This window comes from Rhinoraja longicauda, chromosome 16 (assembly GCF_053455715.1).
Source record: "Rhinoraja longicauda isolate Sanriku21f chromosome 16, sRhiLon1.1, whole genome shotgun sequence".
Lineage (NCBI taxonomy): Eukaryota > Metazoa > Chordata > Chondrichthyes > Rajiformes > Arhynchobatidae > Rhinoraja > Rhinoraja longicauda.
This window is the reverse complement of record NC_135968.1, coordinates 20,239,162-20,382,514: the sequence shown is the minus strand read 5'-3', so window position 1 is coordinate 20,382,514 and position 143,353 is coordinate 20,239,162. Positions and strand designations below refer to the sequence as shown.

The window sequence follows — 143,353 nt, the reverse complement described above, 5'->3', positions numbered from 1 at the left end:
AGTTCCAATCAGTGGCGACCACTTCTTCTAACACCATCACACCCCCCACTCCTCCATGTGGGAAAAAAAAAACATATCCAATTCCCTCCTGAAAATACAATAAATCCTGCTATAACGTGGAAACAATGAACCTCAGATGCTGGTGCACACAAAAGGACACAAAGTGTTGGAGTAACTCAGCAGGTCAGGCAGCGTCTCTGGGGAACATGGACAGGCGAGGTTTCCTGCTGGGACCCCTCTTCAAACTCGAAACTTCACCTGTCCATGTTCTCCAGAGGTACTGCCTGACCCGATGAGTTACTCCAACACTTTGTGTCCTTTTGTTAGAAGACCGCACCGACAAGTGATCCATACACTAGCACCATCCTGCACACTAGGAACAATTTGCAATTTTACCTGCACGTCTTTGGAGTGCGGGAGGAAACCGGGGCACCCGGAGAAAACCCCACGCGGTCACGGGGAGAACGTACAGGCAGCACCCGTAGTCGGGATCGAACCCGGATCTCTGACGCTTGTAAGGCAGCAACTCTATCGCTGAGCCACTGTGCCGCCCAGTTCTGCTATAACGAGTGTTTCCATGACGCAAAATGGTTATCACACGATTGATGGATTAGAGACCTCAAATTACATTAGTTGGTTCGATAGGATCTGAATCTGGAGAACCACTTGAAAGTTACTATGGAAATCGACAAGCTGGGGGGGAAAAAAGCTGTCTTGCGGAGCATAACAGTCCAGGTGAGTGCTGTTTCAATGTAACTTCCCCGCAGTGATCAGACACCATTGTCTCTTATGAACACAGCTGATATTTTAAATGCAGGAGGCCATAGAAATTGACAAGTGATCATATCATATCATATCATATATATACAGCCGGAAACAGGCCTTTTCGGCCCTCCAAGTCCGTGCCGCCCCGTACATTAACACTATCCTACACCCACTAGGGACAATTTTTACATTTACCCAGCCAATTAACCTACATACCTGTACGTCTTTGGAGTGTGGGAGGAAACTGAAGATCTCGGAGAAAACCCACGCAGGCCACGGGGAGAACGTACAAACTCCTTACAGTGCAGCACCCGTAGTCAGGATCGAACCTGAGTCTCCGGCGCTGCATTTGCTGTAAAGCAGCAACTCTACCGCTGCGCTACCGTGCCGCCCATCATTTTTATCGACTTCCCATTCATTCTCTATTAAACAATGTAACATACTAATTGTTACATAACAATGTAAATTTCCCCAGTGTGGGACGAATAAAGGAATATATTATTATACTATATATAATAAGGAATACAATACAATAAGGAATATATATTATATATTATTATTATTATTATACAACCTTTAGTATTATTAGCTTGCAGAAATAAAACATAAACTTATTACAATTGAAAAGACCTGTATTTTTTTTTTTAATCTGCAAGAAAAATAAGTTTGTATTTGCGAGTCTGAAACTTTGATCATTGCCCCCTTTCCCCCATTGACACCATTGTATTTTATATTGTGCTTTTTATAACACGGGATTTCTTAGGAAGATTTTCTTTGGACATGTACACCAATAGGATAGGTTTACAAGTTCACAAGTTCACAAGTAATAGGAGTAGAATTAGGCCATTCGGCCCATCGCATCTACTCTGCGTTCCAATCATGGCTGATCTCTGCCACCTAAACCCATTTTCCTGCCTTCTCCCCATAACATCTGTTATTCTAATCAAGAATTTGTCTATCTCTGCCGTAAAATAATCCATTGACTTGGCTTTCACAGCCCTCCGTAGCAATGAGTTCCACAGATTAACCACCCTCCTCACCTCCTTTCTAAAAGAAGTTCCTCCTCACCTCCTTTCTAAAAGAGCGCCCTTTAATTCTGAGCCTATGACCTCTGGTCGTAGACTCTCCCACCAGTGGAAACATCCTTTCCACATCCACTCTATCTATGCCTTTCATTATTCTGTAAGTTTCAATGAGGTCCACCTTCGACCTTCGGTGACCGCCCAGTGCTGTCAAACGCTCATCATATGCTAACCTACTCATTCGTGGAATCATTCTTGTAAACCTCCTCTGGACTTAGAAGGATATGAGCCAAATACAAGCAGGTGGGCCGAGTGCAGTTGGAGCACATTGGTCAGCGTGGGTAAGTAGGGCCGAAGGGTCTGTTTCCAAGCTCTATGACTCTACGACTATGAAAGCAACTATCATATTGTAGAGAACTACCTGTAATCCTAACCTGAGGAAAGACGTTCTTGCCTTAGAGGGAGTACAGAGAAGGTTCACCAGATTGATTCCTGGGATGGCAGGACTTTCATATGAAGAAAGATTGGATAGACTGGGCTTATACTCGCTGGAATTTAAAAGACTGAGGGGGGATCTTATTGAAACATATAAAATTCTTAAGGGGTTGGAGAGGCTAGATGCGGGAAGATTGTTCCCGACGTTGGGGAAGTCCAGAACCAGAGGTCACAGCTTAAGGATAAGGGGGAAGTCTTTTAGGACCGAGATGATAAAACATTTCTTCACACAGAGAGTGGTGAGTCTGTGGAATTCTCTGCCACAGAAGGTAGTTGAGGCCAGTTCATTGGCTATATTTAAGAGGGAGTTAGATGTGGCCCTTATGGCTAAAGGAATCAGGGGGTATGGAGAGAAGGCAGGTACAGGTTACTGAGCTGGATGATCAGCCATGATCATATTGAATGGCGTGCAGGCTCGAAGGGCCGAATGGCCTACTCCTGCACCTATTTTCTATGTTTCTATGTTTCTAATTGAAAAGGAAGACTTTTTGGCAATCTGGCACAGTGGTACAACTGGTAGTGCTGCTGCCTCACAGTTCCAGAAACCCGGGTTCACTCCTGACCTTGGGTGCCGTATGTGAGGACTTTTCACGTTCTCCCTGCGACCTCATGGGTTTTCTCCGGTGCTCCGGTTTCTTCCCACATTCCAAAGAGGTTTGTAGGTTAATTGGCTTTGGTAAATTGTACCCGATGTGTAGGATAGAACTAGTGTATGGGGGAATCACTGGTCGGTGTGGACTCGATGGGCCAAATGGGCCTGTTTCGACGTTGTATCTTTAAACTAAACTAAACAAAGAACTGCAGATGCTGGAATGTTGGAGAAAAACACAAGTGCTGGAGGAACTCAGCAGGTCAGGCAGCATCTGTGGAGAGAAACCATGTACTGATGGGTGAGGGTAGACACAAAATGCTGGAGTAACTCAGCAATAATAACTCAGTAATCATAACAAAATAAGAATGCTGGAAACACTCAGGAGATCAGGCAGTATCTGTGGCAAATAACCCAACATCAACATTTCAGATCTGAGACACCTTGTGTAAGACCAGTGAGGCAAAGGATCTTAGAGCTAAAATATCACCTGTTCCTTTCCACAGATGTTGCTCGATAAGCCATTGCCATAATTTTCTGGTTTTATTTCAAGCACACAGCCTCAGCAGTTTTTTATGGTTCTGGAATGACAGTGTTTCGATTACACCCATGCCAACTTCTGTAGGTCCCATTCCTCTTTTCTTCCTCTCCTCTACTTGCCTCTCACACACCCATCAACTCCCCTTTGCTCATTTTGCCGCTTACCCTCACCAATGGATGACATACAGGCCAATTAACCTGCCGGAAAGTCTTTGGGACATGGGAGGAAACTGGAACACCCAGTAGATGAAATCATGAAATGATGGGAGACATAAAATCATGTCTGAAGAAGAGTGAAGAAGAGAGGCGGCATGGTGGTGCAGCGGTAGAGTTGCAGCCTTACAGCGCTTGCAGCGCCGGAGACCCGGGTTCCATCCCGACTACGGGTGCTGTCAGTACAGAGTTTGTACGTTCTCCCCATGACCACGTGGGTTTTCTCCGAGATCGTTGGTCTCCTCCCACACTCCAGAGACGTACAGGTATGTAGGTTGATTGGCTTGGTACAAGTGTAAAGTGTACCTAGTGTGTGTAGGACAGTGTTAATGGCGGGGACCGCTGGTCGGTGCGAACTCGGTGTGCCAAAAGGCCTGTTTCCGCGCTGTATCTCTGAACTCAATCCAATTACCTAACCATGTTCTCCTGAGATGTTGCCTGATGTTGCCTGACCCACTGAGTTACTCCAGCCCTTTGTGTCTTCTCCCATGATAATGAGAAATGTAGAGGAGCAAAAAGATGGGTCCAGTGGATCTAGTTTAGTTTAGTTTAGAGATACAACATGGAAACAGACCCTCCGGCCCACCGAGCCCACACCAACCATCGTTCACCCATTCCTTAGTTCCATGTTATCCCACTTAAATACTTGGGGCAATTTACAGAGACCAATTAACCCACAAACGCGCACGTCTTCAGGATGTGGGAGGAAACCCGAGCACCTGGAGGAAACCCATGTGGTCACAGGGAGAACGTGCAAACTCCACACAGACAGCACCCGGGGTCATGATTGAAGCCGGGTCTCAGGCACTGGGAGGCAGCAGCTCTACCAGCTGTGCTACTATGAACAGCAGGGGTTGCAGGGGAGGTGAAGTTTGGTTGCCATTTGATTGTGAATGTTAGTGGGCACATCTGGATTTTAATCAAAATGTGGTAATTACAACATCATACCATACATCTTATTCACTCAATGTCGAGTGAGATGGAGCTGATATCTTGCTGTGCTATGCACGGGCAGTGTGCATCGTCAATGAAGCTGGATGGCTGATAAGTGCACTAATGAGTGCCAACATAATTACATAGAATTTCTGCACAGAAATAGACAGTTCAGTAAAACTAATCACCATCTGCGTTATATGCTCCACACAAACCTCCACTATGAATAAAAAAAGACACAAAGTGCTGGAGTAACTATGCTGAGAACTATATTCTGCATCCTGTGTCTTCCCCTTTGCTCTACCTATTGTACTCGAGTGTGATTTGATTATATTAAGCTACCCAAACAGAATCGATTATCAACATATTCCTTACTCTTTCCTTAATTCAGCTTCCAATGAAGTACATAAATGATAATTGCCTTAATCTTTAGTAGAAGGGTCCTGACCCAAAACATCTTCTGTTCATTTCCCTCCACAGATGCTGCCTGACCCGCTGAGTTCCCCCAGCACATTTGCGCTTTGCACAGCATTCCAGCCTCTGCGCTCTCTTGGGTCGCTGTGTTACCCAAATTTTTCTTCAGCCTCCATTCCCAACATTTGTTTCGATAATGCACACTCATATTTATCCATGTCTCGATGTGTCAAGATGTGTAGAAAGGAACTGCAGATAGACACAAAATGCTGGAGTAACTCAGCGGGACAGGCAGCATCTCTGGAGGGAAGGAATGTGTGACATTTCAGGTCGAGACCCTTCTTCAGACTGATGGAACTGCAGTTGCTCATTTATACTGAAAACATTCGCTTCATATTTTGCTTGGACAGCTTACAGCCCAGCGGTATGAACGCTGATTTTTCTACTTTCAAGTAACCCCTGCATTCCCTCTCTCCCCTTCTCCCCCACCTTAGTCGTCCTACTAAAGATAGACACAAAATGCTGGAGTAACTCAGCGGGACAGGCAGCATCTCTGGAGAGAAGGAATGGGTGACATTTCAGTTCAAGACCCTAGTCATCCTACTAGTTACACTTTTCACATCCCTGTACCCCTTGGTTATCACCTCTTCCCCAGCCAACAATGGGCCATTATGGGCTCCACTCTTCCTTGGTCATCTGTTGCCGGCCCTGCTTTGTTCAAGCCTTTTTTTAACCTCCAGATCCCTCCCCTCTATTTTCAGCCTGAAGGTTCCCGACCCGACACGTCACCTATCCATGTTCTCCAGAGATACGGCCTGACCCGCTGAGTTACTCCAGCACTTTGTGCCTATTCTCGAAGTATCAAAGTCAAATGGATCCCTTATCGGAACAGAACGGCGCAATGAACTCTAATCAGGTCCAGCAGCACCGCCTCTGGCGGAGTCATGCTATTACAGCTTCATCAAATTCAATGGGCAGCTACTAATGTAGTCATTGATATTTTAAAAGCAAGCACCGATATAATGGGTCGAATGGCCTCTTCCTGACATGATTCTGTGGCCTCAAGAGAGAATTGGGGTAACTTTTAAATATTTTGAGCACTGTGACACAGCTGGTAGAGTTTTAGTTTACATGTAGAAAAGAACTGCAGATGCTGGTTTATACCGAAAACAGACACAAAACGCAGGAGAAAATGAATGGGTGATGTTTTGGGTCAGATCCCTTCTTCAGACTGGTTAGCTGAGTTTAGTTTATTTTCACATGTACCAAGGTACAGTGAAAAGCATTTTTATTGCATGCTATCAAGTCAGTGGAAAGACTATACGTGATTACAATCAAGCTGTTCACAGTGTACAGGGAATAATGTTTTGTGCAAAAGACTTGGGTTCAATCCTGACCCCGGGTGCTGTCAGTGTGGAGTTTGAACGTTCTGCACTCCAGTTTCCTCCCCCATCCCAAAGACATGCGGATTTGTAGGTTAATTGGCCCAATGTAAATTGTCCCTAGTGTATAGGGAGTGGATGAGAAAGTGGGATAACATAGAACTACTGTGAACACATGGACTCGGTGGGCCAAAGTGCCTGTTTCTATGCTGTATCTTTGAATTAAACTAAATTAAAATATTCTGGTGGAATTGGATTCTTCATCATTAAGATGTATTGAGTTCAAGGTATTTATAATTGAGATAAAATAAGCCAAAAACATTATGAACAAAGCTTTCTGGACAGTAAATAGACAGACAGGGAATCAATGTATGGCTGGTTTACCTTGTTGCCAAAGTTGATCTGTTTTGAACACTGTCTGTCTCTTAAAGCTGCTGCCTCACAGCCTCACAGAGAACTGGGTTTGATCCTGACTGATGCTGTTGCCGGTGTGGAGATTGCACATTCTCCATGTGACCGTGTGGGTTTCCTCCAGGTGCCTTGGTTTCCTACCACATCCCAAAGATGTGTGGGTTTGCAGGTTAATTAGCCCTCTGTAAATTGTTCCTAGTGCACGGGGAGTGGACGTGAAAGTGAGATAACATAGAACTAGTGTGGACAGGTGATGGATTCTCGACGTGGACTCAGTGGGCCGAAGGGCCTGTTTCCGTGCTAACCCAACAATGCTTAACAGCATTATTGCAGGAACTGGAGTGCCCTTATCTGTAAATGGCAGCTGTTAATGAAACCAAGGCTTACATCAGAGGTCAGTGAAGTTTCAGAAGAAACAACTGCCCGTTCCATGTAAAAGGTGCTTATTTTGTTAGTTGATATTTGAGATAACCACATGAAAGAATAGAGCAGTCTTTTCCATGTGACTTGTACATTCAATGCAAGGCTTCTTAGAAAGCCAGGTGTTCACTATTACTTGTGTCACTGTGAATATTGTCATTTAGACAAGGGAGGTATTGAGAGTGCGAGGTATGTGGTTTAATTTTACTTGGCCTCATAGTTTTATCGGGAAAAAGCTTAATTAAATGATGTATTAATAGATTCATTTATTAATAATTGTGATGTGTAACACATGGCTATTAAGATGCAAGATAATTAGATGTAGCGCAGTGCCATAACTGCACTCAATGCACCATTAATGATGAAGTATCCAATTCCACTTGATTATCTTTTGCTCAAAATATTTTTAAGTAATGCCATTTCTCTCTAAATGGGCCATAGATTCAGAAACGAAGGAGGTCATTAGACCCACTATGTCAGAGTTTATGTTTGAAAGATCTACCCAATCAGACTTGGTCAGTCTGGAGAAGGGGCCCGGCCAAAAGTGTCACCTATCCTTTTCCTCCAGAGATGCTGCCTGACCCGCTGAGTTACTCCAGCACTCTGTGTCTATCTACTTGTTTCTTTGTTCTATTCTCACTGGTACTCAGAACCTTACCCTTTCATCAGTTTTTAAAATCCTTTCAAATAATGCGGCCCAATGCATAATCTCAGTTTAGTTTTGTTTATTTTACTGTCACATGTACCGAGGTACAAGGAAGAGCATTTTGTTGCGTGCTAACCAGTCACCGGAAATACTATACATGACTACATTCGATCTGTTCACAGTGTACATAACGGAATAACGTTTAGTGCAAGATAAAGTCCAGTCAAGTCCAATTAAAGATAGTCCGAGGGTCTCCAATGAGGTAAATAGTAGCTCAGGGCAGCACGGTGGCACAGCAGTAGAGCGACTGTCTTACGGTGCCAGAGACCCGGGTTTGATCCTGACTATGGGTGCTTGTCTGTACTAGGTTTGTACATTCTCCCCGTGACCTGTTTGGGTTTTCTCCAATATCTTCTGTTCCTCACACACTCCAAAGATGTACAGGTTTGTAGGTTAATTGGCTTGGTATAAATATAAAATTGTCCCTAGAGTGTGTAGGGTAGTATTAATGTGTGGCGATTGCTGGTCGATCTGGACTCGTTTGGCTGAAGGGTTAGTTTCTGCCCTGTATCTCTAAACTAAACTAAACTAAACTCACTGCTGTCTAATTGTTGGTGAGATGATATAGATGCCTGATAACAGCTGACCATAAAGTATATAGAATACAATCATCCCAAGGGGTTGGACACGTTAGAGGCAGGAAACGTGTTCCCAATGTTGGGGGAGTCCAGAACCAGGGGCCACAGTTTAAGAATAAGGGGTAGGCCATTTAGAACGGAGATGAGGAAAAACTTTTTCAGTCAGAGAGTTGTAAATCTGCGGAATTCTCTGCTCAGAAGGCAGTGGAGGCCAATTCTCTGAATGCATTCAAGAGAGAGCTAGATAGAGCTCTTAAGGATAGCGGAGTCAGGGGTATGGGGAGAAGGCAGGAACGGGGTACTAATTGTGAATGATCAGCCATGATCACATTGAATGGTGGTGCTGACTCGAAGGGCCGAATGGCCTACTCCTGCACCTATTACCTATTGTCTAAGTCTAGTTTATTTCAGAGACACTGCATGGAAACAGGCCCTTCGGCCAACTGAGTTCACACTGACCATCAATCATCCGTTCACACCCGTTCTAGGTTATCCCACTTTCTCATCCACTCCCCGCATGTCAGGGGCAATTTACAGAGGCCAATCAACCAACAAACCCACATGTCTTTGTATAAGAAAATAACTGCAGATGCTGGTACAAATCGATACAAATCGATACAAGATGCTGGTACAAATCAGTCTGAAGAAGGGTCTCGACACGAAATGTCACCCATTCCTTCTCTCCCTGCTGAGTTACTCCAGCATTTTGTGAATAAATCCACATGTCTTTGTTGTTCCTTTACTAATCACATGAAAGATTCTGCCTGCAAATAACTCACCCTCCTACCGAGAGAAAGATTATCCTTATTTATTGTATTAAAACCTCAACATGTTTGAATCTTCTCAAACCTCTCCTGGAGTAAAATTTCTCAAAGTCAACCAACAGTGTAGAGTTCCTGAATTTATTAAATCAAAATTCCTGTTTCAACTGTTTCACTTCTCTTGTCAGTAAAATCCCATGTTTCAGATGCAAGACTTCTTCGGTAAGTTATTGTTGAAACCTATTTAAAAGGATGGCTATGTCTGACTAAGAACCACAGATATTGAGAGCGGGCAGAGAAATGAGATGAACAGAAGTTGAAGACCTAGTCTGAAGAAGTGACCCGCACTGAAACATCACTTATCCATGTTCTCCAGGGATGCTGCCTAACCCGCTGAGTTACTCCAGCACTTTGTGTCTTTTTTTGAAGAGCTAACACATTCTTAACTGCACTTTTAATGAATTTGATGTGTTTGTTTTACACCAAAGTATCTCCAACTACTAATTAATGTTGCACTTGGAAATAAAAACAAAACAGCAGATGCTGGAAATAAGAAATAAAAAGATGAAGTGCTGGAAACACACAGCAGGTCAGTTGGCATCTGTGGAAAGAGATGCAGTTGGTTTTTCCGGTCTAAGACGCTTTGTCGGAAGTGAGAAAGAGAGAAAGCAAGCTGGTTTTCAGAAGGAATGAGGATGAGTAGAGGAAAAGGAATCTCTGATAAGATGAGACCAAATTTACTGAACGTCGGCCACGGGATGTGACGCTGGGGCACGAAGGTTGAAGATGGCCGGGCAAGGAGAGAGACAAAGGTTCACGGGACGATCGGATGGAGATGACAGCTGCAATGGGCCCTTTATGGCCAGCTGTTGCTGGGACTGTGAAATTGCACCAAAACCTGGCGACTCTTGCATATAGACTCATTGGGCTGTTTCTAAACATTATGTACTTATTGTACTTATGAATGGCAATAATCTTCTGATCTGTATGCAAAAAAAAGAATTTCACTGTACCTTGGTGCACATGATAATAAAGGAACCATTGAACCAAATGTGGGCTCACCAACAACTTGCACAGCTGTGACATAACATCAATGCAAAAATATAAATGCATAAAAGTATTGATGTAGCCAAGATCTGGTTCAGTGATAATAAAACAAAATGTTAAAAGTCCCAAACATCTTGCTCCGGAATAAATACTGAACTGAAAAATATTCCCAATCCAGAATCCATTTTATGGAAGACATGATTGTTATTTTTCCCTATGTTGTGTGTGAACATTATTGAGGATTATTGTTTGGGGACAGTGTTAAATAACCATCCCTAAATGTTCCCCATCCCCCAGAGAATCCAGTACAAAATCCTCCTCATGACCTACAAAGCCCTCCATAACCTGGCCCCATCCTACCTGACCGACCTCCTCCACAGGCACACTCCCACCTGCACCCTCCGCTCTGCTACTGCCAATCTCCTATCCCCCCACATCCGGACCAAACTCAGATCCTGGGGGGACAGGGCATTCTCCATCGCTGCTCCCACCCTATGGAACTCACTACCCCAAACCGTCAGAGACTCCTCCTCACTCACCACATTCAAAACATCACTGAAGTCTCACCTATTCAGTACTGCCTTCAACCACTGAAGGTCACCTCACCTTCTGTCTCCTTTCTCTGCTCGTTTACTTATTTATCTATTTATTCACTTCCCTATGTTCTCTAAATCCATGTAAAGCGTCTTTGAGTATATGAAAAGTGCTATATAAATGTAATGTATTATTATTATTATTTATGCTGATTTGATTTATTGTCCAACAAGTACAAACTTCAGTTGCTCACACTCACACCATCCCTGGCCGCACACTCATTTCACTCCTGCCATCAGGATGAAGATATAGGAGCCTGAAAACTGTTACAACCAGGTTCAGGAACAGCCTCTTCCCTACAGCCATCAGGCTATTAAACAATACAACCTTCAAATAAGCTCTGAACTACATAAACATTAGTTTTGTCTTTTTGCACTATTATTATTTGTTTGGTCTGAAGGGTCTTGACCTGAAACGTCACCTATTCCTCTTCTCCAGAGATGCTGCCTGACCCACTAAGTTACTCCAGCATTATGTGTCTATCTTTGGTGTAAATCAGCACCTGCAGTTCCTTCTTTTTTTTTTAGAGATACAGCGCGGAAACAGGCCCTTCGGCCCACCGGGTCCGCGCCGCCCAGCGATCCCCGCACATTAACACTATCCTACACACACTAGGGACAATTTTTTTTTACATTTGCCCAACCAATTAACCTACATACCTGTACGTCTTTGGAGTGTGGGAGGAAACTGAAGATCTCGGAGAAAGCCCATGCAGGTCACGGGGAGAACGTAAAAACTCCATACAGACGGCGCCCGTAGTCAGGATCGAACCTGAGTCTCCGGCGCTGCATTCGCTGTAAGGCAGCAACTCTACCGCTGCGCCACCGTGCCGCCCATAAGAATTTCATAAGAATTTCATTGTTCCATCTGGGACATATGACAATAAAACATTCTTGACTCTTGAATGCAAAGAACGAAGGGCCAGTAATAAGGACCAGGTCAGCCGTGGGAGGTGTGCCCGGGGCACAAAGGCTGAAGTGGCCGGGCGAGGAGAGGAACGACACCCTTAACTGGAACTTTGAAAATGGTTCAAAACTTTACATATTGTTTCAAGTGAACTATTGCTATACACTTTGTACCTAAAATATAAGATTGTGCTGATGTCTAGTAATACTTTGCTGAACTGTATGCAAAAAACATGATTTCACTGTATCTCAGTACATGTGGCAATAAAGAACCATTGAACCAAAGTTAGAGATTAGAATTTAAAAAGCATCCAAAACAGATAGATACTCTGTAATCAAGTTGCACTTTCAGTGGCATGGAGTTATTCAGCACCGAAACAGGACCCTCGGCCCAACTGATCCAAGGTGCCTTCCTCAGCTGGTCCCATTTGCCTGCATTTGACCCAAATCCCTCTAAACCTAATCTGTGCACCTAATCCTGTCCTAATGTCTTGTAGACATTGTCATTGTTCCCGACTCTACTACTTTCTCCGTTAGTTCATTCCACATACCCACCACCCTTTGTGTGAAAAGATTGCCTCTCAAGACCCTTTTAAACCTTTCCCCTCTCACTTTAAAAAGGATGTCCTCTAGTATTACACTTCCCTCTCCTGGGAGAAAGACCGAGTCCATCCACCTTATCAATGCCCTTCATGGTGGTTTAATGAAGATTTAACAGCCGGGTTGATAGTTCAGTATATTGTTGACACATTTTTCGAAAATTTGAAGAAAATGAAGTCAGTGTTTAATGAGTGTGCCAGGAAGATTGTTAGAACAATTGTTAGATCCCGGGGATGATCGGATTAACATATAATGAGCATTTGACGGCACTGTGTCTGTACTCACTGGAGTTTAGAAGCATGAGGGGGGACCTCATTGAAACTTACCGAACAGTGAAAGGCCTGGATAAAGTGGAAGTGGAGAGGATGTTTCCACTAGTAGGAGAGTTTATGACCAGGGGGCAAAGCATCAGAGTAAAGGGTAGCTTTAGAAAGATGAGGAGGAATATCTTTAGCCAGAGGGTGGTGAATCTGTGAAATGAATTCCCACAGAAGGCTGTGGAGACCAAGTCATAGAAACATAGAAACATAGAAACATAGAAAATAGGTGCAGGAGTAGGCCATTCGGCCCTTCGAGCCTGCACCGCCATTCAATATGATCATGGCTGTGGATAGTCAGTGGATATTTTTAAGGAGGAGATTGATAGATTCTTGATTAGTACAGGTGTCAGGGGTTATGGGGAGGGCAGGAGAATGGAGTTGGAAAAATATATCAGCCACGATTGAATGGCGGAGTTGACTTGATGGGCCGAATGGCCTAATTTTGCTCCTATAACTCGTGAACTTGTGAAGCCCTACTGGGAAACGGGGAGCTTGTATTATAAGAAAATAACTGCAGATGCTGGTACAAATCGATTTATTCACAAAATGCTGGAGTAACTCAGCAGGTCAGGCAGCATCTCGGGAGAGAAGGAATGGGTGACGTTTCGGGTCGAGACCCTTCTTCAGACTTCGGGGAGCTTGTATTATATACACTGAAGGGTTTACAGCCAGAAATATTAACAGCTTCTACCTTCACAGATGCTGCCTGACCTGCTGAGTGTTCCCAACGTTTTCACACACAGTGCGCGGCATAGAATTAGAACGTAGAACATAGAAAAATATATAAGAAATAGGCCCTTCAGCTCAGTGTCTAAGTTGGACATGATGCCAAGTTAAACTAATCTCATCTGCCTACACAAAGAACAATATAGCACAGAAACAGGCCCTTCGGACCACATCAAGCCGTAAACTAGTCCCTGCACATGATCCATATCCCTCCATTTCCACGTGCCCATCTAAAAGTCTCTGCATCTAGTGCAATTTGGTTGGCATGGGCAAGTTGGGCCGAAGGGCCTGTTTCCATGCTCTATGACTCTATCGGGTATTCAAGATGGGTTCCATGACAAGCTTGGTTTTGGGGCGTTATAATGGCTTTGACCGCCACACACTCTGTCATGTCCCTATCTGACAGCAGGCCAGGAAAGAGGAAAGTTCAACCGGGCTTCAGTGGGGGATGGTTGTTAACAGCGGGAAGGGAAAGAATAGCTGACATTCACTGTCTGCGGTGGATGATGAAGAGAAGTCATTAAGTGGAAGATATTAGACCTCTGTCTGTCACCGCAGCGCTACTCCATCAGTGCAACAGTTGCCCAAGGGTAAAAATCAAAGTATAAGAGGCACCTGATCATGGATACTGTATACATTCACTCACACACACAAGCTTTCAAAACACTGAACAATAGTGCTTTAAAAAGGGATTAAATCAAAAAAGGGGTTGGCATTAGTAATTAGCTGGGGATTCATTTTATCCCATTGGGGTCGATATTAACTTTAAGTGTAAATCCTGACTTTCATTAGCATGATGCAGAGAATTCATTTATTGCGCCCTTTTCTCCCTAATCATTTGTTATCATTTTACATAGGTCATTCTTCTGCTTACAATTTTCCGTGCCTGAGACCGGTATTGGAATGCAAGAAGCACAATGGAGCTTCAGTTCATTGAGGACTTTAAAGGTTCATTTGCTCTGTGGATTATTTTAAGAACACATGCTCGAGTCATGAATTGATGTAAAAAAAAGACACAAGAGTGGTGAGTAACAATAGACAATAGACAATAGGTGCAGGAGTAGGCCATTCAGCCCTTCGAGCCAGCACCGCCATTCAATGCGATCATGGCTGATCACTCTCAATCAGTACCCCGTTCCTGCCTTCTCCCCATACCCCCTCACTCCGCTATTTTTAAGAGCTCTATCCAGCTCTCTCTTGAAAGCATCCAACGAACTGGCCTCCACTGCCTTCTGAGGCAGAGAATTCCACACCTTCACCACCCACTGACTGAAAAAGTTCTTCCTCATCTCCGTTCTAACTCAGCGGGTCAGGCAGCATCTCTGGAGAATATGGATGGGCGACATTTTGGGTTGGGATCCTTCTTCAGTCAGACCCGGGATGTCACCTATCCATCTCCAGAGATGCTGCCTGACCTGCTGAGTTACTCCAGCACTTTGTGTCTTTTTGTCTTGTTAACCAGCATCTGCAGTTCCTTGTGACATCACTCCAGCCTGCCCAATCTTCTTTGCTTGAAATTGCACCTCACCTTCCTTGAAAGGATTGCTATGAAAAATAAGATACAAAGTGCTGGAGAAACCCAGCGGGTCAGGCAGCATCTCTGGAGAACAGGGATGGATGAAGTTTCGGGTCGGGACCCTTCTTCAGACTAATTCTCGGATTGATGTTTGATAGCAATTGGAACATTAACGATAATATATTTTCGCATTGATTTCATGGCTGTGATTAAAAGTACAGTAAACCATGCTTCAGGTGAGTGGTTCAGATGGTCGACCTGGACAAAAAGATGTGGAGCACCATTGCATTGTGGAATGCTCCTGCCCCCTTGTGACCAACTTTAGTACAGTGAGGCAGAAGGCTTGCAAATCTCCACTAATACCGGATGTAATAATAATAGGAATAACCTAGGTTATAAATACAGTACATGTATAGAAATTGTTTAGAAGGATATCATCAGACAAGTTGGGAGGTCATGTTGCAGATACATAAAGACGTTGGTGAGGCCGCATTTAGAGTATTGTGTTTAGTTCTGATACCATGTTATAGGAAAGATGTTGTCAAGCTGGAAACGGTGCAAAGATGATTTAAGAGGATGTTGCCAGGACTCGAGAGCCTGACCTATAGGGAGAGGTTGAGTAGGCTAGGACTTTATTCCTTGGAGCACAGAACGATGAGGGGTGATCTTATATAGGCAAACAAAATCATGAAAGGAATAGATCAGGTAGACGCACAGAGTCTCTTGCCCAGAGTAGGTGAATCAAGAACCAGAGGACAAGGATTTAAAGTGAGGGGGGAGAGATTTATATGAGCCTGAGGGGCAACCTTTTTCACACAGAGGGTGCTTGGTGTATGGACACAAGAGTGACATTTAAGAGACTTTTGAATAGGCACATGGATATGCAGGGAATGGAGGGATATGGATTATGTGCAGGCAGATAAGAATTGATCCTGGAATCATGTTCGGCACAGACATTGTAGGCCGAAGGATCTGTTCTTGTGCTGCACTGTTCTATGCACTGCACTTTCCTTTCATTCTTCCAAAGCAAAATAGACAGCATCTACAGCACCTTAACCACCAACGCACCTGCTCCCCCTCAAACCACCTGCCCCCCTTATCCTGTCAACCCCTGCCTCAGTTCTCCCCAGTCTCCACCACCGATCTCTCTGACCTCTTCACAGGAATAAAAACTGCCACCTGCTCTCTGGACCCCATCCCCTCCAGCTTTGTCAAGGCCTGCCTTCCTGCTCTCTCTCCACTTATCACTGCAACAATAAACTCCTCCCTGTCCACTGGCATCGTCCCGCCATCCCTCAAAATCGCTGCTGTCACCCCCATTCTGAAAAAACCTGGTCTCAACCCTGACACCCCAAACAACTTCAGACCAATCTCCAACCTACCCTTTCTGTCCAAAGTTTTGGAACGTGCTGTAGCTTCCCAACTCAAATACCACCTCTCTACCAATAACCTGTATGAAACTTTCCAATCCGGATTCCGCTCCAACCACTGTACTGAAACTGCGCTCCTCAAAATCACAAACGACCTTTTCCTCTCCTCCGACGCTGGCAACCTCAACATCCTCATCCTACTTGACCTCAGCGCCGCCTTTGACACCATAAATGACTCCATTCTCCTCACCCGACTTGAAACCTCCTTTAACATCACCGGCACAGCCCTATCCTGGTTCAAATCTTACCTCTCTGACAGGCACCAGTTCATCTCCATTAACAACTGTAAATCCCCCACCGCTCCCCTCCCCCAAGGTGTCCCCCAAGGCTCAGTCCTTGGCCCCCTCCTCTTCGTCCTCTACCTGTTCCCCCTTGGTCAATTAATCCGCCGTCATGGTCTCAACTTCCACTGCTTCGCCGATGATATCCAGCTCCTCATCTCCACCAAGTCAATCTCCACCACCACACACTCTACACTGACAAATTGCATCACTGAAATAAAATCTTGGCTTCAATCAAATTTCCTCAAACTCAACTGCAACAAATCTGAAATCATCATCATTGGTCCAAAAACGCTCACCAAATCCACCCAAAACTTCATCCTCAATATTGATGGTCTCCCAGTATCCACCTCCCCACACATCCGGAATCTTGGAATCATCTTTGATCAAACCCTCTCCTTCGACAAACACATCAAACACATCACAAAGACAGCCTTCTTCCACCTCAAAAGCATTGCCCGTCTCCGTCCATCCCTCTCCTCCACAGCTGCAGAAACCCTCATCCACGCCTTCATCACCTCCCGTCTGGACTACTGCAACAGCCTCCTCTATGGCGCACCCTCAAAAATCATCAGTAAACTTCAATACATTCAAAACTCCGCTGCCCGTCTACTCACCCACACCCCGATCCGTGACCATATCACCCCCGTCCTTTACAAACTCCACTGGCTCCCCATCCCCCAGAGAATCCAGTACAAAATCCTCCTCATGACCTACAAAGCCCTCCATAACCTGGCCCCATCCTACCTGACTGACCTCCTCCACAGGCACACTCCCACCTGCACCCTCCGCTCTGCTGCTGCCAATCTCCTATCCCCCCCCATCCGGACCAAACTCAGATCCTGGGGGGACAGGGCTTTCTCCATCGTTGCTCCCACCCTATGGAACTCACTACCCCAAACCGTCAGAGACTCCTCCTCACTCACCACATTCAAAACATCGCTGAAGTCTCACCTGTTCAGTACTACCTTCAACCACTGAAGGTCACCTCACCTTCTGTCTCCTTTCTCTGTTCGTTTACTTATTTATCTATTTATTCACTTCCCTATGTTCTTTAAATCCCTGTAAAGCGTCTTTGAGTGTATGAAAAGCGCTATATAAATGTAATGCATTATTATTATTATTATTATTATTATGTTCTATATAGGAATTTGAGGGGAACTTTTTCATACAAGGTGATGGGTACATGGAACGAGTTGCTAGCGGAGGTAGTTGAGGCAGGTACAATAACATTTAGTGACAGGTATATGGTTTGGTCGGATATAGACCAAATACGGGCAAATAGTACTTGCTTAGATGGGCCATCACTGTCGACATGGATGAGTTTCTGTACCAATACCACACTCAGTAAAATGCTGCTGTGATATTAAGGTCAGTCACTCTCACCACATCTCCAGAGTTCAGTTCTTAGGTCCAGATCTAACACAGCGGACAACGTAGCATATTCTCAACATCAGCCTCATGTTTGGTGCCCACACCTCTGGTAATGAACTTGAATTAAATCTTCTAATGCAGTAGATCTTCTGCAAGCAGTAGAGCAGTATTTCTGTGTCACAAGCGATACCTGCTAGAACATTTTGTTTAGTTTACAGATACAGAGTGGAAACGGGCCCTTCGGCCCAATGAGTCTGTGTCGACCAGCGATAACCCTCGTACACTAGCACTATCCTACACACTTGGGACAATTTAGAGTTGTACAGAAGCCAATCCAAATAGCCTACAAACCTGCACGTCTTTGGGGTGTGGGAGGAAACTGGAGCACCTGGATAAAACCCACATAGTCACAGGAAGAGCGTACCAACAGCACTCATAGTTACGATCGAACCCAGGTCTCTGGCGCTGCAAGGCAGCGACTCTATCGCTGCGCCACTGTGCCGCCCACATGACAGAGAGACAAGCAGAGTTTTAAAGGGAGGCAAAAAGTTGGCATATAATTGGCAAGCATACAAAGACCACATATACAGGTAATAAAGTTGAAATGGGGATTTATATGCGTCTTATTTATTTGATGCTTTTCCATGTGCATTAGAGATAACACTGATGTTGTGAGCTTGCTTCAGTCTGGGTTATTTCCAACCATCTGCACAAGAATCAACCCTTATTGGCTTGCCGGAGGTAACAAGTCAGGACTATAAGAAATATGTCCCCACAACCAGCTCAGCAACAGCCGTAAGAATAGTACTCATCTTCCACCCTTCCTCCCCTATCCAATGTTTTACCATCAGCCAACTGAATGGGCAAGGATGTGTGGAATGGCCACCAGTTTCATTTACCCACCGACACAGACTGGCCTTCTTGAATTGAATTGAAAGATACAGCGTGGAAACAGGCCCTTTGGCCCACCGAGTCCACACGTTCCCACTAGCTTTATGTCATCCCACTATCACGTCCACTCCCCATACACCTGGAGCAATTCACCTGCAAACCCGCACAATATGGGAGGAATCAGACGGTGGTGGGTATATGGAATGAGCAGCCGTAGGAGGTAATTGAAGCAGACACCATGAATAGCATTTAAAAGACATTTGGACAGATAGGTGGGAAGAAAAGGTTTTGAGGGATGTGGGCCAAAAGGAGGCAAATGGGACTAGCTTCAATGTGGGCATCTTGGTTAGAATGGACGAGTTGTGCCAAAGGGCCTGTTTCCATACTGTATGACTCTATGACCCGAAGGAAACCCACACGTTTACAGGGAGAACGTCACACAGGCAGCACCCGAGGTCAGGATCGAGCCCGGGTCTCTGACACTCAGGTAGCAGCTTCGCCTTAAGGAAAAGCAATGATCTCACTTACCAGCTTTGGGAAGACATCACACACTTCAATTAGCAGGGTGCACAAAATCACAAAATGTAGCCACTTTTGTGTCAGATCGATTTCAATCACCAAGAAAGAAATTCTGATGAAAGTTGGAGACAAAGTTAGTTTTTGTATGAAGCATACTCAAACCAAAAGGGCCAACATGGCATTTGTTCCGATAGATGTGGACACATGGGCGACAAAACCTGTTGTGTTGTGGTCAGCTTATCGCTAGGGATTGTTTGATGAGGTCACAAGTTGCATGTCCAATCTGCAGTCAAGCATTATGACATAAGCCGCCATTTCTAAAATAATCAAAGACATAGAAGGGCATATTCCAGAGGATCAGCCATCTCAGACATTGCAGGTAATGAAAGGATATTAATCAAATGTAGATACATGAAATTATCATTGAGAATTATATAATTGACCTAGTTATCGAGTCATACAGTGCGGAAACAGGCCCATCGGCCCAACATACTCCATCTGCACTAGTCCCACCTGCCTGCGTTTGGCCAATATCCATCTAAACCCATCCTATCCATGTGCCTATTTAAACGCTTCTTAAACAGTGATAATACCTGCCTCAACTACCTCCTCCGGCAGCTCTTTCCATACACCTGTCACCCTTTCTGTAAAAAACGTTTCCCTACTGAATCTTTCCCCTCACTTTAAACCTATGTCCTCTGGTTCTCGATTCCCCTACTCTGGGCAAAAGACTGTGTATTTACCTGATCTATTCCTCTGGTGATTTTGGACATCTATAAAATCACCCCTCATCCTTCTGCGGGCTAAGGAATAAAGTCCTAACCTGATCAGCCTCTCCCTCACTAACGTCTTATATCACTGCAGCATGACCCCCCAATTTCTATATTCAATGCAGACAGTACCAAAAGAATATGGCCCTGAGCCATAGGGAAAGGTTGAACTGATTAGCTCACTTCTTTTTCACTGTCTATGCCACAGACAATGTTACCCCACAACCTTTTCCTGCCTCCACTACAATGACTTGGAGCTATAGGGAAGCCTCCTCAGACCACCCTACACCTAGGGAGTCTTTGGGCAGGCTAGGGCTTCCTTCATTCCTTAGAGTACAGGAGGCTGAGGGGTGATCTCATACAGTAGAGGTGAATAAGATCATGGGGAAAAATAGAAAGGGTGAACGGACAGTGTCTTTTCCCCAGGGTACGGCAAGTCAAGAAACAGCACATATGTTCAAGGTGTGAGGGGCAAGGTTTAATAGAAACCTGGGGGCAACTTTTCAGACACAGAAGGTGGTGAGTATATGGAATGAAATGCCAGAGGAAGTAGTTGAGGCAGGTCTGAAAGACATTGGGACAGGTACATGACCAGGAAAGGTATAAGGATATAGGCCAAATGCAGGCAAGTAGGACCAGCTAAGACGAGGGCACCTTGGTGGGCAATGACGAGAAGATCTCTGTAGGGAGTTTGTTCGTTCTCCCAGTAAAGCGTGTGCTTCCTCCTCCTCTGGGTGCTCCAGTTTCTTCCCACATTGTAAAGGGCCTGTTTCCGTGTTGTATGGCTAATTATCAGGAAAGAGTGAACATGATGGGGGGAAAACAGAGGATGGCTTGACAGATCCAAGATCATGGAATTTTAATGTGGTTGAAGTAGAACTTTCTACCTGTGGGGAGGGGAAAAGAAAGCGCAAAGGGACTGGTCACAAATAAAAGAAAGTAATAACTCCGAAAGGGAATACTGGAACAGATCTCCTGGAAAAGTTTGGTGAAGGTGGGAAGATTTGTTCTATTAGCGCGGCACAGTAGTAGAGTTGCAGCCTCACAGATCCAGTTTGATCCTGACTACGGGAGCTCTCTGTAGGGAGTTTGTGCGTTCTTCCTGTGATGTATGCATTTCCTCCTCCTCCGGACGCTCCCGTTTCATCCCACATTCTAAAGAGGATTGTAGGTTAATTGGCTTCAGTAAATTGTCCCTAGTGTGTAGTATGGAACTAGTGTAGCAGTGATCACTGGTCAGCATGGACTTGGTGGGCCAAAGGGCCTGTTTCCATGCTGCATCTCTAAAGCTAAGAGAGATGAGGTAGACCGTGACCTGTTCATTCAAGTTTTATTTGAGAGATAATCCTATTGACACAAACAAAATTCTTAAGGGGCTTGAAAAAGTAGACATAGAGATGATGTTCCTCTGGTTGGGGCATAAAGAACCAGTGGCCCATCTCCATCGTAGTTGGCTATTCAGGAACGGGACGAGAGATTTTGTCACCCAGAGGGTAGTGAAACTTTGCAATTCTCTGTAGAAGAGGGTTATCATTGAATGAGAGATCAATTAACTGAGGTAGGGAAGTAGTACAGAGGTGAAAGATGAGTCATGAACTTACTGAATGGTGGAAGGCAAAATGGTGCCCTTCTGCTATTTGTTGGTATAGAAACAAAGACCTGCAGCTGCTGGTCATTACACAAAAGTAACTCAGCAGGTCAGGCAGCTCTGGAGAACACGGATAGGTGATGTTTCGGATCCAAGACCCTTCTTCAGATGGGTCTTCTGAAGAAGCATCTTGACCCAAGGCGTCACCTACCTATGTTCTCCGGAGATGCTGCCGAGCAACTGAGTTACTCTTGCACTTTGTGCTCTCCTGCTATTTCTGATGTTCTGATTAAGACAATGTAGTGAACTGTCACAAAACAACACAAATACTTAGTAATCATATTGAAAATTTATTTTGCCAAAATAACTGGAAAATTGTGTGTGTATAAAGGACTCGTTTAAAAAAATTAAAAAACGCAAATTTTTGTGCATCACACAGCTGTGTTAAAGCAGAAAAAATAATATTTAAGTCTCTTATACATTTCAGAAGAGCAGGGTGGCAGAATTATTACAGGCGTTTGCTGAGGACACATTCTTTGACCAAAGATTCAGTTCTGTCCTGAGGTAGATCAACTAACAGTTGAGAGCTTAATCTTGTATTCTTTGGTTAAAGACTTAATGCCAGACCACAAAACCAGTCATTCACAATACGTAGATAGCCTGAAGGCATTTCAGCACATCTCCAAGCTCACTCCTCTCCTTCGGTACACCAAGTACAATTGCAGAATCTATTCCTGAACAAATGCGCCCCATTTTAAACTACTTTATTTCAAAGAAAGATTTTAAAACACTTCACCTCAGAGACGTATTGAATTTAGAGAAGTTATACAGTTAGACAAGCACAAGTCTACGTCCAATCTCAAGACAATCAATCTCATCGGGAAATGTTTTGCCAAGTTGCTTCAAGGGGCTGATGTTAACTAGCATGGCTGGTCTTAACCTACAGATGCCCTGGAATGTCAGTGAGGTAGCTCCAAGTCAGAGTTTCTTGCCCAAGAAAACCAGAGTCCAATATATATGATGGCATCTTATATATTTTTTTCTTACAAAAAAAAATTAAGATTCCCAAGCCATGCTGCATTTTCGAAGCCCAAGCAGAAAAGGTATTGCTGTTCTCACTCAAGTGGATGCTTCACGTCGGCAATTAGCTTGTCCTCTCCAATCTTGGGGTTATAAAAAAAAATTGCTTTGGGCAAGAATGCTCCTGGGCCAAACCTTCAAGGAAAAATATTCTCAGTAATTTGATTTCAGTAGGCAACATTTCCTATTCATGCATTCTGCTCAGCTAAAGGCAGCATTATGACTATCACTTTTATTTTGCATACATATACACAGTTTGCAAATAAACTGGCCGTGGCTCAGTTGCCGAGACATCCGAAATCGTAACTCCTTTTGACTTTAAGGTGTAAAGTGTGAATTGCAGCAGTCTGCTCCCGTTAGAAGTTCTTGAGATGAAATTCCTAGCACCCTGCACTAATTCGCTTGGAAATCAAAAGTATAAATACAAGACAGACAGGTGGTGAATAATCCAGCATTTTCCACAAACATAACCAAGCATTTAATACTCTCCTTTGACAGTTACCAGTCTTACAAAATTGCCTTAAAAAAAAATTTATAAAAAATCTTTAATTTGCCATTCCAAAAGATGGGGCGCCGATATAAATTTACAACGTATACATAAATTACGTGCGAGGCAAAGGCGTTGCAAGGCAAAAACTCAGCTGAGGGACCAAGTGATAAATATAAACAAATCAAGACCCCAAATCTTGGTTTATGATACAAGGACAAATTGGTAACGTTAATGCCAGGTGACTCATCTTACCAGCCTTTTCTTCTATACAATGTTATAAATTAATGGGTTCCGACAACAAATTAATCTTAGCACAAACTAGCGCAAAACAAAGAAAAAAATTACATTGGAAAAGGGAGCGAAGGAAACAAAAAAGCCATGACGTGAAAATTCCTAAACATCTTTAAACATTTTAACGTGTATGCCAGTGCTACAGGCTACAATGTAAAGACATGCCAAGAATGGCGAGAGACTCAAATAACACAAAGTTAAAGCGGCAAGAGAGAAAATTGCAGCTTCAGTACAGATAAAATGTGCAGCTTGCTAACATTTTGCTCAGCAACCTGTGATTTCATTGCATCTTCCACAAGAAGCAGTCCACTGAATTGAAATTTGATTTCCAAATGGCATAAAGCAAAAGACAAAAGAATTGACATTTTCAAGTAGAATGCTTCAGAAGTTCAATTATTACAATTTCAATGTTCAATAAAAATGAGAACATTACAAAAAGGGGCAACGTTTTATGTACAGCAATAAAATTGATACTCCAAAACACTGCAAACATGGCTGCAATTATATAAATAAACTCGATCTCTAACATTATCACAAAATATTTTTTGATATATTCTTTGATACAGAGCTAAACTATCAAAAACATTAACCTCTATAACAAAATTTACTTGGCACACAACACCACTTGTTGGTTCATGTGCAAAAATAAAGAACAAAAGTAAACCCATAACACAAACTTAAGGTCTAAATATTATATATAAACAAGACAGAGGCTTTATAATCATTAAAATAGTTCTGTTTGTAGTACTGAGGAATGTCCAAATCTTTATCACCACCAGCAAGTCCTTGAACCGTGTCGTGTTCCGCTTCCTCATCAAGACTGACTGGGGCAATTCAGATCTTCAGACAAAGGTTCCCAATAGTCATGGAGTTTTCCCTAAAGAGAGATCATACAACATGTCAGGAACGGATGGATTTGCAAAATACTTTGTGGAATTCGTAGCCACAGAAGGTTGTGGAGGCCGTCAGTGGATATTTTTACGGCAGAGATAGATAGATTCTTGATTAGTACAGGTGTCACAGGTTATGGGGAGAAGGCAGGAGAATGGGGTTAGGAGGGAGAGATAGATCAGCCATGATTGAATAGCAGAGTAGACTTGATGGGCCGAATGGCCTAATTCTACTCCTATCATTTATGACAGAAAATAACGGACCACTGTATAGCAGATTCCGGTAATAGAGGACCGAGGCTTCCGTTACCCCCCTCTCTTCTCCCCCCCCCCCCCTTCAGTCAGGTTACCCAACGAGCTGGCGTCACATGACGTGCTTCCAGTTACGGGAGTGGAGAGCAAGCAGCAAGGCGGCGGCGTGAGTACCGGGCCCTGTCCCTGGCGCACCACACGTGGGGCCTGGGGCTCTGCGGCTCCTGCACTGTCAATTCCACCTTGTTTAACAACCCCCCCCACCCCGAGCCTTGGGTTTAACGTTACCTTCCCTCCCCCCCTTACTCAGTTATGGTAATCAGCGATACCGGACACCAGCAACCCGCCACCCCGTGATCAGTTTTTGAGACGGTTTACCGCAACATGTCCACTTATTCCTCTTTGTTAATCGAAAAATGTCTCTCATGCTTTAGATGCAAGGGGAAAAAAAATAAGGAGACGACACTATGAGTGGTGATCAACCACTTTAAAATATTAAATAAACTGTAGATGCTGGAAATCTGAAATAAACTTGGAAAAATGCTGGAAACAGTCATCATTCACTCTGGAGAACATAACAATAAGCAACCCAAAACATCACCGTGTTCTCCAGAGATGCTGTCTGAGCTGCTGAATTACTCCAGCACGGTGTGTCCTTTTGTGCATTAATCAGCATCTGCTGTTCTTTATTTTTACAAGGAAAGATAATTCCCTGCCTTGAATAAGGCAAATCTTCAATCCCCACCCAATCACCAAACTGCATTATCGAAGCTAATCTATCCTGTGCGGTGTTACCTGAATTGGCCGTGATCGCTGGAGCAACTCTTGCCATTTTGCATGCGTTCTTGCTTCCAAATCTTTCACCTAGACACAAAAACACTGGTTAGTTTGGGGTAGGCATTTTTTTTTTTTTAAGTCTAATGCTACCCAGCCTTCACAAAAAGGTGTAAGAACTGACATGTGGATTTGAGTTCATGCGGGAAGGAACCTTGCTTTAATAAAACTTTCACTGGATGTTTGAACCCATGGTCTGGCTGAAGTCTGATAACTCCTAACCATTCAGCAGGAGCTGAGATTTGGTTTCCCTGTGAAGGTCACCATCCTTTAAGGCCTTTATGAATCAGGAGGCTTGCAATGTTTAAGAATTGCAGTACTTGTGCACTTCATGCGCTGGAATTCCGAATTTGATGCATGCTGATATTGAGGCAACATTTTCCACACGAGGATGCAAGTTGCAGCACAGGCACAAAGCAGTAACATTAACGTAGAAAACCACACTGTGGCATTATAGAGATCACGTGTGGCGGCGCCTAACGGCTGCGGCTCGCTTGCAGTCTGTTCGTCTTTTTTCCTTTTTTTTTTTGTTGTGTCAGTGTTGGGATGGTTTTTGTTTTTGGGCTGTGTATGTGTGGGGGGGTGGGGTGGGGGAAACCTTTCCTTTTTAGGTCTCTTCCTCACGGCGCGGGGCGCGGCTCGGCCGCGGGCCTTCCATCGCCCGCGGGGCCTTCCATCGCCCGATGCGGCTCGGCCGCTGGACTTTACACCGCTGGTGCGGCTCGGCCGCGGGGCCTAACATTGCCCGGTGCGGCTAGGCCGCGGGACTTTACATCGCTGGTGCGGCTCGGCCGCGGGACCTAACATCGCCCGGCACGGCTCGGCCGCGGGACTTAGCAGCGCACGGTACGGCCGCGGGGCCTTCCATCGCCCGGCTCGGTCACGGGACGTTTCAGCGCCCGGTGCGGCTCGGCCGCGGGGACTGTGCGGGTCGGTCGGGGACAAGCTGTCTGTCCGTGGGTGTGGGGAAGAGAGTGGAAGTTTTGTTGCCTCCATCACAGTGAGGGGGTGTTTGGAGTCACTGATGGATGTTTGTGTTGGGGTCATGTGTCTTGTGTTCTTTTTTTTTGTGTGTGACTGCAATGTAATTTCGTTCGGTACCTCGGTACCGAATGACAAATAAAGCTCTGTATGTATTAACACATTTAGATAGTATTTGCATTGAATCACAGTCATAGAGATGGAACATAGAGAACAGTACAGCACAGGAACAGGCCCTTCGGCTTACAACGTTTGTGCCAAACATGATGCCACGTTAAACAAATCACCTCTGCCTGCCTGTTATCCATGTCTCTCTATTCCCTGCATATCTATGAGCCTATCCAAAAGCCTTAAAGAACATTCTTGTATCTGCTTCCAGGCACCCACCACTGTAAAAAAAAAAACAACTTGCCTGCAAATTTCCTCTAAACTTTGCCCCTCTCGCTTTAAAGCTCTGTCTTTGACAATTCCACCCGGGGGGGGGGGGGGGGGGGGACGGGACTTTTTTATAAACTTCTATCAGGTCTCCCCTCAGCCTCTGACGATCAAGAGAAAACAATCCAACAAAACAAAACAATTCGACCTCTCCTTATAGCTAATACCCTCTAATCCAGGCAGCATCCTAGTGAACCTCTTCTGCACTCTCTCCAAAGCCTTCAATGGCTTTGGAGCAAGATACGTCACAGAAACAGGCCATCAAACACCCATTTACACTGCCCCCATGTTTTTGTTCTCCCCGCACACTCATCAACTCCCCCATATTCTACTATTCACCTATACATTGGGGGTAATTTACAGTAGCCAATCACCCTACCATCCTGCAGGTCTTTGGGATGCGGGTGAAATCTAGACCCAGAGGAAACCCACGTGGTCACAGATAGAACATGTAAACAGCACTGGAAAGCACCAGAGCCAAGGATTGAACCCAGATCTGTGACCTGTCCATGATCTCCAGAGCTGCCGGCTGACTCGCTGAGTACCTCCAACACTCTGTGTCCTTTCACATAAACCCGCATCTGCGGTTCCTCGTTTCTACTATCATTCAGTAGTCATTCCCTCTCTTCAGTTCAGTTTAGTTTATTGTCACGTGTACCGAGGTACAGTGAAAAACTTTTGTTGCATGCTAACCTGTCAGCGGAAAGACAATACAGGATTACAATCGAGCCATTTACAGGTACATGATAAGGGTCTCAACCCGAAACGTCACCCATTCCTTCTCTCCAGAGATGCTGCCTGTCCCGCTGAGTTACTCTAGCTTTTTGTGTCCATCTTCATGATAAGGGAATAACGTTTAGTGCAAGGTAAAGCCAGTTGTCCTCTTTGAAGGCAACAGCAAAGGATAATGTACATCACCCAAAAGACAGGAGATAAGGCCTCAATTTATGTCCACCGCAAGCCAGTCATCCCATTGCTTTGATCAGTAATTCTGCTATCACCCTTTATGAAACCTAGTGCTCCTCATCTTAATAAACACAAGATCTTGCCAAAACTAATGTCAGGCCATGGGAGTTTGTACATGAAATTCACGCCATGAATGCCTAACATTGTGGATGTTAACAGAATCCAAGAAACCTTGAGCAGAATGATTCACAAACTAACTCTACAGACTCTGTTGCTGCCTTCTGTTTTACTTAAGGCCTCAGCACATTGTACGTTCAGACATCATAGGAGCAGAATTAGGCAATTTGGCCCTTCGAGTCGACTCTGCCGTTCAATCATGGCTGATCTACCTTTCCCTCTCAACCCCATTCTCCTGCCTTCTCTCCATAACCTTTGACACCCTTACTAATCAAGAACCTATCAATCTCTACTTTAAAAATACCCAGTGACTTGGTCTACACAGTTGTCTGTGGCAATGAATGCCACAGATTCACCACGCTCTGATCAAGAAATTCCTCCTTCTCTCCTTTCTAAAGGTACATCCTTTTATTCTGAGGCTGTACCGACTGGTCCTAGACTCTCCCACTAGTGGAAACATCCTCTCCACATCCATTCTATCCAGGCTGTACACTATTTTCAATGAAGTCCCCCGTCATCTTTTTAATCTCCAGCGTCCTTAATAATGGATTTAGTGTTTGAAACACAGCATGCTTTGTGCTTCAGGTTCAGTGGCATCACATTGAACACAACAACGATAGATATTAAACAGCAGAAACCAGTGAAAGCTCCATAGTTTCAGCAAACTAAAAATGGAAGGCAGACAGACTGAACAAGTATAGAGCACCTTGCTTCGGTAGAGTAGTTTAGGGTCTTCCCTTATGTCACATTTGACGTATTTTTCTATTTCAGCGCAGAGCTGCATGAGATGACTCTAAAATAGAATAAAAATTCACCCATCAACAAGTACCGACCACAAAATAACAGTGAAAATCAACTTAAAAATAGACATAGGGCAGAATTACAATTCCTCTCCCATGACTGCTCGTAGAGAAGAGAAAGACCTACCCTCTGACTGGGAGGAACACTGTCTGTGTGGAGTACTTCATTTGCCAGGACTAGAAGGTTGTAGCACAGATAATAAGCCTGGTGAATAAAATTAATGTGGTTAATAAGCAATTTCAAAAAGATTAGTTCAGTCTAGAGTTACATCACAGAAACAGGTTCTTCGGCCCACCAAGTTCACGCTGACCATTGATCACCCCATTGACAATAGTTCTATGTTGTCCAGCTATCCACTCCCCACACCTTGGGGGCAATCAGAGGCCAATTAAACTACAAAACCTGCACGTCTTGGGATGTGGGAGGAAAATGGAGCACCAGGAGAAAACCCAATGCAGTCACAGGGAGAACCTGCAAACTCTGCACAGACAGCACCTGCAATCAGTATCAAAGCCCCCCCCAGCACTGTAAGGGAGCAACTCTACCGCTGTGTCACTGTGCTGCTCTGTGTGCTTTACCCCCAATTCAGGAGGGGATTACTGCACAGACACAACATTTCCATTTCCACATCCGACACACATTCGCCAAATGAGTGCTAAATTAAGCAATTTAATTATTTTCCGCATTCTTGAACCAACTGGGAATGGAATTAAGATTACCAAACTTAGAGGTAAAAAATAAATCAAATAGAACTCTCAGGGGTTAATATCAAAATACAATTTGTTTGTTTCCAGTGGTAGGGGAGTCTGGGACCAGAGGGCACAGCCTCGGAATAAAAGAACATCCCTTTAGTATGGAGATGACGAGGAATTTCTTTAGTCAGAGGGTGGTGAATCTGTGGAATTCATCGCCATTGACGGCTGTGGAGGGCAAGTCACAGGGTGTTTTTAAAGTGGAGATTGATAGGTTCTTTATTAGTAAGGGCGTCAAAGGTCATGGGGAGAAGGCAGGAGAATGGGGTTGAGAGGGAAAAATAGATCAGCCACGATCAAATGGCAGAGCAGATTTCAAGCCTGGGATCGACGCTCCAACCGCGGACTGCGGATTTCAACATAGAGGAGCTCGCAGTCTCGGGTAGAGACTGATGTCGGGAAGCTCCAAAGTCGCAGGAGGTTCAACAAGCCCCGACCTGGGGTCCGATCGTCCAGCGTGGGGAGCTGAGGTTCCCCCGATGCGGGAGCTTGATCGCCCCGATGCGGAGGGCCCGACCGCCGGTTACGCGAGCCAAGATCATCACGTCAATGGAAGGCTCGAGGCCCCCGACTGCAGGAGAACAAAGAAGGAAAGAGATTGGACTTTTTTTTCCGCTTTCCATCACAGTGAGGAAGGTGGAGGAGCCAATGTGGTGGATGTTTATGTTAAAATATATTTTGTGTGTCTTGTTGCTTTTTATTGATATGAGTGTATGGCAAATTAAATTCCTCGAAAGTTGCAAAACATACTTGGCTAATAAAGTATGGTTATGATTATGATTGAAACATACAGAATAGTGAAAGGCTTGGATAGAGTGGATGTGGAGAGGATGTTTCCACTAGTGGGAGAGGCTAGGACTAGAGGTCATAACCTCAGAATTAAAGGACGTTCTTTTAGGAAGGAGATGAGGAGAAATATCTTTAGTCAGAGGGTGGTGAATCTGTGGAATTCTTTGCCACAGAAGGCTGTGGAGGCCAAGTCAGTGGATATTTTAACGGCAGAGATAGATAGATTCTTCATTAGTACAGGTGTCAGAGGTTATGGGGAGAAGGCAGGAGAATGGGGTTAGGAGGGAGAGATAGATCAGGCATGATTGAATGGCAGAGTAGACTTGATGGGCCGAATGGCCTAATTCTATTCCTATCACTTATGACCTCATGCGTACCGAGGTACAGTGAAAAGCTTTTGTTGCATTCTAGCCAGTCAGCGGAAAGACTATAAATGATTACAATAAGGCCGCCCACAGTGTACAGATCCAGGATAAAGGGAATAACGTTTAGTGCAAGGTAAAGTCCAGTAAGGTCTGATTATCTGATAAATTATGTCATTTCCTGTATCTGAAGGTATGTTATACAGAAATACCACCAGTCTTTGAAGCAAATGTTCTAATAACCATGATTACTAAGCCTCGTAGTCCTGAGCCCCTCAGTGAGGATATAGTCAGCATGGTAACTCAGCATAGACAAAGCTGACCAAACAATACCTGCTGATCCAGCTCTGTGAGTGCAGCTTTCTGATGCTCGTCCTCTCGTCTTTCCCTTTCAATAGTTTTCAACAACGAAGATGGTTTCATCATGTACAAGTATCGACACAGATTAAAGATCTAGAGACAGAAAAAGAGATATTGATAAACAAAGAAAAGTACAGCACCTGAACAGGCCCTTCGGCCCACAATATCGGTGCCAAATACAACAAGCTAAACTAATCTCACCTCTTTCTTGAAAATACTTTGTGAACCTTCACATTTGCCTGGGCAGGAGAATTCCAAAGATTCACCATCCACTAATTGAAGAAATGTCTTCTCCTTGCCATGGATGGGGCACCCGTTGATTTGAGATGATGCCCTCTGGACCTAGACTCCCCAGCCAGTGCAAACATCAATTTGGTATCCATCCTGTCAAGTCCCAAAAGCATTTTGTACTTTTCAACGGAAACGCCAGAGAGCATAGACTCAGTTGGCGTTAACTCTCGGGGGACAAATACTCCCTCACCAGAATTCAATTTTGTGAACCTTTGCTGCACTCCATCAAAAACAGGCATATTCTTTCTCAAAGTATAGAGACCAGACCTGCACTCAATATTCCAAATATGGGCTCACCAGAGCCCCCTATAAATGGAGCATGGCATTTCTATTCTTGTACTCCAAATCACTTTAAATAAGAATTAATGCACTTTATGCCTTCCTATTTTGCCTTCCTGGACGTTAATTTTCTGTAATTGACAAAACAAGGGCACCTTGGCATTCGGAAAACTGACTTTTATCTCTCATCATTTAAACATGCTCTGCCTATAGTCTGTCAAAGCAGATGGCCATTTACATATTACATTCCATATTACTTTCCAGCTCCTACATCTTCCCCAATTACCAAGTCTAGGTAAACAAGAACTATTTTGACCTCATCTAATCTATTAGCCACAATTTTTTTTAAACTCTAGATTTGTCAAGAATGATTTGCCATGAGAAATTTATAACAACTGTGCGATCATATTATTGTTTTGTGAGTGTTCCATTACCATCTTCTTGAGAAGAGACTCTTATGCTTTTTCTACTGTCAAGTTCGGTTGATTGGTCTGTAATTTATATACTTCTCCCTCCCTCATTTTTTTTAAATCACTGTAGAGTTATATTTTTGTTAGCTTTCAATCTGTGAGAACCATTCCAGAATCTGGAATCTTGAAAGATGATAATGCGTTTGTAAATCAATGACTTATTGATAAAATGGTTGCATAGAGTACTCATGCTTGTCTTTCACTAGTAACTTCACCAACTTGTTTTTCAGCTTTCAAATATTTGATATTTGCTTGACTGACCCACAAGTGTAAGCAATTTTCTAACCTTTGAAGTATTAATATTCAAATAACATTCCTCATATTTGAAGCATTGCATGCAGTTCAGATCACCCCATTACAGTAAAGATGTGGAGGCTTTGGAGAGGGTGCAGAAATGGTTTACCAGACCGATGCCTGGATTACAGGGTTTTAGCTACAGAGAGAGGTTGGGCAGACTTGGATTGTTTTCTCTGGGAGGTTGGATGTTGAGGGGATTCTTGATAGAAGTATATGAAATTAAGAGAGGCAATGATAGGGTAGCTAGTCAGAACCTTTTTCCCCAGGGTGGAAATTTCCAATACTTAACAAGACAATATACATAATACTGTGGTTAATTTCAGATTGGCAAACTACTTTCTACATGTGAACATGCAATTGGTGACTTAATTAAGTCATACCTTGATATCTGGATCCTTCGGTATATACATATGACCTTTGTCAAGCAGCTTTGAAATGATCACCAAACTTAGGTGCCTCCTGAGTTGCCTAGAAAAATAATGGTCTGTTAATTTATAACTCTGCTCCTGTACAATTAGATAACTATTGCCTTGCTAATAAGTAAAAATGTGCAATTAAGTGCATTATCTTAAACCAAAAGCAAGCAGTCGTATCCCATATTCAACATGGGCAGAAAGGATAAAGCAGGTACATACAAGTCAACAAGTTTAACTCAAGTGGGAGGAAAAATTATTGGGATTAAATTCTGAGGGGCAGGATTAATCTGTACTTGGAGAGGCAGAGATTAATTAAGGATAGTGAACATGGTTTTATGAAGGGGAGATGTTATCAGGCTTATTTGATTTAATTTTTCAAAGGGATAACTGAGGGTATGGATGCATTCCGTGCAGTCGATATGGTCCATGTGGCAAACTGGTCTAAAAGGGAACTGGGATGATAGGATCTAGGTCACGTGGGCTAATTGGATCTAAAACTGGCTTGATGATCAGAGGCAGAGGATGATAGCAGAAGGATGTTTGTGTGATTCAAAGACTGAGGAGTAGAGTAACACGAGGATAGACACAAAAAGCTGGAGTAACTCAGATGTTCAGGCAGCACCCTGGGGAAAACGAATAAGTGACGTTTTGGGTCGGAACCCTTCTTCAGACAGTTTCCAACTGGAAACACCACTTATTAGGGAGGGGGCGTGGCTGTGTTCTGCAGCTGCGGCTCACCGGCAGTCTCTCCGTTTTTTTTTTGTGTTTTTTTGTCATTGTCGTTCTTAAATGTACGTTTTGTTTTATTTTTAATTCTGTGTATGTGGGGGGGTGGTGGGGGGGTGGGGGAAACCTTTTTTTCAATCTCCTCCTCAACGGAGATGCGACCTTTACCGTGTCGTATCTCCGTTCGCGCTACGGCCTAACATCGTGGAGTCGGCGGCCTCCAGCTGGGATCGACCTCGAAGACTCCGGTCGCAGGGCCTGGACTTACCATCTCGGAGGCTTCGGCCGTGGGCCCTGCAGACCGCAACATCGGGAGCTCGCAGGTCCCTGGCTGGCGACCGGCTTTTGGGAGCTCCAGCCGTAGCAGCTTCGACCGCCCCGAAGCGCGAGGTACGATCGACCCGCTCGCAGGCCCTTCATCGCCCTGCGTGGCCTGGCCGCAGCACTTTACATCGCCCGGTGGGGGCTCAGGACTCTCATCGCCCTGCGTGGCTCGGCCGCGGCACTTTACATCGCCCGGTGGGGGCTCAGGACTTTCATCGCCCTGCGTGGCTCGGCCCTGGGACTTTACATCGCCCGGTGGGGGCTTCAAGGGGTTGGGAGCCTCGACTGCCTCGTGGCGCCACGGGAGAAGAATGAGGAGGAGATAAGACTTTGCCTTCCATCACAGTGAGGGTGTGCCTAGAGCAATCACTGTGATGGCTGTTTTGTGTAAAAAATTGTATCTGTGTGTCTTGTGCTTTTTGATGTCTGCTGCCAGACCCTGACGTGAGAGGACACTGGCGTTGAGTATTCGCCGCTTTTCCGTCAGGATAGTTTGTCTGTTTGTCTCTATGTTAAATGCATTTGTAAAGCGCTTTGAGCATGTGATAAGGCGCTATATAAAATAAATATATTATTATTATTATTATTATTATGTTTCTCCAGAGGTGCAGTCTGACAGGCTGAGTTACTACAAAAGATTGTGTCTAACTTCTGAACCAGCATCTGCATTTCCTTCCTACCCAGAGTAATCATGCTTGTAAGATCCAAGTTGTGTAGGAAAATAACTGCAGATGCTGGTACAAATTGAAGGTATCACAAAATGCTGGAGTTACTCAGCAGGTCAGGCAGCATCTCAGGAGAGAAGGAATGGGTGACGTTTCGGGTCGAGACCCTTCTTCAGACTGATGCCAGGGGAGGGGGCAGGACAAAGATAGGATGTAGTTGGAGACAGGAAGACAGTGGGAGAACTGGGAAGGGGGAGGGGACCCTCTCGTTCCCCTCCCCCTTCCCAGTTCTCCCACTGTCTTCCTGTCTCCAACTACATCCTATCTTTGTCCCACCCACTCCCCTGAAATCAGTCTGAAGGGTCTCGACCCTGAAACATCACCCATTCCTTCTCTCCTGAGATGCTGCCTGACCTGCTGTGTTACTCCAGCATTTTGTGATACCATCGATATGTAAGATCCAAGAGTTGCTTGTTATGAATACAAATGCAAGTACATTTAAATGAGAGGAAGACACAAGAAACTGCAGATGCTGGAGCAAATTAGCAGGTCAGGCAGCATTTTGGGAGGACGTAGACAGGTAATGCTTCGGGTCAGGATCCTTCTTCAGAGTGATTGTGTGTGTGTGGGGTGGGGGGGGGGGGGCAAGAGCTGGAAAAGAGGTGGGGGCAAGTCAAAGTCTGGCAAGTGATAGGTGGATACAGGAGACGAAGGATTTGATTGGCAGATGGGTGGACAAAGGCCAGAGATGAAAGGAAGCAAAAGGGGTAAGAAAGAAGAGGAGTGAAATGTGAAGCCAGAGGAAGGGATAAAGGGGGTGGTTAGAGGAAAGAGGAAAAGGGATTGGGTTGTAAGCTACCCCATGCGGAACGCGAGGTGCTATTCCACCAATTTGCGTGTTACCCCCCCTCTGGCAATGGAGGTTGCCCAAGACAGAAGGGTGGCTTTAGTAGAGAAACATGTTCGTAAACATGTCTGAAGGGTTCCGACTAGAATCGTCTCCTATTCCTTTTCTCCACAGATGCTGCCTGACCCACTTAGTTACTCCAGCAATTTGTGCCTATGTTCTTACCACTACTAAGTTCACAGATGATATAAAAATTGGTGATCACAGATGGTTTAGAGGATGGGGTTTGGCTGCAGAATGATACTATTGATAAGTTGGTCAAATAGAGTGCGTATGGAACTTCTTAAATAAAAGTGAGCTGATGTATTTTGAAGGGGAATATTAAGGCTGGGACGTACATGAGGATTCCCATTCATTCCCAATAAGTGACAACAGAAGATTATCTGGTGAAAGTAAATTGTTAAAGTGTTCCAATTTCTGTAGCCCTCTTAGTGGTTGCACCCAGATGGAGGAGACATCCACCCATCCTCCTACCACCCCACACTCAGAACAATCGCTACAGCTGGCAGCACAGTGGCGCAGCGGTAGAGTTGTTGCCTTACAGCGCCAAAGACCCGGGTTTGATTCTGACCATGGGTGCTGTCTGAACGGAGTTTGAACATTCTCCCCGTGCTCCAGTTTCCTCCCACATTCCACAGACGTACAGTTTGTAGGTTAATTGGCTTTGGTAAAGATTGCAAATTGTCCCTAGTGTGTAGGATTGTGCTAATGTATGGGGATCGCTGGGCGGCGCGGACTCGATGGGCCAAAAGTCCTGTTTCCGCGCTGTATCTCTAAACTAAGCTGGCCTGAAAGCCAGGGCAGAGGAGGTACCAAAAACATTAACAAATTGAATGGCTACAAGGTGCATAGATAAAGTCAAAATACACACCTTGTTCTTCTAACTAAATGACAGAGCATGCTTTTGGTATCTGAGTAGCATATTCATGCTCAAGTCTAAAACGTTGAGCGAGTATTTCGAGAAAAAATATTAATTTCCATTTTGTAGTAACAAATCACTTACAGTCCTGAGATACGACTAGTTCCTAATTTTCCATAGACAGAATGGATTGAGGAGCCTGGCTTTCTTCCGAAACATGGTAAATTGTTGCAGTTTTAAAACAGAACCTACCTTCCTCGCGTACTGAAATCAGGCAGCAGCTGAACTAGGTATAGAAGATTATGATGATGTTCTGATAAGTCACTTATTATCTTGCAGAGTTCGAACATCTGTTTAAAACCAAGATAATTTGCGTTTGCATGTGGTTTTGACAAATTCAAGCAAAAAAAAAGTCATGTTTGCAGATATGCAATTCCCTGACAAACATAAGTCAAGCAAATAAAAATTATAACATCTTCAAGAGCTCAAAAGATCCAGGTAACTGGGTGAACATGAACATTACAGACATTTAAAAGAAAATATGTATTCACACCCATGCCGAATAACACAAATTTACACATCCCTGGAATGCTCTCTTGCGATGACTAATATTTGTGTACAAGATCATAAGGGGATTAGATAGGATGAATGCAGAGTCTTTTACCCAGAGTAGGGGAATCAAGAACCAGAGGCCATAGGTGAGAATGGATAGATATAATAGGAACCTGAGGGACAACTTTGTCGACACAGAGGGTGGTGGTATATGGAATGTGCTACCAGAGGAAGTAATTGAGGCAGGTACGACAACACCATTTAAGACTAGTACATGGATAGGAAAAGTTTAGAGGGATATGGGCCAAATGAGGGCAGGTGGGGATTAGTGTAGATGGAGCAACTTAGTCGGCATGGGCAAGTTGGGCCAAATAGCCTGTTCCTGTGTTGCATGACCCAATTTCAATGCTTCAGGTTGTGCAGAAGGTCCCGTTATCCTGTTGTACAGCTCAATGACTCTAAGCTACTCTCAGCGTTCTTGTTACTCTTGTACACTGGTGAAGTTTCCTGCTTGGTGCCTGGTCACTCCCTGGTGCACTAGGTTGAAGCAGCTACAGTAGTTTTTCTATGGATGGTTTGTTGGAGCTACAGTAGTTTAATTTCGAGGAACAATGAAGGCCAACTGTATTCAAGGAATCAGTGGTGTGATATAACATTACCAATCACATGCAAATCCAAATACTATAGGGCTAAGAGATCTACACTGACTGGTGATGGTTTATTTGTATGCAAAATTGTTTAATACAAATTCACCAGTGACCCAGTGGAGAACAGATGATATAATCCGTTTAATTGATACCTCTGTGTATTCATTTTTCTCACAATAGATCATTATGAAATAAACAACATGATTTTGCCTAACACATGATCTCTCCTTACAACACTGTGGTTGCAACTATACCATGGCTGCTCCAGGATATCAGAGTGAAATTAAGCAACAGTTTCAACATTTTATTCACTGATTTTTCGTGTCTAATCAAGCTTGTTGCGATTACTCCGTTCATCTGTTCCCATGTCAATTACATTAACCGGGCAATATTTCACCATTTATTGAGAGGAGCTCAGTATGTACCCTCAGAAAAAAACCATAATGCAATATACAGCAAACTACAGGCAGAAGCAATGAGTTTAATCTGGCATTATGTTCGGTGAGACATCACGGACTGAAGGGCCTGTTCCTGTTCCATACCGTTGAACGTTGTTGTGGCCTCCAAGACCAGCAGAGGCCACCTAGAGACACGAAGTTTAAGGTTCAGATTGGGAATACCATGTGCCGATTTGGGGCAAAAGGTATCTCAGGCTGATTGGCAACCGAACATCAGAAACATGCCCAGTCCACAGACAGTAAGGGGAAGTGGAAGAGTACTAAGCCTGCCAAAACATTTTGTTGGTCAGAGCTTCATTCTGACCTATGCAAAACCAACTCAACCATCCAGAGACTGGTAAGGGGAGAATGTGGCCTTGGACTAGTCTAATCATGTGCAGGCAGATGAGATCAGTTTAACTTGGCATTGTGTTCGGCACAAACATTGAGGAGCCAAAGGGTCTACTCCTGTGCTGTACTGGTCTATGGGCAATAAATGAAGAATGAAGCACGATACAAGATATAGCCAACTATAAAGTTTAACCCTTGGTCTGACATCTTTGAAACTGCCTTTTATGCAGCTGCTACAAACCACAGACAAGGGGATCAAATGAGCTCTGCAGCACATTACTCTGTAGGATCAACTGAATCCCACGACAGAAAGCAAAGAACGAACGACACTTAGCTGAGCCAGACACCTTGTGCCCCATTTATTCCAGAAGCCACTTTTACCTACATTCTCACCAATCATAACCGGTGTGCAGATAAGGCCAATTAGGGTGTCTGACCTTGGAGTTGTTATTGAGCTCTTGTGGCTGGAGCTTCTCATGAGGCTGCTTGCAAGTCGCCAGCGGTGACAGGTTGTATGCAAAACCGACGTGGGCGTGAAGGTGCCACAGCTTCCCCCTCAGCCACCTAGTCATACAACGTGGCGATGGCCTGGCTTCGGCCTGCCCCTTACTGGTCTGGCGGGTTGATTTTACGGTCTGATCTTGTTTGGTACTGCAGTGTGGGAGGTATGTGACCGGAAGTGTTGGGGTCTTGTGACTTTGCCGGTTCGGTGGGTGAGATAGTCGGTTGGTTCTCGACGTGTGCTGGTCGATGGATACGGTGTCAGTTTTTCCATTCCAATAGATCACAAAACTTTTGGGTCATCATCATCGGCGGTCACTCGAAGCGAGTATGACTGTCTTCTCCATAGAGTCGTCTACTTGTGGGTCTGCAGATGTCTGCAGAGGCCGATCCGAGATCCACACACCTTGGTGCAACGTGGGGCAGGGGAGCCTGGCGGTGGTTGGTAGTGGTTGAGCCCCCTTCTCTTTCTCCTTGCGGTGCTGTTGCTTTGTCTCTGTGGCACGACGTAGTTCCCTTTCATGACGTGCAGCTCCTTCCTGCACGGATCTCCTCCAGAAGCGCCTGTCCAGTGCAATGAGCTCCCAGTTGCTGGATGTGATGTGGAATTTCTTCAGACTGTTCTTGATGTTGTCCTCTAAGCGTTTCTTTGGCCCGCCGGGGGCTCACTGACCTTCCTTCAGTTGAGAGTACAGGAGCTGTTTAGGGAGACGTGTGTTGGACATGCGGATGACATGGCCTGTCCATCGGAGTTGGTGCTGCATTATTGTGGTGGTGATGCTGGTCATGTTGCCTTCCTCCAGAACGCTGATGTTGGTGCGTTGGTCAGAACCTTTGTAAGGATCTTTGATGGTGTTGTTCCAGGGCTCTCAGGTGCCTGCTGTAGGTGGTACATGACTCGGCTCCATACAACAGGGTGGGGAGGACAACGGCACTGTAGACCAGCAGTTTTGTTTGAGCCTTTAGGTCTCGGTCTTCAAAGACTCTTCCCGAGTCTGGCGTAGGCTCCACTGGCACAACCCAGGCGATGGTTGACCTGAGCGTTAGATGACTTGGTAAGGGCCATGGTATGTTTGCTGAAGAGGTCGGCGGACAGCGTTGTGTCAGACCAAAACATGCGTGCAGCGTTGGAGGTCAGCCCGGCACGTAGACCACTGCAGGTTTACGCCGTGTCGCTGTTGGCCTGAATAACTGCATAGTTCGCCGTAATCGATCAACATACCTGCTTGGATCTTAGGATCTGTCTGTGGGGATTGGTTCAACAAATTCGCCGGGCGGCTTCAGAGTTGTGCCGTAAACCATTTCCGCCGAAGAATATCCTCGGTCTGCTTTCACCGCCGTACGGATGCCAAGCAGAACCAGAGGCAACCGTTCACTCCAGGTCGACGCGTCTCCACCGGCTGCCAGATAGGCGTTCAGCTGGCGATGGAACCGTTCAATCGGGCTGTTAGTTTGTGGATGATAAGCAGTCGTTCGAATCCGGTTCGTACCCAAGAGGTCGGTTAGTGTTTCAAACAGCACAGATTCAGACTGGGGTCCTCGGTTTGTTGTGATCGTACCTGGGACCCCAAAGACTGAAATCCATCGGTCGACAAAAGCGCGGGCTATTGTTTCTACTAAAATGTTGCTGACTGTGATAGCATCTTGTGAACCGATCTTCACAAGTGAGCAGATATGTGTAGTTTCTTGACGGAGGGAGTGGGCCGACCAAGTCCAGGTGCACGTGCTCGAAACGGGTGTTCGGTACAGGAAACTCACCAAAAGGGGTCCGAGTGTGCCTAGAGATCTTGGATTGTTGACAGGGTAGACAAGTCTTCGCCCATAATCCAACGTCCCCCTTGATGAAAGGCCAGATGAAATGTTTGGAGATTAGTTTTATCGTAGCCTTCTTGCCCGGATGTGATAGGTTGTGCAGCGCGCTGAAAACTTCTCGACGCATCGTCCTAGGCACAAATGGGGCCTTGGTTTGCCAGTGGAAGTGTCAGATTCGATGGTTTCTCTCGTGTCACCGATTGGTACATCTTCCAATTGTAAGGCTGTATGCGTCCGGTGGTAATGGACAAGATCGGGATCGGTATGCTGCGTGGGAGCCAAGGCATGAAAATCAATGTGTGGCCGCATTCAGAGCATCCACCTCCAGTCACTAAGGAAGATACAAGCATCCACCTCCAGTCTTGATAGGGCGTCGGTAACCAGACTTGCTTTTCCTTGAATGTGCCTGATGTCACTGGAGAACTGAAGAACGAAGTCCAAGTGGCAGTTTTCCCCGCGGTGAATAGCTCCCCACACTTGTACGAGTAGTGTATGTGAGCGGTTGGTGAATCGTGTAAATAGTGAAGGGACGGCCTTCCAACAGATGGCGGAAATGCTTGACGGCGAGCCACATGGCCAAAGGTTCTCGCCCAAACGTGCTGTACCTCACCTGAGTGGGTGATAATTTTGCCAAAAAGAATGCCAGAGGCTCCCACCTGCCATTGACTCGCTGCTCCACGACGACCCCCACAGCGTTGACGGAGGCATTGGTGGCGAGTGAAAATAAGGCATTGGGCCTCCGATGGAACGGCATAGATGCGTCTGAGAGAGTGCTCAGCGGCGTTGAAGGCTTGCACTGCAACCTCGGGTAAACACAACGGCTTTACCTTTGAGTAAGTTGGTCACAGGTAGTAGGAACCGGCGGCGTTCGGTAGAAAGCGGCGGTAAAAATTCATCATCCCAAAAATCGGCGTAATTGGTTTAACGAATTTGGCACTGGGTAGTTTTGGATTTCCTGCACCTTTGCTTCGCCAGGCAAGATGTCGTTCTCCGTCACGCGATGCCCGAGGAAAGTGTGTTTGTGAGCGCCAAACACGCATTTCTTCGTGTTAATGACAATCCCATATTCGTTGAGATGCCGGAACAGTAATCAGAGAGGTTTCTAGTGTTAGTCTTCATTGGAGCTCGCTACCAACGCGTCGTCGTTGTAAGCATGGACAAAATCAAGCCCGGAGAGTACGTGGTCCGTGAAACGCTGGAAAGATTGTGCTGCGTTTCGTAAACCAAACGGCATCCGTAGAAATTCAAACGTCGGCTGTTTTGGGAATATCGGCAGGCTCAACCCGAATTTAATAATACGCGTGCACGAGATCGATGCTTGCGAACACTCGCTTGCCCTGTAGGCTTGCAGAGAAATCCTGCAAATGTGGGATGCTGTATCGATCTGGAATAATGGCATTGTTTAGTGAAGGTTAGTCGCCGCAGGGTCGCCAATCTCCGGGAGACTTCATCGGCATCACGTGAAGAGGTGATGCCCAGCAGCTCTTAGACCTGCGGATGATCCCAAGCTCCAACATATGGTCAAATTCGGCCTTTGCAACTTTGAGGTGATCTACAGGTAACCTGTGTGCTCTTGCCGAAACTGGAGGGCCGCGGGTCTGAACATGATGCTTGACAGTGTTTAATATCATTGCGCCGGTAAGACGGAGTTATTAATCGTGGAAATTGTTTAAGTAACTCCTAATATGAGCTGGTGCTGGGTTGGAGGCTGGTAAGGTGAGAGATAGTAATTGCCAGACGGCATATGCAGTTCACCTGTGCGCGGGTGCGGTAATCGCTTAAGCGGCATTTTTGAAAATCCACCATCAAAGAGAAGTGAAAGAAAATCCGCTCCGATAAAGGGTTTTGATACGTTGCCGATTGTGAAAATCCAGCGAAACGTTTTCTGCAGACCGAAGTCGAGCGTGACTGATTTCGGACCAAATGTCTGTATGCTGGAATTGTTCTCAGCGGTGAGAATACATCCGGGGTTAGGGTGAAAACGCTCTTTGGAACTGGGAGGAACGACCAATAACTCGGCGCCGGAGTCAATGAGATACTGCCTACCTGAAAGGCGGTCGCTGAGAAAAAGGCGGTGGCTAGTTTACCCACGGCCAGCGGTCGCCTCCACTGCCGTGCCTCGTCGTTTCCGACCCCCAAGGTTTGCTTTAAACCTGAAACGGGGATGGTTCTGCTGGGCTGCCAAAGCCTCGGCTTGCGCAGTGAGCACTGCAATTTGCTGTTTCCGCTGTGCATTTTCCAGCTTTACTGTGTTGCATTAACCGCAGTCACCTGCAGCGCAGTGGCCGTCTCCAAGACAATGTTGGCCTGTTTTGCGAGCCCGTCTATGTTGGCCGATTGAAACATACCTATCAGGTGCCCCTGCACCCGAGTAGGCTTGCAGGGGAGAAACTTCTGTTTCCAGACATAGCCATCAATCTTTTCGTCTCCTGCCAGCCTGCGCCATCACCACAGCATTTGTGATGGCCTCCTATCGCCAAGATTATCATCTCCCCGCAGCTCCGAAAGGCGGGCTTGCTTCGAAGGCTGCGTTCGCTCCAAGATAGCGGATTTAAGCTCGTCGTATGGCGTGATTTCTTCAGGATTAAGAGCCTCCTGGCACACGTCTTCTACTTCCCCTGCGATCTGCTCTGGAAGATGAGCTGCTAGGAACCCGAATTTTGGCCGTTGGCTCGTGACCTTGAGGGAGTGAAATCGGGCTTCTAGTATTGAAAACCATGCTCTGGCGTTGGTTGTAAAAAGAGTTGGGACGTCGAGTTTTACTTCGTCGACTGACACCTGGTCCCTCTTATCGTCATTCATTTTGTGAGTAAGTGGAAGGTTGCGTGTAGCGACGGGGTCACCAGTTGTAGGATCAACTGAACCCCACGACAGAAAGCAAAGAACAAACGACACTTAGCTGAGCCAGACATCTTGTGCCCCGTTTATTCCAGAAGCCATTTTTACCTACATTCTCAACGATCATAACCGGTGTGCAGATAAGGCCAAATAGTGCGTCTGACCTTGGAGTTGTTATTGAGCACTTGTGGCTGGACCATCTCATGAAGCTGCTTGCAAGTCGCCAGCGGTGACAGGCTGTATGCAAAACCGACGCGGGCGTGAAGGTGCCACGACTCAATAAAGGAGGGAGCAGAGACAGCAGAATGCCTTGCTGCATGGCTGCTCGCAACTGAAGCCTCGGGCAGTGGGAGTTATCAGACCAATCGTGCTAACTGATGGTCTCACCCACACATGGCCAATTGACAATATTATCTGATACTGGAGGAGTGTAGCACGAGGCAGTTCTTCAGCCTGGGTTAAGTCAGGGCGGCACAGTGGCACGACAGTAAAGTTGCTGCCTTACAATGCCAAAGACCCAGGTTCAATCCTGACGACAGGTGCTGAATGTGTGTAGTTTGTACGTTCCCTCTGTGACCGCGTAGGTTTTCACTGTACCACTGTACGTGACCATGAAGTACCACTGAATCAATGAATGGAGTTTTTTTGCCACGTATAACTGTTCAATATAAACAGTTGCACACATTCTGGCAGCAAGGGTGATACACAAAATATTCTTTCAAACAACAGCCATGTACAATATCATTTACTTAAACCACCTTTAAAGTCATAAAACATTCATTCAATCACATACGCCTTTAACAAAAACTAATCTTACCCTCGTACTCCAGTGTCGGATGTTGTTGAGAAGATTGTCCAGCAAACACTGCAAGTCTTTCAACGGGGTCAGTTGGAGCTCTCGTTCGAGGCTAATCTTCCCCAACAAGCTTATCAGTAACACTAATTCATTATCAGAGTACGCTTCAGGGCAAATGGACGTGCACAGCAGAAAAAACTAATTGAATTAAAAAAAATATAGGCACATTACTCAAGAGATGAGCAAGATCAATAAAGCATAAAAGATTTTAAATTGCCAGAAGACATTACCTGGATTTGCATTTGTCTATTAGATTCCCTGCAACTAAGTTCTCCGTGGTTAAGCATTGTGAATAACAGATTGACAATTTATATGATCGAACCTTAGATAAACTTCACATCAAGCTGGTTTGTAAATTGAACAATTAATCTGAAGTCTTTTGCATCTGAGTTTTCATTGCAGTCTTTGCATAGTTGACTTTTGTATCTTAATTTTGTTGAAATCCTTACATTACATACACATTCCCCAAAGGAGAAAGAGAAGGCAAATTGGCAAATCATCCATGAATGAGCTTTTAAAAGAATCAAGTGGGACAATGTTGGCTCAGACTAATTTTACCAGATTGACAGAGGAAGTCAACCTAGTTAGTGCCACTAAATTTGAGTGAACTTTGATACAAATAACTTTTCCCTCTTCATACAATTATCAGCGCTGCCGTCGCAGCTGCGGCTTGCCTGCAGTCCGTCTGTCTTTTGTGTTTTTTGTTGTTTTTGTCTGAATTGTAGTTTAATATGATGTAGTGTTGTATGTTATGTTTTTGGGGGGGGGGGGGGTGGGAGGGAACGGGAACTGTAACTGTAACTGTAACATTCTCTCTCCAGAACGGAGACCTGACCTTTGTTCTGTGTCGTGTCTCCGTTCCCGTTGCGGCCTACCACCGGCCATTCACCTGGGAACACCTGGGGCTCTGGTTCGCAGAGCCCGCGGCGCGGACTCACCACCTGCGGCGCTGGCTGCCTGCGGATGCTGCGGGAGCGGCTGCGACTCGTCTCCGGAGTCTCCGGCGCGGGCCGCGTGGACGTCGGAAGCCCGCAGACCCCTGGGTGGGGGCCGACATCGGGAGCTCCGGCAACGGCAGAGGCAGCGTGTTCGCCCGCCCCGAATCGCGGGGCTTGGGTCGGCCCGTCGCGGACCTTTCACCGTCCGGCGCAGCCTGAAATAGGCCGTTGACCTTTCACCGCCCAGCGGGGGCTTCAATATCGGGAGCCCCGACCGCCCCGACGTGGCAACTCCAACAGCCTGACCGCGGGACAAGACGGCAGGGAAGAGAAAATACATTTTGGCCTTCCATCACAGTGAGGAGGGACTGGAGGAGACTCACTGTGATGGATGTTTCTTTTTGTTTGGTGTTGGTTGTGATTGTATGTGTTATTGCATTTTTATTGATTAATCTTATTGGTCTTATTGTTCAACTGCGGGTAATGTTTCATTTTACTACACATTTATGTGTATGTAACAAATAAACGACTATTGACTATTGACTATATTGAAAGAGTTTTACCTTGACTGCATTCTTTATGCCGAATTCTGGCAGAGAGCTGAAGATGGGTTCTTTCTGGGAGGTTGGCGCATTATCCTTTGGATCATTTTCCTTATCATTTTGGAGCCCAGACCTGGAACGAAACGAAGATTGAATTTTAAATCTACTCATTGTTGCCCATGCCAATGGTTTGTACAGTTTTTCCAATTATAAACATTTAACAACTTAGTTTTCAATGATAATCTCCTGCAAAGGGCAAAGTGGATGGCCAAAACGGAGCATTGGTACAATCTTCAGGAAAAAGTATAAATTTAATAGGTCTCGATTGAATGGAATTGGAGGTATACGTGACAATAAACTAAAGTAAGTTTTTAAAAAGATGACTGACCACACACTTGAATCTACCAAAAGCGTTGGAAGAATTTCAATGCGCCTGCATGATGCACGGCAACCAAGGAGATGATGAATCGTTTTAAAAAATAAAAACAGCTTTAACAACAAAGATTTGATTAATCACTTACAATACATCTGCTTCAGTGAAGTCTGGCTGAAGGTGCTTCAAGGGAAACAAAGTGTCGAATTGTACTCCTAGGTTCAGAAAGATAGCAACCATGTCCTTGAGGCTTGGAGTCCAAACCATGAACTCGTTGTTGCCACCTTTAACTAGCAGAAAATAGGAAAATACAATTGTAATTTATTTTTGTCTTGCCATTTTTGAGCAGATATATAACCAGCATAATATAATCAGTGATCTTATAAAGGAATATAAATTCATGAGCGGAATAGTCTAAAGTTTTTCAACCAATGTAAAAAACATTCTAGCGTACAGATTACACTATTTTGGACGATGCCCTCTTCACAAATTTTACTAGCACAACTTCCACACAGATCTACTATTCTCTCTTCCACTCCAACCTGTGTTGCTTTTTCTCCTCCCCCACAAACATGAACAAAAACACAAATTTTTAGATGAACTTTCAATCAGTAATTGCACACCAACCTATTCTATTGGCAGCATTAGTCCAGATGTCCCAAAGTGCTTTGAAAATGTGCACCGAAACAATGTAATCGGAATGAATGGTCATCATCTGCAAGGCAAAATTTAAACCTGTAATTCACGAAAACATATATTACCAACTTTCACATCAACCCCAGGTAATTTGTGTGATGACTTAATTCCTCATGTATCAGCATTTTCATATGGTTTGAAGCTTTTTACAGAAAAATTCAAGTATCCAAACAGCAACTTTGGTTAACATATAGCACATTTAAATATATTAATAAGTAGTTGGGGTTTCAAAAAGCACAGTCTGACAAAAAATGATGTCGTCAAAGAAACTGATACAAAAATAGGGCATCAAATTTCTGAAGAGAGGTTCAGACCCGAAACGTCACCTATTCCTTTTCTCCAGAGATGCTGCTTGACCCGCTGAGTTACTCCAGCATTTTGTGTGTGTACAGTTCACCATTACTGCTGGCCTACATTCGTTTACAGTTTTAAAATTCTGTGCAACAATAGCTGTAAGTTTGAACAGCATTAAATGTCCATTTTTCTTGCACCCTCCTCACCTACACCAACCTCTCAACAAACGGCCGGTTGTCATGTGTGTAATTGACAATTTGGCATTTGATGCAATATGCTATACATTGAGAATTTAAAAAATACTAGACCAAGAGGACCCGTTGGGCCCAAACCTCTCCTGCATTGGTGCAGCAACCTCTCCTCCCCCCCCTGCTCCCCCTCCTCCCCACATCCATCCCCCCCTCCCACCCTCCCCCTCCCCCCTCCATCCCCTTCCATCCCCTCCCCCCCACTCCATCCCCCTCAACCCCCCTTATCCTTCCTCCCTCCCTAGGAGATAGATTTAAACTTTAAAATGTAAATAACTTTAAAATATATAACATCGATTTCAATGAAACCTCTGCCATTAGCATCAAAGGGACGACGGTGAGTAAGGTGGGCCTAAAATTGTCATGCTATCATGTACCATTTTGGCTGTAGTTCAGGAACAAACAAACAAAAGAGAGTTTTAGTATATAGATTAACTGCTTGTCTGATAAAACTTAAGAAGTTTGATAACATAACACAGCAGCTGGTGCCAGTAAATCGCACGTTGCTACAAGACGAAGGTTTTCAGTTTCCCTGCCCAGCTGAGAGACATCTTAAAAACACAAAAAAACTGCACAACATTTCCACACAGGAAAGGATTGGTGTTGCTGTAACATATTTGAAGTAAAACTAAACAAAATCTTTGATTTCCACCAATGCTAACGCCAGTGTTATTTCCATGTGACCTTACCTTAAACAAGAGTCTGTAAACTGGCTGTGGACATGGCAATGTGTAATAGGTTTGGCTTACAATCCCATTAGTGAATAAAAATGTCTGTTGACGGGTCCCAGAACTGAAAAGCAAGAACACTACCATTAGCGAACTTAATGTTAAATAATCTAGCATTGGATAATAGCCATCACAGATAATGCAATGGTTTCCTCATTACACAATAATTATCCAAGTTAAAAGATTGTTACTGATGTAAAAACAAACGCAATAAAAACATAACAAAATAGACACAGAGTAGTGGGGGTCCTGGAGTGCACGGCCAGTGGTGGTGGTGGAGGCAGATGAGATAGTGGCTTTTAAAAGGCTTTTAAATAGGAACATATAAGTGCAGTGAATAGAGGGATATGGATTATGTACAGACAGATTAGTTTAATTTGGCATCATGTTCGACACAAACATTGTAAGCCAAAGGGGCCATTCCTGTGCTGTATTGTTCAATGTTCTAGACTGAGAACTCTGAACTATTTAACAACACTTTAGACAAATCATTATTATATAAGGTAATAATAATAATAATAATACATTTTATTTATATAGCGCTTTTCATATACTCAAAGACGCTTTACAGAGATTTTGAGAGCATATGGGAAATGAATAAATAGATAAATAAGTAAATAAATAAATGAACAGAGAAAGGAGACAGAAGGTGAGGTGACCTTCAGTGGTTGAAGGCAGTACTGAACAGGTGAGACTTCAGTGATGTTTTGAATGTGGTGAGTGTGGGGGAGTCTCTAACGGTTTGGGGTAGTGAGTTCCATAGGGTGGGAGCAGCGATGGAGAAAGCCCTGTCCCCCCAGGATCTGAGTTTAGTCCGGATGTGGGGGGATAAGAGATGGCAGCGGCAGAGCGGAGGGTGCAGGTGGGAGTGTGCCTGTGGAGGAGGTCGGTCAGGTAGGATGGGGCCAGGTTATGGAGGGCTTTGTAGGTTATGAGGAGGATTTTGTACTGGATTCTCTGGGGGATGGGGAGCCAGTGGAGTTTATAATGACAGAAAATGCTGGAGTGACTCAGCGGGTCAGGCAGCATCTGGGGAGAGAAGGAACACGTGATGTTATTCTGGTCGAAGAAGAGTCTCGACCCGAAACGTCACGCACTCCTTCTCTCCCCAGATGCTGCCTGACCCGCTGAGTTATTCCAGCATTTTGTGTCCACCTTCAATTTAAACCAGCATCTGCAGTTTTTCTCCTACTCATTGTTATATAAAGTTATATAAAGTTATTATAAACCTATATAAAGGTGTTCAGTTTTAGAGATCAGTGAACGTATTAATATCATAAGTTTTACTCTACAAATTGAGAGGGAGAGGGGAAAATCGGAAGTGTCATTATTACAGTATAGCAAAGGGGATTACAGAGGCGTGAGGCAGGAGCTGGCCAGATTTGACTGGAAGGAGGCCCTCGCAGGGAAGACGGTGGAACAGCAATGGCAGGTATTCGTGGGAATAATGCAGATGTTGCAGGATCAATTTATCCCAAAGAGGAGGAAAGATTCTAAGGGGAGTAAGAGGCACCCGTGGCTGACAAGGGAAGTCAAGGACAACATAAAAATAAAAGAGAAGTATAACATAGCAAAGAAGAGTGGGAAGCCAGAGGTTGGGACTCTTTTAAAGAGCAATAGAAGATAGCTAAAAAGGCAATACGGGGAGAAAAGATGAGGTACGAGAGTAAGCTAGCCAATAATATAAAGGAGGATAGTAAAAGCTTTTTTAGGTATGTAAAAAGGAAAAAAAAAGTCAAGGCAAATGTGGGTCCCTTGAAGACAGAAGCAGTGGAATTTATTAAGGGGAACAAGGAAATGGCAGACGAGTTGAACCGGTACTTTGGATCTGTCTTCACTAAGGAAGATACAAACAATCTCCCAGATGTTCTAGTGGCCAGATATCCTACGGTGTCGGAGGAACTGAAGGAAATTCACATTAGGCAGGAAATGGTGTTGGGTAGACTGATGGGACTGAAAGCTGATAAATCCCCAGGCCCTGATGGTCTGCATCCCAGGGTACTTAAGGAGGTGGCTCTAGAAATTGTGGACTCATTGGTGATCATTTTCCAATGTTCTAAAGATTCAGGATCAGTTCCTGTGGATTGGAGGGTAACTAATGTTATCCCACTTTTTAAGAAAGGCGGGAGAGAGAAAACTGGAAATTATAGACCAGTTAGTCTGACATCACTGGTGGGGAAGATGCTGGAGTCAATTATAAAAGACGAAATTGCGGAGCATTTGGATAGTAATAACAGGATCGTACCGAGTCAGCATGGATTTACGAAGGGGAAATCATGCTTGACTAATCTTCTGGAATTTTTTGAGGATGTAACTAGGAAAATTGACAGGGGAGAGCCGGTGGATGTGGTGAACCTCGACTTTCAGAAAGCCTTCGACAAGGTCCCACATAGGAGATTAGTGGGCAAAATTAGAGCACAAGGTATAGGGGGTAGGGTACTGACATGGATAGAAAATTGGTTGGCAGACAGAAAGCAAAGAGTGGGGATAAATGGGTCCCTTTCAGAATGGCAGGCAGTGACTAGTTGGGGACCGCAAGGCTCGGTGCTGGGACCGCAGCTATTTACAATATACATTAATGACTTGGATGAAGGGATTAAAAGTACCATTAGCAAATTTGCAGATGATACAAAGCTGGGTGGTAGTGCAAACTGTGAGGAAGATGCTACGAGGTTGCAGGGTGACTTGGACAGGTTGTGTGAGTGGGTGGATGCATGGCAGATGCAGTTTAATGTGGATAAGTGTGAAATTATCCACTTTGGTGGTAAGAATAGGAAGGCAGATTATTATCTGAATGGTGTCAAGTTAGGAAAAGGGGACGTACAACGAGATCTGGGTGTCCTAGTGCATCAGTCACAGAAAGGAAGCATGCAGGTACAGCAGGCAGTGAAGAAAGCCAATGGAATGTTGGCCTTGATAACAAGAGGAGTTGAGTATGGGAGCAAAGAGGTCCTTCTGCAGTTGTACAGGGCCCTAGTGAGACTGCACCTGGAGTACTGTGTGCAGTTTTGGTCTCCAAATTTGAGGAAGGATATTCTTGCTATTGAGGACGTGCACCGTAAGTTTACTAGATTAATTCCCGGAATGGCGGGACTGTCATATGTTGAAAGACTGGAGCGACTAGGCTTGTATACACTGGAATTTAGAAGGATGAGAGGAGATCTTATCGAAACATATAAGATTATTAAGGGGTTGGACACGTTAGAGGCAGGAAACATGTTCCCAATGTTGGGGGAGTCCAGAACCAGGGGCCACAGTGTAAGAATAAGGGGTAGGCCATTTAGAACGGAGACGAGGAAACACTTTTTCAGTCAGAGAGTTGTAAATCTGTGGAATTCTCTGCCACAGAAGGAGGTGGAGGCCAATTCTCTGAATGCATTCAAGAGAGAGCTAGATAGAGCTCTTAAAGATAGCAGAGTCAGGGGGTATGGGGAGAAGGCAGGAACGGGATACTGATTGAGAATGATCAGCCATGATCACATTGAATGGTGGTGCTGGCTCGAAAGACCGAATAGCCTACTCCTGCACCTATTGTCTATTGTCTAATGAAAAATTGCAAGAGTCAGATATGTGTACAATATCTAGAATCCACAACATTTTTCATTTTTGTATTGGCCTCTTGTACAATTAGCCAATGTATAACCCCACTTGCTCCAATGTTCAATAGCACAATGGATGTAACTGGGATAAAAGGGGACAGGAGAAAGTTAGGAAAGGATGGGAGGAAAATTATTAATGAGCACCCTTAACAAATCTCAAGGACCCCAAAAATCTTACAGCCAATTAACCATTGTAAAACATAGTCACTGCTGATGAAATAGAACAGGCATTCTTCTCCGAGGGTTGACACCTTGTCGTGGGTGGAGAAGCTTGCACGTGCCCAAGATCCTGTGAGCTAAATCACCTGGGTCTATGCTCCTGGCAGGGTCACTTAGACGGGCATGTCGATGGAGATGTTCCTGACAAGTGAAGCCCAAGACGTGTGAAGCCCAATGGTGGAACAGGCAGAGGATGGCGGCTGGCCAACAAGCAGAGCACCACAACAGCTGAGCAGGCGGAAGAAGAATGCAGCAGGGACAAAATCTTAACCGTGGTGGAGTCCATGCATTGGACCCGGGACTGACTCCATCAAGGTCAGCACCAGTCTCCCCACATTAAATGATGTAATGCACAGGCGTCCACTAGGAGGACAAGCTCGCTCGACTTTGAGTCTGAAGAAGGGTCTCGACCCAAAACGTCACCCATTCCTTCTCTCCTGAGATGCTGCCTGACCTGCTGAGTTACTCCAGCATTTTGTGAATAAATACCTTCGACTTCGAGTGATCACTGACTGTGATGATGAATGTGTATACATAAAGATCTTACAACCAATGGGACAATAGTAATTTATATGAATAAGATATAAATGCTGGCCATATAACACAATCCCTTATTTCCACCTTGAGAGCGAAGTTAGACTTCATTTTCATGAATAGGAAGAAACTGCATTTGGTGGTTTACACCAAAGATAGACACAAAATGCTGGAGTAACTTCGCAGGCCAGGCAGCTTCTCTGGAGAAAAGGAATAGAAAACTTTTTGTGTCGAGACCCTTCTTCAGACACTGCCTGACCCACTGAGTTACTCCAGCATTTTGTGCCTATCTTCAGTTTCATGACACAGCTGAACAACAGGATCTGTGAGAATACAACAATCCCTTTGTACAGATGTGATGCATCAGCTAATAATTTTTATTTATTCATTCGTTTCTCAGGATCAGGACATTCTGACTCAAGAGCAGCAGTGCAGCAACTGCGGTGGGCTACACACAATAAAACATTCAATTTTGTAAATGAAAAGTTTGGTCAAAACCCGATTAAAAGAATATCACTAACCCCATAAATACCAAATAGTTCTAAAGAAAAGGCCTTGACTAAATAAAATGCTCTGCAAGTAATTAAATATTTTAGCTGTGTAAAATAGTTGACCGAAGTGTATTTACGGTTACCCCCAATCTCGAATAACACGTAGGTAGACACGTGGTGCTGGAGCAACTCAGCGGGTCAGGCAGGACCTCTGGAGAAAAAGGATGGGTTGACGCTTTGGGTCGGGACCCTTCTTCAGACTGAAAGTAGGGGGTGGTGGAGGGGAGGTGAGAAAAGATCAAGACCAATCAGGGCCAGCCACAAATGACCTCAGGGAGGGCGGTGCCTGGTAGGTTCATTGTTGGTTTGGGAAGGTATGATCTCAAGGGAAACATCATGGAGAACTGTGAAACTGGTAAAACAACTAGGGTGGGAGGGGGAGAGGGTGGTGTAAGTTACTTAAAGTTAGAGAATTCAATGTTCATACCTCTTGATTTTCTTTTTACATGAATACTACGTACGTTGAGGTGTTAATCCAGAACTGATATTCAACGCATTAGACATTCCTTTCAAAGGACAAAGGACAAAACCATGTGTTCAAGATGGTTGAGAAAGTGGATTATATAGTTTCCTTACTTTATGAGAGTCTTTTCCACAAAGTTTTGAGGTGTTAATTCACTCTGAGTCAACATGAGGTTATGCTGATTAAAATATTTTCCAGCCTCCAAAACATTGAAAATCTTTTCTCCAGGATGCAAGTCTGGTATGCCGTCTGATCTTACAGAGAATTTGAGTAAGAATTCCCTGCGCACAAAGTGAAGGAGAAAATAGCTTAACATCTCAGATAGATAAACATTTTTGAAAAGATGTTTTAAAACATTACATTTATTTGTCTGAATCATTAAGAAATATTACTTTAAAATAAATGAACATGTTCTCTTGCCTTCTGCTTTGGAGGGAGCAAATTCAGTTTCAGGAGCCAAGAGTGCACCATTTACAAAATTACTTTACAATATCCTTAAGGACATCATCAGGAAGATGAGCAAAATGAGAAGTTTGAATGGCAGATACAGTAAAATTAGAGGTCATAAGTTTAAAGTGAGGAGGGAAAGATTTAATAGGAAACCTGATCTTTTCACACAAAGAGTAGTGGGCGTATGGAACGAGCTACCGGAGGAGATAGTTAAGCAGCGTTTAGGAAACATTTAGGCAGGCGCATGAATAGGACAGATTTGAGAGGGATATGGGCCAAACGCAGACAGGTGGGACTCGCAGATGGGACATGTTGCCTGGTGTGGGCAAGTTGGGCCGAAGAGCCTATTTCCACGCTGTATGCCACTATGACCATATTGATTCTATACTTCCTTGGGAAACATTTGTTTCATGGGGTTGGCCACTCTTATTGCCTGGTACACACATACTCACTTGCTTCCATACAATACTTTTTTTACTTTACGAAATCCTGAAGGACATGACCAAGGAGATGAGCAAGATGAGAACTGTTTGAATGGCAGATACATTGAATAGTAAAATTCATTTAATCCAGCATGTTCAGGACTTTGGTGATGCAGCTGGGCGATAGATGGAAACAGGCAAGGAAGAAAGAGGAAAAAAAGAGAGGCAGAGGTAGCCAGGTGGAATGGGAATTGTAGGGGGTGGACATTTCAGATGGACTGGACTGAAGACCTCACCCTAAGAAAAGATGCGGAGGAGACGGAAAAACTAGCGTAAAAGGATGGCATCCTTGCAAAAGGGGCAGGGTGGAAAGAGATGTAGTCTGTGGGAATCAGTAGGTTTGCAATAAACGTCAGTGGATTGTTTATATGCCAGGCATTTCCAAACAATCAGATAGTGGATTATTGGAGTTGGGCCGGGCTCAATTAATTGCTGGGCAGCCAAAGAGTATAAATCAAAACATGGACTTCGGGTCTCCTGAAAGATTAGAATAATAGGCAGAAAAAAAGTTTTAAATGATTTCATACGCTGCACTCTCCATGTAGAAAAAAAGGAACAGCAGATGTTGGTTTACAACAAAAGACAAGGTGCTAGACTAACAACGGAACAGGTAGGTCAGGCAGACAAGTCATCTTAGGTCATTTCATTTTGTGTTGTGTAAATAACATCAGTTACTGGCGGTGGAGACAGAGTTCTCTACATTCGGCGTTGGGCTATTTACACCAATCTTCATTGATCTTTATTGTGAAAAGCTATTGAGTGGGTAACAAAGACCAACTCGAAAACCTCTGCAAATGCTGACTCTGCATGTTCTCTGTTCAATGATCTAGCATGCAGATCTCAAGCAAAGATGCAAAACAAAGGTGCAGATAGTGCCTATGTTCGTAATCCCATTAAAATTGTGACGATAGTTGCAAGTTCATGGATTCTTAGTGCAAAGAACTTAATAACTTGAGATGACAATACAGCGTAGAGTTCTGATCACCATATCACAGGAAAAGGAAGATTTAATCACAATATACAAAATGGATTTAAGTTCAATGATAGGTTTGACATGGAGCAGAGGACAATCCACGTCAAACTCATCAATTAACAAATCCATTCATAGAGGAGATTTATGTGTTTTCTGAGAGTGGGGGAAGAAATTCTATTGCACTCGCCATGCTTGTAAAGAGTCCAAACCTATGAAAGTTAGGAACTGGAATAAATAAAATAGGAACGTTTTGGCCAGCATAAACATGAACGGCCTCTCAACTTGACACAAGTTTAAATTATTTCACAAAACTCTCAAATGTCATCCATCCCATCTATCTATAATTCTTCAGTTGTTGGGGGTCACTAACCTGTGTTCCTCTGCAATCTGATCCATGCCTTCATCTATGCTGAGTTCTTCATCCTCCTCAGTCAGACGACTAATGTCATGTGTCAAATCGAGTTGATCCTGTACATTTTTCTTAAGGTCCTTTAGTGTTTCATATCGTCTAAGGATGGTGCAAAGTGATCAGCATTCGACTGAAACGCAGTTTTACACAACAGCAGCCCCCTAATGAGTGAGTTCGGTATCACAACTGCGCATGCCCAGGTCATGGGCCATTCGGGATAAACATTCCCGCCAGCTGAGCTACTGTGTGTGTACAGACCCGCGTATACATTTTAATGAGATTTATAAATAAATTTATCCGTCAAATATGTCAGCAGTAGGCCACAGCGTACTTCAAGCTGCACAAATCCACAAATGTTTCTATTTAAATTATTGACACAATACAGCACCAGCCCTGAAAATGCAAGAATGCCTGGAACGAACCTGCCAATTATCAAATCCCTGGCATTAGCCTGAGTTACAGCCATTCAAATTTAATGTTGATTTACACGAACTACAAATTGTGTGGTCAACCAATTTGAGATAGTCCTTACATTCCTATCCAAACAACCTTCCTGGATTGAAGGAAACGAGGAGAATGAGCTGCGTGGGGGGTAGGTTGGAAAGTACAGATTGGATTCAAACAGGCTGGGTAAACTTTCGAGATGGGTTGGCTTAAATAAAGATGCAGTCGCTTTAACCTCGGCGGTTGGCTCCAGTCTGTCAGGGCACACAGTTGGGAGCCGGGTCCGGGTGACCGAGCGGTGATAATTATGAGAATTAGCAGCCATTTGAACTGCAGCCAAACTAGAGGCTTCACTCAGGAGTGGGTCACAGCTCCCCAGCTGATGGGGCCTGTTCTCGCTCTCTTTGAAGGAGGCGCCGCCCGCCCCAGCGAGTGGGCAAACGTGGAGCCAACCCGTAATGTGAGTGGGAGCATTTTCTCAGTCAAACTTTGTCGACAGTTGGGGTGGGGGATCTAGGAGAGAGAGAGCTGGCGATGCCGCACAGACGGAACAGTTTAATAACGACCTATTAAAATCTGCCCTTCGGCCACTCGGCAACCTGGACTGATCTGATCTGACAGCCCTGTCGCTAGCTCGCTGCGTGCTCGATCCTAACGCAGAACCTCCACAAAACCTTTGGGCTTCGGGTAACACCTGCACAAAGAGCCTCTGCTAAGGGCTGGCGAACTGTGCTGGTCAACATGCACTGGGCGAGATGGCTGGGGAAACGCACTGCAACCACCGCAAACTTGGGACACCACAGACCCTCCACGCAATCTATCCAATACTAAAGGGCAGCATTTCGCAGTTAAATGTCTTATATCAGATTGGCAGCTCCTTCACAGGGCCAACCCTGTACTCAGTTTTCCTCGGAGCCTTAACGGTACATTCACAACCGCCTGTAGGTAAAGCATCAGCCCACATCACACTGATACAGTCACTGCCTGCCTCAGATTAAATATAGTTTTACACATAAATTATGAATAAAGATAAGAAAATGTTTCAAACACAAGTAATATTTTCTTATTCCAGTAGCAAACACATTAAGGATTAAATGAAAATAATAAATTCTTTATCCTTTTGAATATCTCATAATTGCAGATTAATGAACTGAACTAGGACTGTGTAAGTAGTGCGTGAACAGCAGAACAAGAAAGGAAGCTATTGAGTTGACAGAATTCTAGATTACTTCCTTGGTAGAATAGTTAACAATTTATACACGGTTTATACAGTGCTGCGTTCGTGTTTTTTTACATCCCAAATGACCTTTGACAAATCCCATGATTCCTTGCGTTTATCGCGATACCAAACTCGCTTATTAAACTACATTAAACCTTGTCAGCAACCTCAAGCATTCCCAGGGAAACAATGAAAGAGTGTAGGAAATATTCTGTGAAAACTGCTAACATGTTGCAGAAATAATCTACACAAAAATATCTAATTAACTATTCTGAACAGCTTTACCTTTGTGCTACTCGTGTTAGAGAAATTCAAATGATACCTGTATACATTCATTCTTACCTTAGAATTACAAGACATAGATATAGGGGCAGAACTAGGTTACTCAGAATAGAGTCTACTCTGCTCAATGGGCAGATTGAGATTGAGATTGATCACAGCGATCAACCCCAATACTGTTATATTTCTGTGGAGCTTCCGTCACTCAGTATCTCCCCATATCAACTGTACGGGACATTCTGAAGCATAAAATCACTACTGAGCTGGCTGAAATATCAGTGATATTATTGACAAGTGTTGAAATAAGGTGTCCTGCCTCCCACTCATATTTTCAAGGAGTATTAAAGTAAAATCTTAAATTATTAAATACAAATTTCAACCGAGAACGAATAGTAATTGGAGGTGAGGAGATTAAAATTATGGTTTTTGAGAAGGCTTTTGATTTTAGTCGCAAAATGCCAATGACAATAGCTCCAAGTATACAACTTCAGCCATGGTAGAAGGATAAAGAGCACTCACCTCTCCGATTGCTTCTTTTCTTTAAGAAGACGTTCCAAGCTATTTGAATAACTTGTCTGCTTGCTATATCTGAACTGGGATTTCAAAAGAAATGGTGTTAAAATACTTTTTAGGATAAAAGGTTAAGTACTAAATTGAAGTTTATTTTCACACTGGTAAAATAGACCACGCTGCAAGTCTAGGAGCAGAGATTTTTCTCCTGATCACGTGAATTAATTGCTTGTTAAAGTGTTTGAGGTTAATCACGGAATATGGAGATTCAGAATAATCACACAGCCATGAAATTACTTGCTATATTTAAGTGCATTTAAACAGTAATAGCCCCCCCCCATCCCCCATTCTGATTCCTGTTTGGATACAGTCTTTGATAGAACAAAGGCCCTTTACCATCCATCACCAGGCTCAAATTATCATTTTTTGTGGGTGGCATAGTGGCGCAGCGGTAGAGCTGCTGCCTTACAAGGGACAGGGTGGAAAGAGATGTAGTCTAGTTAGCTGTGGGAATCAGTAGGTTTGTAATAAACATCAGTGGATAGTTTATATGCCAGGCATTTCCAAACAATCAGATAGTGGATTATTGGAGTTGGGCAGGGCTCAATCAATTGATTGCAGGGCAGCCAATGAGTATAAATCAAAACATGGACTTCGGGTCTCCCTGAAAGGCTAGAATAATAGGCAGAAACCAATCAATCAATCTAGATACCAGACAAACGTTTTAAATGATTTCATTCACTGCACTCTCCAGGCAGAAACAAGGGACAGCAGATGTTGGTTTAAAACAAAAGACAAGGTGCTGGACTAAAGCAGCGGGACAGGCAGCAGAGAACATGGATAGGTGCTTTTTCGGGTTGGGACGTTTCTTCAGAGAAATTAGAGGGCGGCACAGCGGTAGAGTTGCTGCTTTACAGAGTCAGAGATCCGGGTTCGATCTTGACTATGGATGCTGTCCACATGGAATATGTATGTTCTCCCTGTGACCGCATGGATTTTCTTCAGGTGCTCCAGTTTCCTCCCATATTCCACAGTAGGTTCATTGGCTTCTGTAAAATTGTAAATTGTCCCATCTGCACTTGACCCATAATCCTCTAAACCTATCATCTCCATGTACCTGTCCAAATGTTTCTTAAAAGTAATGAGAGTACCTGCTTTAACTAGCTCCTCTGGAAGCTCATTCCCTACACCCACCACTCTTTGAATAAAAAAGTTACCCCTCGGGTTCCTCTTAAATCTTTCTCCCCTTCACCTCAAACCTATATCCTCTGGGTCTTGATTTCCCCAACTCTGGGTAAGAGACATTATCCAATTTATTCCTCTCATGATCTTGTCCACCTCTATAAGATCATCCCTCAGGCTTTTCATCGCTGGTGCGGCTCGGCTGCGGACTTGACATCGCCCGGTGCGGCTCGACCACGGGACTTAGCTGCGCAAGGCTTGGTCGCGGGCCTTTCATCGCCCGGTTCGGCCGCGAGACGTTTCAGCGCCCGGTGCGGGGACTGTGCGGGTCGTTCGGGGACGAGCTGTCTGTCCGTGGGCGTGGGGGAGAGTGGAAGTTTTGTTGCCTCCATCACAGTGAGGGGGTGTTTGGAGTCACTGTGATGGACGTTTGTGTTGGGGCTATGTGTCTTGTGTTCTATTTTTTTTTTTCTATGACTGCTATTTAGTTTCGTTCAGTACTTCGGTACCGAACGACAAATAAAGCTCTGTTATACCTATTTATACCTGTTATACCTGTTATTTTCCTGCACTCCAAGGAATAAAGTCTGAGCCTGCTCAACCTCTCCCTATAGCTCAGACCCTCAGGTCCCGACAACATTGTTGTAAATATTCTCTACACCCTTTCCATCTTCCACTTCTGTACTCAATGCTGACTGATGACCAATGTGCTGAAAGCCTCCGCGACCACCCTATCTACCCAATGATACCACATTCAAAGAACTGTGTACTTGCATTCCTCGATCCCTCTGCTCTACAACACTCCCCAGAGCCCTGCCATTCAGTGTAGGTTCTGCCCTTGTTCGACTGCCCAAAACGCAACATCTTGCACTTCTCCATATTAAATTCCATCAATCATTCCTCAGCCCACCTGCCCAGTAGATCAACATCCCGCTCCAATTCTGACAACCATTCTCACTATCCACAATATCACCTACCTTTGTGGCTTGCTAATCATGCCTTGTATTCTCATCCAAATCATTGATATAGATAACAAACAGCAGTAGGCCCAGCACCAAACCCTGAGGCACAACAGTAGTCATAGGCCCCCAGTCAAAAGAGAAAGCTTCCACCTTCACCCTCTGCTTCCTTCCATGAAGCCAATTTTCTATCCAGTCAGCTATCGCTCCTTGGATCCCATTGCGATCTCACCTTCCAGAGCAACCTACCATGCGGAACCTTGTCAAATACATTGCTGAAATCAGTAGCTTGGCTTGGAAGCAGCTTGGCTTGGAAGCGCAAAGGTTGACTGCTAATACATAACTTTGTAAAGGAAAAATAGTTAACATCTATGCTCATACTTCACACATGAACTAAATTATTGTAGCCTCATCCATGCAGGTTTCCAGCTTAGGTTTAAAGCCCAGACTGCCACAATGGGTGGCATTGGTAGCTCGGTACAAAACACTTTAGTATACATAGGCAAGTTTCTCAATTGGATAAGCTCACTGATAGAGGCAACTGCTTCTTAAATGGATGAAGAACACAGGTATACGCATTTTTGCCCACGTTTACTTGAAGTCCAACCTTTTCCACAGATCAGTAGATGTAACTTACGTTCTCTCTTCCAGAGATTTTAAATGGGTTCAGGAGAGCTGCACACGGTAAGTTTTCATTGATGTGGAAAAGGAACATTATTTAAACAGGTATTACAGAGTCCAGCAAATTCTAGGCTGTATTTTTTCCCCATACGACTTCCAACTAAAGCATTTTTTATGATTAACAATGCAAGAAAGCAAAGAAGGGGGGACCCAGCAGGGGGTTGTTGAGAATGAAGGGAGACCCAGCAAGGGGGGCCACCTGCTGCAACGTGCGACAGCAGTCAGAAGATAGAACTGTTCGGTGAACTGGGTTGTATGCAAAACAAACCATTTCACTCTACCTAGGTACATGTGACAACAAAGTATCATTGTCTTTACAAGTGTTAGCCTTAACCACCATTTTTTTTAAAAATCTCAGTTAGTACTAAGTTGCAAACGTTAATGCAAAGTAAAATTGGGAAAACTGGCAAATACAAAACTAGAACTATTAACTTTTTGTCCAAACTTACAGTCATCGGAGCCACTGGTGTGTTTGGCATCGATGACGTAAAAGAAATGGCAGATTTTTCTGGTGTTGCAGAAATCGGTTTGTTCTGAATCGTTAGGAGTTCGTCCAAAGCCAACAAAGTTTCATCATCATCATCATCGGTATCTAAATTGCAGCTGAGTTCATCGTCACTGTTCATGCCACTGTAACTGTCCCTTTGTTTCTTCTCTGGGTCATTAGAGCTCTCTGATAACTGGACAGTTGTGTACTGTTCCAGCTCTTGAGATGGGACTGATGGCTTACCGTCCTCATCCGAAACCAAAACAGCTAAAGAACTAGATTCAAGTTTTTGTGTCCTTTTGCCATCTAAGGATGTCAAGGGATGTCTCCCCAAGAGCCCAGATCTATTTTCTTTTGAAGAAATTGCACTGGCCAGGGTCGTCTTGGCCTTCTCCTCTGTCAGCATCCGTGTGTATGAATGTGGAGGGATGTGACTCGATAGTTTCTCATCCAACAATGAATTCAAAGGCAAACAGCCAGTTTCTGGAAATTCATCAGCTTCAGGGGCTGTGTCCTCATTTTCCAATACACCATTATTGTGATCTTTCAGCACTCCGTTGCAAATATTTTCAGTCACGTCACTGCCATATTTGTCAGTGATCCTGCTTTCACATATTTTCTTATGGAACGGAGCATCTATCCGATGGGGCAGGGAAACGCGTTTCTTTCTCTGATCGTCGTCATCTATTAGGTTACGTTTTATTTTCTCCTTTGAACAAGAGATGTGCAAACCTGTTGAAAACCTGGCTTTCCAGGCACTCATGAGGTTTTTCCGACCTGGACAAGGAGGGAAGGAATGGTGCCGCTGGAATGCATCTTTGCTGCACAGTTTCAGAGAACCCGAAGGGAGCGTTTCGGTTACGAGTTTTAAAACTGATTCCTTCTGCGTAGAAATGCCGCCATTCTCTAGAAGATAAAAGGGGAGATTGAAGAACATGTTTGAACAGACATACAAGACAAAATAAAGTTGAAAAGCAGAGCTAACAGTACATCTAAAGCACACATTTTTGGATACTGCTTAGTAAATTAAAGCTTGTGGATTAAAAACACCGCAATGAAGTTTCATTATTTCTATGCTGCCAATAGTTCAAGCTTTCAGATATATGCAAACTTCACCTCCATTATAAGTAAAATACGAAAACACAAAGCAATGGAGAAACGATGAAGATGTACAACAGAAATAATACAAAATTAAACTATGAACTAATTAAAATAATTACAAAAGGACTGAAAATCATTTTGGGTTTGGAAGTAAATCAAGAAGGTACAGTATTTAAAGGAATACATTTTGAGGAGAGTACCATGAAAGACTTCTGAAAAAACACTGTTAGAATTAATCTCAGCGAAATTTTATACTAAGCCAGTCAGAGACTTTGGACAGGTGACAAAGCTTCAGAGAAAGGTTTTAAGGAGTATCCTGGAGTCAGAAGGATTTAGTGCAGAAATTGAGGCTCAGGGCCCTGGCAATTGTAGGCACGTTAGCCAATGGTAGAATACTGAAAAAATATACCAGTTAGAACTGGAAAAACAGATCTAGGAAGAGTCTGGGCCCAAAGAGTGTAGAGAAGCAAGGAGGAATGAACTAGAGAGGTTACAAATCATGGGGGAAGACCTTTAAAAATGAGGCACTACACAGGATGAGGAACCAAGGCAATGGGTGAATGCTTAAACCAAGAAAGGAGGATGCTCTGGTAAATGCTACCAGCACCACACAAGCCTGAAAACCCATCACAAAGCTTTGCTGAATGCTTAATAAAATCAAGAATGACACCTAGAGCATTTACAAATACATCAGCACAATTTATCAAAATTAGTTTAATAGTAAAAGCAGACACCAAATGCTCTCATTTTATTCCCATTAAGTTATAAATATGCCATTTAAAAACAGTGATTAACAAAACAGTTTCCAAATATTAAAAGCAGAGGATGCGAGCAATAATTCCCAATGCATGTTGGAAGCTCAATACTGATAAATCTAGTTTGTACAGCGGCAGGCAGACATTAGGCAACTTGCATTACAATGAGATCATCCAAAAAACCAATAGAACATATTTCATTTCCTATTATCACCATAAGGGATTGAGCAGACTTATAACATAAGCCCATATCACATCAATACTCTTGACTACTTACGTTTTCTAAACTTGTGTTTTCTTCGTGTCATCAAAGTCAAAGTCAAAGTCAACTTTATTGTCAATTTCCAGTTAGTTTACACAGACAGAAAATCGAAATACCATTTCCCACAATCCCGAGGAATAAAGTGCATTAAATTAAGTTAAAATTAAAAGGCACAGCAAACAACAATCAATATAAAATATAGTCACTTCAATGAAAAAAAGATGAAGATGAATATATTACAATAAAAAATAATGAACAGTAGTGCAAAGCCTGTCCATAGCAGCGTTAAAAAAAAAAAATGTCTGGTGCTGGATGTGTGTGTGTGTGGGGTGTTAAAGTCCAGGTCCAATGGGGGCATGGGAGAGAGGAGGGAGGGAGGGGAGAGAGTTCAGCATCCTGACAGCCTGGTGGAAAAAACTGTTCTTTAGTCGGGTGGTGCTCGACCTCAGGCTGCGAAACCTTCTCCCCGAAGGCAGGAGGGTGAAGAGGCTGTTGGAAGGGTGGGAGGGGGTCACCCACAATGCTCAATGCTTTGCGGGTGAGGCGGGTGGTGTAAAGGACCAGGAGTGTTGGGAGTGAGGCGCCAGTGATCCTCTCAGCAGTGTTCACTATGCGCTGCAGGGTCTTACGGTTGGAGGCTGTGCAGCTTCCGAACCACACAGTGATGCAGCTGCTGAGGATGCTCTCAATGGCGCCTCGGTAAAAAGTGTACATGATGGGTGTGGGGGCTCCCGCTCTCTTCAGTTTGCGGAGGAAGTAGAGGCGCTGCTGGGCTTTCTTGGCGATGGACGTGGTGTTGTTGCTCCAGGAGAGATCCTCGGTGATGTTCACCCCCAGGAATTTGGTGCTGCTCACCTGCTCCACAGCAGCACCATTGATGGTCAGTGGGTGGGGGTGTTGGGTGTGCGTTCTCCTGAAGTCGACAACAATCTCCTTTGTTTTCTCCACATTCAGGAAGAGATTGTTGTCTGTGCACCACGCGGCCAGCTGGTTCACCTCCTTCCTGTAGTGGGTCTCGTCGTTGTTGCTGATGAGACCCACCACGGTTGTGTCATCCGCAAACTTGACGAAATGGTTAGAGCTGTGGGTGGGTGTGCAGTCGTGGGTCAGCAAGGTGAAGAGCAGGGGGCTTAACACACATCCTTGTGGGGCCCCCGTACTCAGCGTGATGGTGTCCGATGTGTTGCTGCCGACCCGTACAGACTGGGGTCTGGCAGTGAGGAAGTCCAGCAGCCAGTTGCAGAGAAGGGGGCTGAGGCCCAGATTTGTTAGTTTACAAACCAGCTGCTGGGGGATGATGGTGTTGAATGCTGAGCTAAAGTCTATGAACAGCATCCTAACATATGAGTTTTTAGTGTCCAAGTGGGTGAGGGCTGGGTGTAGAGCAGAGGAGATGGCATCCTCAGTGGACCGCTTAGCTCGATATGCAAACTGAAACGGGTCCAGGGAGGGGGGGAGGTTGGATCTGATCTGCTTCATGACCAGCCTCTCGAAGCACTTCATGATGGTTGAAGTCAGCGCTACAGGGCGGTAGTCGTTGAAGCAGGATGGAGAAGACTTCTTGGGCACAGGTATGATGGTGGTTTCTTTGAAGCACGATGGAACAACAGCCTGGCTCAGGGAGATGTTGAAGATGTCTGTGAGGACATCTGTGAGCTCAGCTGCGCAGTCTTTTAGCACACGACCAGGAATGTTGTCAGGTCCAGAAGCTTTTCGGGTGTTAATCCTTAACAGTGTGCTCCTCACACTGCCTGGAGACAGACAAATAGCCTGGTCGTTGGGGGGGGGGGAGTTGTTTTCTGCGCAGGTGTGTTGCTCTGTGCTTCAAAGCGTGCAAAGAAGCCGTTGAGGTCGTTCAGGAGAGAGGTGTCACTGTCACAGGTCTGTGGTAAGGGTTTGTAGTCCGTGATAGTCCTAATACCCTTCCACAGGCTCCGTGTGTCTCTGCTGTCACTGAAGTGGGCTGTGATGCGCTGGGTGTAGTGTTGTTTGGCTTTCCTGATGCCACTGGAAAGGTTGGCCCTGGCTGCTCTGAGACCGGCTGGATTGCCCTCTCTGAAGGCAACGTTGCGGACCCTCAGCAGCCCATGGACCTCCCCTGTCAGCCATGGCTTCTGGTTAGCCCGGATGGTGATGGCTCTGGTGTGGGTCACATCATCAATGCATTTGGTGATGTAGCCTGTAACTGTCTCTGTGTATTCCTGAATGTTGGTTGTGTTGTTGTATGTTGCTGCCTGCTTGAACATGTCCCAGTCTGTAGTCTCAAAGCAGTTTTGGAGTGCAGCTGTGCTGTCCTCTGACCACACACGTACCTCTTTTGAAACCGGTTTGGTGACTTTCACCCGGGGTCTGTATGCCGGTTTCAGCAGAACGGTGAGGTGATCAGAGAGGCCGATGTGGGGGAGGGGGGAAGCCTTGTATGCTCCTTTGATGGTCGTGTAAACAAGGTCCAAGGTGTTGTTTTCTCGTGTTGGGAAATCAACATGCTGGTATACTTTAGGCATGACAGTTTTTAGGTTAGCATGGTTGAAGTCCCCAGCTACGATGAGAAAGCCATCTGGGTGTGCTGTCTGCTGCTCAGAGATGGCCCGGTACAGTTCACAGAGTGCCTCCTCTCTGTCCTTGTTGTTGGAACTGGGAGGGATGTAAACAGCGACTAACAGGATAGCTGTTAGCTCCCTCGGGAGGTAGAAAGGCCGGCACTTCACAAACATAAACTCCGCCAGCGGTGAACAGTGTTTGTAGACCAACACAGCGTCCCGACATCAAGCATCACTGATGTAAACAATCACACCGCCGCCGCGAGTCTTCCCCCCGCTAACCGTAGTTCTGTCCGATCGGTAGCATGTTAGCCGGTCGAGCTGAACAGCGGAGTCCGGGATGTTGTCATTAAGCCATGTTTCCGTGAAAACGTAAACACAGCATTCCCTCACCTCACGCTGGGTCGACCGGAGAAGTCTTATAATGTCCATTTTATTGTCCAGTGAGCGTACATTAGCCATTAGCATGCTCGGAATAGCCGGTCTGTGTGGGCTAGCCGCTAGCCTAGCCCGGATGCCTCCGCGCTTACCCCTCTTCTGCTTCCTCTCACACCGCCTGCGGCGTCTCCTTTCCAGCCGGGGGGCAGCACTCGAGGCCGAGGTCAGGCAGAGTATTCTGAGGCCGCTAAGTTCCTCTGCAAGCGTAGCGTCCAGTGTTGTTGATGTTGTTGTTTTCTTGTCCAGCAAGAACTCACGACTATACTGTCTACTTAACAAACTTAACAAACTTGACGAACTTGAGAAAACATTAAAAACACTCGAAAAATCGGGAGAGCGTGGGGCCGCTGCGTCTGCACGCGCCGCCATTTTGTCAGCATTGTATAGCGTGGAGTCAGGACATTCAGCCCAACTTGGCCACACCAATCAATTTGCCCCATCTACGGGTCCCACCTGCCTGCGCTTGGCCCACATCCCGCAAAAACCTTTCCTACCCATGTACCTGTCCAACTGTTTCTTAAACATTGTGATAGCACCTGCTTCAACTTCCTCCTCTGGCAGCTCGTTACATATACCTATCACCATTTGTGCAAAAAAAGTTGCCCCTCAGATTCCTATTAAATCTTTCCCCCCTCACCTTAAACCAATGTCCTCCCGTTCTTGAATTCTTGTACAATTCAGAACTCTATTCTTTGGTGTTCTGCGTTATTCTAAATACATTTGATGGTTTGAGTCATTTGAGACACATTTCCACGCACAAAGCCACGCAAACTATCCCCAATCAGACAAAGCCTTTCCAAGTGCATGTAGATCCCATTTCTCAGATCAATACCTGGCAAGCTAAATATGTGGAGCTTTTTTTTTTACAATCCGATTAGCTATGATCAAATCAAATAGCAGAGCAGACTCAAGGGGGTTTAAAGTTGTACTGCCATTTTTAATGTGTATTTATGTTGGTACTCCTGTCACTGAACCAGTGCATTATCATGCATAACAGCAAGAAAATAATTATTAACATGTACGTAGAGCAAGTATTTAGAAAGGTAAACAATGGGTTGGCATTTCAAGGGAATTTGAGCCATTGTGGAATGTTTTACAACCATTAGATGAGACCTTGGGGAGACTATGACAGAAATATTTTACACATATCTCATCTCCATACTGTAGGAAAATAACTGCAGATGCTGGTTCAAATTGAAGGTAGACACAGAATTCTGGAGTAACTCAGCGGGTCAGGCAGCATCACAGGAGAGAAGGAATGGGTGACGTTTCGGGTCGAGACCCTTCTTCAGACTGATGTCAGGGGAGGGGGCAAGACAAAGATAGGATGGAGTAGAAGACCGGAAGACAGTGGGAGAACTGGGAAGGGGAAGGGGAAAGAGAGGAACAGAGGAACTATCTGAAGTTGGAGAAGTCAATATTCATGCCGCTGGGGTGTAAACTGCCCAAGCGAAATATGAGATGCTGTTCCTCCAATTTGCGCTGGGCCTCACTATGACAATGGAGAAGGCCCATGACAGAAAGGTCAGACTGGGAGTGGGAGGGGGAGTTGAAGTGCTGAGCCACCGGGCGATCGGGTTGGTTAAGACGGACTGTGCGAAGGTGTTGAGCGAAACGATCGCCGAGCCTGCGTTTGGTCTCGCCGATGTAGAGAAGTTGACATCTGGAACAGCGGATACAATAGATGAGGTTGGAGGAGGTACAGGTGAACCTCTGCCTCACCTGGAAAGACTGTTTGGGTCCTTGGATGGAGTCGAGGGGGGAGGTAAAGGGACAGGTGTTGCATCTCCTGCGGTTGCAGGAGAAAGTACCTGGGGGGGGGGAGGGCATACACGGGTCATAATATACCTGCAATACAGAAAGTGTAATAATTGTTCACTGGATTAGTTCACCGTATTTTTTTCCCCAAATTGGCCTGGGTTTTTATCCGTTTTTTTGCCTCTCCCAGGAGATCACACGGTTCTTTTGGGTGGGAAGAAGGGCGATAGTGGGAAGGGGGTTGGGGTAGGACCAGCCATGATCGTATTGAATGGCGGAGCGGGCTCGAGGGGCCGGTTGGCCTACTCCTGCTCCTATTTTCTTGTGTTCTTGTGTTCTTGGGTATTGATTCCCGAGATTGGTGGGGGAGGGGAAAGGCAATTGTAAAAACAAGGAACTGCAGATGTTGGTTTTAAAAAACAGAGTGCTATAGTAACTCAAGTAGCATCTCGGGAGAACATGGATCCTTGCCCCTTTCCTCCATCGTAGTCGTTGTATCAGTTCCACAGTTCTCCACATTGTTTCTCTTGAGATCACACCTCCCCCACCGCCCCCCCCCCTCCAACTGTCAGTCTGAAGAAGTGTTCCCAGCCAAAGCATCAAACATCCTTTTTCTGACCCACAGAGCTACTCTAGCTCTTGTGTCTATTTATGGATAGGTGACATTTTGGGTCAGGACTAAAGATACTAGAGGAGCAAGATGAACCAAACCGTCGAAATCGTTATACTGTAGGAGCGTGACGTCCGCCATTTTAGTAAGCAAACCAGCCGTTCGCTATGCCTCTCGTACTGCAATCAGTGTTTTGGGGGAACAGTATGTGTGATGATACCATTACAATGCAGAATATATCTCATCTATCAATTCACAGATTTTTGTTATTTTCCTTTTAAAATGTTTCTGCAAGTTTCTGCCTACTAAAATGGCGCCATGACATACTACAGTTTTTAGGGTCGAGTGGTCTATCTTGCTCTGCTCTATTATCTTTGGTCAGGACCCTCCTTCAGACTGTCTTGACAGAGAGGAAAGTGTCTTTCTTCAGTGATAATTGCCTTTTGATGAAATAGACAAGACCTATAATCTAAGAGTTAAGAAATATAAGGTTATCTTATTCAAACATTGTATCTGAATGCAAAATGTTCTCACAGAAACCTACATTTTTGTGATGAGAGGGTTTTCCAAGCTACATGCTGTGTTGATGATTCCCTGAGTGGTGTTGAGAAACAGGGATCAAGGTCTCAAAATACAGGGTCAGTCGGTCAGAAATTGAACTCTTATTTTGTTATGGTTAGGAAATGAGAAACTTAAACCAGATGGCAGCGACCTTTGTAAATCTCTACCCAAGAGTGCTTGCAGAGGCCCAGTTGCTGAATATGTTCAAAACAGATTGAGAGATATTTGCAAGTGAAGAATATAGTATTGACACAGGTAGAAGATCTGCAGAGGTAAAAGATCACTCGTGATCTTACTGAACGTGGCACAAACAGAAAGACCAAATGGCCGAATCCTTTCTTATTTCTTATGTTCCTAGATTTTGCAATCAGCAATGTGATAACTGCTCTTTGCCAACCGAGAGAACTGACAGCAGGATCTAATGTTATCTGTGGGATGATTCACCCTTCCGGATATTAGCTGACAAATGGGCATTGGCTCTTTAGTCTCCAGCATTCAGCCATTGAAATGACACCAAGTAAAACAAGAAATCACCAGCACTAGTTTCTTGGAGAGGGTAGCACGGTGGCACAGATGGTAGAGCTGCTGCCTCACATCACCAGAGACCTGGGTTCGATCCTGACCTCAGGTACCGGCTGAAGAGTTCAGACATTCTCCCTGTGACCCCATGAATTTCCTCCGGGTGCTGTTTACTCCCACATCCCAAAGACATGTGGGTTCGTTGGTTGATTGGCCCCCATAGCATTTCTCCTAGTATGTTGGGAGTGGATGCGAAAATGGGATAATATCAAACTAGTCTGAATAGGTGATCAATGGTCAGTGCGGACACGGTGGGCAGAAGGGCCTGCATCCATGTTGTCTCTCCAAACCAAACTAAACCAATATGCAAGGAATAAAATGCAAGTATTTTAAACATCTTATGCCTTTAACTGACTGCAAAGTGAAACATGAACATACATCAGATGACGAAAGTAATAGAAATATGAACATAAATTCAGTCACTAGTTTAAAATCCATTATGCATGAAGGAATGTTAATCGTAGTCTTTTTTTTAAAGCTCCCACATTATTTAGTGCCTCATTATTAACGTGCAACAAAGCCTAGTATTCTCATAGGATTTCACAATACAAGTACTTGCATCCTCATAGGTCATTTATTTCTGAAGATTAAGTTGGAACTGTTAAGTTGGAAAGTAGGGAATTTCTGGATTGAAATGGTAAATATCAAGTGCCTAGTTTGGAAATTGCTGCCTATTTGAAGATTTAACGACAACAAGCAATTGGCACTGTTATGACTGCAGAATCCAGGCAACAGATAATGTGTTTTAATTATGTTCGCTGAAGGACAAACATTGGCCAAATCCATCTGCTCCAACTCAAAAATAAAATCACCCGATGCCAGACAAGGACGATTTAACATTTTCGTTTAATTTGGTTCACGGGGTACAGTGAAAAGTTTTTGTTGCGTGTTAACCATTCAGCGGAAAGACAATACCTGATTGCAATTGTGCTATCCACAGTGTAAGGATACAGGATAAAGAGGAAAATGTGAGTGATGTTTAGTGCAAGACAACGTCTAGTGAAATCCAATCAAAGATAGTCCAAGGGACTCCAATGAGGTAGATAGTAGCTCAGTTCTGCTTTCTAGTTGTGGGTAGGACGGTTCAGTTGCCTGGTAACGGCTGGGAAGAAATTGTCCCTGAATCTGGAGGTGTGCGTTATCACACCTTTATACCTCTTGCCTGATGGGAGAGGGGAGAAGAGGGAGTGGCTAGGGTGCGACTCGTCCTTGATTATGATGGCAGCCTTGCCGAGGCAGTGCAAGATGCAAGTGGAGTCAATGGAAGGAAGGCTGGTTTGTGTGACGGTCTGGCCTGCATCCACTATTCTCTGCAATTTCTTGCGGTCTTGGATAGAGTTGCTCCGAAACCATGCCGTAATGCATCCCGATAAAATGCTTTCAACAGCGCATCTGTGGAAATTGACGCGCGTTGTTGAGGACATGCCGAATTTCCTGAGAGTTTTAAGGAAGTAGAGACGTTGATGTGCTTTCTTGGACATTCAAAATGGGTGGTGCAGGACAAGTTGCTGGTGATATTTACTCCTAAGAATTTGAAGGTTTCAACCATCTCTTCTCATTTAACATCTCATTTAAAGATGGGATTTCAAGCAGTGCAGCATGCCATTACCAATGCATCGGTTGAAAATGGTGTTCAGGTCTCTGAAGTGTTGATTATGCTCAATAGAAGCAATGCTGACATTTCAGGACAAGACAGTTTGACTCAACGAGTGTCAATTTGGACTGAATCCAAAACTGTTAAATCATTTGTGAAACATTTCAGGAATGCAAGTTAACAAAGATTTAATACAAAATGAAAAATCAGTATGGATGCAATGTATTCCTCCAAGGTCTGGGCAACACAATGGCTGTCTGTGTGGTTTGCACATTCTCCCTGTGACTACGTGGGTTTCCTCCGGGTGCTCCCACATCTCAAAGACGTGCGGGTTTATAGGTTAATTGGCCTCTCTAAAATTGTCCTTGCTTGTAGGGAATGGACGAGAGTGGATAACATAGAACTAGTGTTAACGGATGATCGAAGGTTGGCATAGACTCCGTCAGTGCTTTTGTGCAGCTGCCATCGAGGTTCCTGTCTGCTTTTTACTTTAAGCTCCCTCAAAGTTTAATCAAATATATGAACTCAATTACTGCATTACAATTACTCAATTCCATCAATTACCCTAATTGTTTCAGACACTATGCCCCAAACAACTTTCCCTGAGAATGCACTCTAAATGCTTGACACTTCCTTTCCATCATCAACCCCACCCTCACACCATTGCAGCAGAGGAAACCAAAGAACAGGCGACAGCATTAAAGCAGAACTTATATGTGGCAAAGTTCAATCTATGCAAAACTTACGATCTCACTTGCCCAATCACTAGTAATGCAACCCAAATCGTCCATAATACACAATCAGCAGGTCCATCTGTTAAACTTACAGATAATGTCTCATCTTCTGCCATGTTTTTCGAGAATAAGCCAGAAGATTCCCCACATAAAATTCTCAAGTATTGGTATGCAATTTTTTTTATCGATTAAGCCTACGTCACCATCTCTGTAATACTGTAGTTATTAAAATGAAACAGACAGACACAAACGTTAGGCTGTGATTGCTTCAGATACCTGTTGGTGATGTTGACGGCAAAGAATATGATCGTTTCATGGTGCTCTGCAAGAAACAAAAAAATGATAGTCAGTAACACAAAATAGAGATATAAAATAGAGCTGCGAATACCATCAAAGTCAGACTATTAAAAATAATTTGGTCTAACAATGTTATAAAGACAACTTTCTATCTTCTAAGATAGAAAACAAAATGCAGGAGTAACTCAGCAAGACAGGCAGCATCTCTGGAGAGAAGAAATGGGGGACATTTCGGATCGAGACCCTTCTTCTAATCTTCTAAAGGAGACAAAATGGTGGCATCACCTTTAAAATATATCTGTATGCGTGCAAACCAATTCAATAATTTAACAAAGGACTAATCCCAGCACATAAAACGCTGTTGAAACTATGTAGATAATGAGGAATATAGTTTTTCCATCTCAATAGAGAGCGACACATCAGTAATAACCTTTGTCCTTTATCCTCAGGATTGAACCCAGGTCTCTGGCGCTGCAAGACATAAACTCTACCACCATGCCACCGTGCCCCACTTGGGTGCACTGAAACAAAATCTACAAATTATCTTGTGCATTTTGTGGAAATGTTTACGCCAAGAGCATCAAAACATCACTGCTCATAGCACTTATGGCCTAAAGCAGACCACAGGACATCACTGTGTGCGCCAAATCACAAACAATAACTAGAATTTAGTAATATGGTCAGGACAATAACCTTTTCTTCAATAAGACAAAGGAGCTAGATACTGATCGCAGGAAGCACAGTGGAAGACATGCTCCAATAGGCATCAATGGTGAGGAAATGGAAATGATTGAGAGCTTTGGGATCCTTGGCATTAATATTACCAGTAATCTGTCGTGACTTGTTGGTACCTGATCTGTTTGGATAGCATTCAAGGCAAGAGTTTTCACTATATCTTGGTCTATGCGACAATAATAAACCTAAACCTGCTCATCTGCTTGAGGGGCTTGAGGATGGTCTGTTGCCTCCCTGGTGCCAGGGTTCAAGACATCACAGACCGGTTTCAGAACATCCTAGCGAGGGAAGGCATTCAACCGGAAGTAGACTGGGAAAATCAGGTTGGTAATGGATCCCAGGAAAGAGAGTTTGTGGAGTGCCTCCGAGATGGATTCTTAGAACAGCTTATACTGGAGCCTACCAGGGAGAAGGCAATTCTGGATTTAGTATTGTGTAATGAACTTGATCTGATAAGGGGACTCAAGGTAAAAGAGCCATTAGGAGGCAGTGATCATAATATGATAGGTTTTACTTTACAAATTGAGAGGGAGAAGGGAAAATTGGAAGTGTCAGTATTACAGTATAGCAAAGGGGATTACAGAGGCATGAGGCAGGAGCTGGGCAGATTTGACTGGAAGGAGGCCCTAGCAGGGAAGACGGTGGAACAGCAATGGCAGGTATTCCTGGGAACAATGCAGAAGTTGCAGGATCAAATTATCCCAAAGAGGAGGAAAGATTCTAAGGGGAGTAAGAGGCACCCGTGGCTAACAAGGGAAGTCAAGGACAGCATAAAAATAAAAGAGAAGTATAACATAGCAAAGAAGAGTGGGAAGCCAGAGGATTGGGACTCTTTTAAAGAGCAATAGAAGATAAGTAAAAAGGCAATACGGGGAGAAAAGATGAGGTACGAGGGTATGCTAGCCAATAATATAAAGGAGGATAGTAAAATATTTTTTTAGGTATGTGAAGAGGAAAAAAACAGTCAAAGCAAATGTGGGTCCCTTGACGACAGAAGCAGGGGAATTTATTATGGGGAACAAGGAAATGGCAGACGAGTTGAACCGGTACTTTGGATTAGTCTTCACTAAGCAAGATACAAACAATCTCCCAGATGTTCTAGTGGCCAGAGATCCTAGGGTGACAGAGGAACTGAAGGAGATTCACATTAGGCAGGAAATGGTGTTGGGTAGACTGATGGGACTGAAGGCTGATAAATCCCCAGGGCCTGATGGTCTGCATCCCAGGGTACTTAAGGAGGTGGCTCTAGAAATTGTGGGCGCATTGGTGATCATTTTCCAATGTTCTATAGATTCAGGATCAGTTCCTGTGGATTGGAGGGTAGCTAATGTTATCCCACTTTTTAAGAAAGGAGGGAGAGAGAAAACGGGAAATTATAGACCAGTTAGTCTGACATCAGTGGTGGGGAAAATGCTGGAGTCAATTATAAAAGACGAAATTGCAGAGCATTTGGATAGTAGTAACAGGATCGTTCCGAGTCAGCATGGATTTATGAAGGGGAAATCATGCTTGACTAATCTTCTGGAATTTTTTGAGGATGCAACTAGGAAAATTGACAGGGAGAGCCGGTGGATGTGGTGTACCTCGACTTTCAGAAAGCCTTCGACAAGGTCCCACATAGACTAGTGGGGAAAATTAGAGCACATGGTATTGGGGGTAAGGTGCTGACTTGGATAGAAAATTGGTTGACAGACAGAAAGCAAAGAGTGGGGATAAATGGGTCCCTTTCAGAATGGCAGGCAGTGACTAGTGGGGCACCACAAGGCTCAGTACTGGGACTGCAGCTATTTACAATATACATTAATGACTTGGATGAAGGGATTAAAAGTACCATTAGCAAATTTGCAGATGATACAAAGCTGGGTGATAGTGTGAACTGTGAGGAAGATGCTATGATGTTGCAGGGTGACTTGGACAGGTTGTGTGAGTGGACGGATGCATGGCAGATGCAGTTTAATGTGGATAAGTGTGAAGTTATCCACTTTGGTGGTAAGAATAGGAAGGCAGATTATTATCTGAATGGTGTCAAGTTAGGAAAAGGGGACGTACAATGAGATCTGGGTGTCCGAATGTATCAGTCACTGAAAGGAAGCATGCAGGTACAGCAGGCAGTGAAGAAAGCCAATGGAATGTTTGCCTTCATAACAAGAGGAGTTGAGTATAGGAGCAAAGAGGTCCTTCCGCAGTTGTACAGGGCCCTAGTGAAACCGCACCTGGAGTACTGTGTGCAGTTTTGGTCTCCAAATTTGAGGAAGGATATTCTTGCTATTGAGGGCGTGCAGCATAGGTTTACTAGGTTAATTCCCAGAATGGCGGGACTGTCATATGTTGAAAGACTGGAGCGACTAGGCTTGTATACACTGGAATTTAGAAGGATGAGAGGGGATCTTATCGAAACATATAAGATTATTAAGGGGTTGGACATGTTAGAGGCAGGAAACATGTTCCCAATGTTGGGGGAGTCCAGAACCAGGAGCCACAGTTTAAGAGTAAGGGGTAGGCCATTTAGAACGGAGATGAGGAAAAACATTTTCAGTCAGAGAGTTGTAAATCTGTGGAATTCTCTGCCTCAGAAGGCAGTCGAGGCCAATTCTGAATGCATTCAAGAGAGAGCTTGATAGAGCTCTTAAGAATAGCGGAGTCAGGGGGTATGGGGAGAAGGCAGGAACGGGGTACTGATTGAGAATGATCAGCCATGATCACATTGAATGGTGGTGCTGGCTTGAAAGGCCGAATGGCCTCCTCCTGCACCTATTGTCTATTGTCATCTAATTCAGATATCCGTACTGTAAATTACATTCATCAGTTTGTCGTAACATAGGTTTCACATCTATTACTTAGCTATAATCTGTTACAATCATGACAGGCACAAAGATTGCATTCAGAGTGAAAAAAGATTGCATGCACAGCAACACGGAGGGGACAGCACAAAGATGCTGGTTACTTGCCTGATTCGGTGAAGAATAAGAATGCTTTCCTTTTTGCAACCTGATTTTCCTCAACTCCCGTGCCCTCTTATAAGCTTGAAGGGTATTCTGAAAATTATTATTGAATAATCCAGGCTGATGTTGAAGCCTTCTTGGAGATAATCGAGGTCTCATGTACCAAGGGGTATGCTCTGCATTGCTTGTGTCATCAGAATACTTCAAAACATCCAGTGAAGCTGGTGCTGGAAACCGACTGGGGAGAGACTGGTGCCACAAAGCTGTTCTTCTATAGTCATCTGTACTGCATTTGGAATGCAAATTGTTCTGCTTTGCCGAGGATTCTTCAGTATTAGAAGATTGTTTAACATTTTTTCCTTGGTCCTTAAGTATATCACCTTCCGAAGGATATTGACTTGAAGGCAAAAACAGTCTTCGCACTATCACTCGTGGAGAACCAGGGTGCTGAGTAACCTGGCATTTAACTACACCGCCCATATTTGTTCTTTTCTCCGACTTTAAGACACCTTTCATAAAAGCCTCTAGCACTGGACTTCTCCGAGGAGAGGGCAAACGGATAGATCTTTTGGATTTAAATGAAGGCGTCTTGCTCCCATGTTTCTGAGGTGATTCAGCATGCTGTGGTTTGGAAGTGCCATCTGTGCCACCATTTTGTGGTGAGCCCAAAATTATTCTGTCATTTCCTAGTGGCACAGAAACAATAAGGAGGATAAGGAACCAACAAAAATGAATGCACTAAAAGTGGTCACAACCGCAAGGAGAAACAATTGTTGACAAAAAACATAATTTTTTATGTCATGGGACATACAGCACGGAAACAGGCCCATCAGCCCATCCTGACCAAGATAGCCCATCTACATGAGTACCACCTGTCCGCATTTGGCCCATATCCCGCTAAACCTTTCCTAACCCGTACCTGTCATGTCTTTTAAATGTTTTTAAAGTACCTGCCTCAACTACCTGCCCTGGCAGCTCGTTCCACATATCCACTGTGTGGAAAATGTTGTCCCTCAGGCTCCTAAATCTTTCTCCTCTCACCGTAAATCGATATCCCCTGGTTCATTTTCCCCCTGCTTTGGGGATAAGGCTGTCTATTTCCCTCATAATCTTATATCTTATATACCCATATAAGATTACCCCTCATCCTCCTGTGTTCCAAGGAATAAAGCCCTGGCCGCAACATCATCGTAAAACTTTTCTGCACTCTTTCCAGCTTAATATAAAATCACAACATGGCTCTTTACAAGGGGATGATCTGACAAAAGGCTGACACATTAACCAAGGGTTTGGTCACTTTGTATTAAACAACTACATTTCAAATAAAATCTTAAAGCACGAAAGAGGCAAGGCAATAATAATGGGAAGGGAAATTCATGGAGCGAGGGCCCAGTCAGCTACAACTGCCAATGGACTAATGTTAAGGGCAAATTGCTCAGTCTGAAGATGCAGTAAATGTTGAGACCAAGGCCACTGTACTACCACTAAATCATAGTTGACTCTCGAGGGCAGGATAGACACAAAAAGCTGGAGTAACTCAGCGGGTCAGACAGCATCTCTGGAGAAAAGGAATAGGTGACATTTCAGGTCGAGACCCTTCTTCAGACTGAAAGCGAGGGGAAAGGGAAACAAGAAATAGAGACTGCGATACACAATGCCCTCCATAATGTTTGGGACAAAGACCCATCATTTATTTATTTGCCTCTGTACTCCACAATTTAAGGTTTGTAATTTTTTTAAAAATCACATGTGGTTAAAGTGCACATTGTCAGATTTTATGAAAGGGTTTTAAAAATACATTTTGGTTTCACCACGTAGAAATTACAGCTGTGTTTATACATGGTTCCCCCCATTTCAGGGCACCATAATGTTTTGGACACATGAATTCACAGGCATTTGTAATTGCTCAGGTGTGTTTAAATGCCTCCTTAATGCAGGTATAAGAGAGCTCTCAGCACCTAGTCTTTCCTTCAGTCTATCCAAGCAGTCATTGCATGCAAAGGAAATGCAACAAAATACTAAACATGACTACTTTCATTTACATGACATTGCTGTGTCCCAAACATTATGGTGCCCTGAAATGGGGGGACTATGTATACACTGCTGCATGGTGAAACCAAAATGTACAAAAATGGCCTTTATTAAAATCTGACAATATGCACTTTAACCACATGTGATTTTTTTCTATTACAAATCTCAAATTGTGGAGTACAGAGGCAAATAAATAAATGATGGGTTTGTCCCAAACATTATGGAGGGCACTGTAGAGAGATGTATAACAAGTGAATGAAAGATATGCAAAAAGATAATGATGATATGGGAGACAGGCCATTGTTAGCTGTGGTCGATCTAGGTGGAAAGAATTACAGACAATGAGACTAGTTACTCCAGCTTACGTGTCTATCTTCGGTTTAAAACAGCATCTGCAGTTCCTTCCTAAGCAGTCTCGGGCAAGCGATGTTTCGTCTTTTCAATCACTGTTTTCTTGAGACAAGAAATCAAATCGGATTTCATTGGAAGGGCAAGATAATGGAAAATGTAAATAAGCCCATTGTGAGGGAGGAGCCAGCGCTGCCGTCGCAGCTGCGGCTTGCCTGCAGTCCGTCTGTCTTTTGTGTTTTTTGTTGTTTTTGTCTGAATTGTAGTTTTAATATGGTGTAGGGTTTGTATGTTATGTTTTGGGGGGGGGGGGGGGGTGGGAGGGAACGGGAACTGTAAAATTCTCTCTCCCGAACGGAGACGCGACCTTTGTTTCTGTGTTGTGTCCCTGTTCCTGTTGCGGCCTACCATCGGCCATGCACCTGGGACCACCTGGGGCTCTGGTTCGCAGAGCCCGTGGCCTGGACTCACCACCTGCGGCGCTGGCCGCCTTCGGATGCTGCGGGAGCGGCTGCGACTCGTCTCCGGAGGCTCCGGCGCAGGCCGCGTGGACGTCGGAAGCCCGCAGGCCCCTGGGTGGGGGCCGACATCGGGAGCTCCAGCAGCGACAGAGGCAGCGTCTTCGCCCACCCCGAATCGCGGGGCTTGGGTCGGCCCGCCGCGGACCTTTCACCGTCCGGCGCGGCCTGAAATAGGCCGCGGGATTTTCACCGCCCAGCGGGGGCTTCAATGTCGGGAGCCCCGACCGCCCCGACGTGGCAACTCCAACAGCCTGACCGCGGGACAAGACGGCAGGGGAAGAGAAAAGACATTGTGGCCTTCCATCACAGTGAGTAGGTGACTGGAGGAGACTCACTGTGATGGATGTTTATTTTTGTTTGGTGTTAGTTTGTGATTGTATGTGTTATTGCATTTTTATTGATTATTCTTATTGGTCTATTGTTCAACTGCGGATAATGTTTCATTTCACTACACATTTATGTGTATGTGACAAATAAACGACTATTGACTATTGACTATTGAGACTTAGAAAGCTAATGAATTCTTAAACAAAAAGGAAGTTTTGCAATACTTTTGTTTTGAACAGTGTATTTCACAATTCAAGACTTCCTGATATCTCTGCTATTAAAAACATCACTTCTCCATTCCCTCTCCCCTAACTCTCAGTCTGAAGAAGGGGCTTGACCCGAAACGTCACCTATTCCTTTTCTCCGGAGATGTTGCCTGGCCCATTGAGTTACTCCAGCATTTTGTGTCTATCTTCGGTATAAACCACCATGTGCAGTATTTTCCTATACATTTCTCCATTATACTTCGGTTTGATAGCTGTTTGACCAAATACTAGGTGAAATCTTTAAAACAAACTCAGAGTACCAACCTGCGCCCGGAGCTGGTGCGAAAAACTTTGTAATGACCTGGTTGCTGCAAATACAAAAAGAATATACAATAATTAGAATCAATTATTGATGACAAGTTCAACATCACAAGTCAAACGTTTGAGATCACAATTCGTCAATCGGTATGGTCATTATTACATCAGCAAAACGCAACACATGTAAAATATTTTTATCCTAAGCCTGGTTAAAAATATCCAGCGGCTGGACACAAAATGCTGGAGTAAATTAGCAAGTCAAGCATCACCTCTGGAGAACATGAATAAGGGACTTTTCGGGTCGGGACAGTTCTTCACACTCAGACGTGGTCTGAAGAGTCCCGACCCGAAACTACACCTATCCATGTTCTCCAGAGATGCTGCCTGACCTGCTGAGTTACTCCAGCACTTTGTGCCATTTTGTGTATTAACTAGCACCTGTAGTTCTTTGTTTCTACAATATCCTGAGGGTGTTAGCGTGCTTTTCTTCACCCACTTCACATGAGGATGAAATGATTGTTAAACATAATGAACAGAAGGAATAAGTTTAGCTGACAAAAGTCCAGCCAATGTCAAGCCCATTCAAAGTACTTACCTGCATAAGTGCCCTTGAATAAGTGAAGCACTGAACAAATACAAAACAAAGGGATGTCCTTTGACATCCAGCATCTAGAGAAAGCTGGTATTGTGAAGTACATTTGAAATTTCAATCAAACAGTTTCTATCCAAGGCTGTTTTATCAAGATACCAATGTAGTTACTTTCTTGCTATTAAAGTTTCAATTATAAATTCTTTCCTTTGTTAAAAAGCTCAAATTGAAACAAATCCTTTCTTTTCAAATGGGGCATCATGTTTACAAACAACTAAACATAGCACAAAAAGTAAGGAAATTTGTGTTTGGTAGATTATTTCTTTGTTGTAACAATGCTTCTTGGCAATAAATCTTATACCGTTGGAAAGCCTGTTTATTTCCCTTTTAAATGGTGCCACATTTGTAAGGAACATGCATTTGTGGGATGAGCAGCAGAGCTGAGTATGTGGGTTGCGCCCATGAAAAATCTGCCAAATCTTCTCTGCCAATGCCAAACAGCTTATTCTGCCATTGACTCTTGTTCGGTGTTGTTTGGTGGATTGGATGATTGAAGTCTGAAGAAACAAGACATATTGGCAATTTAACAATTTATTCATTTAATAAACAGGAGCCTCAGTAGCGTGTGGAAGAACCATACACAGCCACAACAGCCTGGCACCTCCTCCTCATGCTGGTCACCAGCCTGGTCACACACTGTTGTGGGATGGCATCCCATTCTTCAACCAGCATTTGTCACAAGTCAGCCAACGTGGTTGTGTTGGTCACTCTGGCATGAACAGCACGCCCAAGCTGATCCCACAAGTGTTCAATGGGGTTGAGGTCAGGACTGCTGGCAAGCCATTCCATCCTCTTCACTCCCAAATTCTGGAGGTAGTCTCTGAGAAACCCTGCTCTGTGGGGGCGAGCATTGTCATCTTGGAGGATAGAGTTCGGTCCCAGACTGTGGATATGGGATTGCCACTGGTTGCAGAATCTCATCTCGATATCTCTCTGCATTGAGATTGCCTCCAATGATGACAAGCCTCGTTTTTCCAGTGAGGGAGATGCCGCCCCACACCATCACACTGCCTCCACCAAAAGATGTTACTCTATCGGTGCAGCAATCAGCATAGCGTTCTCCGCGTCTTCTCCACACTTTGACGCTATGATCCAACTGCCGTAGGCAGAATCTGGACTCATCGCTGAACATAACGTTCCTCCACATGTTCAGGTTCCAGTGCACGTGTTGCTGACACCAGCGCAAATGGGCCTGACGGTGAAGGGCAGTCATGGCAGGCCTCCTGGCAGCCCTATGAGACCGGAGATTGGCTGCGTGCAGTCTGTTCCGAATTGTCTGGGCAGAGAGCCGTCGGCAATATCGTCCTGCAAACCTTGACTGCAAATCTGTAGAAGACAGCCTACGGTTCCTAAGTGCTGACAGGGTGAGGAAATGGTCTTCTTCAGGTGTCGTCTTCTTGGGACGCCCACTTCGCGGCCTGTCTCTGACATCCCCCGTTATAAGGAACTTGGCCTTCACTTTGGAGATGGTACTAGGGCTCACTCCAAATAATGCCGCAACTTGGTTTTGCAGAACACCAGCTTGAAGTTGCCCTATCGCACGGGCCCTATCCAGATCAGTCAAACGTGGCATGCCGATTCTTGGAGCAGACACCTACTGACCACTGTAGCAGGGCCCATGCTCACAGATGCTGCTAATCAGGTGCCAATCAGGCACCTGATTGTCAGCACCTGGGGGTACCAGAAGCTCAAAACAAGAGTCAATAGCAACAGCAGAATAAGCTGTTTGGCATTGGCAGAGAAGATTTGGCAAATTTTTCATGGGCGCAACCCATATACTCAGCTCTGCTGCTCATCCCACAAATGCATGTTCCTTACAAATGTGGCACCATTTAAAAGGGAAATAAACAGGCTTTCCAACGGTATAAGATTTATTGCCAAGAAGCATTGTTACAACAAAGAAATAATCTACCAAACACAAATTTCCTTACTTTTTGTGCTATGTTTATATACTTAAGTCCCCTCTTGACAGCAGACGTTTCACCTAATTTCCTTGTAAAACTCTTCAAATCAAGGAAACAGCTCGCATGACATTGGAACGATAACCCTGGCGTTTCAGCACACTATCTCGCCTTGGCATTGTGCAATTTTTTTTAACCAAATACCAATGATGAGAAATGGCTTAGTCACCATGTGAAAACAGTGAGAGAAGAAGGTAGTCCTCACCATCTTAATTCACGACTTCAGAAGGGTTGTAATAAATCCTACAGAGCTTCACACACTCATTCTCCAATCTGGCCTCAAACAAACCGCTGGAAAAATCTGCATGCTCATGGCCTGAAATGCCAACTGTCCCCATGTTTAGTTTATTGTCACATATACCGAGGTACAGTGACAAAAACTTTAGTTTGTGTGCTATCCAGTCAAAGAAAAAACTATAGATGGACACAAAATGCTGGAATAACTCAGCAGGTCAGGCAGCATCCAGAAATGTCACCCATCCTTTTTCTCCAGAGATGCTGCCTGACCTACTGAGTTATTCCTGCACGGTTTGTATATTCAATTAAAAAAAAACAGCATCTGCAGTTCCTTTCTACACAAAGAAAAGACTACAAGAAAAGACTATATAAAAGACTATATAATCAAGCCGTCCACAGATAAAGGATAATGGGCACTACATTCAATACAAGATATAACATTGAAGTCCAATTAAAGATAGTTCAACGGTCTCCAATGAGGTAGATGGGAGGTCAGGACCGCTCTCCATTTTGCCTTTGCTGCCACAGATACTGCCTGAGCTGCTGAATTTGTCCAGCAGATTGTGTTTTGCTCCAGTTCTGCAGTCGCTTGCTTCCAATCTAAACATTGGGGTTAGAATAAGAGAGTCTGAATGTCAATCCTGTGATGAGGTTCAGGGTAAAATATGGTGGTATGGATAGGGGTTGACTAACAGAAAACATTGAATATATCATTCATGTTTGGATTGACAATGGGTAACTAGTGGGTTGTTACAGAGATCAATGTTGGAGCATTAACTATTTACAATCTATGTTCATGTCTTGGACTAAGACACTGAGAGTACTACTGCCAAATCTGCTGATGATACAAAGGTAGCTGAGTTAACAAGTTACAAGAAGGGCACACAGCCTGCAAATAGATATAGGACAAGCAAGAAGTGGGCTGACAGAACATGATGCAGCAAAGCTGTGAAGTTACGTGTCTTGGAAGGACCATTGACAAAATGAGAGAGACACAAGGAACTGCAGATGCTGGTTTACCAAAAACACTTTCTTTTAAATGAAACAAATTATTTAAATGGAGTGGAACAACAAAATATAGATGTACAAAGAAAGAGGTCTAAGTGAACAGAGGAATGGCATATAGTTACAGCAAGTGATTAGGAAAGTTGGCCTTTATTATGGGATATGGAGTATAAAAATAGGAAATTTTGATGGAAATGTCTTAGATGATGGAGAGCATTTCTGTCTTTATATTTAAGGAAGGGCATTCTTGCTTTGCAGACATGCAGAGAATGTTCAGCAGGGTAAGTCCTGGAATGAAGCAGTTGACTACTGAAATGAGATTGAACCTTTAATCACTGCCTTCCATAATGTTTGGGACAAAGACATCATTTATTTATTTCCTTCTGTACTCCACAATTTGAGATTTGTAATAGAAAAAAAAAATCACATGTGGTTAAAGTGCACATTGTCAGATTTTAATAAAGGCCATTTTTATACATTTTGGTTTCACCATGTGGAAATTACAGCAGTGTTTATACCTAGTCCCCCCATGTTTGGGACACAGCAATGTCATGTAAAAGAAAGTAGTCATGTTTAGTATTTTGTTGCATATCTTTTGCATGCAATGACTGCTTGAAGTCTGTGATTCATGGACATCACCAGTTGCTGTAGGAAAATAACTGCAGATGCTGGTATGAATGGAAGGTATCACAAAATACTGGAGTAACTCAGCAGGTCAGGTAGCATCTAGGAGAGAGGGAATGGGTGACGTTTCGGGTCGAGACCCTTCAGTCTGAAGAAGGGTCTCGATCCGAAACGTCACCCATTCCCTCTTTCCTAGATGCTGCTTCACCAGTTGCTGGGTGGCTTCTCTGGCGATGCCGTGTCAGGCCTGTATTGCAGCCATCTTTAGCTTATGCTTGTTTTGGGGGCTAGTACCCTTCAGTTTTCTCATCAGCATATAAAAGGCATGCCCAATTGGGTTCAGATCAGGTGACTGACTTGGCCACTCAAGAATTGACCATTTTGTAGCTTTGAAAAACTCCTTTGTTGCTTTAGCAGTATGTTTGGGATCATTGTCTTGCTGTAGAATGAACCGTCGGCCAATGCGTTTTGAGGCATTTGTTTAAACTTGAGCAGATAGGATGTGTCTTTCCACTTCGGAATTCATTATGCTACTACCATCAGCAGTTGTATCATCAATGAAGATAAGTGAGCCGGTACCTTCAGCAGCCATACATGCCAAGGCCATAACACCCCCACCACCGTGTTTCACAGATGAAGAGGTATGCTTTGGATTTTGGGCAGTTCCTTCTCTCCTCTATACTTTGCTCTTGCCATCACTCTGATATAAGTTAATCTTCGTCTCATCTGTCCACAAGACCTTTTTCCAGAACTGTGGTTGCTCTTTTAAGTACTTCTTGGCAAACTGTAACCTGGTCATCCTATTTTTGCGGTTAACCAGTGGTTTGCATCTTGCAGTGTAGCCTCTGTATTTCTATTCATGAAGTCTTCTACGGACAGTGGTCATTGACAAATCCACACCTGATTCCTGAAGAGTGTTTCTGATCTGTCGGACAGGTGTTTGGGGATTTTTTTTTACTATGGAGAGAATTCTTCTGTCATCAACTGTGGAGGTCTTCCTTTGCGATTAGTAAGCTCACCAGTGCTCTCTTTCGTCTAATGATGTTCCAAACAGTTGGTTTTGGTAAGCCTAAGGTTTGGCTGATGTCTCTAACAGTTTTATTCTTGTTTCTCAGTCTCATAATGGCTTCCTTGAATTTCATTGGCACAACTTTGGTCCTCATGTTGATAAACAGCAATAAAAGTTTCCAAAGGTGATGGAAAGACTGGAGGAAAGACTAGGTGCCGAGAGCTCTTTTATACCTGCATTAAGGAGGCAATTAAAGACACCTGAGCAATTACAAATGCCTGTGAATTCATGTGCCCCAAACATTATGGTGCCCTGAAATGGGGGGACTATGTATAAACAGAGCTGTAATTTCTACATGGTGAAACCAAAATGTATAAAAAATACTCCCTTTCATAAAATCTGACAGTGTGCACTTTAACCATATGTGATTTTTTTTCTATTACAAATCTCAAATTGTGGAGTACAGAGGCAAATAAATAAATGATGGGTCTTTGTCCCAAACATTACAGAGAGCATTGTCGTTATTAAAATGAAACAGACAGACACAAAGGTTAGGCTGTGATTGCTTTAGATACCTGTTAGTGATGTTGACAGCAAAGAATATGATCGTTTCAAGGTGTTGAGACAGGACCAGCAAAATTCTTACTTGCTGCAGTTTTACAGGCACATTAAAAGCAACAGCACAACAAACAGATATACAATAAATTCAGTTATTCTTGGTAAACCAGACCATGATTGTGCAAGCCAAAGCACATAGTGTAATCTTGGCAGTGCAGAGTTCATAGTAGTTCAGTGCTGAGGTATTGTGGATAGGGTTGTTCAAGAGCTTGATGGTTGATGGGAAGCAGCTGTTCATGAACCCGGAAGTCATGGTTCTCTAGCTCCTGTACCTCTTTCCCAATGGGAACAGTGGGATGAGAGCGTGGTCAGAGTGTGTGAGTCTTTGGAATAAAGAATCACTCAATTAAGACGGACTTGAGGGGCAGTCATGGCTCTTAGAGATTTTCAAATAGGTATAGGACAGGCAAGAATCTAAACTGACAGAATATAATGCTGCAAAACCTGAGGTTATCCATTTTGGAAGGATAAATTAGAATAATAATCTGTGATTTCTGCACAGATATTTGAACGACAATGGGATCAGGGATTTTGGAAATGAGTGGGACACTAGTTTGGGATCACCAGCACAGTGGTGCAGCAGTAGAACAGCTGCCTCACAGCGCCAGAGACCCAACTTCAATCTTGACAACCAGCGCTGTCTCTGCTGAGTTAGTTCGTTTCCCCTATGAACACATAGGTTTCCTCCAGGTGCTCCAATTTCCTCCCATGTTCTAAAGACGTGCAGATTTGCAGGTAATTTGGCTTGTGTAATTTCCCCCTAGTGTGTAGGTTGCGAAAATGGGATAACATATGATTGATGGTCAGCGTGGACTTGGTGGGCCAAATGACCTGTTTCCACACTGTCTCTAAACTATACCATTGGATCGGCCACAATTTCACTGACTGGCAGTGCAGACTTGAGGATATAAATGTGTCTATGAGGATCTTTCTGCTTACTTCTCCTCCTCATCTCATCCATCATAGCTCTAAATCCCTTAATACTGATACATTTTTACTAACTGATGCCGGATGACCCATGGCGTATTTCAAATTTCTGCTTGTATCTTCCTGAAGAGTCAGACAGAAAGATCTGTCCAAACACCAAGAATGGAAGATACATTTGACTATCCCAAATGCAAATAACACAGCACTGGGGTCCTGACATGCTTAATATTGCAACCAATATTGCAAAACATACATAACATCTCAAAAATACCTCAAATCCAGTACCTGTACTTTCCCACACATTTAACCTACCACCCCATGCAGCCGTACTCAAACAATAGCATTGCTTCCAGTTCTTTGAAGCATGGTTGACAAAAAAAAGCTAGTAAATTGAATTTCCAATAATATTTATCCTTGCTTGTAAAATCCACCGTTAGAATGTCAACAAATACTTCACGCTCCATTACTCTGCACATCCAAGACACAACACCCTTCTAAATTACACTAATTCTGTTGCAATGTATTGTTCACAACTTGGGGAGAGCTGGTATAGAAGTCATGAGATATCAGGTACCAGGTATTAATAAAGTTAGCATGCACACTCCACAGCACGAATCCATTGAAAGGAAATAAATTAAATATTTTAATACTCTAAAATATCTTCAATGTTGCAATCACTTGCTAGCACAATGTTCTTCTGGGAATTATTTGTTTACAGCTGCTACAGCAGTGTAACAAAAGGGAAGACAGCATTGGCAGAAAACAACCACTTAGAAATCATCTTGAACTCGGAAAGCAAGTCTCTTTCTTGTTTATTCCAACAGATTCAAAATTAGATAAATGATCACAGGCTTCAACACTCAGTCTCTGAACCATCCGTTGTCTTGGAATAATCATCCAATTGTTCTGAGAATGCATTAATCATTTGGCAAGAAAGACATACCTTTGAAAGTATGATCCAGAATTGAAGCAATAGTAAAAGGTAGAATATCAATCCATTTTTTAAATATATATATAATTTGTCCATTTTTAAAATGTCACCTGTAATATTGCCGCCACCCTGACATTTTGGCAGTGCATCACTAACGTACCCGTACTCTGTAATTTACCAATTTTGCAGGTAATTAGTAATTTACCAACTGAACATGAATTGAGCGTGATAAACATAACATACTGTTGCATCATTCACACAAGCTACAACTGAACAGGAGTTAGGCATGACAAACGGGTGCATCATTCACACAAGCTACAACTGAACAGGAGTTAGGCATGACAAACGGGTGCATCATTCACACAAGCTACAACTGAACAGGAGTTAGGCATGACAAATGGGTGCATCATTCACACAAGCTACAACAGGAGTTAGGCATGACAAATGGTTGCATCATTCACACAGGCTACAACTGAACAGGAGTTAGGCATGACAACATTCACACAAACTACAACTGAACAGGAAGAAGTTAGGCATGACAAATGGTTGCATCATTCACACAGGCTACAACTGAACAGGAGTTAGGCATGCCGAATGGTTGCATCATTCACACAAGCTACAACTGAACGTGAATCAGGCATGGCAAACGGTTGCATCATTTACACAAGATAATCTGGTGGGAGAGTAAGACAGATGGGTTTAGAATACACTCAAGGGATAAGTGCATTCAGAGGGGTGGGCAAAAGATGAGCATAAAACAGAGATCCTTTAATGATTTTAGCATTCATTATCTGAGGTGTTATGTCATTTAACTGGATGATTAAAATAAGATCATATTTAGAGTTGGTGTCAAACATACAAATAGTTACATTATGTTTTTTAGTAACACAGACAAATATTTGGAAACAAGGAACTGCAGATGTTGGTTTACCAAGAAAAAACACAAAATACTGGAGTAACTTAGCAGGTCAGGCAGCATCGCTGGACAACATGGATAGGTGATGTTTCGGGTCAGGACCCTTTCTCAGACATTAACCCTTCCTTAGTCTGGGAAGGGTCCCGACCAGAAACAGCTTGGCAGACAAATCTCTAAGCTGGGGAAGGTGATTGGGAGGAGATGCTGGAAAGGAAGAAAGCAATCGGCAGAGCTTCTGCTTTGGATTTTTATCCAGTGACTAAAAAGTGTGCATACTGCAAAACCACAAATAGCTTCTTACTGCAACGTTCATTGTGGCTAAACAACAGCCAGAATTCATTTCAAGCTCCAAATAACTAGATGGGTACACCAATAAAGCAGTGATTGTGGGCATACTGGAATACAAATCAGGAATCAATACATAGCAGGGTATCACAAAATGCTGAAGTAACTCAGCGGGCCAGGCGGCATCTCAGGAGAGAAGCTGCCTGAGATGCTGCCTGACCCGCTGAGTTACTCCAGCAATTTGTGATACCTTCGATTTGAACGAGCATCTGCAGTTATTTTTCTAATACATAGCAGGCAGTAGGTATATATGACATCCACAGACGTAACAGGTTAAAGACAGGCAATCCCTTCCATTTATACCAAGATCAAAAAAAACAGAACAAGCTCATTAAATGAATGTGTGTAGGCATTTCTGAAATCTTGTCCCTTCAAAATAAAAAAAAGGTAATCTCTACAATCTTACAATCTATTCATCAAATTGGTTGCAGTTAATTAAGCTCTGCTGATCCAAATAGATTTGCTTGCAATGTATGGATACAGACAAGTAGGATTCCTCTGGTATTGAGATTTGATTGATTAAACCATTTACGAACCAGAATAGGTTTACTGAAAAAAAGAAATCTGGTATAAATTGTAATTAAAACCAACCTTTTAAATTCAGAATTAGTCATTTCAAAGCCAAACTTCAATCCTTCATTTCTCAATTGAAACTCAAAGGGATTTAAATGATATTCATTTTTCCTATCCATATTAAACTACATCCACAAGCTTATACTTAAATTTTGCTGCAGAACATTAGCTAATGCATGTCATCTTTCACTTAAACAAATATCATTGTTGGGTCTAAAGTTTCATGATACACATAAAACTGCATTAACATACTTGGTTAGGGTTACAACAATGTTCGAAGCTGTGATAGAACCCAGCCAGCAATAATGCACTTACCCAAAATTTCACAGTGATCAGAATAGTATTTCATCTGCAGCGAATTGAGCAACTCCCTCCAACTCAAAACCATGTATCCCCTGGCCAATCGAACAGAGTATTTTTAATAAGCAGCATAGTAATATAATCCTAGAAATATCAGTTTGAATGCATCACTCTGGGGGGCCAGGTAAAACTATTTAACAAAATGTCGTTTCATTATCATCACCAATACCACTCATATAAGAGCTCTCTCCTACCTTCCAGCTTTTCTCAGACTTTCCCTTTCCTCTCCGACCTTTTCTCTGCATCTTAGAACAGTATAGCACAGGAACAAGCCATTCGGCCCACAATGTCTGTGCCAAACATGATGTCAAGACCATCTCTTATCTACCTGTATTTAATCCATATCCCTCCATTCCCTGCATATGCATGTCTACCCAAAGGTCTCTTAAATCCCATGTGAAACATAGAAGGGGGGGGGGAAGAGCTAGAGGTGAGCAAAGACCAATCAGGGCCAGCAACAAATGACCTCAGGCAGGGAGGTATGATCTCAAGAGGTTTACAATATGGTGAACTGTAACTGGTTGAACGACTAGGGTGGAGAAAGGGTGACAAGGGGATAGAGGAGGGGAGTGTGTGCGTGTTTAGTTTAGTTTAGAGATGCAACATGGAAACAGACTCTTCTGCCACTGAGGCCACCACTAGTTCACCGACGTGCTGTTATCCCATTTACTCCTTCCGACATACTAGGGACAAATTTTCGAGAGTTCAATTAACCTACAGTGAGTACATCTTTGGGATGTGGGAGCATACTGGAGCATCTGGAGGACAGGGAGAACGTACAAACTCCACACAGACAGTGCACGAGGCCAGGATCGAACCCGGAACTCTGGTGCTGTGAGGCGGCAATTCGACTATATGTGTGTTCCCCCAGCCTCCATCACTTCCCGACTTCAATGAGTGAAATCACTAAAGAAATAACAGGTCTGCAACCAAATGGACTTTGGAGCAGCTGGGCAGCTAAAAGGAAAGGTGGCAATTAAGATGCAGAGAAGGCCATTATTGATGTGTAGTTTCATAGATTTCAATGCCAGATTACTCTCCACAAATCGGTGCCAGTCACTCTCTGTGTGGGCAGAGACCTAATTTTTTATAACAATAGACAATAGACAATAGGTGCAGGAGTAGGCCATTCGGCCCTTCGAGCCAGCACTTTAGAAACCAGAATTAGAGGATTTTTGTTATGGGAAGAAACCGGATAGGTTATGTTTGTTTTCCCTGATGGCCTTCATTGAAGGAAGCTGAGGGGTGACCTGACCTATGAGGCATAGATCGAGTGAACAGCAAATTATTTCCCCTCGTCGCTGAGGTGTTTAAAATAAGACAGCATTGGTTTAAGATGAGAGGAAACAATATTACAGGAGATTTGAAGGAAAACTCCCCCCTCTACCCTCAAGGTAATAGTGGACATCCGAGTCAAGTCAAGAGTCAGAAGCCAAGTGTGTTTTATTGCCCTATGTCTGAAATGTTTACTTGCAGCTGCACAACAGATAGGTAAACATGGGTGCAATGGAATTGCAGAAGCTAGTTTACACTGCTGGAGTAACTCATCAAGCCAGGCAGCATTTATGGGGAAAAGGAATAAGTGATGGTTCGGGTCGAGACCCTTCTGCAGATATTCAGACTGATATGTAAACATAATACTCTGTCGTACCCATAAACACCAACAAAAAAGTTCTATATATATATATTTTTTTTTAAACAGACAAATAAATAGACAATAATAGTGGGGAAAATGGACACGAAAATCCTGACCCGAAGCATCACCTATCCATTTTCTCTCGAGATGCTTCCCTACCCAATGAGCTACTCCATTGTTATGTATCTTTCTTTGGTATAAGACAGCATCTGCTGTTCCTTTTTATTACATCTGGGAAAATGGGATTTGTGTAGGTGGATAAAAGGTTCAGCATGGCGGTTGGCAGGACAAAGGACCCATTCCTGTGCGGTAAGTTCTATGACAATAAAAAGACAATGAGATGAAACAGCCAGGCGCCCAAACTCCATCACAGTGCAGCAGCCCATCACAATTTGGGACTTCACCAATGTGCGGGCTTCACTGGTACACCAACAAACACAATCAGAGAAACACCACAGTGTGAAATTAAATGATACTGAAGTGAAATTACAAAACAAAGGCACCGATTAATTAATTAACCTGGAACCCCAAAACTATTGAGGAAATATTAAAGCGGTATGTACCAAATATGAATTGCATGATGTGAAGACACTACTGCCTGTACGTACACAGTTACAGGGATACATGTAATGGCATGGACTCTATCAATAAAAGGAAGAACAATGTCACCAACTATCATGCAAGTTAAACCACAGCAGTGTCAAGAAAATTAGCAAGAAGTTAATGGCGACCCAACTCTGTGGATGGGCTGCACCCCAAAACATCATCAGCCCATTTCCTTCCACGGATTCTGCCTGACCCACTGAGTTCCTCCACCAGTTATACATTTCTCAAGAAATTGACGTTATAGTCTCCCAACTCTGAGTATCAACATTGGAGGTCATGTTGCAGTTATACAAGACGTTTGTGAGGCCACATTTAGAGAATCGTGTTCAGTTTTGAACACATTCTATAGGAAAGATTTGGGGTGCAGAGAAGATTTACGAGGATGGTGCCATAACTCGAGGGCTTAAGCTATAAGGAGAGGTAGAGCAGGTTAGGACTCTTCTTTGGAGCACATGGAGATGAGAGATGATCTTATGACAGTGTACAAAATTATGAGGGGAATGAATCAGGTAAACACACAGACTCCCTTACTCAGAGTACGGGAATAGAGAACATAGTACATAGAACAGAGTACATAGGCTTAAGGTGAGGGGTGAAAATTTTAAAACATACCCGAGGGGTAACTTCTTTACACAAAGGGTGATGGGTGTACGGAACAAGGTGCCAGAGGAGGTGGTTGAGGCAGGAACTATTGCAACATTTAAGAAACATTTAGACAAGTGCATGGATAAAGTAGGGTTCGAGGTATATGGGCCAAGCAGAGGCAGGTGGGACTAGTGTACTTGGGTCATGTTGGGCCGAAGGGCGTTTCCATGCTGTATGACTCTAAATCAATTTTGGGGAAAAAATTTAAACTGATGAAAAATAACGATAAATTGGGCACAGCTAGAAAGAGATGTTAAATTGTAAAGCATATTGACTGTCACCTGGCTTATGTGTAATTAATGAATGGCTAGTCAGAGGGTACTGGAAGTCAGTCTAACTAGCTGGTTAGCTGGTAGTATTGGCTGCCAAGTACAGATAAATGTATGTCACAGCCATGTAATTAAAACACAAATGGCAGCAGTGATTCAACGACAGCACGTGCGCGTCAAAAAGTTGTGGGTTGAAGTTTTACTTCAGGAATTTTGAGCAATTATGTGAGGCAAGCACATGGCAACAGCACTGTGGGAACACATCACGATAAAAAGGTGTACAGAGTCATACAGAACGGAAACAGGCCCGTCAGCCCAACTTTCCCCATGCCGACCAAGATTCCCCATCTACACAACCCGAATGTGGCCCATATCCCTCTAGATCTTCCCCATTCATGCAGCTGCTCAGTCTTTTAGATGTTGTTCTAGTACCTGCCTCAACAACCTCCCTGGTAGCTCTTTCCATATAACCACTACCTTGTGTGTGAAAAGGTTGCCGTTCAGGTATCTATTAAATCTTGCCCCTGTCACCTCTGGTTCTCGAGTCCTCTATCCTGGGTAAAAGACTCTGTGCATCCAACCTATCTGTCCCTCATGATCTTACACAACTCTATAAGATCACCCCCCATCCACCTGTGCTCCAAGGAGGAAATTCCTGACCTGCCCAACCTCTCCCTATAGCTCAGGCCCTCAACTTCTGGCAACATCCTCGTAAATTTTCTCCGCACCCTTTCTTGCTTATTTTGAGACATTAAATCAAGTTCCCATCTTCTCCCTTTTCCAGATAAATTCTTTAACTTAAAAAAGTAAACTTAGAAATGAAGAAATTAACATCTAAAACTCAAGTAGTTTTAATTTAAATGTTACAATGAGAAAAGCGAACTTACAGTTTGGTAACGTTTTAATCATAAAACAGCAACATTTAGATTCATTGGCAATTCATCTAGAACAAGAATCTCTCATTATCTCTGTCGATAGCAGAATTTGCAATAGTTTGAAAATCGAGATCCAAATACAATAATTTGTTTCTGCACAAACAAAAACTACAAATTAAACATTTCACTTACTTTGTGGTTTTATACACAGAATATATCAAAGTTTGGCATGAATAAACAACTGCCTTCAAAAAAAAGGAAAAATAGTAAGCCTTTGAGAATTTAAGTGAAATCCGCCCTTTGTCTTGAATTCATGTGAAATTGACCTTTGATATTTAGTTTTATATATATATTTTGTAACCAATGAGAGAAGAGCATTATTAAATTTCCTTTACGATACTAGACACAGATTACTGAAAGTAGCACCAAAGGTTATTCAAACAGACAACAAAGCACTTGCATCAAACCTTGAAGATGGTATAGAAAGTTTTTTTGAACCAAATTCTTTGGTCCAGAATATCATACTGAAGCATTAAACACCAGGATAAACTGGATGGGTTAGAGCTCTTTCATATAAAAGGGAAATTACACACATTCAGGTGATCAAGTGTATGCCATAGGGATACTCTTCAATAGACAATAGGTGCAGGAGGAGGCCATTTGGCCCTTCGAGCCAGCACCACCATTCAATGTGATCATGGCTGATCATTCTCAATCAGTGAGAATCACTTGCAAGAGAACCAGAACTATGATGTAAAGAGAGTCATTTATAAATCCAACGGGAATCAGAACGAACCCTTACCCAAGATTGTTAAAAATAGATTTCTCGCAATCCACTACAGGAGCAACTGTCAAATGTGTTTTAAAGAGAAAAATAGATTAAATAGAAAGATGTTGGAGGATACACAAGTACAAAATGGTTTCCTCAGTCCATTCTGCTATTACCAGTGTTCCCTCTATTAAACATCCATAAGGATACTTTCAAAAGGACAGAAGATAGAAGGATGTTCCAATAGAATTTAAACTTTTAAATTCAAGCTCTAATGGAATTTACACAAATGGCCAGTGTTGGATGTTAAAATGAAACTGTTTAACTGTGCTCTTATACTGATGTCACTTCCTGTGTACCAGATATAAAATGCATGTGAAAACAAAATAAACTTCTTCACTTCCGGTTAGAGCAACACCGATGTATGAGAGCATGTGTGTTTATTCCTCCGAAGAATAAAAGACATAATACCGACTATCCTGCCCTTGAGATGCAAACGTCAACAGCCAGTATCTACATCATAATGCTGCAATACCAAATTACTGTACATCAGTTAGTTATTATAAAAATAAAAGGCTAAAAATGTTTTCACTACACAGATGACTTAGCGACTTCTAATCAACTGACCACAAACAACGTTGAAGCAGAGACCTCAAGATATTTTTAAAAGGAATACGGGGACAGACAGAGAAAGGATATTTAATTTCGGAGACAAGCAAGAAAAGATACAATTGACAGCAAACAGTAAATTTAATGCCAGATCCTCCCAACAGCAATAAAGTATACAAAGGCAAAACCAAAGTATTGATAAATTACATATAATCCCCTAACTAGTAAAATCAACACCAAAAGGAAATTTCATCACTCCAAATTGAAATTAAATGATTATAAAATTGTTAACTCCAATTGAGCACAGTCTCTCAAACCACATTTAGGTATGCAAAAGCCAAGCCAAGTACTCAAAGCAACAATCGAAACAAGTGTTCGAAACACCAGAAATGTTTCAGTTCAGATATCTGCAACACCCTCGCCAGCAACAGGAACTAGACATCAGGAAGTAAAAGCACCCAACGCCACTGGAAAAGTGTTTCAGTATGAAAAGGACACATTGCATACAAATTAGTAGAACATGGCCATTTGGCCCTGCAAAACTGATACACTATTTATTAAAATAATAATTGACCTTAAAATGAAATAAAAGAATAAACACTAGATGGCTCCTTAGATTTGTTCTGTCGTTCAAAATCTACACTAATGCCATATCCATTATTTCACACAATGTTCAAAAGCCTATTTACCTTTATATACTCAAATGACAAAACCACCACCGCACTTCATGCTAGTAAATTCAAAAAATTCACTGTCATCTGGTTGAAGAAATTTCTCATCTCAGTACTGAATGACCAAAAATTTCTGACGATAGATCGATGACCTGAAAACCTTCTCTCTTCAGAAATGCTGCCTCACCTCTGAATGTCACAAACATTTCCTGTTTTTGTTCCTAGAGACTTTTAACCGTTGGCTCTACGCTATCAAATGCTTTGCACGTTGGTAAAATGAAAAACACTCTCTATAAAGAACAAATTCTGGTACAAACTCTGAATGAACTGCTCAAAATATAAAAGAGTACGAGATGCTTGATGCATAGATAATATTTTCCCTCGCTGGTCATTCAAAACACAGATCAAAAGATTTGTGGATATAAAGGGAAACAAGGGATATGGGGATAGTATTGAAAAATGGCACTGAGGCAGAAGCTCAGCCACGATCTTAATGAAAGGCAGAACAAAGCAAAGAGTCAGATGCCCTACTTCTGCCCCCTTGCAGTGCCCTCCATAATGTTTGAGACACAGACACATAATTTATTTATTTGCCTCTGCCCTCCACAATTTGAGATTTGTAATAGGAACAAGACCTTTTTCCAGAACTGTGGTTGCTCTATTAAGTACTTCTTGGCAAACTATAACCCGGCCATCCTATTTTTACGGCCAACTAGTGGTTTGCACCTTGCAGTGTAGCCTCTGTATTTCTGTTCATGAAGTCTTCTACGGACAGTGGTCATTGACAAATCCACACCTGACTCCTGAAGAGTGTTTCTGATCTGTAGGACAGGTGTTTGGGGATTTTTCTTTATTATAGTGAGAATTCTGTCATCAGCTGTGGAGGTCTTCTTTGGCCTGCCAGTCCCTTTGCGATTAGTAAGCTCACCAGTGCTCTCTTTATTCTTAATGATGTTCCAAACAGTCGGTTTTGGTAAGCCTAAGTTTTGGCTGATGTCTCTAACAGTTTTATTCTTGTTTCTCAGTTTCATAATGGCTTCTTTGACTTTCATTGGCACAACTTTGTTGATAAACAGCAATAAAAGTTTCCAAAGGTGATGGAAAGACTGGATGAAAGATTAGGTGCTGAGAGCTCTCTTATACCTGCATTAAGGAGGCATTTAAACACACCTGAGCAATTACAAACACCTGTGAAGCCATGTGTCCCAAACATTATGGTGCCCTGAAATGGGGGCCACTATGTATAAACACAGCTGTAATTTCTACATGGTGAAACCAAAATGTATACAAATATCCTTTAATAAAATCTGACAATATGTACTTTAACTACATGTGATTTTTTCTATTACAAATCTCAAATTGTGGAGTACAGAGGCAAATAAATGAATGATAGGTCTTTGTCCCAAACATTATGGAGGGCACTGTATATTCTTTAAACAAAGTATATACACAGCACAACACCAATTGGCTTCCCTCTGCTAATTAAAGTACTTGCTTTGTCCATTTTTACCTTTATGTAGACTTTGGGCTAAACTATACATTCAACTACTTCAGATAAGTATCAAGGCATATTTTGCCATGTGAAAGGAAAATTACAAATCAATTTGGAAAGCTGAGAGACCACCAATTAATTGCTTCATGAATTTCACAGCTGCTCAGCTCTGACATGATAGTGCCTTAAAAGAACATTATGATTCAAACAGTGTTATTGCATTCTTCCTATAAATATTAATCCCTTCCCAAAATTAAAAACAAAAGTATTAGACAAAAGAGCACTCAATTGTCCAGACACCATAGGTAAATGGTATCTAACAATGTGTACAAGCACTGTTGTCTTTACCATGGCATTAGAACAACAGACAGCATTTTGGCAAACTCAAACCAGATTAACACAAGATTCCCGATTAAACACACACACTCTCACATTTACAAAAAGGCAGTCGCAATTGTCACAAACTGCAGATCTCTAAAGCATTACCACCTTTCGTAATATCTTTAGCAGACATTCATTGCTCCTCTGCCATGCTAATTTGATAAAATACACAAACAAACCCAAAGTGAGTTAAGCTTCAGAAACAAAATCAGGTCTACAAGGTTCTGCATGATTACTGCCTGTCTAACAGCATGCCATCAAGTACATTAAAAAACTTCATGCAATACATTACCCATTAATTTTTTTAAACAATAACCACAAAAGTAAAATTCAGAGCGTTCTGTGCGATAGCTGCAAATGTGAAACGGGGCAACATTAAACCTTAAATCCTTCAATGTTCCTTCCTGACAGTTGTCATTCAGTAGTGTTGTTCCAATTGCCTGAGTCACGTTTTAGTGGTCGGCTCAACCCCCAGGGCTCCGTGTTTGAACAACAGTCAGCCAATCACAAAAGGTGTTGTGGCAAAAGCGCATTTACTTGTGCCCTTTCAGTTTGCATCGAGAGCAGAGGCTCAACGTGACAAAGTGAAGTCCAAATGAATTAATAGAAAACTGATAACAATTTCTGGGGGGGGGGGTGCAAGGAGAGCAGGTGATTGGAAATAAATGAACATCATGGGCAGAGAGCAGGAAAAGGGTGGTAGAAAATTATCAGGTAAGGAGGGGTGGACAAAATAGCAGAGAAGGTGAGAGAATGGATAAAAACATGTGCTCGGGAGACAAAGAAGAGATGAAAAAACAGCTAAAGTCAGAATTGGAATGATAGAGAAGCAAAGAGAGTGTAACAAACTTCAATCGGTGCCAGGGTAGCAGACAGGGCAATGCTCGCCTGAATTGTTAAATAGAATAAAATTGGATCAGAGTAGGATTAGTGTAATCGGGTAGAAGGCAGAAGGACCTTCATGTGACTCCAGGAGAGGGCTTGGGCAGCACGGTGGGCTATCAGGAACGGGCCGGGGAACGCATGCCTGGCAGTCAAGGGGATGGTTGGGATGGGCACACAACTGGTCATCAGGAAGATGGGGTAGATTGTCAGGAAAGTCAGGGGTGGGAGTGGGACTCAAAGAGAGTGAAGGGGTGTTAAGGAGATGGGAGGGGGGTGGGAGAGAAACACCTGGACGTCAAGGAGGGGTGGCAAGAGAGAGCCACGTTTGGTCGGCATGGACATGGGGGAGAGTGGTATGTCCGATCGTCAAGCTGCAGAAGGGGACTCTGTGCCTGATTGTCATGGAGATGGAGGAGAGCACACACTTGGTCATCAAGGAGTTGGAGATAGGGTCATTCACCTGGTTGTCAAGGAGATGGGGGGGGGGACATACATCTGTTCATCAAGGAGACAAGGGGGCCTACCTAGTTCTCAAAGAGATGGGGGGAGGGGGCTCAGTACCTGGTTGACAAGGAGATTGGGGGCACAATCGTCAAAATCAGAGATGGGAGGGGGAGAGCAGAGGGTGACACTTGGCCGTTAAGGCGAGGGAGGGTGAAGGCATGCTTGTCGTCAAAGAGACTGGGGGAGGGGGGAGAACACATACCTGATTTGTCAAGGATACAAGGAGAGAGGGAACACTCCAATGGTTGTCAAAGTCAAAGAGGGGGGTCTCAGTGCCTGGTCGTCAAGGAGATGGAAGGGGAGTGGACACACATCTAGTTGTCAAGACGATGGGGGGGAAACAGAAATGGTTGCCAAGGAAAGTGGGCTCATTGCCTGGTCGTCAAGGACAGGGGAGGGGGGGCAGCTCCTGGTTGTCAAGGTGATGGGGGTAACTCCTGGTCGTCAAGGAGATGGAGGGGAAGGGGGCAGTTCCTGGTCGTCAAAGTGATGGGGGCAACTCCTGGTCGTCAAGGAGATGGAGGGGAAGGGGGGCCAGCTCCTGGTCGTCAAGGAGATGGGGGCAACTCCTGGTAGTTAAGGAGATGGGGGGGGCAGCGCCTGCTCGTCATGGGGATGGGGGCAGTTCCTGGTCGTCAAAGTGATGGGGGGCAACTCCTGGTAGCTAAGGAGATGGGGGGGCAGCTCCTGGTCGTCAAGGAGATGGGGGCTATTCCTGGTAGTTAAGGAGATTAGGGGGCAGCTCCTGCTCGTCATGGAGATGGGGGGGCAGCTCCTGGTCGTCAGTGATGGGGCAACTCCTGGCAGCTAAGGAGATGGGGGGGACAGCTCCTGGTCGTCAAGGAGATGGGGGGCGGCTCCTGGTCGTCAAGGAGATGGGGGGGCGGCTCCTGGTCGTCAAGGAGATGGGGGGCAGCTCCTGGTCGTCAAGGAGATGGGGGGGGCGGCTCCTGGTCGTCAAGGAGATGGGAGGGAGGGGGGGTCATTGCCTGGTGTCAAGGGGAAGGGGGGGAGCTCCTGGTCGTCAAGAGATGGAGGTGGGTGGGGGGAACAACCTGCTGGTCGAGGGAGGCGGGAGAGGGAGCACACAGATCTTCGTCAGAAACAGGAGGGGGGCTCAGTGCCTGGTCGTCAAGGAGATATGGGGGGCAGTTCCTGGTTGTCAAGGAGATGGGGGCCGGCTCCTGGTCGTCAAGGAGATGGGAGGGAGGGGGGCTCAATGCCTGGTCGTCAAGGAGAAATAGGGGGGGGGCACAAATGACACAGCTGGTTGTCAAGGTGGGTGGGGGGGCACAAATGACACAGCTGGTTGTCAAGGGGGGGGGAGAGAGAGAGCACAAATGATCGTCAGACTTGGGGGAGCAGCGCCTGGTGGTGACGGACACGGACTGCGGGTGAGCACCAAGAGTTTGAGCGGCCGAGGAGAAGGAAGTAGGCGGGAAGGCGCGGCCTGCCTGTGCACACTCACGGCGGGAGGGTGGAGGAGAGGGGCAGCGATGAATCCCAGCGCGCAGTGTGGACGCGGAGGAAGGCCGGAGCCCCAGCCTGGGCCTGTGCCTGTGCCGCTCACCCTTTGCCGGGAACCAGCGGATGGCGTTGCTTCATGGCTCCCGCCCCGTCCACAGGCCGCGCCGCATCCTCTCCCCCTCGCCGAATCGCCGGGAGTTTGTTTTTTTTGTGTGTGTTTGGATCCCGCTTGTGTTATTTCCTGCCTTCGTTCTCGGTTCTCGGTTCCCGCCTCCCGTTAGCGCGCCGCCTTCAACCGAACCGTAGCACCGGCCTCCTCTCGGCAACAGCGCAAGTAACAGGCTGGCCGCTGGGAGCTGTAGTCCCAGCACGGCCGCGGCGCCCACTGCGCAGCCGCGCATACCCACAACAGGGGACGACAACTCCCACAATACAGCGCGGGGCGCTGAGTTCCCCTTTAAAATCTTCGCCCCGGACCACCACATTGTGCAAAAACGCAAAAAACATACATTTAAATCAGACTATCGATTTTGTGATCTCAATTAGTGCAGTGTTGTTCGTGCATTTAGGCTAGCGGTACATTGCATTCTTGCATTGGGATGTCTATCATTTCAGCTTTATTTCAAATACCCTGTTGCGCTCTGTCAGAAAATAGCTCCTCACTAGTTTTGTGCGAGTTACTTATTAAGTGAATGCTTTTGTTTTGCACTGCTTAATTTACCTGTTTTGCAAACCAAACGACAACTCCACGTCCATCTCTGAAGGCATTTTGAAGCCGTGCCTGTTAGATTTTGCGCTCAATTTGTACCTGAGGAGTACCTTCAGCAACAGACTGGTTCTACCTAGATGCAAGACAGAACCGCGCAGGAGATCTTACCTGTGGCCATCAAACTCTACAACTCCTCCCCCTTCTGTGGGGTAGACTGAGACTGACCACCCCCCCCCCCCCCCCCCCTTGGCTAATCTTCGGGAATTTTTTGAGGATATAACTAGGAAAATTGACAGGGGAGAGCCGGTGGATGTGGTGTACCTCGACTTTCAGAAAGACAAGGTCCCACATAGGGATTAGTGGGCAAAATTAGAGCACATGGTATTGGTAGGGCACTGACCTGGATAGAAAATTGGTTGACAGACAGAAAGCAAAGAGTGGGGATAAATGGGTCCCTTTCAGAATGGCAGGCAGTGACTAGTGGGGCACCGCAAGGCTCGGTGCTGGGACTGCAGCTATTTACAATATACGTTAATGACTTGGATGAAGCGATTAAAAGTACCATTAGCAAATTTGCAGATGATACAAAGCTGGGTGGTAGTGTGAACTGTGAGGAAGATGCTATGAAGTTGCAGGGTGACTTGGACAGGTTGTGTGAGTGGACGGATGCATAGCAGATGCAGTTTAATGTGGATAAGTGTGAGGTTATCCACTTTGGTGGTAAGAATAGGAAGGCAGATTATTATCTGAATGGTGTCAAGTTAGGAAAAGGGGACGTACATCGAGATCTGGGTGTCCTAGTGCATCGGGCACTGAAAGGAAGCATGCAGGTACAGCAGGCAGTGAAGAAAGCCAATGGAATGTTGGCCTTCATAACAAGAGGAGTTGAGTATAGGAGCAAAGAGGTCCTTCTGCAGTTGTACAGGGCCCTAGTGAGACCGCACCTGGAGTACTGTGTGCAGTTTTGGTCTCCAAATTTGAGGAAGGATATTCTTGCTATTGATTGCGTGCAGCGTAGGTTTACTAGGTTAATTCCCGGAATGGCGGGACTGTCGTATGTTGAAAGATATGCTGGAGCAACTAGGCTTGTATACACTGGAATTTAGAAGGATGAGAGGAGATCTTATCGAAACATAGAGGCAGGAAATGTTCCCAATGTTGGAGGAGTCCAGAACCAGGGGCCACAGTTTAAGAATAAGGAGTAGGCCATTTAGAACAGAGATGAGGAAAAACCTTTTCAGTCAGAGGGTTGTAAATCAGTGGAATTCTCTGCCTCAGAAGGCAGTGGAGGCCAATTCTCTGAATGCATTCAAGAGAGAGCTAGATAGAGCTCTTAAGGATAGCGGAGTCAGGGGGTATGGGGAGAAGGCAGGAACGGGGTACTGATTGAGAATGATCAGCTATGATCACTTGAATGGTGGTGCTGGCTTGAAGGGCCGAATGGCCTACTCCTGCACCTATTGTCTATTGCCTTACCACTCGTCACATGTTTACATGATTTAAACTCTAGGTTAAATGCTTTACCGTTTACATGCTTTAATCCCCTGTCTATATGTATTGTATTGTATTGCACTGTCTAATTGTATTGTACTGCACTGTCATCCCCTGTCTATATGTTTTGCATTTGTATTGCACTATGGCCCCCGGAGGTACTCTGTTTTGTCCCATTCGTTGCATGATCTGTAAGGAGTGGTATGACAAATAAACTAAACTAACTAACTAATTTTGTGCTTTTTATGACTGTTGGCAAATTAATTTCCCTCCTGGGATAAATAAAGTTCTATCGTATCATATCAATAACTTTATTGCTCGTGCAACGTAGGTTCACGAGGTTAATCCCCAGGATGGCAGGACTGTCATGTGAGGAAAGACTGGGCTTGTATTCACTGAAGTTTAGAAGGATGGGAGGGGATCTTATAGAGACGAATAAAATTATAAAAGGACTGGACAAGCTGGGTGCAGGAAAAATGTTCCCAATGTTGGGGGAGTCCAGAACCAGGGGCCACAGTCTAAGAATAAACGGGAAGCCTTTTAAAACTAAGGTGAGAAGAAACTTTTTCACCCAGAGAGTTGTGAATTTGTGGAATTCTTTGCCACAGAAGGCAGTGAGGCTAATTCACTGGAAGAATTTAAAAGAGAGTGCGAGAGAGCTCCAGCGGCTAGTGGAATTGAGGAATATGGGGAGAAGGCAGGCAGAAGGTGGATGATCAGCCATGATCAAAATGAATGGCGTGCTGGCTCGAAGGGCCGAATGGCCTCCTCCTGCATCTATTTTCTATGTTTCTATTAGCACAACACAACAAATAACAATATAAAAAAATATTAATAAATGGAAAACAGACCATACCACTGCAAACTGAAGTACTTAGTCTCCTTTTCACACCAACCAACTGCCATTTAACACCTACCCCAGGAAAGCCATAAAGTGCTGGAGCAACTCAGCCGGTCAGGCAGCATCCCTGGAGAACATAGACACGGTAGGAGACGTTTTGGATCAGGACCTTTCTTCAGAGGCTGAAGAAGTATCCCAAACTTCTTGTTCAATCCTGCCTGACCTATTGGGTTACTACAGTATTTTGTGTCCTTTTGTGGTTTTCATCAGTCTACTTCACCAAAACATGAAAAATCACATGCAAAAAGAATTGAGCTCAAAACAGGTAATCCCACAGTTTAATAGTCTGGCCACAATCCAGATTCATAAAGAATGTCTGGCCAGGGGATCAAAGTACACGTAATAAAAATGAACTACAGATGCTGGTTTATATGAAAGAAAGACACAAAGTTCTGAAGTAACTCAGTACATCAGGCAGCATCTCTGGAGAAAATGGATAGGTGATGTTTCGGGGCGGGACCCTTCTTCAGTTGCTCCAACACTTTGTGTCCTTTTGTATATTAACTTGCATCTGCAGATCTTTGTTTCTACCTGATGGGAACCACTGTCCAAGATCCATATCAAAGTACATGTAGACTGTAGATAGACACAAAATGCTGGAGTAACAGTGCATGGTTGCCAACTGTCCCGTATTAGCCAGGACATCCCGTATTTTAGGTTAAATTGGTTTGGCCTGTACGGGACCGCCCTTGTCCCTTATTAGGCCCGGGGGGCAGAGGCCTGGACGCTGTAGGTCTGGACACTGTAGGTCCGGACAGTGTAGGCCCGGGCACCGTCTAACGGAGGTTGCAAGGCAACCCGCCTCCCGGCCCGGGCAGCCATCATTGATGGAGTGGGAGCACGTGGCCGCTGGCTGGGTGAGGTCACGTGGGGCCCGGGGCGGTGACGTCACCTCGTCCTTTATTTGGGAGTGAGATAGTTGGCAACCCTAACTCAGTGGGACAGACAACATCCCTGGATAGAAGGATAAAGTTTCGGGTCCTATTACTGGTGCCACTAACTTGATCTAAATCAACACCGACTTGGAACCAGACCAACCTAGGTTGGCTGTCTGGATCTTTAGTACATTGAAGGTAAGCGAAGTAGAAAGTGATTGCAGTATCAGTGGTAACTGAGTTGGAAGTACTTTTGTCTCTGAGTCAATAGGTTGCAATTCCTTTCTCAAGCAACATACAAAGCTAGGCTGGCATCCTGTACAGTGCCAAGCGAATGGCATACTTTTGCAGATTTACTTTTTGGATGAAGTTTTAATTTGACAGCCCGCCTAGGCGTAAAAGTCATATGATTCCTATGTAAACTTCACTCTTAGTATCCCTATGAGTTTTTTTTATGATGACTGTAGGATTTTGCTGTGTACAGATTGTCTATGGCGTCCAAATATGAAGTGTATTCATGTGAACGATATGACTCATGACTCGTGACTTTTGGACATCAGAACAATTTCAAATAAGATAATCCCGTTTACTGGACTTTAACTTGCACTAAACATTACACCCTTTATTCTGTGTCTGTACACCTTGGACGGCTTGATTGTAATCATGTATAGTCTTTTCACTGACTTAATAGCATGCAACAAAAACAGCTTTTCACTTACCTGGCGCATGAGAATAATAAACTAAACTAAGTTCAATTCCATTTTTCTTGAAGGTCATTTTTTTCTGCTCAAACCCTTCACCTCACATGCACCACCCTTTCCATTACCTTCCTGGCCATTTCAAATGGCTTTTACAAGAAACAAATAAATGGAATAATTGGTTTTGTGGCTGAGTGTAACTTTGTCTCTGTCTGTGATAGGCACATATTGAATTTTTAGAATTTAATTATTTGAATTCTTAGAATTCAATCATTCTTCCAAGAGCTAAGTGTGTTTAATTGTCACGTGCCGAAAGGAAACCATGAAATTCTTACTTACTACAGCAGCATAAAAGCATTGTAAACACAGAACTTGATAGATACATAATGAACAAACAAAAACAAGTTCAATAAATTTAAAAAAACAATATTTGAGCAGAACAAAACAAAAGCCCAAAGTCCTGAGTGCAACTAGGGACAGTTTGTAGCTTGAAGTTTGTTTAGTGTTTGTAGTCCTCAAGAGCCTGATCGTTCTTGGGAATAACCTGTTCCTGAACCTGGAGATCACCGTTTTCAGACTCCTGTACCTTCTTCCTGATGGCAGGAGTAAAATGAGAGCATGGTCAGGGTGGTCATGGGTCCTTGATAATGCTAGCTAACGATATCCTATCAAAATCAAACTCAAAGATGGAGCATAACATTGTAGAAATTATGCTGCGTAAATATACTGTAAAACCTTGGTTCATACAGATATTAAGTACCATGTAAAATAAGTTGTATTATACCATCCCCAAGTAACAAATGGGTCTCATTCATGTCCAAATATGTCCATGAGTTGATTTTGTCTGTAAAATACACAAAATGACTCACTTCAATAACCATTCCTCCACGGTATGGTCACAAATGGCATCAAAAGCATGTAAGACTGTTAAGGAAAAACAATTACTATATATGGAGAAGGAGAGAGGAAACGCATTCTGCTGTTCATAGGAACGAATGTAAGTATGTTAGTCAGACTTCTGAGTTTAATACTATGAGAACTCATTCATATGTAGGTACCTATAAGTCAGGTGTTCATAACACAGGGCTAGTCAGTGTACAGCTACCTTGTACTGTGGTGATAAATGCAAGGAGGACATTAAAATTGTAGAAAAGGACTAGTTAGGGAGTGTAATATCTGCCAACGACACGACAGGAAGGATGTGGCAAGGTGCAGAGAAGACTGAGTAGATTGCAAGTACTGGAGTATTTTAGTTATGAGGAAGAACCACCTAAACTGTAAATATATTTTTTTAAATCAAGTCAAGAAGGGTCTCGACCCGAAACATCACCAGTTCCTTCTCTCCAGAGATGCTGCCTGTCCCGCTGAGTTACTGCAGCTTTTTTGTGTCTATATTCGGTTTAAACCTGCACCTGCAGTTCCTTCCTACACAGTCAAGTTTATTGTTGTATATACAAAATGGTGAGGAACATCCTGCTTGTAGAAATAGACTCAGACAACATAGAAATAAATAAATTTATATAAATTCTACAAGACAATGAAAAAGAAAATAAACAAGACATTAGTGCAAGAGAACTAACAAACAAGTCCATGGTAGTGAAAGAGGTGGTCCGTTGTGTTCTGTTGCTGAGGTAGGATTAGGATTATGCAGGTCGGTTGATGAACCTGCTGCCTGGCTTGCTAAGTTCCTCCAGCACTTCCTTGGCGAAAAATAGACACCAAGTGCTGGAGTAACTCAGCAGGTCAGGCAGCATCTCTTGTGATGTTTCGGGTCTGAAGAAGGATCTTTTTGTTTTGAGCCGAGACTCTTCTTCAGACTAACAGAGGAGGGTGGAGAAAGCTGGAAGAGAGGTGGGGGCAGGACAAAGCCTGCCGAGCGATAGGTGGATACAGGTAAGGGGGGATTTGATTGGCAGATGGTTGGACAATGGTCAGAGATGAAGAGACAAAAAGTGTGAGATGCAGAGACAAAAAGTGTGAGATGCAGAGGTAAAGATAGAATAGGCACGAAATCTGAAGCCAGAGGAAGGAATATAGCGCTAGTGTACGGGGTGATCGCTGGTCGGCGCGGACCCGGTGGGCTGAAGGAACTGTTTCCACACTGTATCTCTAAAGTCTAAAGCACAGTCTGACGTATGTGTCCCTTTTATTCAAATGGATCAGAGCAGAGCACTGGTGATATAGCATCTGCCATTGACATGTATGTAGTGATAGGCAAATCGAAACACATCTAAGTCATCTCTGAGAACGAAGGAGAAGAAGCGACGATTTGTCGAAGGTACGTTTAACTGTAATGTATCAGGACAGGATGAGGCAGGATGAACAGATAGTCAAAAGCACAGTAACTAGTGGGCATGGATCGAAAAGAAATGATGGGGAATTAGAGGGAATTGAGTGAGAAACACGCACTGGAAGGAGAAAGCATTAACGTCTTAGTAAGCAACATATAGCCTTTAGGCTGCCTCCAGCCTCCAGGTGGGTTCTGCCCAGGCCTTTTCGTGAGTAGTAGGTTGTCCATGGCGGCCACACCCATGCAGTGAGACGTCATAAAACTGGAAAATCACGTGGCTTGCAGAGCAACAAAGGGAATGTGTGATGAAAATTATAGTGTAAGATAATTTGTAGATGGTCTGATGAAGATTGATTCATCAGTCATCTAGCTGGAAAGTAGGTGAGATAGAATGACTGGAAATAATCATTGTTTTGACTGCATGATCATCAGTCAAATATAATTAGTTTTCGTTAAATGAGTCACGCAGCTGTGAAGGTGAATTTGCAGAGAAGAACTTACAAAAGTTCTCTTTATCTGCAATAATATGAGATCTATTTTGAGAAGCCCCTAGTTTATAAAATGAATAGTTAAGAGCATTATCGGCCATCTGAACCTTCGAGCCTCCTCCGACATCCATCACAATCATGGCTGATCTTCTACCTCAATACAATTTTCCAGCATGTTCCCAAATCCTTCGATTCCCTTAATTTCCAGGAATTTATCAATCTCTGTTCTGAAAGAACTCAGCATTGGGCTAGAGAATTCCAAAGATTCATTACTCTCTGAGTGCAGAAATATCTTCTCACATCAGAGCTTAATTCGGAGACTCTTAACACTTGGTTTTAGTCCCTCCAACTAGGAGAAGCATCCTACCTGAATCTTAGGCTCTTGAGCGCTGTAAGAACTTTGTAAATTCCAGTGACGCCACCGTGTTGGTGCAGCGGTACAGTTGCTGCCTTACAGCGCCAGGGTTCAATCGTAACTATGAGTGCTGTCCAAAGATACTAGAGGAGCAAGATAGTCCACTCGACCCTAAAAACCGTAGTATGCCATGACACCATTTTAGTAGGCAGAAACTTGCAGAAACATTTTAAAAGAAAAATAACAAAAATCTGTTATTTGATATATGAGATATATTCTGCATTTTAAAGGTATCATCACATATACTGAATAAATGAATGAATGAATGAATGAATGAATGAGTAAGTTTATTGGCCAAGTATGCATATACAAGGAATGTGCCTTGGTGCTCCGCTCACAAATGACAACACAAACATACAGTTAACAATTAAGAATAAAACATAAACACCTCAAAACAATAAGGATACAGCATTACTGTCTAAACATGTGGGTGAAAATAAACCAGAGCAAAAAAGAGACTACAGACTTTGGTTATTGAGTAGAACTATCAATCGTGGGGAAAAAAACTGTTTTTATGTCTGGCTGTGGCTGCTTTGACAGTCCGGAGTCGCCTTCCAGGGGGAAGTGCTTCAAAGAGTTTGTGGCCAGGGTGAGAGGGGTCAGAGATGATCTTGCCCGCTCGCTTCCTGGCCCTTGCAGTGTACAGTTCGTCAATAGGGGGAAGGTTGCAGCCAACAACCTTCTCAGCTGTGCGCGCGCGATCTGTTGCAGCCTCTGGATGTCGTGCTTGGTGGCTGACCCAAACCAGACCAAGATGGAGAAGGTGAGGACGGACTCAATGATAGCAGTATAGAATTGGACCATCATTGCCTGTGGCAGATTGTGTTTCCTCCGTTGCCTCAGGAAGTACATCCTCTGTTGGGCCTTTTTGACTGTAGAGTCGATGGTGGCCTCCCATTTAAGGTCCCTGGAGATGATGGTTCCAAGGAACTAAAATTACTCCACAGATGTGACTATGGCGTTGTTGATGGTGAGTCGGGGGAAGGGAGGGGGATCTCTTCGAAAGTCTACAATTAGTTCCACTGTCTTGAGAGCATTGAGCTCCAGGTTGTTGCGATGGCACCAGGACCCCAGCTGTACCACTTCCCATCTGTAGGCAGATTCCTCCCAATCCTGGATCAGTCCAATCAGGGTAGTGTCATCTGCAAACTTGAGGAGCTTGACAGAGGAGTCTGTGGAGGTGGAACCCCTCTATCAGGAAGTTGATGATCCACTGACAGAGGGGTTCAGGCACAGTCAGCTGGGAGAGTTTGTAATGTAGTAGCTCTGGCACAATGGTGTTAAAAGCAGAGCTAAAGTCCACAAACAGAATCCTGGCATAGGTCCCCTTGCGGTCTAGGTGCTGGAGGATGAAGTGCAGGCCTGGGTTGACTGCATCGTCCACCGATCCATTGGCCCTGTATGCAAACTGCAGGGGGTCCAGCAGGGGATGTTTTGATGTTTTTCAGCTGGGCCAGCACAAGTCTTTCAAAGGTCTTCATGACTACAGAGGTAAGTGTGACAGGCCTGTAGTCATTAAGACCACTGATCCTTGTCTTTTTGGGTACAGGGACAATAGTGGAGACCTTGAAGCAGGCAGGGACAGTGCAGGTTTGCAGGGACTGGTTGAAATGTCTGTGTAGCTCGGTGCCAGTTGTTTGGCACAGAGCTTGAGGGTAGAGGGGGAAACGTTGTCCGTTCCTGGAAATATCCGGCTTTTCTGTTTTCTGAATAGCCTCTCCACCTGTGCAATTTCTATTGTTAAACTGGAGTCATTTTGCGAGGATGTGCAAATTGGTGATTGCAGAGGGGTGGGGGGGGGAAGGGCCAGTCTTTGCAAACTCCAGCCAGTCTATGTGTAGGTGTGAATTGCTGCTTAGGGAGGAGTGGGTGGGGACGGATCCAGTCTTTGCAAACTGGAGTCAGTCTTTGAGTACGTGTGAAGTGGTGATTGGGGGGAGTCCCAGGGTTATGTTTCTGTTTCTCGAACCTGCAAAACATGTTCAGGTCGTTGGTCAGCTGACGATTGTCCGAGGAGCGGGGGTTTTTCCTCTTGTAGCTGGTGATTTTTTACAAGCCCTTCCACACTGAAGAGGAGTCACTAGCTGAGAACTTGCTCCTCAGCTTCTCAGAGTACCTTTCCTTAGCAGCTCTGATTCCTCTTCTCAGCTTGTACTTGCCCTGCCTGTAGGGGTCTGTATCCCCGCTCCTCTAGGCCTCATCTTTTGACTGGCGGAGCTGTCTGAGTTCTGCTGTGAATCAGGGCTTGTCGTTGTTGAACCAGATCCGGGTCTTCGTGGGAATGCAACTGTCCTCGCAAAAGCTGACATAGGATGTCACAGTGTCCCCCAAAACACTGATTACACTGCGAGAGGCGTAGCGAACGGAGGGTTTTGTCCACTAAAATGGCTCCTTTGCGTACTACACTTCAGTATGGGAGATTTCAATGGAGTTGTCCATCTTGTTCCTCTAGTATCTTTGGTGCTGTCTGTACAGAGTGTGTACGTTCGTCCTGTGACCGCGTGGATTTTCCCTGGGTGCTCCGGTTTCCTCCCACACTCCAAAGACTTACAGGTTTGGAGGTTAATTGGTTTTGGTAAACATGGTAAATTGTCCCTAATGTGTAGGATAGTACTAGCGTGTGGGGATCATTGTACAGCACAGACTCAGTGGGCCGAAGAGCCTGTTTCCGCGCTGTATCTCTAAACTAAACTAAACCTCTCATTCTTCTAAAGGGTAGAGTACACAGACCTAACTTCTACTGGTGTACAGTAGAGAGCATACTATCTGGTTCCACCACAGCCTGGTTTGGTGAGCAGAATGGCCGAGAACGAGGGAGGCTGCAGAAAGCGGTGGACTTTGCCCAGTCCATCGCGAGTGTTGTCCTCCCCACCATCAAATGGATCTACAGGAAGTACTGCCTCAAGAAGGCAGCTAATATCATCCAAGATCCACACTATCCTGTCCACGCTCTCATCCCAAGAAGCAGGTGCACGAGCTTGAGAACTGAGAGCAGCTTCTTCCTATCAACCATCAGGCACTTGAACCACATTGCACAACCCTAACCACAGCTCTACCCCAGCAACGATCTACTATGTCTTTTGTTTAGGTTGCACTATGCACTTCCATTTGCACTATTATGGTCTGGTTATGGAGGGCACAGCCTCAGGACGTACCTTTGGAAGGGAGACGAGAAGAAATGTCTTTAGTCAGAGGGTGATGAGTCTGTGAAATTCATTACCACAGACGGCTATGGAGGTCAAGTCATTGTGTATTTTTAAAGCAGAGATTGACAGATTCTTGATGAGTAATGGGTGTCAGGGGTTATGCGGAGAAGGCAGAAGAATGGGGTTGTGAGGAAAGGATAGATCAGCCATGACTGAATGGCCGAGTAGACTTGATGGGCTGAATAGAGTAATTCTACTCCTATGACTTATGAACTTGGTTAGTTAGTTACCTAATATTGCTGATTGTTTATTGCATTATTGATTATTATATATTTATCTGTAATGATGTGTTGTTGCATTAATGTGCCTGTAAAGCTGGACCAAGTAAGAATGTCAATGTTCCATTCCCGTTGCATATGACATTTAAACCCTCTTGACTCTTGAAAGACAGATCTTTATAAGGAAAATACAAAGTGCTGAAGTATATTGGAGTAACTCTAGGGCTGCACAGTGATGCAGCTATTAGAATTACTGCTTCATAGCACCAGAGACCCAGGTCCGATCCTGACCTCAGGTGCTGTCTGTGTGGAGTTTGCACGTTCTCCCTGTGTCTGCATGGGTTTCCTCCGGGTGCTCCGGTTTCCTCCCACATCCCAAAGATGTGTGGGTTTGTAGATTAATTGGCCCTCTGTAAATTGCCCTGAATGTGTAGGGGGTGGATAAGAAAATGGGATAGCATAGAACTAGTGTGGACAGGCGATCGATGGTCAGCGTGGACTTGCTGGGCCAAGTGGCCTGTTTATATGCTGTATCGCTAAACTAAACTCAGTGCGACAGGCATAGGACATGGATAGGAGATGTTTCGGGAGGACGCTGGGTATTCTCAGCATTATATAGAGCTGTTGCTTTGGGCATAGGGGACGATTTTAACATTCCCCTCCGCTATCCCCACACCAAGCTCAGCATGTAGAGTGGAGGCAGTTGGATGGATTAATAAAATATCAGATGGAATGAAGGGAAGGGTCTGGAATACAGACTGGCTGGTGTTTTGGTGCCATGCAAATGCCAAATTTGCATGGATCACATTTCTGCTTGTGTGTAAACTTTCAACATTAGTTCATATGTTCATAAGTCATAGAAGCAGAATTACGCCATTCGGCCCATCAAGTCTACTCCACCATTCACTCATGGCTGATCCATCGTTCCCTCTCAACCCTATTCTCCTGCCTTCTCCCCATAAACTTTGACACCCTTGCAAATCAAGAACCTGTCAACGATGGCCTCCACAGCATTCTATGGCAATGAATTCTGCAGATTCACCAAACTCTGACTAAATACATTCCTCCTTATCTCCTTTCTAAAGGTACATCCTTTTATTCTGAGCCTTTGCCATCTGGTCCCAAACTCTCCCACGGGTGGAAGTATCCTCAGCACATCTCCTCTATCCTGGCCATTCAATATTCAATGAGGTCCCCCCTCATCCTTTTAAACATCAGCGAATAAAGGCCTAGAGCCGTCAAACGCTCATCAAACGTCACCTCAATGTTAAATGCTAATACTTGCTGAGTCTCGAACTTTTTGAAGGGCTGGAATCGATTGGATGTGTGTCGAGAAAGGAATGTACTGAGATCAGAGTGGAGTCATATCACAGGACTTACAGGAGGTTACTTTAGTTTAGTAACAGGTCCTTCAGTCCACTGAGTCTAATTCAACCATCGATCAGCCTTTCACATTAGTTCTATGTTATTCCACTTTCTCATCCATTCCTTACGCACTCAGGGCGATTTTACAGAGGGTAATTAACTTACAAACCCGTGCATTTTTTTGGACGTGGGAGGAAACCTGACCGCCCCGAGGAAATCCACACGGTCACAGGGTGCATGTGCAAATTCCACACTGGCAGCACCCAAGGCCAGGATCGAACCCGGGTCTCTGGCTCTGCGAGGCATCGGCTCCACCAGCTGTGCCGCTGAGTTTGTTGATATTTGAATGGGAGAGATTGTGGCGCTAAGGATTTGCATCATTATTATTTGAAACAAATAAACCTTTTACAATGGTGTTGGATGCAAGGGGAGAGTTGTCTGACAGACAAAGAAGACTCTTTGTCCTTTCCTCAGTATTGGATTCGGACTACCCACCGGAGCAAGGCAAGGGCTTGATTTGACAAGGGCTTGAGCCAAATTGCCATCGTGCCATATCACAGAAGGACACATCAAGTAGGTTTGCTACTCCAGGTGGTTATTGGATAAGGGTGTCAGCAAGAAGGCAGGACCAGCCTGGATGAGGAGTGCAGATAGCTTATAGGCATACTATATCCAGCACTGTTTCCTTTCTGTTTTGCACTACCTATTGTACTCATGTGTGGTACAATTTGCCTGAACAGCACATGAAACAAAGCTCTTCATTGTATCTCGGCACACGTGACAATAATAAACCAACCCCAATACCAGATGTGGGAGGAAACCAGAGCACCTAGAGGAAAATACACAAGGTCACAGAGAGAACGTGAAAACTCCAAATAGATAATACGATCAGTGTGTAGATAGGTCCCGACCCGAAACATCACCTGCCCATTCCCTCCACAGATGCTGCTTGACTTGTTGAGTTCCTTCAGCACTTTTGCTCAAGATTCCAGCATCTGCTGTTTTCTTGTGTCTCCAGCAAGTTAAGTTTAGAGATACAAGGTGGAAGCCGGCCCTTTGGCCCACCGAGTCAGCGCCAACCAACGATCTATCCTACACACTAAGCACAATTTACAGAAGCCAATTAACCTGCAAACCTGTAACTCTTTGGAATGTGGGTGGAAACCGGAGCATCCGTAAAAAACCCACAGGGTCAGAGGGAGATCATGCAAACTCTGTGCAGACATTGCCTGTAGTCAGGATTGAACCCTGGTCTCTGGAGCTTTAAGCAGCAGCTCTACCGCTGTGCCACTAGGAAGAGGGATAAGAGGTAGAGATTCAGGGAAAAAGCACATGCTGGAATCTTGAGCAAAACACAAGGTAACTCAGCGGTTCAGGCAGCAACTGTGGAGGGAATGGACTGGCGACGTTTTGGGATGGGTCCCTTCTTCAGACTGATTTTGAAAACAAACATAAAATCTGGGCATTACAATTCCAGAATGGAGGTGGCCCCCGGGGCACAAAGGTGGAAGGGCAAGGAAAGGACGTCAGACGCTGGTCGACCTAGGAAGGCAACAGCTGGAGATCTGCAGCAGCCTGGGGTTTGCCAGGAGTGGGCACTGCTCATAACAACTGGAGCAGGGACCAGGGCCGTTTTTACAGCATTATGGGCCCCCGGGCAAAGCAGTGTACTGGGGCCCCTACCGTTACTCTCCCCCACCCCCTTTCCCTAACAGCCCCCCCCCTGTCGTGCCGGCGAAAAGCACTTACCGAAAAGCACTTAGCGATGGACTTAGGGTGCTACATTGTTGCGAAAAGCACTTACAGATCGCTGTGAGAAGCACTTAGGGACCGAAAATGTTGCGAAAAAAGCACTTATTGAACCTACATTTTAAAAGTAGTATTTATTTATTGCAAGTCACTTAACATACACAGATCAGCATGGGGCCCCTATGCTCGTGGGGCCCCGGGCAAGTGCCCATCAGGCCCATGCGTTAAGACGGCCCTGGCGGGGACTGGACTTGGAAAACGGCACCCAAAACATGGCGCCTCTTGCATGCAGGCTCAGTAGACTATTTCTGTGCAATTGCGAATCGATGGTGGTCTGGCAATACTCTACTAGACTGTAGGGGAACAATTTCACTGTGCGTTTGCACTTCACACATGTGACAATAAAGCACTATTGAACCATTGAAACCAAACAATGTCAGCAAGCAGGGCAGTAAGTGGTTAACCGCGAGCTGCTAACGAAATGACTCATTTTCTCTTGATTATCTGAACATTGCTTTTCACCGCTTCATCTAGACAAAAGGTCACAGTGGTGCTGTAGGAAATGATTGCTAAAATTGCCTTCAGTGGATTTTTTCGCCCCCAAATTTGAGTGATTTTCGATAATTGCAGCCCTGAGCAGTTTTATATTTTAAGAAAGAACACGCACTCAGATTTAACCTTTCACCAAGAGCTTTGTCACCAGCGCAATAATTACTTTAAAAGCTTCACTGTGGGACATGCACAGTCTTTCTTTCAGACAAAATGAAAGAAGATCCCAAAGAACTGAAGGCTGGTAATTATGTCAGCGGATGTCTGTAGGGCCCTTGACATGAAGCAAATGTCAAGGCTGAACACCCACTATGCAAATAAGGTCTCTATTACTTCCTCAGTTAATATCAGCTCCTTCATCAAGAGACAAATTGAAACTCGCCTCATTAGTTATTGCTCTCTGGTTGTTGCATAATCTTGCTGGTCCCCCGAGAAAGGTTCTTGTATTGTATCGTGTAGATATCAAGGACCATATTTATCCCGGGCATTCCCTCTTTTCCCCTCTCCCGTGGGGCAGAAGATACGTAAGCTTGAAAGCACGTACCACCAGAATCAGGAACAGCTTCTTCCCCGCTTATATCAAACTGGTGAATGGTTCTCTGATAAGTTTAGTTTACTTTAGTTGAGGGACTGAGTGCAGAAATAGGCCGTTTGGCCCACAGAGTCTGCGCCGATCAACAATCACCCCGCGCACTTACACTATCCTATGCACTTGAGACAATTTTACAATTCTACCAAAGACAATTAACCTACAAACCCGTATATCTTTGGAGTGTGGGAGGAAACCAGAGCACCCGGGGAAAACCCACGCGTTCACAGAAAGAACATGCATACTCCGTACAGACAGCACCTGTAGTCAAGAGCAAACCTGTAGTCAGGGTCTCTGGTGCTGTAGGGTAGCAACTCTACCATTGCACCTCTGTGCTGCCCTGGCTGGGTTAGGGTGCTGCCCTGATCTCCCAACCTGCTCATTGTGGACCTTGCACATTTCTTTCTTTTTCTTTTAGTTTTATTCGCAATTTCTCTTCAGCCCCATATTCTGCACTGTTGCCGTTCCACTTTTTAAATTTACCTCCATGTTCTCTGTAACTGTTGACTGAAGTGCCATTCATCCCAATGCACAGAGTCCTTTACCCAGGTCAGGGGAATCAAGAACTAGCGGACAGAGGTTTGTGAGAAGAGAAAGGTTTAATAGCAACCTGAGGCACAACTTCTTCACTCAGAGGGTGGTGGGTTATATGCAATGAGCGACCAGAGGAAGTGGTTAGGACAGGTGAAACAATAACATTTAAAAGACATTTAAGCAGGCGCATGGATAGCAAAGGTTTGAAGGGATATGGGCCAAACAAAAGTAAATTGAACTAGTGTAGAAGGGGTATCTTGGTCAGCATGAACATGACTTGTACCTCTTCCAATCTCATCTATTGCATTCAGTGTTCCCAATGTGGCCTCCTGAACATTGGCGAGACCAAGCGTAGACTCAGCGACCATTTCACCAAACCCGCGCTCGGTCCACCAAGTCCCGCTGGATGATTCAATGGATGTTTTTAAGGCAGAGATAGATAGATTCTTGATTAGTGCAGGTGTCAGGGGTTATGGGGAGAAAGCAGGAGAATGGGGTTAGAAGGGAGAGGTAGAACAGCCATGATTGAATGGCGGAGTAGACTTGATGGGCCGAATGGCCTAATTCTGCTCCTGTCACATATGACCTTATGGATCACACAGCTGCTAACCTTTTTAACTCCTCCTCCCATTCCCATACTGACCTTTCTATCCTGGGCCTCCTCCATTGCCGTAGTGAGGCCACACGCAAACTGGAAGAATAGCACCTCCCAGCTTACAACCCACCAGCACTCGAATATCAGGTAAAACACTCCCCCACCCTTCCTTCTCATCTACCCTGTCTACATGCACCCCCACCCCCGCCCAGACACACACCTTTCTCCTCCTGCCCCAGTCACTAACTTCCTTTCCTCCTCTATCTGTTCATCTCCCATTCCACCCTACTGTGAGTGGCCTTTATCTCCTCTTTCCCCCTTCCTTCCACGCACTATTCCTCCCTCTAGTTCTGCGTTCCGCTCCTTTTTCTTCCTCACCTGATTCCACACTGTTAACCTTTTGTCTCCCTTTCACCTCAAGACTGTTTACTATGTGCACCTATCTGCCAATCACCCCTCCTTATTGTGTTGTGTGTGTGTGTGTGTGTGCGAGTGTGCGTCAGTGTGTGTGCGCGCATGTGTGCGAGTGCGTGTGCACTTGGTTGCACACGTGAGAATGTGGTGTAGATGTGCATGTTTTTTTGAGTGTGCGTGTATGTGTTTGTGTATTTGCAGTCAGGTCCATGCGCGAGCATGTGTTGTTCCTGCGTATGTTTGCATTTGTATTTAATGTGTGCATGCATGCGTGTTTGTGTGCAGTTGCACTTGACTCCATGTGTGAACATGTGTTCATGAATATAAACTGTAGAAACAAGGAACTGCAGATGCTGGTTTACAAATGTAAACAAATGTTCACTGATTCATCTTATCTATTGTGTTGTCTGTGTGTGCACTTGGTTGCTGGTCTGAGCATGTGCTATAAATTTCTATATATAGTTTGTGTGCGTGCCTCTGTGTGTGTGCATTTGCACTTGGGCTCGTGTGGAGGGGATGGTGTTCATGTGTGCGTTGTTGTCTGAGTTACGGTTGGGCGTGTGTGTGTCTTAAGGCAAGATGGGGACATGCCAGTATTGTGTAGGTGTGATACCTGTAAGGCGAACTGCTGCCTGCACACATCATTACCTCATTCACGGCAAAAGACATCTCCCATAGTGTGGCCGGACCAGTTATACTGGACTGATTTCTCCAAGCCAGACTGAGCTCTTGAGGCAGTGGAATTTGCATGAGCTGCAACTGTTTCTGTTGGCACGTAACATCCCGCATTAGATTCAAGATTCAAGATTCAAGATATCTTTATTTGTCATCCAAAAAACAAGTTTTTTGGACGAAATTTCGTCACCCACAGTCCAACAATAAGAGCAATAAAATAAGCAAATTACACAACCCCAACCAACACAAAACCTCCCAAAAAGAAACATCCATCACAGTGAGTCTCCTCCAGTCCCCTCCTCACTGTGATGGAAGGCCAGAATGTCTTTTTCTCTTCCCCTGCCGTCTTCTCCTGCGGTCAGGCTGTTGTCGTTGCCATGTTCCAGGCTGCGCCGGACGGTGAAATGTCCGCAACGGGCCGACCCAAGCCCCGCTGCAAGTCGGGGCGGTCGGGGCTCCCGACATTGAAGCCCCCGCCGAGCAGAGAAAATTCCGTGGCCTATTTCAGGCCGCGCCGGACGGTGAAATATCCGCGGCGGGCCGACCCAAGCCCCGCAATCCGGGGCGGGCGAACACGCTGCCGCTGTCGGAGCTCCCGATGTCGGCATCCACTCGGCCCGAGCCTAAGGCGAGTCGCAGCCGCTCCCGCAGCCTCCGAGAACGGCCGGCTCCGGTGATGGTGAGTCTGGTCCGCGGGCTCTGCGAACCAGAGCCCTGGAGGCCGCCAGCTCCAGGAGTTGGGCCGATGGTAGGCCGCAGCAGGAACGGAGACACGGCCCAGAAAACAAAGGTCGGGTCTCCGTTCGGAAGGGATACATATTTACAATGTTACAGTTCCCCCCCTCCCCCCCCACACCCACACATAGTACACAACACAAAAACACCACATCACAACTACAATTAAGACAACAAAAACAACAAAAACACAAAGACAAATGGACTGCAGGTAAGCCGCAGCTGCTAGGGCAGCGCCGCCATCGCCGCCACCTATAGACAATAGACAATAGGTGCAGGAGTAGGCCATTCGGCCCTTCGAGCCTACTTGTTGCCTACACCACCTGAACAATGCCAGCAATCATTCAGCATGCAGCCCAGTGGCGAGGATAGGGCAACTGCTGCCTCACCATGGCCAGGGTTCAATCCTGACCTCGGGCGTCTCTGAAGAAGGGTCTCGACCCGAAACGTCACCCATTCCTTCTCTCCAGAGATGCTGCCTGACCTGCTGAGTTACTCCAGCATGTTGTGATACCTTCGGACGTTAGCTGTGTGTGGAGGTTTAACCTATTCCTTCCGACCACGTGGCTTCTTTAGGTGTGGGTTTAGTTCATTATTGTCACGTGTACCGAGGTGCTGTGAAAAGCTTTTTAGTTGCCTGCTGTCCAGTCAGCGAAAAGACTATTCATGATTACAATCAAGCCGTCCACACTGTACGGATACAGGATAAAGGGAATAACGTTTAGTGCAAAATAAAATCCAGTAAAGTCCAATTAAAGATAGGCCGAGGGTCTCCAACTAGACTAAACCACATGGATTTAAATGGAGTGCTCCAGTGTCCTCCAAGTGCTCCACAAAGATGCGGGTTGGTAGGTTAATTGGCCACCGTACATTGCCTCCTGTGTGTAGATTTATTTGATTTGATTCGGTTTATTTTCTGTCATTGTCGAAGCTGCAGTGTGACAAAGGTTAAGATAGGGTGCAACAACCTACAGCTGTTAGACGCAGAGTGTTGGAGTATCTCAGCGCGTCAGGCAGCATCTCTGGAGAAAAAGGTTAGGTGACATTTCGGGTCGGGACCCATCTTCAGACTAAAAGTAGGGGGTTGGAGGAGCTGGGAGGGGGTGAAGAGCTGGAGGTGAGAAAAGACCAACCAGGGCCGCTCACAAATGGCCTCAGGCAGGATGGTGCCCTGGAGGGCCCATTGTTGGTTAGGGAAGGAGTGAACGCAAGAAGGATACAATGTGGGGAACTGGGTTAAATGACTCGGGGGTGGAAGGGGGCAAGGGGAGAGGAGGAAGGGGAGGGGAGTGTAAGTGTATGTCAGGGATTGAAAGGGGCAAGGCGAGGGGAGGAAGGGGGGGAGAGTGTAAGTGTATGTACGGCTATGGGTCCTTGAGAGGAATCCTTTGACGTGCAGCTAGTGATAACTGTACAGCACAAGGTTCTTGAGACTCATCCTTTGACACACAGCTAGCTATAACAGTACAGCACAAGCTCATTGAGGGTAATCTCTACTAAGATTAAATGCAAATGGAGGATTGCATAGTTTTTATTAGATATTTGCGATTTTAAGAATGCATTCAGGGGCGGGTTCTTCCCAGCTGTTATCAGTCAAATGGACCATCCTATCAACAGCTAGAGAGTGGTCCTGATTGGTGGGCCTCATTGGAGACCATCAGACTGCCTTTCGCATCGACACTTCTTGCTGCCTTGGAAAAGCTGCCCACATAATCAAGGGCCATTTTCACTCCCGTCATTCTGTCGGGCAGAAGATATAGAAGCTTGAAAGCACGTAGGACCTATTTCAGGAATGGCTTCTTCCCCACAGTTCTCAGGCTCCTGAACCAACCTCTCATCAGATAAGGGTGTAGTTCCGATCTCCCAACCTACATAATTTTTTTTAATCTGCACTTTCTCTGTAACTGCAACTCTAAATTCTGCACCCTGGTATTTTTCCTTTTGCCCTACTTGTTGTACTTGTGTATGGGTTGATGGTACTCATGTATAGTATGATTTAGACTTTAGAGATACATGACGGAAACAGGCCCTTCAGCCCACTGAGTCCATGCAGAACAGCGGTCACCACGTACACTAGCACTATCCTTAACACTAGGGACAATTTTTTTTTTACCAAAGCCAATTAACCTACAAACCTGTACATCTTTGGAGTGTCGGAGGAAACCAGAGCATCCAGGGGAAATCCACGCAGTCACAGGGAGAACGTGCAAACTCCACACAGACAGCACCCGTAGTCGGATTGGCCCTGGGTCTCTGGCTCTGTAAGGCAGCAACTCTACCGCTGCGCCACTGTGCTGCCCCAAATTGGATTTGGATTTGACTGGGTAGTGCGCAATTGTATCTCAATACACGTGACAATAATGATAAATCATAAACAATAATAAGCATCAACAAGGAAAGACGCAAAGTGCTGGAGTAACTCAGCGGGTCAGGCAGCAACCCTGGAGAACATGGATAATTGACGTTTCGGGTTGGGAACCTTCTTCACCCTGAAGAAGGGTCCCAACCCAAAATGTCAGCTATCCATGTTCTCCAGAGATGCTGCCTGACCTGCTGAGTTACTCCAGCACTTTTAAGTTTTTCTTTGCTGAACCAGCATCTGCAGTTCCGTTCACATAAGCGTGAACAAATTGGGCTGAAGGTCCTGTTTCGGTGCTGTGTATTCTCTGAAAAGGAATAAATATATTTATTAAAAATCAATTCCAGAGGGCATAGAGGAATTTCTTTCTTCCTGCACTGTTGATATCTTAAACGAAGAGACTCAGGAACGTCTGCCTTGCAGTAGTGCAATACTACCACGAGGTGGCAGGTTAGATGTCTTAAAGGGGTACCACTTCGAATAGTCTTGGAGCAAAACACAAAGTGCTGGAGGACCCATGCTCTGGTTTCCTCCGACACTCCAAAGACGCTTTACTAGGATGTTGCTAGGACTTGAGCTGGGACCTGTGCTGTAGGGAGAGCTTGGGCAGGCCACGACTTTATTCCTTGGTGGACCACAGGAGGATTAAGGGTGATCTTAGAGAGGTGTGTAAAATCATGAGGGGAATAGATAGGATGAATGCACGTGACAATAATAAACTAAACTAAAAATAAATAAATAAATGATCAGTAATACTAGATAACTAGACCATAATAGTGCACAATTTAATACAATGGAGGGAGCAATCAGAATGTAATTGTGAGTGAGTTAATACTCTTCTTGCGAATGTGTAATATTTGCTTCTCAGGTTCCATGTCATTGTCACTCTCCACCCGAATAGGTTTTGAAAGACCAATGTCTGCAAATCAATCAAGTCATCATCAAGTAGTAGAAACAAGGAACTGCAGATGCTGGTTTACAAAAAAAAAGACCAACCAAGTCCTGGAGTAACTCACCAGGGCAGGCAGCATCTCTGGAGAACATGGATAGGTGACATTTTGGGTCGGGTCCCTTCTTCAGACTGATGGTGGGGAGAGGGGAAAGAAAGCTGGCATCATCTACGCTGGGGTCTTGGAGTATCTATTCTGATTGGGAACTTCACGGAGTGCAATTGCTCCATGATGCTAAGACATTGGAACACGCCACCAAATTCTCAACCAAAGGGACCGATGTCCTGGTGCGAGTCAGTGGATGAGATCGGGATATGGAGAGCCTCACGGAGGGAAATCCAGACTTTCAAGTCTTGACTACCGACGGTGAGTAAGCGATGGATTAAAGGTCTGCAGAGACTCCAGAGCACTGGAGCAGATCATGGAGATGGGGAGAGGCGAGGGCTTGGAAAGACTTGGGAAAATAAAGTTGGCGCAAATCAACCTTGAACTGATGGGAATGGGATTGAAGGGATGAACGGATGAGGGCAGTAACCAGCAATTACATTGGAATGGAATTGGCAGCTTGAACTACGAGAAGGAAATGGAAGTATTCTCATATAAAATTATGAGAGGCATAGATAGGGTAGACAGTCAGAACCTTTTTCCGAGGATGGACAAATCAAATACTTGATAGCATAGCTTTAAGATGAGAGGGGTAAAGTTTAAAGGAGATGTGGGGGGCAACCTTTTTTTTACACAGAGGGGTAGTGAGTGCCTCATTTCCTTTTTAAAGATATGTCCTTTTATTCTGAGGCTGTGCCCTCTGGTCCTAGACCCTCCTAGTGGTGGGAGACCTTTAAGGCAGATACGATAGTAGCATTTAAGAATCCAGGCACATGGTAATGCAGGGAATGGAGCTTTAAATCTCACCTTTAAGGTACTCTGGGCACGATATCAGAAGCTGGTTGATGTCTTACCCGCAGTGCTCAGCTGTGAGAACTGGATTCTGTGGGAAGAACTGAGCTGTTCTTCCATTTTGTCTTTCAACGTGGGCAACGCTTCTCTCTGTGGAACTCAAACTTCACTCCAGTGAATGGCTAAACATTCCTGGTGCAGGTGGCCCATAGGGTTAAGAAAACAAGTTCGCTAAACACAAAGAGCTTGTGAACTCGGGCTACACCAAGACTCCCTAATCTTCCTACATAGATAAAGAAGCCTGTTTCTCAGTGGAAAGTTACTGAATGCTGGATCACAATAGTTAACCCTGTAAACAAGTGTATGTGACTAACCTTGCTATTATGCTATCAAAAATTATATAAAAATACTGCATGCTTGGAACCGTGAGGACAGTCTCTTGCTTGGCTGTTCTCCTTGTCTGACAAGTTATTGCTAATAAAGTAGCTACAATTTGATAGTTACTCACATGTAGTGTAAATTATTTCAACAATTCCTAGACCGCTGGTCACAGACCACTCGTTCTAGTGACTGAGTTCCCCAGCTTGGTGGCTGCCTGACAGCTGTTCAAGCCCAGTTCCAACTCCAGCCATCCACTGCCCACTGCCCTGCACGCATGGCACAATGGCGCAGCTAGTTGAACCGCTGGAACTCACAGCGCTGGAGTCCCAGGTTCGATCCTGACCTCGGGTGCTGTGCGTGTGGACTTTGCATATTCTCCCTGTTACCGTGTGGGTTTCCCCTGGATCCTCCGGTTTCCACTCACATTCCAAAGACGTGCAGGTCTGTAGGTTGTTTGTCCTCTGTGGAATTGCTCCTATTATGTAAGGAACGGTTGAGAGAGTGGGATAAAATAGAACTAGTTTGAATGGGTGATCAATGGTCGGTGGTGATTCGATGGGCCAAAGGGCCTGTTTCCATGCTGCAGACTAAACAATTAAACTAAACGTGCTGCTTTGTAGGTCAATTGGCCTCTATAAATTGCTCTTAGTGTCTTGGGAGTTGATGAGAAAGTAGGGTAATGGGTGGTAGATGTTGGGCGTGGACTCTGTGGGCTGAAGAGCCTGTTTTCACACTTTATCTCCAAAGTAAACTATACTAAGCTGCTGCATTCCCAAACCAAGGCAGGAACGAACGGTGAAGGAAACCGGCTGGATTGGTCAAGCCAGCAGCTGGACCTGGAAGTGGCTTTTAGATAGGCTCATGGACATCCAGGGAATGGAGGGATATGGATCATATACAGGCAGATGAGATCAGTTTTGACTTGGCATCATGTTCGGCACAAACATTGTGGGCTGAACTGTGATGTGTTCCTGTGGTGTACTGCTCTGTGTTCTATGTTAACCCGCATGTCTTTGGGATGTGAGAGGAAACCAGAGCACCCGAGGGAAAGCTCCGCTGTCACATGGAGAATGTGCAAACTCAACACGGACGGCAGCTGGGGTCAGGATCGAACCCGAGTCTCCGGCGAGGCCAGGCCCCAGTGGCTCACGGAAGCGCTCCTGATTTTACATTCTCGTTCCACCGTTTAATACCCCTCGATATAAAGCCACAAGTGCTCTATTGTTGCAAAACTGATGAAGGAACTGTATTGTTTGAGAGAAGCATACTATTTCTGCTTGTGTCACTCCGTAGTGCACTATATTTGATCTCTTGGCCACACGTTGTATGACTCAACCAGCAGGCAGGTCTGGAAGAACAGAAGCATTGTGATGCAGGGTCTGCGGTTTGCAAAATCTAACTAACAAATAGGTGTGGGCAGCAGGACATTGTTGTTCCTGCTCAGATTTGCATTCCCCCCCCCCCCCCCCGATGTTGTTTTTGCTATTCAATGGTTATTTCATCTTCCTCTCTGAATTACCACCCGATCACAAATCTCTCTTCAACCCTCCCCCTTCCCCAGCAAATTAAAACTTCTTTCACAAAGCAGAAATTCTATAGACAATAGGCGCAGGAGTAGGCCATTCGGCCCTTCGAGCCAGCACCGCCATTCAATGTGATCATGGCTGATCATTCTCAATCAGTACCCCGTTCCTGCCTTCTCCCCATACCCCCTGACTCCGCTATCCATAAGATGCATGAAACGTGGATGTTTCGATAAATCTAAGGTGTGTGGGGGGCAATGGTTATTACAGTAGGCACGGGGAGATTTTAAACTATGTATTTTGCCGACATGTCCCCTTTAAGAACCACTCCTCTCCCGGTCACAGCTAAACGAGCTGCAGCCAAGTCTAATTAAGCGTCGCTAGACCAATTATTCCGATCCTGCAGACCTCCCCCTTATAAACCCTGGAGCCTCGAGGGGAAGGGAGAGAGGAAGCTGCGGGAACGACCAGTATGGAAACAGGCCCTTCGGCCCACCGACTCCACTGCGCACCAGTTCTATGTCATTCCAGTTTTATTATCCTACACACTAGGGGCGATTTGCAGCAACCAATTAACCCTCAAACCTGCACCTCTTTGGGATGTGGGAGGAAACAGGAGCACCCAGAGAAAACCCACACGGTCACAGAGAGAAAGTACAAACTCCACACAGACAGCACCTGTAGTCAGGATCGAACCCAGGTATCTGCCACTGTGATCCTCTTGAATTCTTTATTCACAAAATGCTGGAGTAACTCAGCAGGTCAGGCAGCATCTCGGGAGAGAAGGAATGGGTGACATTTCGGGTCGAGACCCTTCTTCAGACTGAAGAAGGGTCTCAACCCGAAACGTCACCCATTCCTTCTCTCCCGAGATGCTTCCTGACCTGCTGAGTTACTCCAGCATTTTGTGAATAAATACCTTCGATTTGTACCAGCATCTGCAGTTATTTTCTTATAACTCTTGAATTCTTCAATCTTTTTGTCTCACACCTTTGGCTTTGATCTCAGGCCTTTGTCCAACCATCTGCCTATCCAACCCCCTCCTTGTCAGTGTCTACCTATCACCTGCCACGCTTTGTCCTGCCTCCCCCCCCCCCCCCCCTTCCAGCTTTCACCTCCCCCTACATTCAGTCTTAAGGGTCTCGACCTGAAATGTCACTTATCCGTGTTCTCCACAGATGCTGCCTGACCCGCTGAGTTACTCCAGTATTTTTGTGTCCTGACCTTGCTGGTCAAGCTGAGCACCAGCAGAGGGCGGCAGTGAGCGCTCTTGGTACCTTACCTCAGTGTAAACCTCTCAATCCCTGCCAGAGATCAGGTGCTCTGCTGCTATACAACAGCAACGACAACTTTCATTTACATCATGCCTTTTAATGAAGCAAACTGTTCCAAAGCATTTTACAGGAATCATGAAAGTTAACATCGAGACACATAAAGGCAAAATACAGGTCCACCACCGATTTTCCAGTGCTCTTGTTTCCAGAGCCTTTCTGGATTATCTGTTTTGCCGGACGAACAGAGGTCACGGCCTCAGAGAGGAGTCCATCGGTAGCGGAACGCTCCGTCTAGGCCTCCAGAGGCTGAGATACCGGCCCACAAAGTCGGCCTCGGATGTCAGCTGTGGGAACGGATCTGCCACCTCCGGCCAGGCCGGAGTGCCAGAGTCCAGGCCGCAGGGGGCAAATTCGACCCGCTGATAGGCCGCGGAAGTCCCAATGATGATGAGATCGGCCGCCTTACCCGGCCTTAGGCGCCACATTTTCGGAGAGACTTCCGGTGGAGATTTCAAGGGCGCTCTTGTCATTTTGTCCAGATTAAAGGAGGTGCTGGACCACCAGTTGCCAGAAAATCAGTGGTTGACCTGTACTGCAGATGCTGACAGTCTGAGATAAAACAATATGGAAAGTACTTGAATGAACTTGGTCCCAAATATCAATCCATTCAAGTTTTATAATAACCTCCTCCTCTACCCTCATTCCTCTCTCACTATTTACACCACCAGATTAACTGCGATCAATAGACCTTCAGAGTGCCTGTCCGAGTTAAAACACAACACCATCCAGATCATCATTCTATCACAGGGATTTCCATGCTTTCTCCATCCTTTCTTTGCAACTGGAATGGTAGAGGTTTCGGGGAGACCTGATAGAACTATATAAAATTATGAGAGGCATAAATGGGACAGACAGACAGAATCTTTTTCCCTGAATGGAAATATCTAACACTACTTGATGGGCTGAATGGCCTAATTCTGCTCCGATAACTCATGAACTTAGAGGGCATGGCTTTTAAGTTAGAAGGGCAGAGTTTAAAGGAGATGTGCGGGGCCAGTTTCTTTTTTACACAGAGGGTAGCAAGCGCCTGGAAGGCACTGCCAGGGGCACTGGTTGAGGCAGACACGATAGTGGTGTTTAATAGGCTTTGGGAAGCATGCAGAGCAATACCAGAAAGATGCCTGGTTTAGTGGTTATTAGCTGCAGGGAGAAGAGTTATAGAGTCAAACAGCATGGAAACAGGCCCTTCAGCCCAACTTGTCCATGCTGACCAAGATGCTCCATCTAAGCTAGAGTCCCACTAGAGAACATATGGACAGACTTGGATTGTTGGCTCTGGAACACTGGAGGTTGAAGGGACACCTGATAGGAGTATATAAAGTTATGAGAAGCACTGAGACAGCGCGATCTATGGAAATGAGAGGGCTGTGCTCACCCCTCTCAGACAAGTTTGTGTACCTGATGTGTTTTGCCTGTTCTCTTAACCTATATACACTCCCTTACTCACGCAGGTAAGGAGGGAATGGTAAGGTTGGCAAAGGAAACTTGGTGGCATCCCAAAATTCGCCAAGAGGCCTTAAAACAAGCCTCAGAATGTGCAATTTGCAAAAGAAATAACCCCGGCAAGATGGTAAAATGCCCAAAAGGGGTTACACGAATGCCACGCCGACCCTTTGAGTGTATACAGGTTGATTTTATTGAGTTACCACGGGCACAGTGTTATAAATATTGTTTAGTAGTTATAGATCTGTTCAGTCGGTGGATTGAAGCCTTGCCAACTACTGATGCCACGGCTGAAACCACGGTAACGCTTTTGTTGAAAGAAATTGTACCTCGCTTTGGGTTGCCCACCGTTATCAGTTCGGACAATGGGCCCTATTTTATTGCTAAAATTAACAAGGAATTGTGCCGACATTTTAACATTAGGCAACAATTCCACTGTGTCCACCATCCGCAGTGGCTGAAAGAGCAAACGGGACCTTCAAAACAAAGCTAGCCAAACTTGCAGAAGAGACTGGGCAAACCTGGATCAAGGTTTTACCCCTGGCCCTCTTTGAAATGAGGGTCACCCCACACAAGGCTACCAAATTGACCCCTGCTGAAGTAGTACACGGCCGTCCCCTACGCACCCCATGGGAAGCAGCACTTGCACCACGACCTGGCACACAGGGCCATCTCGGCCATTGAATGGTACTTATTACGTATGTGGATCATGGGCATACCCTTGGTTACCTGGGGTGCCACCTAGGGATGATCAGAGATGGGAAAGGTTGAAGGGCCCCACTGATTGGAGGGGGTGCTGCTATCTGGCGTATATAGTCCCGCACATGAGAACCATACAACATCTGGCTGACATATATACCCCCCCCCCCCCCCCCCCGAGGTCCAAATGGGGTATCTCGGAATCCGAACGATTCTGGATGATAGCTTTCCCCTTGTACGGTACAGCCCGTCTTTCACGCAAACTGATTAACACGGCCTCAGTCATGGAAAGATTGGCAAATGCCACGGCTGAGGCGTTCGCAGACACTCAGAAAGCCCTCTCCTCTCTGACAGCCGAGGTGGTGGCCCTCCGTACCGTGGCACTGCAGAACCATATGGCATTAGCTTTTATTCTGGCTGAAAAAGGTGCAACCTGTGCTTTAGTGGGAAAAGAATGTTGTACTTATATTCCCGACGAATCCTCCAACATCACCAACCTAGCTGCTCACATATCACAAGAAGTAACTAAGATCAAGCAGGTTGGGGAAGAAATGAACCATTACCATGACGAGACTGGCCCCTGGGCCGCATGGCCGTTCAGCATTTTCGGAAACCTCTGGGGAACTGTCGTACACTATGGTTTGATTGTGCTGCTGATAGTTGCATCACTGTACATGGTTAAATGTATCCGATTATTCTGTGCCTCACGGAGAATACAAGTTATCATGTTATGATAAAAGGAGGGAATGTAAAGGAGAAAGGGGATTTAAGGGTTAAGGTGTATGTGACCAAATGCTACATGAAGATGAACTGTCACTAAATTAGATTGCATACCTCAGATGCCTGCAAGTCTATCTCTGTGTAGATGCCGGCTTGAGATTACAAAACTACAAAGGATAGGAAACGGATACAAAGGAAGAGCACATAGAATGAGCCTCTTTACAATCACCATAAAGTTGAGCACCAGGAAGATGTGTTTATGTTAATAGACTGAATTAATGACCTCGGACAATGGCCAGTGATAGTGGGTGATCATTCATTGAACTCCTATCCTCTTGCAAGACCACCCGTGTGGGGTGTCTGGTTCTGTTATCACTTCTAAAAAACCTATTGTATTTGGTGTATAAAAATGCTGCTGAAACACTCTGTAGGTGAGTGGGGTCCTCGAGTGACTGCTAGATACTAGTTGCAGCTCTCCCACTCCCACTGGCGTAATAAAAACTTTAATGTTTTATCACTTTATGGTATTGTTGTCTGTCTAGTAGAATCGAACTTTAACACACCTGGATATGCATCCCATTTCTCCTTTTCTATTCCACCCATCCACTTTCTCCTCGATTCCGTCCTCTGGCTCCACTTTTCCTGCCTCTTCTATCCTTATTTCCTTATCTCACACTTTTTTGCCTCTGGCCTTTGTCCACCCATCAAAATCCCCCCTCACTTGTATCCACTCTCACTTGCCAGGCTTTGTCCTTCCCCCACCTCTCCAACAGCTTTCTCTACCCCTACCATAATCAGTCGTGACCCATAATGTTGCTGTCTAGGTCCTCCAGAGATGCTGTCTGACCCTCTGCACTTTGTGTCCATGGTCCAAAGAAGGATCCTGCCCTGAAACGTCACCTATCCACGTCCTCTAGAGATGCTGCCCGACCCGCTGAGTTACTCCAGCACCTTGTGTCTTTGTTCTTTGTAAACCATCACCTGCAGTTCCTGGTGTGCACATCTCACTGTAATTGTGTGGCAATGCGTTGCCATCACACCTGGTTGTGACAGCAGTCGCCTTTCAGCACACCTCTGAGTGTTTAGCGTCTGGACCTCCTTTTCGGCTTCTCCACCACCACCTCGATCTCGTCGTCGCTGGGCGTGAGCGGCCTCCTGATGACCTTCTTTTCCACCTTGTACTTCTGCTCCCCGACTTTGGGCTCTGCTTGGACCAGGTACTCTCCGTTCTGGTAGGAGATGGTGACGTGGGTCTTGGGGTAGGTGCCATAGACACGTCGCAGTTCATTCTGCAGGAGGTCGGGGAGCTCCCTACTGGGGCCGTAGATCTGTCCCATCTTACCCCAGTGTAAATCGCCCCTCAGGGAGGCACCTTCGGGCCAGGCGCCCGCAGCGGGAGGGACATACCCCGTGTAGGAGTAGTATGGTGGGTACTGGTAGGAGGCCGGGTTTGCAGGTGGCAGCGGTGGTGATGGTGGGTACCAGTAGGGGGAGATGTAAGGAGTCCTGTAGAAATGGTGGTACACCATATGTTTCCCTGGACCTTCACAGTCCACGGTGGGGTCCACCATGACCAAGGTGAGCGGTCGACTGGAAAAGTTGTGCATCTGGATGGGAGGCAGCATGAAGGTCTCAGTGGGCATCGTGACCCTCCATGGTGCCACAGGTCCATATGGCCCAGGGGCTGCATACATGTTCAAGGCAGGCTCTGTCTCTGCGTCACCAGCTCACTCCAGCGCTTGGCTATCGAGAGTCCCGGCCACCTTCTCCACTGAAACGTCACAATCCCAGCCTCCGTGTTCTGCTTGCTGTGAAAGAAACAAAACAACTTTTTTAAACCGTAGCTTTCACTGTTTCTTTAGGCTTTAGTGATACAAGCACGGAAATGAGCCCTTCGGCCCACCGTGTCCGCACTGACCAGCGATCACACCGTACACTAGCCTACACACACGAGAGACAATTTTACAAATTAGCGAAGCCAAATAACCTACAAACCTGTACGTCTTTGGCGTGTGGGAGGAAACTGGAGCACCCGGAGAAAAGCCACATGGTCACAGGGAGAACGTGCAAACTCCATACAGACAGCACCCGCAGTCAGGATTGAACCGAGATCTCTGGTTCTGTAAGGAGGCAGCTCTACCACTGTGCTGCCCGAGTAAGCCTCAATCGTACCATTTGGAGCATTGTGAGCAGTTTTGGGCCCCATATCTGAGGATGGATGTGGAAGGCTTGGAGGGGGGTCTCGAGGGGCTCCCGGCGATGATTGGGTTAATGTATTGAGGAGTGTTTGATGGATCTGGGCCTGCACTCACTGGAGTTTAAAAGGATGAGTGGGTGGGGGGGGGGGGAGGATCACATTGCAACCTACCGCATGATAAAAGGTCGAGATAGCGTGGATGTGAAAAGGATGTTTCCAGTCATGGGAAAGTCTAGGACCAGAGGGCACAGCCTCAGAATAAAAGGACATAGCTTTAGAATGGAGATGAGGGGGGATTTCTTTAGCCAGCCAGTGAATCAGTGAATTTCATTGCCACAAACGGCAGTGGAGACCAACTCATTGGGTATTTTTAATGTGAAGATTGATAGTTTCTTGATTTGTCAGGGGGTCAAGGTTTACGGGGAAGCAGGAGAATAGGGTTGAGAGGGAGAAATAGATCAGCCATGATCGAATGGCGGAGCAGACTCGATGGGCTGAATGGCCTAATTCTGCTCTTATGGCTTTCTCAACCACGTTTGTATAAAACCCACCTGAGCATTATTTAAGTTTAGGTTTATTATTGTCACATGTCCCAAGATACAGTGAAAAGCTTTGTTTTACATGCTATTCAATCAGATCAGATAATACTATACATAAATACAATCAAGGCAAACTTAAGTACATTAGACAGAATTGGGCACACTTCACATTTGGACAAGATGAATAGGCCAAGGGTAACAGGACCGGGTTAAGCAGGAATGGGCAAACAAATGGCGGTGGCACTGCAGTAGAATTGGTGCATAACAGCACCAGAGTGCCAGTTTCGATACCAGAGTGCCAGGTTCGATCCTGACTACGGGTGTTGTCTGCACAGAGTTTGTACGTTCTTACTGTGACCATGTGGGTTTTCCCAGGAATTTCCGGTTTCCTCCCGCACTCCAAAGATATGAAGGTTTGTAAATTAATTGGCTTCTGTAAATTGTAAATTGTTCCTCGTGTGTAGGATAGTGCTAGTGTACAGGGTGATCGCTGGATAGCACAGACTCAGTAGACTGAAGGGCCTCTTTGCAACTGTATCTGTTTCCAGCTGTTTGATTAGTACGGGTGTCAAGGGTTATGGGGAGAAGGCGAGAGAATGGGGTTAGGAAGGAGCGATAGATCAGCCATGATTGAATGGCGGAGTAGACTTGATGGGCCGAATGGCCTAATTCTGCACCTATCACTTGTGACCTTATGTATCTCTAAAACTAAAACTAAAACTAAACTAAACAAAAAAGGAGCCATAACATCATGACCTGAATAGCCAAAACATTATGACCACCTGCCTAATATGCTGTTGGTCCTCTGTGTGCAGCCCCATACGCAGCAGGGTGCGATGCACTGTGTATTGTGACACATTCCTCCCATGACCACCATTTAAATTTTCTGTGACTTGTGCCACAATAGACCTTCTGTCGGTTTGGACTAGACGGGATAGCCTCCGTTGCCCAACACCCTGTCGCCGGTTTGTGGTTTGTTCCTCCTCGGACCACTGTCGGTAGGTACTCACCACTGCTGACCGGGAGCACCCCACAAGCCTTGCCGTTTCAGAGATGCTCTGACCCAGTCGTCTGGCCATAACAATTTGGCCCTTGTCAAAGTCGCTCAGGTCTTTACTCCTGCCCATTTCTCCTTCATCCAACACGTCAACTTCAAGAACTGACTGTTCACTTGCTGCTGAATATATCCCACCCCTTGACAGGTGCCATTGTAACAAGATAATCAATGTTATTCACTTCGCCTGTCAGTGGTCATAATGTTTTGGCTGATCGGTGTATATAGCAAACAAGATTAATAGCATCTGCTGTTCCTCTCCTCACATTCTACTCCACTGCGAAATCTCCTCAAGGAATGCCTACTTTGAAGGAGTTCTCCTCCTCTCTCTGACCGGAGTTCTGTGAGACCCTACTTTCAGTCTGAAGAAGGGTCTCGATCAACGAAACGTCACCCATCCTTTTTCTCCAGAGATGCCACCTGACCGGCTGAGTTACTCCAGCACTTTGTGTCTATCTTCAGTTTAAACCAACATCTGCAGTTCCTTTCTGCACACTCAAGATAAATAGCAGAATTGTTTGACCCCCAACTCTGTAAAATACTTTCCTCCCTCCCTTGCAATAATTTTTAATTACCGGTGCCACAACGCAAGACTGATTCAGAACAATTGCATGACCTTCAAACCCATGATGTTACAAGCAACAAATTAGTGATCTCAGGTTACCTGACCTCTCACTTCCTAGTGATGTATAGAGCATAGGAACCACAAATACAATTATTGCCTCTTAGAAACTCGAGGCTTGGTTCATGGACATTTCCTTGTTTAAATACAGAACGCTATAAACTTCAAAAGGTTCATAAATATTAAAAATAAATAAATCTTTTCACATTCCTCAAGCGAGAAACAAATAACATCCCGCCACATATTCATTGTTCAAATCTGTGTTCTTCAGCATAGCCTGTAGCCAGTATATTTTACCGGAATGAATAGCTCAGGTAAGAGACACATATGAGACCACTCTATTTAGTAAATTAGAGTCATAGCAGGCCCTTCAGCCCATCTCATCCCTGCTGACCAAAATGCCCCATCTACACTGGTCCCACCTGTTCACGTGTGACCCATGAGGAAGACCTCATTGAAACTTACCGAATAGTACAAGATCTGGATCGAATGGATGAGGAGAGGATGTTTCCACTAGTGGGAGAGTCCAGGACCAGAGGCCAAAGCCTCAGAATGAAAGGACGTACCTTCAGAAAGGAGATGAAGAGGAATTTCCTTAGTCAGAGGGTGGTCAATCTGTGGAATTCATTGCCACAGATGGCTGTAGAGGCCGTCAATGGATATTGTAAAGTGGAGATTGATAAACTAATGATTAGTGCGGCTGTCAGGGGTTAAGGGGAGAAGGCGGAAGAATGGGGTTGAGTGGGAAACATAGATCAGCCATGATTGAATAGCAGAGTAGACTCGATGGGCTGAATGGTCTAATCGTGCTCCTACAACTTATATTGCTCTAAACTTCTATGGTCCCTATCCATGTATCTGTCCAAGTGCCTTTTAAATGTTCTGGCACCTGCCTCCTCTAGCAGGTCATCCCACATACCCACCACCCTCTGAGTGAAAAGGTTGCCCTCAAGGTTCCTATGAAGAATTTTAAGAGGCTTTTTTTTTTTTAAGGGAAAGATATATTACTTACTTTCTCGAGCAGATAAATATTTCACGCACACAAGTCTATCACGAAGCGAAGATTGAAAATGCAACTTGCTTGGGTGACCAAGAAGGGTTGTGTGATTGCTGCAGGAAGCACACGGACCTTGGAGAGATCTTGGGAGAGTAGACTTGATGTGCCGTGTTTCCAGTCACTGGCGGTCTCCCGGGTTCGCAGCGCCTGACCCGTGTCTCCACCTTCCAGACCCGGTCCGGGGGGGGTGTTCCAGTCCACGGTCCCTTCTCCCAGCCACTGCCAAACCTTTCTCCCACCACACGCCGCCTCTGGCCAACTAGCCGCTGCTGTGTGCCAGTGACCCCGTTACTAGGCGGGGTGGGTGGAAAACAAGGCGGGGGAGGAGATGCAGGGAGGGAGGGAGGGAGGGAGGGAGGGAGGGAGGAAGGAGGGCGAGAGACAGGGAGTGGAGAATGCAGGAAGGGAAGAAAGAATAAAAGAGGAAAAAAGACTATTATTTTTTTCTCTAACATTGGGGCTATTGATTTATTGATATGTATTTATAAGATCGTCTTTACCAACCTGTTGTGCTGCTGCAGGTAGGAATTTCATTGTGTTTTGTCGTGGGTACATGTGACAATTAAACACTTTTGACTGGTGCTTTCCGACCTTAAACTAATTCAACCAAGTTCAGCGGCAGCGAGTTGCTTTTTTCGAATGTTATCGTGGTGCTAAAGAATCCCACATACAACCAGATGACAACAGCAAGAAATAGAAGCATACCTCCCCCCCCCCCCCCCCCCCAAATAGACGTGTATAAAATTATGAAAGGCACAGATAGGGTAGACAGTTTGAACCTTTTTCCCCAGGGAGCAAATTTGAAAGACGAGAAGGCATAGCTTTAAGGCGAGAGGGTCAAAGTTTAAAGGAGATGGGCAAGTTTTTCACACCAAAACGAATGGGTGCTTGGAACATGCTACCAGGGGTAGTGGTGGAGCCAGTTACTTTGTGGCGTTTAGGAGGCATTTTGGATAGGCAGATGGATAAGCAGGGAATGAAGTGATATGGAACACGTGCAGGCAGATGAGATGTGTTTATCTTGGCATCATGTTCAGCATGGACATTGTGAATCTATACTGTACTGTTCTGTGCTCTGTGGTCCAGAACAGAGTACTATTAAAATGGTGATTTTCAGAGGGTCCTGGATGTTCTTGTGCACAAGTCAGCAACACTTAGCATCCAGGTGCTACAAGTAGTTAGACAGGCAAATAGTTTGCCAATCTTTATACTGATGAATGACCTATCATACCGAAGGCTCGTCAGACAGTGGGATCCGCCAAAGGCTCGATGGACAGCGGGTCTGGGAACCCACTTGTTGGTCGGAAAAACCGGGAGAGAGCAGGAAGACGGCGGATGTGAGGAGCAAGGGCCGGTAGGAGAGTGAACCGGGGTAGGAGAGCCACCACCGCCTTCAGGGCGGCTGCAGGAGGAGCCCCCGGGCGAGGAGAGGAGAGGAGAGGGTCTTCAGTTTGTGGGAGCTGCTCTAGTATTTGGAGCGTGCTGGGCGACCGGACTTCGGACTTTGAATAATGGTGCCAAAAATGACAGTGTCTGCATGTGTAATATATGCAAAATGAATTTCACTGTGCAGTTGCACATGTGACAAATAAAACACCTTTGAACCACTATTGAATGGCAGAGCAAGGTTGAATGGACAGTTGGCTTACTCATGTTGCTAATTGACCTTTTTTAGAGATACAATGCGGAAACGGGCCCTTCTGTAAGATTTGAGAAGTTCTCCCTCATTCTGCAAGCAACACCAAACCAAAGAGCTGCAGTTTGGACATTTTAAACGGGAGACTGGGGTTGATAGCGGAGAAAGGCTGCGGTCAGTTTACCAGGGGATGTCACAATCCGTGGGTCCTAAGATGGCCGCAGGACCTCGTGACCAGCCACAAAAGGCAAAAACCTTACAGCCCAGTCTCTAGGTTTCTGCAAAGCCACGGCCAGAACAATGGATGGATATTGGCCATGCAGAAACCTGCGAAACCAGGTCGAAGTCCAGACACTGGGGCACTGACATCAGCATACTTACAATGCCCCAAGCCGACCTACACAGTTAATCCCGTTAAGGGGGCACAATAGCCCATAGAAAACTACCTGGTAGGTGAAGGGAAACCAGTTAAACCCATCACCTCGCAACGAAATACCAATTAACATCGTCTGACCATCCCCGGTACCCCCGGACATAAGCGCAGATCAGAGAGAAAACTCATACATATCTTTTAAACAAAGAGATCCCAAGATCTGGCGGGAGATAGGACGGGCCAGAATAGTATAACTGGCCACGACTTTTGGGTTTTAGTCTCAGGCAGGCAACTCAAGTCAAACGGATGCAGGAGGAAGAAAAGACAGGCAAGAAGAAGCGAAGTGCAAGAGAGAGGAACCGGCACGCAACTCGAGAAGAAATACTGCAAGAAAACCTGCAAGGAACGCAAGAAACGGAAGGAAGAAACTCAGGGGACAAGCACGACCCTCACGGAAAGCAGCGGAGAAGCAGCACGAACAGCCAGTAACCCCAGTAATAGCCCCATGGTGAGCATGTACTCCGATCCTGCATATCCTGGACATAGTTTAGTGTAGAGGGAAGGGTGGTTTGAATAAACATGGGTGTGTAAAGGAATATGTGTTGGTCAATTTTGCGATGTGTCGTACGTTCCCCATCTTACAGTCGTGTATATGTCTTGTAGAACTGCGTTTTAGAATTCATAGTCAAAAGTATTCATGTAATTCGGTATGTGTCTTATAGATATGTCTTATAGAACTGTATAAGTACTCATGGACAATAGTTCCAAGCGCTCAATAAAAGCCTTTTCCATTTAAACCCTGGTCTTCAAATCTGGTCTGGTTGAAATTTTCTGCACTATAAACGCTCCTGCATCTAAGTCCAGTGTCTAGAACCGTAGGGGGTGAGTGGGTCGAACCACTCACGGGGAACCAGTGTGCGCGGCCTGGTCAAGGGATCAGAGCAAGGCACGGGGACCTTAGGTCGGGCGAAAGCTCGGCGCAGAAACCCCTTACACTTCGGCCAACCGAGTCTGCACCAACCAGCAATCACGCTGTGCACTAACACTATCCTACACACTAGGGACAATTTGTAATTTTTTACTGAGCCAATTAGCATTCAATTCTGTACATCTTTGGAGTGTGGGAGGAAACCGGAGCACCTGGAGAAAACCCACATGGTCTGAGGGAGAACATGCAAACGCCATGCAGACAGCGCCCATAGTCAGGATGGAACCAGGGTCTTTGGTGCTGTAAGGCAGCAACTTTCCCACTGCGCCGCCGTGTCTCTTCATCGGCCGAGGCATTGAGTACAAGAGTTGGAATGCGGCACAAAATATTGATTAGTCTGTCGGTGTATTGTGTGCAATTACTGTCATGTTATAGGAAGGAATGTAGTGAATGCAGAACATATTCACAAGGACGTCTCATGGAAAGGAGTGTTTGAGTTATCATATCATATCATATCATATATATACAGCCGGAAACAGGCCTTTTCGGCCCTCCATGTCCGTGCCGCCCAGTGATCCCCGTACATTAACACTATCCTACACCCACTAGGGACAATTTTTACATTTACCCAGCCAATTAACCTACATACCTGTACGTCTTTGGAGTGTGGGAGGAAACCGAAGATCTCGGAGAAAACCCACGCAGGTCACGGGGAGAACGTACAAACTCCTTACAGTGCAGCACCCGTAGTCAGGATCGAACCTGAGTCTCAGGCGCTGCATTCGCTGTAAAGCAGCAACTCTACCGCTGCGCTACCGTGCCGCCCTTGTGAGGAGAGAATGGATAAGCTGGATCTGTATTCCCTGGAGCAAAGGTGGCGGAGGGTAACATGACGGGTGTATAAGATTATGAGAGGCACAGTGAGGGTAGATAACCAGAGTCTGTGTCCCATGGGAAGGGTGTCTAAAACTACAAGGTGTAGGTTTAAGGTCATAAGACCTTAAGACATAAGAGCAGAATTTGGTCATTCGACCCATTGAGTCTGCTCTGCCATTTGATCATGGCTGATCTATTTTTCCCTCTTGACCCTCTTCTTCTGCCTTCTACATGTAGCCTTTGATGCCCTTACTAATCAAAAACCTATCAATCTCTGCTTTAAAAATGCCCAATAACTTGGCCTCCACCGCCATCTGCAGCAATGAAGTCCACAGGTTCATCACCCGCTGGCTAAAGAAATTACTCCTCATCTCCATTCTAAAGGAAAGTTTTTATACTCTGAGGCTCTGGCCTCTGGTCCTGGATTCTTCCACTGCTGAAAACATCCTCTCCACATCCACTCTGTCTAAGTAGTAGAAAGGCAAGAGAGAGTAGGTTTAAAGTGGATAGGCTATAGTTTTTGCCTGTCTATGACCTAACCACTTTAAAATCTACATAGTTTTAGAGTGAGAGGGAGTAGATTTATTGGGGATCTGAGAGGTAGATTTTTTACATTAAGTGTAGTTGGCATCTAGAATGAGCTACAAGAAGACGTACTGGAGATGGGAACAGTACCAACTTTTAACTGGCGTCTTGAATGAGCAAGGTAGATTGTTTTTATGCTGTACATCTCTTTGACTCTAAATGTCATTATTTTGCCATGATCATTTTAATCTTCTGCATCTTAGAAACCTGGGGAGCAACCATTAGTTCTGGGACATCATGTACCATAAACAAGCCTCTACATAAGATGCTGTCATTACATAAGTTTCCACAGCCACCCAGGTATTCAATGCCAGATATCAAAGTTCCACAGTGGCAATGGTACATTATTTATAAGCGGCAATCTTCGTAAAGGGACAGGCAAATCTTGCACCATCTTCAATATTGTGCTACTCAGTCATTTTAATGACACCACCCCCTAATGTTATACAGTCAAATGTTAGTGCAGATGAACCATTGATATAACGAGGCATCAACACTACAGCAATCTGTGTTTTCCCACATTGCAACAGTGATGGGTCTTTCCCACATCGACGTCTAAGGCCTGCTGGATCTCCGGGTTGCAAACTATTTTAACTCCCCTTCCCACACCAACCTTTCTGGCCTGGGGCTCCCCCATTGCCAGAGTGAGGCCACACATAAACTGGAAGAACAGCACCTCATATTCCACTTGGGTAGCTTACAACCCAATGGTATGAACATTGAGTTCTCCTATTTTCAAGTAATCCTCCTCTCTTTTTCTCCTCCACCCTGGTGTGTACTCATTTCTATCTCCCATCCCCCCCCCCTTCCCCCAGACACCTTGCATTTCTCCATTCCTTTGTACATCTCCCATCTCCAAGTCCCTCATTTCCTTTTTATCCGCCATTTCCACCTATATCCCTTCCTCTGGCTTTACATCTCTCTCCTCTTTCCTTACCTTATACTGTTTGTCTCCATTTCACCTCCTGCCTTTGTCACAGTCCACCCTTCTGCCAATCGTCCCTCCCCTCCCAACCTATATTCAGATTTTATTTCCAGCTTTCTCCCCACTTCTACAATCAGCCTGAAGGCGGCTCTCAACCCAAAACGTCGCCTGTCTATTCCCTCCATGGATGCTGCTGACCTGGGATGAACCAACCCAGTGTCATGAATATTGACTTCTCCAACTTTAAGTAACCCATGCATTTCCTCTCTCTCCACCCCTCCCCTACCCAAGTCACACCAGCTTCTCCTTCTCACCCAACAAACAGCTAAAAATGGCGTTTCCTTTATCATCGTTACTTTTTTGCATTTCTTTCATTCATTGTTCTATATCTCTCTACATCATCATCTACAGTATATCTCTCATTTTCCTTTCCAGTGATTTTCAGTCTGAAGAAGGATCTCGACCCAAAACGTCACCCATTCTTTCTCTCCAGAGATGCTGCCTGTCCCGCTGAGTTACTCCAGCTTTTTGTGTCTATCTTCAATGCTGCTGACCTCTTAAGTTCCTCCATCAGATACAAGGAACTGTAGATGCTGGTTTACAACTGTAGATGCTGGTTTATGCAGGTGTAAAAATCATGGGAGGAATAGATCGGGTAGATGCACAGAATCTCTTGCCCAGAGTAGGGGAATCGAGGACCAGAGGACATAGATTCAAGGTGAAGGGGGAATTATTTAATAGGAATCTGAAGGGTAATTTTTTTCACACAAAGGGTGGTGGGTTTATGGAACAAGCTGCCAGAGGAGGTTGTTGAGGCTGGGACTATCCCAATGTTTAAGAAACAGTTAGACAGGTTCATGGATAGGACAGATTTGGAGGGATATGGACCAAGTGCAGGCAGGTGGGACTAATGTAGCTGGGACATTTTGGCCTGTGTGGGCAAGTTGGGCCGAAGGGCCTGTTTCCACAATGACTCTAATAGAAGACACAAAGTGCTGGAGTAACTCCAGGGATTTTGCCTGACCCGTTGAGTTCTTCCAGCACTTTACTCCATTCTTTTGCTCAAGATTCCGGCATCTGCAGTTACTTATATCGACAAAACCATTAATTTGGCTTTGGGACATTGTGAAAGGCACTACATTAAAGCAAGTTTTTTTTTTGAAATCGCTAAAAAAAGAGACTTCCGTGTTTTAACAAAATACACTAGTTTCAACTCTGGTATTTGTAAACCAATGCTGTTGCTCCTTTTGTTTAAGATTAAAGAATTCTTTAAAAATTGCCTTAGGAATAAAAGAAACAACGGTTCCGTCCCTTTGCAATTTTATTGCAAACAACATTTTGCAGAACTCTCTCTCTCTCTCTCTCTCTCTGTCCCTCCCTCCCCTGCATCCTCTTCTCCCTGAATCCTTCCATTCCCAACACAGGCCCCTGAAATCCCTGGGATCGCCACGTCTGCAGCACCTGCCAATCAAAGTGTCGCGAGCGGGAGCGCGCGCCCGCCCGTCCCCGGGCCGCCGGCTGCGCGCGCCTCCGCCTCCCCTGAACGTCACCGCGCGTGCACAGGAGGCCGATACGCCCAATGGAAAGCGTCGTTGTTGGTGGACCGTGGGCGGGTTCAGCCAATGGAGGGGGGCGGAGGGGGCGGTATCAGCTGGGCGGCGGTTGGCTGAGCGCGTCACCGGGGGGGCGGGATCAGCGGCGCGCTGGGCGGTGGTTGGCGGAGCGCGTCACTGGGGGGGCGGGATCAGCGGCGCGCTGGGCGGTGGTTGGCGGAGCGCGTCACTGGGGGGCGGGTTCAGCGGCGCGCTGGGCGGCGGTTGGCGGAGCGCGTCACGTGGGGGGCGGGATCAGCGGACGCGTCACGGGGGGGGCGGCCGTTGTAACGGGAGGGAGACAGATCGCACAGTCAGACAACGCCGCCTCCGTCGTGGCAAGAGTCGGCCTCCCTTCACTGTGTGTGAACATGTGGCAGTCGCAGCTGGAAGAGCCGGTGGGTTAATGAAGAACCGTCTGTGAACGGGTGGGTCGGCGGAGAAGCTGGCGCGGGGGAGTGAAGGTGGGCAGTGGGTAAGAGGGGGAACATTGGGAGAGCAGAGGCCGTGGGGACTGCGGTGAGAATGGGGTGGCTGAAGGGGAGAAGTGGGGAGAACAGATGGTGGGAATGTGGGAAGGGCGAGTGAACAGGGGAGGGAGCGGGAGGGGGCCAGGGGGATGGAAGTAAGGTGAGTGGTGGAGAGTATGGAGTGAATGGTGAAACATAGTCTAAAAGGTGCTGGGGTAGGCCATTCGGCCCTATGATCTCTTCTAGCTCCGCTCATGCTCCCCCTCCCCCCACTCGTAACAAGGACAGAATCCCCCTCGTTCTCACCTTCCACCCCACCAGCCAGCGGATCCAACAAATCATCCGCCAACATTTCCGTCACCTCCAACGGGACCCCACCACTGGCCACATCCCATCCC

The 143,353-nt window shown here is 45.0% G+C and overlaps 2 protein-coding genes across 5 annotated transcripts in view; one reads left to right on the top strand and one right to left on the bottom strand.

The window, feature by feature from the left end:
• Window positions 1-22,155: 22,155 nt before the first annotated feature.
• Window positions 22,156-101,638, bottom strand: slf2 (SMC5/6 complex localization factor 2). The gene is given in 21 exon segments (XM_078413380.1): window positions 22,156-24,471; window positions 24,473-24,528; window positions 25,589-25,657; window positions 28,833-28,919; window positions 29,054-29,131; window positions 31,164-31,283; window positions 32,908-32,995; window positions 36,677-36,774; window positions 44,380-44,556; window positions 45,920-46,031; window positions 46,420-46,561; window positions 46,899-46,986; window positions 48,199-48,301; window positions 53,717-53,884; window positions 55,879-56,016; window positions 58,379-58,452; window positions 61,641-62,584; window positions 72,887-72,932; window positions 76,591-77,270; window positions 80,342-80,385; window positions 101,403-101,638. Coding segments are annotated over 21 exon segments (3,483 nt in total). The 5' UTR covers window positions 101,438-101,638; the 3' UTR covers window positions 22,156-24,335.
• Window positions 101,639-135,986: 34,348 nt separating this feature from the next.
• slc68a1a (solute carrier family 68 member 1a) overlaps window positions 135,987-143,353 on the top strand; it is a 34,394-nt gene continuing 27,027 nt past the window's right edge. The window contains exons 1-2 of one of the 4 annotated variants that reach the window (XM_078413384.1): window positions 135,987-136,091; window positions 137,858-138,087. The gene's annotated coding sequence lies outside the window, so the exon portion shown is untranslated. Of the gene's footprint in view, window positions 136,092-137,857; window positions 138,088-142,763; window positions 142,950-143,353 lie in introns of those variants that run through there. The other 3 variants (XM_078413381.1, XM_078413382.1, XM_078413383.1) reach the window with 3 other exon arrangements.